General features: G+C 41.3%; 2 protein-coding genes, 1 long non-coding RNA gene and 1 pseudogene across 5 annotated transcripts in view; 2 read left to right on the forward strand and 2 right to left on the reverse strand.

Annotated features, from left to right (window-relative positions):
• The first annotated feature begins 9,002 nt into the window (after positions 1–9,002).
• Positions 9,003–11,880, forward strand: LOC124871408 (annotated as a pseudogene).
• A 4,931-nt stretch (positions 11,881–16,811) lies between these two features.
• tent5c (terminal nucleotidyltransferase 5C) lies at positions 16,812–24,147 on the reverse strand. 3 transcript variants are annotated; one of them, XM_047370765.1, is made up of 2 exons: positions 23,996–24,147; positions 16,812–21,654 (listed from the first exon to the last, which is right to left on the reverse strand). In XM_047370765.1, the coding sequence occupies exon 2, from the start codon at positions 21,630–21,632 to the stop codon at positions 20,481–20,483; it is 1,152 nt and encodes a 383-aa protein (XP_047226721.1). In that variant the 5' UTR covers positions 21,633–21,654; positions 23,996–24,147; the 3' UTR covers positions 16,812–20,480. The 3 variants fall into 3 exon arrangements, with proteins under 3 accessions (XP_047226721.1, XP_047226723.1, XP_047226722.1); XM_047370767.1 differs by lacking the exon at positions 23,996–24,147 and adding an exon at positions 23,705–23,960; XM_047370766.1 differs by lacking the exon at positions 23,996–24,147 and adding an exon at positions 23,700–23,960.
• Positions 24,148–25,658: 1,511 nt separating this feature from the next.
• Positions 25,659–67,916, forward strand: LOC124871774. Its single transcript, XR_007039113.1, has 3 exons — positions 25,659–26,211; positions 35,763–35,832; positions 66,450–67,916. It is a non-coding gene; the product is annotated as an uncharacterized LOC124871774 (long non-coding RNA).
• Positions 67,917–81,500: 13,584 nt separating this feature from the next.
• man1a2 (mannosidase, alpha, class 1A, member 2) overlaps positions 81,501–119,975 on the reverse strand; it is a 137,219-nt gene continuing 98,744 nt past the window's right edge. Inside the window, exons 7-14 of the mRNA XM_047369952.1 lie at positions 117,681–117,775; positions 115,077–115,200; positions 113,459–113,552; positions 102,733–102,848; positions 102,326–102,545; positions 99,306–99,478; positions 84,654–84,769; positions 81,501–82,718 (exon numbers count right to left, since the gene is read on the reverse strand). Coding sequence (XP_047225908.1) covers positions 82,583–82,718; positions 84,654–84,769; positions 99,306–99,478; positions 102,326–102,545; positions 102,733–102,848; positions 113,459–113,552; positions 115,077–115,200; positions 117,681–117,775 — 1,074 coding nt within the window. The 3' untranslated portion in view covers positions 81,501–82,582. The remainder of the gene's footprint in view (positions 82,719–84,653; positions 84,770–99,305; positions 99,479–102,325; positions 102,546–102,732; positions 102,849–113,458; positions 113,553–115,076; positions 115,201–117,680; positions 117,776–119,975) is intronic.

Genomic DNA, 119,975 nt, shown 5'->3' on the forward strand with positions numbered 1-119,975 from the left:
ACTTCTGCAGTAATGTCCTTTTGACAAATTCGACCAAAGCAGGGATGTTTGGCCGGAAACACAATTCTGTTTTTGGTAAATGTCGATCATACCTTTTCAGCACAATTAACTCATCCTAGTGGTGGAGGGTTGGTGATTTGGGATTGTTCTGGACCTCAAAATAATGAATGAGAACCTCAAGAAAGCTCTGCAGAAACAAACAGAAGCAACCTTTCAATTAGGGTGGATACAAATCCCTCCACAATAATGTGGTGCTACAGTGATACAGAAAAATGACAATTGAGAGTTACGGTATTACTGCCACAGGTGATTTTACATTCTACTGCATCATGTGGCATGCTGTTTTAATACTTTTTTTGGGGGGGATTTTTTTTAATAAAAAGCGGCGTTATAGAATCTGTGCTTTTTTGAACAATTGAAATTTGGTTTAAAAAATTTTAGAACCTGATTCTTGCATTACAATCCGAAACTAAAAGATGGTGTACTTTCCTTTTACCGTGAGTCTAAATATGTACATGCAGAATCTAATTGTAGATAATTCCTTCACATAAGCTCTATGAATTACTGATTTCACTCATATAATCCAGTTTGTCCCCTTTATGGGTTTACCTTAAAGACAGAAACCAATGTTAGAGAATGGATAACTTCTCTAAAGATGCAAACAACCAATAATTTAAAAGCTGTTATCATCCTCTTGAATCTCTGCTCCACAGTTTGAAGGCCAAACAAGACCTGGAAATGACTTACGGCGGCTGGAGGGAGATCTAACAGCCCCAAACAGATGGATGTAATATAAAGGGAATGTGCACAAGTGAAACATGATGGCTACAATTGTTTAACTTTAAGGGCCTTAGGAGTAGGCTAGATTAGTTGTTTTGTGGTGGAAATATGCAGATACTGTATCTTATGCCTGAATCTGCTTATCTAATAGATATCAGTTTAATATCAGCAAAACGTGATGCATAATTGTTGAAATAGAAAGAAGAGTACTCATGGATTATAAAATACTGGAGTATGTTTCTACCATCCATCCACCTCTGCTTATCTTTGCAGGGTTACGGGTGTGGATGAGAGGTGGTATACACCCTGGACAGGTTGCCAGCCCATCACACAGATGTTTCTAGCAGCTTTATACAAACAGAATCTAAAACTCTTGACCATCCTTTGCAAATTAGCTCAACCTCAGTCAGTTTTCAAATCTTTTTCAGATTCTTAATTGGATTTTGGTCTGGACTCTGACTAGGCCATTCTAACACATGAATATGTTTTATAAACTAATGTTTTTCAGCCCTGTTCTCAAGGTACACTGCCCTACACGCTTTAGATGCTTCCCTGCTTCAGCATGCCTGATTTCAATTGATGGCTAATTAACTGGCTTTTGCTGAACTGCAATAATCTGAATCAGGTGTGTAAAAGCAGAGAAACTTCTAAAACCTGCAAGGCAGTGTGCCTTGAGGACCAGGGCTAAAAGACACTGATCAAAACCATTCCCTGTGGGTCTGGCTGTTTGTTTAGAGTCATTGTCCTGTTGGAAGGTGATACACACCCATGCCTCAAGTCTTATACAGCCTCCAACAGGTTTCCTTCCTGGATTGCCTTGTATTTGGCTCCATCCACCTTCCCTTTAACAGAAACCAGCTTCCCTGTCCACATGCCCACAGCACAATGTTTCCACTCAAAGAAAATCGCAAATCACAAAAAAAAAAAAAGTATGAATACTTTTGCAAGGTGCTGTAAATTTCACTGACAAACAGGCAGTGGAGTGTGTGCTGTGGAGGTTTATTACAACTCTTTCTGGGAAACAAACCAGTGGTGCGTGGAAAGGTCCGAGAACACTGTGAATTCTCTCTCTATTTTGTTTTTCTCAGTTTCAGCCATAGGTTGCTCGCCCTCTGCACACCACCCATCACCTGTTTCTCAGGGCCTTGGTCTCATCCTATATACGTCACATGTGTGGTGGCTGTGCCTGATGGAGCCAGTGGCTGTTTGCTCAGCTTGTCTGAGTCCTTTGAAGGGTGAAACAGTTTACACAAGCAGTTCTACTTCTCACACTTCTTTTCCATGCTGATTTATCCACAGGTCACAGTCCAAGCATTCACCCCATACAGAGGAAGTTCAGGCTCTTTATTAGATCTGTGAGTGATCTTGTTTTTCTCTCAGCTGTTGCTCCTTGTATATCTGCAAATAATTCAGTTATAAAAACTGTATCGGTTAAGTCAGTTAACATAGCTGTTAAAGTGATTGTATGCAGTTGTCTGGATATGTAAAAATTACATAAGTTCAGTTTGTAAATAATAGAGTCCTCCACATTTTATCAGCAGAGGGTCGGGCATCAAGGCATTTTGAAATGATCTCTTATGGAATCCCTGATCAAATTCATCTCCCGATACCTTTTTTTGGTGCACTCTGTGATTTTATGTCAACCCAGTGAGCTCTCTGCCTGTCATTTGTGCAGCTAATTTTCCAAAAATCACTGGCTATTTCAATGTGCACAACTTGCAAAATGGTCATCAAAAGTGTTTTTCCCCTTTTAATATGATGTTTGCAGTGAAAGAGAGACTGCTTTGACTGCTGCAGCTTCCTAGCTGTGTCAAGTGACCTACTGTGCATACTTTGCTCAGATATCACCATACAGCTGTCAGTGTGGTAGGGCTGCACAGACAGCGGCTGAAATGCTAGTCATTAAATTTCATGACGTTCAAAACAAACTGCTTAGTTTATGGAGCAGGGGAACAACTTTACTGAGTATTGGGTCCACACATGATCATGGGACTACGCTCAGATACGTTGAGACAAAATACCAACAAGTCATATTAAAACAGTGTGTTCATGCTAACATTGACCTAGCACTTCATTAAACCTGATGATGCTTTTGTAGCAGTAAACAAGCAGTATGTGTCACATCAGATAAATCTTTAGAAAACAATGATACAGTTCTGACTGTAACAGGTGAGGTGCTGTAAGAACATTACTGCAGGTAACTGTATGTTGGAGCAGCATATTGCGGCTGTCCTGTGGTAGGTCCAGTTAGGATAAAAGATACGTTGCTGTAAGAAAGGTGGACACTGCACTGTCACTGGTGAGTTAGGTTCAGTTGGATACAATCACAATATTAAGGTACATTCCATGTCATTCCATGTCACTTTAAAACTACAGGGTTTTTTTCAAGAATAAATGCCATTGGTTTTATTTAATAAAACGTATTATCAGATTAAGACCCGGTATCAGTGAATGTCTGATATTAAAAGACTCAGAATGGTACATGAATAAAATCCTCATTGGTCAGGCACAACATTATGACTGCTGATGGTGACATAAGTAGCACTGTTTATGCCATCATGGAAACTGTTAATGGGTGGGATGTATTTGGTGAAATGTGTTAGAAGCAGGAAATTTGCAAAAGCATGAGGACTTGTGTGAGTTTGACGAAGAACAGATTATGATGGCTAGTCAAATCGTTCAGAGCATCTTCTAAACTTCAGCTCTTCTGGGGTCTTCCCAGTCTGGAGTGGTTAGTATCTACCATAAATTGTTCAAAGAAGGAGCAATACACCATTGATGGAGTTATTGATGTAAAGGTTGGGGGTGAAGGCAGACCCAGTTGATCCGATGCATCAAACATGCTGGGGCTAATAGAAAGGTGTCCAGATGCACATTGCATCACAGTTTTTTGAGGTCCTTTGTACATCTCTGAGAAAGGACCTGATGCTGGTCTCCTTAAGTCATATGTGTTAGTTGAGAAAATAATTTTAACCCAGATAAAGCAAATGCCTTGAATAAGATCTAGGGTCAGTGTGATATTGACACTCAGGAAGACAAAGGGTTTCATTTATGCATGTCAGACACTTGAGGAATGTCTACATTTTGTCCTACACAGGCTTCTTTCTCAAATAGATAAAAGCTCCAAAATGCACCAGTAAAAGTCTTGGATGTTTGACTCCAGCCATCAATATGGGCAGAGCCGTTTGTGTTTGCAGAGCCCAGCACATGCTACTGGTTGGTGCTCTGCTGAAGAGACACTCATTGTTATGCCAGCGTGTACCCCGACATGAGTTGTTGAATTTCACAATGTTAACCCCCATCTGTGCAGCAATTCAGATAATTCAGATCAACTACAACACATCATCCCCAAACCCCTTATCAATCCCATAAAGCAGATGCTGTCAGGGCTGCAGCTCATTACTCTTGGATTGTTCACATCGCTGCTGATGGATTCTCTGATGGGAGATCTACAATATCAGCTGAGCCAAGCACTAATTAATCTGTGCTGACCTCGAGGACCCCTGCACAGGAAAACACCAAGGAGCAGAGAGGACAAGACATTTTCAGTATTAATTGCCAAACAACTGAGTTTCTGTCACATGATGGCACTGACTCTTCACATATAAGGCCAGCATGAGCAATGAGAAGCTAAAAAACAATTACTGCTCTTTCTTTGTAATTGTAGTTTGGTGATTTTTCTGATTCTGGTAAATTCTATACTACTCACAAAACGTTTAGGATATTTGGCTTTCAGGTGTACTTTATGGACAACATAAAAAATTCACACTGCAGTGATATTACAATTATGAAAGTAGGGCATTTAAGTGGTGATTTCCTCATCTCAAACAACTTATTTAAACAAAAGCCAACAACAGTTGTGGGTATAGCCCAACAAAATTAGTCATTGTCTCAATAATGTGACGTCTCATGTTGTTCACAAGTCCATTGTCGTCCATGAAGATGAAATAAGGCCTGTGTTGTTAATCAGGGACACATTGACTGGATTACTGATGTTATTCAGGAGGTATGGACTTGTCACTGTACCATTTGGAGTGTAGGACAGTTCTGTACTGACTAGACACACCTGCCCACACTAACACCACCACCACCAACGACTCATCTGGTGACAACAGTGGCTGATGCATAGCGTTTTCCCTGACGTCTCCAACATCTTTGGTGGCCAACTGGTCCCTCATCCAACGTAAATGCTTCCTGGCCCATGCAAGAGAACGATGTCTGTGCCTGGTAACCCTGTCAGGTTGTCTTGCATACAGACCACGCTGATGTAAATGGTTTCTAATGGTCTGACGTGACACTTTGGTGCCTCTCACCTCCTTTAAATGTCCCTGGAGTTGAGTGGCATTCATCATCTGGTTCTGCAGGGCACTGTTAACAATGAAGCGCTCATCAGTGTGGGATGTGGCCAAAGGATGTCCACTCCTATGCCTTTCTGTGACTCTTCCAATCTCTCTGTTGTGAGTAGTGTATTTTTACCCACAGGATATTAAAATAATTTTGAAAGTACTGCAAGCATACAGGCTAAAACCACAGCTTAATTCCGATTTAGAAAGATTTATGTAAATAACAACATCTCCCTTAGGGCAGGCATACAAAGGTTAGAGTATGCCTCATTTGGAAAGGCTGCCAGGTCAAAGCCTCTTCTCTCTTAAAGGAATATGGCTATCTGACTTCTGGATCAATCAATGTCCTTTGCACAAAACTGGCACGGTAATTGCTCTTAATTACTAGTTTGATGTAAACCAGGCATGGCATATGATCACAAAAACTTCAACTGCCAATCATGGTGGTGAAAGAATGATGATTTGGGCTTGTTTGGTTTTAAGCTGCATGAGTATCCAAATAATGACTTTTCCTCCAAATAAGAAGATCTAGGATGTCGTTGGCAGACATGTGGCACAGAATTTGAGCGAGCAATAAGTTAAAATAAATTAATAATAATAAAACAAGCACTTATTAACCATCTCCTACAGAATTTATTATTTCATTATTATTGCATGGTATTGTGATTAAGGGAATGTTATGTTTCTTAAAATGATTTTTAGGACAGTGCGGGTTTTGGTGGGGGTTGGAATAAGTAATTTTAATTATCATTATTTTCAATGGGGTAACACGATTCCACGTACAATATTTCAAGATATAAACTGGTTGAAGGAAAAAAATACGTTTGTGTTTTTCTTATGCATTACTTAAACCAAGGCACTGGAAGCTGTAAAACTGTCTTAAGGTGTTATTTTCTACGTAACCTATGTTTGGCCAATCTGAGTGTCATGGCTGACCATGACACTCAGATTGGCCAAACATAGGACTTAAGCACACAGTTTCGAGAATAATAACCAGCAAATACCAGAGCAAAGCTGTAAATCTGGAATACATGACTATGGGGCCAAAGGACAAAGACACAAGCCTTTTTCAGATCATCCTTTCATTCCGTGACATAAACGTGCCAAAGCCTCAAGATCATCTGAAATTTTGAACACTGAAGTCAACACTGTAATATTACATCCCTGATCCACCTTGGAAGGTTGTCACAAACCTATAACCACTGTGAACTATAAGGGTTAAAATGGGATTGTAGAATGAGCATAACAAAGCAAAAGACAAAGCGAATGCAGCATGTGTAGCAGTAGCAGCTGATCAGCAGGATCTGATGGAGAAAATAACATGCTGAGAATGATGTGCAAAAACTTTGCTAGTATTTAAAACACTGAATGCATCTGGACAGGCTGCCTGCATGAGGATCTTGACACAACACTCTGTGCTGTGTGTGGGTTATCACACAGATGATTGCTGCAAGCTATAGGCTTTTTCTGGTCAATGAAATTGACCAGAAAATGTCTTCATAAAATTCTTACAACATGAATTTGCTGTCAGGATGCAGCAGAGGGTTTAGGAAAACAATACAAGTCAGTCATTTTCTACTGCTTATTCCATAGTGGGAGCTGGTGCCTATCTCCAGCAGTCTATGGGCAAGAGGCAGGGTACACCCTGGACAGGTCGCCAGTCCATCGCAGGGCAACACACAAACAACCATGCACACACCTAAGGTCAATTTAGATTGACCAATTAACCTAACAGGCATGTCTTTGGACTGTGGGAGGAAGCCGGAGTATCCGGTGAGAACCCACGCATGCACAGGGAGAACATGCAAACTCCATGCAGAAAGACCCCAGGCTGGGAATTGAACCCAGGACCTTCTTGCTGCAAGGCAACAGTGCTACCAACTGCACCACCGTGCAGTCACAACAACACAACAATACAAGTGTGGTTTCTTATTGCTTTGTCCCATGCTAGGGCTATGGTTAGAAGGGTCACTGGCATCAAGGTATGCAGAGGTTTTAAAAAGTGCTTAAAGTTTCTGTCAGGTTGTTTAACGTCTTATTGAACTGTAAAAGAAAGTCCTAAAGTGACTTCTTTTCTCAGCCTATGCACTGCAGTCATTACACTGAAGGAAAGCCCCATTTACAAGACAGCCACATTCTGCAGTTTGGACATATTTCCAGTCACTAAATACATAATCTTGTGATTTTATAAACGTCTATATCTGTTAGCAATTCAACAAACGAGTTTAAAACTACAGTTGGTAAGCCATGAGCAATCTGTCTGCAGGTCTACCCAGGCCTGGCTAATTACCCAGCTAAAATAAGCTGGTTATAGACCCATTCAGCAAATCAGAATATTGTTGAAAAGTTCATTTATTTCAGTGACTTAGCTCATTAAGCGAAACACATATAGATTTCCTGCACACTATCTGATGCTTTCAAGCCTTTATTTGTGTTAATTATGAGGGTTTTCTATTTACAGCTGAATGAAAATACAACATTTAAGAATAGAATATTACATCAGACCAGGCTTTTTAAAAAGTATGTTTTATAAATGCTCAAAGGCTGTTATTTAAAAAAATAACTCAATACTAACTTTTCAAAAAATACTTAATATAACAAACAAGGCTCTTTTGAACACATATGCTAATTATTTGAATATGACTGTAGACTAATTTTATAAAGAGCACAACAGCAAAACAGAGCAAACAGTATAGCATTCTGTACTATAAGCAGATGAAAACTAACACTAAATTTAGCTAAATGATATAAATAATATGACAAATAACATTATTATAACTGCAATCATCAGTATGTCATATTGTAGCAGAAGAGGGAACAATTGTTGCCTTTTTGCAAAGACATTATTTTTCTTCTTTATGTTTGTGTAAATGCTACATGACATTTTTATTCAAGGTTGTCAGACAGCGAGAATCTGATGCCGGGTCAGAGAATAATCACAGTCTACAACAGAAGAGGAACATTACAACTGCACATAACAATTACAAAGAACAATAGGTTTTAAACTCACCATTCCAGTTTTGCTGATCAGGATGATGCTGTGGGGGTTGCAGTCCTTAGATCTTCCAGGTGCCTCTATCATTTCCTCCACCTTTAATCTTTGTGGTGATAATGATGACAGTGGATGTAGTAATATCATGCAATGTGTCCACATGTCGACAGACAGATTAGTACTGATCACCATCATCACCATCAGTAAACTGAGATTTCACATATAGATTGTTCTTCCCTGCTGAGCCACACACAAGAGCAGCATTAAATGAAAATGTGTGTCTTCAAAGGTTTCAAAAGTAATCCTCTGAGTAACGGATGACTAATTCAGGTAGTTGGTACATCAAAACTTCTGCATTGTAGCCGCAGAATGTTTCAGAATTTCATTAATCTCTTCTAAACACTTTGTTTGCCAGTCAGCAAGGCAGCGCTTTGCCAAGGGATTCCCACTCTTTGAACTTGTTCGCATTGTGTCTTGCAATGTTTCTGCCACAAACTTCAAGTTGTACTGGGATTTTATTTCATAGACAAACACAAAGTGATGCATGATGGAAGTGGTTGAAAAAAACACATGGTTTTCTACTTTTTCACAATTAGGTATCTGAAAAGTGTGACATGACATTGGCCCCCTTTACAAAGAAAGTCCTAAACAAAATTCAGTGCCATCAGTGTTAATAGGAAGATAGATGGAGCTAATTCTAGGATGATATCACATGCAGTCAAAGCTACAAGGTAATGGTTTAGATCAGGTCTTTCCAACTCCAGTGAGTTAGAACGTCGTATTTGCTGTTCACTAATGGTTTTACTCGCACTAAAATTGAAATTTCTAAACAAGCAAAAGTTTTGTTTGTGTCACCCAAAATCCCAGTAAAATACATTGAAGTGGGCATGGCGTGGCTCAATGGTAGAGCAGGTGCACCATTTACAGAGGCTACAGCTCTCAATGCAACTGTCCAGGGGACCTGGGCCACTTACTACATGTCTTCATCTTCTCAGGGCTTCAGGTTACTGATCAATAAACCCGGGTAGAGCCACAAAATAATAAATCTTGTGGTTTGTAGTTGTGAAGTAAAAAATTGTAAGGGGTATGAACAGTAACAGTAGTGAAGTGGAAAATGTTATATGAGTTTGCTTTAAGTAGAAGTTGAAAAGTAGGCAGAGCAGCGGAGTCAATAAGATGTGGGCACGCTTTTGCTGTTGACCATAAACTCCTCTGTATACGTCTTGTTGAGTCAAAAAAAGATGTAATGTTTGAAATTTAGGGTGTGGCTGTATTTCAGGGTACAGTACACTGAAAAAGTCCCACAGCTCGAAGGGCAAGAGTACAAAGTCTTGAAAAGACTAATGAGGCTTCCTGAGTGAAAACTTTAGGTCTCTCTGTCACTCTGTGGCAAGATGATTTCTCAAAATAAACCAAGAACAATGAATGAAACAGTCATAATGGACCCTAAACCAACAACCTGAAAATTTTAGATCTCTATGTTCACGTCAGTGCTGAACTTGGAAAACGATTTAATTGCAAACTTGGTCTTTTTAAAATTTTTAAGCACAGCAGCTAAGCAGTAGAAGCAGAAGCTGAGATGAAAAGGAGCTGGTGCTATAGATCAGTGGCAGGAATGCGACCCCCGAGCACCTCACACCCTCCCACTCTGCTTCACTGACCATTGTCTCTTCCCTCTGCTTATTTGTTTCAGTATTTTTCCAGAAATGGTGCATTGTTTGACATGGCCAAACAGCACTGCAGAGTTTTAGTGTCAGTGCGTATATGTGAGAGCTCAGAGCACGTGGATATGTGGTCGCATGCATAGGGGATGTGGGTGTGTGTGAGAAGGTGGTGGGGGAAGTTTTTTGCTGTAGGTATGAAACTCTGTGACGGAGACCAGTTGTCACTTCTGACATGCAGGAAATGAGAAAAGCTGACTCCTCAACAAAATAGAAAGTTGTAGGTAAAATTCTTTTATCCAGCCTCATGAGTTGTTGGCTTTGGTTTTTAAAAGAAACTTGATCCTTCAAGTGAAACTTGTTGAAAAATAAAAACATGTTTTAGTTGCAGATAGAGAAGCTCCGATCTATTTGTTTTTTATAAAGCTTGGACCTACCAATACCAACTCTAGCCAATTCCGATTTCTCGTTAAGAATTATTGCACAGAAACATGTAAGAAGCGCTGTGAAAAATCTTTTCTAGCCTTCCTGCATGAGCAGTTACTCAATATTTTTATAAGGAACACAGACAACTTGTGTAAGAGAGCAGACCCTGTAAAACAGGGCTTTACTATTTTAAAACAAACTCAAAATCCTTACAGAGTTAACATCTTTAAGTCTCTTTACGTTTTTTATAGGCAAACTTGTGATGTGACCCCAGCTGAGGCACTAAAGACAGACCCCAACTTCTCCGTTGACGTGCTGCACAGACTGTTAGAGAGGGTCTGGGAAGAGGAGCAGGTCCCTACAGACTGGAAGGAAGGACACCTAGTCAAGATAGCCAAGAAGGGAGACGTCAGCCGATGCAAGAACTACAGAGGCATCACCCTGCTGTTGATGCCCAGAAAGGTGCTCAATAGAGTCATTCTGGAGAGACTTAAAGGCCCAGTAGATCAGAAACTATGCGACCAGCAGGCAGGCTTCAGGTAGAACCGATCGTGCACCGACCAAATAGCTACACTGAGGATCATTGTAGAGCAGTCCATCAAATGGAATTCTCCACTCTACGTCAACTTTGTGGCCTACAAAGCTGACTTTGACTGTGTAGACAGAGAGACACCCTGAAAGCTGCTAAGGCACCATGTTATCCCACAGAAGACCGTCAACCTCATCAAGAATTTGTACGAGGGATTGAATTGCCAAATGATTCACAAAGGCCAACTCACAAGAAGCTTCGAGATAAAGACGGGTTAGGCAAGGATGCCTTTTATCACCTGTCCAGTGCCTCATCGCAATCGACTGGGTGATGAAGCAGATGACAAGCCAGAAGAGGAACAGCTTCCAGTGGACCCTCTGGACACAGCTGGATGACCTGGATTTCGCAGATGACCTGGTGCTTTTCTCCCACAGCCTCCTGACAGTCTCAGCACAAGTGGGCCTGAGTATGCACAGGAGCAGGACCAATGTCCTGAAAGTCAACACTGACTGTGAAGAGCCAGTCAGACTTGATGGAGAACCCCTGGAAGAAGTGGACATCTTCACCTATCTTGGAAGCATGGTGGACAAGCAGGGAGGGACAGATGCGGACGTCAAAGCCAGAATAGACAGGGCCAGGAAAGCATTCATCCAGCTCAAGAGCATCTGGTACCTAAGAAACAGCTACTCTACTAAGATCTGTCTCTTAAACTCCAATGTCAAGTCAGTTTTGCTGTACAGAGATGTGGAGAGCGAGCAAGACCACCATGAAGAAGATCCAGACCTTTGTCAACTGGTGCCTGCACAGTATCCTGTGAATACACTGGCCAGAGAGTATTCGTAACACGACCTGTGGCAGAGAACGCAGCAGAGGCCTATGGAAGAAGAGATCATGAGGAGACAGTGGGGATGGCTGGGACACACCCTATGAAAGCCAGCATCCAACATCACAAGACAGTCAGTGACAAGGAACCCCTAGAGCAAGAGAAAGAGAAGCAAGCCGAGAAACACCTGGAGATGAGATCTTGATGCTGATATCAAATGTTCAGGCCTGGGCTGGGGACAACTAGTGGTAGCAGCACGGGATAGGAGGCCTTGGAAGACTGTCGTCAATGGCCTGTGCTCCAGGAGGGGCGATGGGCCTAAGTAAAGTAAGTCTGTGGTTATTTATAAACACCTCACACACATCAAAAATAGCTAACCTTGAGTATCTTCCCTTAGTAAGAACTTGCTTAGGTATGGTGCATTGCCAAATCTGAAATGGTTAAATTTTTGAGTTTCTGACCAGCTAGTCATGGGTTTAATTTCCACAATATTTCTGAAATAAACCAATGAAAACTGCTGAAGAAGTTAAATCTTTTGTTTTGTATTGTTAAAATATTGACTTAGCATACATGTTCATCATGTTTTAGTTCATTTATTGAAGAATAGAAAGTAAAAGCTTGCAAATATTTCTTGAGGTCTGCACGACAACATATAAGCACAAAAATATCACTTACATTATGACCCTAACACCTTTTCTAAGTGAGTTGTAAAGTAGTAACTGACCAACAAAATGAAAAGTGAGTTGTCCATAAAAATATGGCTGCACCGTTTTTACATGTTACTTTGGCATGTTAGCCCTTGTAAATATGGGCAGGTCTTATGAAATACACAATTTAAATAAATTAATCACCATACCACTTTAAGAGGAAGTATAACTGTGTGAATTACTCATGATTCGGTAAACCTGGTAAATAAATAAATTAGTTTTCCCAACTGAGCATTTGTGTAGTGAGTGTCAGAAACAAGAAGGGTCAGTTGAAAATGAAATGTTCCAGTTGTCTTATGTACATGATTTAAGCATGCAGACTAATTTCTCCATTATTCCTTCTTGTCCTTGCTAAACATTTGTGATCTAATTGACAGACATGAGTTGTCATGGTTAAAACAACACCTCCCTTAAATTAGATATATTTTGTATATATCTGGAGTTCTTAAATATTTGAACAGTCAGTCATTTTCTACCGCTTATTCCATAGTGGGTCACAGGGAAGCTGGTGCCTATCTCCAGCAGTCTATGGGTGAGAGGCAGGGTACACCCTGGACAGCTTGCCAGTCCATCGCAGGGCAACACACGAACAACCATGCACACACCTAAGGGCAATTTAGAGTGACCAATTAACCTAACAGGCATGTCTTTGGACTGTGGGAGGAAGCCACAGTACCCAGTGAGAACCCACGCATGCATGGAGAGAACATGCAAACTCCATGCAGAAAGACCCCTGGCCAGGATTTGAACCCAGAACCTTCTTGCTGCAAGGCAACAGTGCTACCAACTGCACCACCATGCAGCCCAATATCTGAACAACTTTTGCAATTTATCTTTAATAAATAAGTGCACATAAATGACAATGTTTTACTAATTAAACAGAAGATACCAATGAACATATTTTATCTAGCTTAGGAAAAGGTTAGGATATGCTATAACTTCAGTAGGACCATTCTTGGAGGTGTCTAACATCAGTTTGAAGAAAGTTTGCTCCACTCCTCACTTTCAGCTAGGAGATGTTTGGGGGGGTTTCATGGGCCCTGCATCTCAAGAAGATCAACAAACATCTGGGCTTTGAGTTGTCCCAGGAATTCCCATTTTTAAATTCTCAACCAGTCCTTGGTGGATTTACTGGGATGTTTTGGGTCATTGTCATTTCATGGTCCACAGATGGTGTCATTATCATATCATTTTCCTCAAGCACCCTTTAATAGACGGTAGAATTCACGCTGAATTCTGTGATGGTGAGCTTGCCTGGTTCTGTTGAAGCAAAACATGCTCAAATCATGACACTTCCACCTCCACAGCTGGCATGAGGTTATTTACCCTGGATTGTGGGATTTAGTTTATGCCAAACTTTTCCACACTATTGGTATGGTAAATGGACTGAACTTATATAGCGCTTTTCCAGTCATACAGACCGCTCAAAGCGCTTTACACTAGAGCCACATTCACCCAATCGCACTCACTAACACATTCATAAACTGATGCGCAGATCGGTAGGCAACTTGAGGTTAAGTGCCTTGCCCAGGGGCACATTGACATATGGCAGGAGGAAGCTGGAATTGAACCCACAACCTTCTGATTGCAAGGCAACTACTCTTCCTACTGAGCCACAGTCGCCTGAAAATAGCTTTGCAAGACACTGTATTTCCAGTCCCTTTACTTTCTTAACTGGCCCATTTATCATTTAAACTTACATCAAAATCAAAGGCTAATAAAATGAAAGATTTTATTGATTTACGTGCAGGGTATCATGTCTACTATGTGCAACCAAAAGCTTTGAATTCCAGTTCTTAATTAAGAATTATTGAAACTCTCTCTCGGAGTTTTCACACAGTCAAAAATTGATGCTGGAAGTTTCAACATAAGTGCAATTTTCCACAGCAAGGATGAACGTTTATCTGCACATACACGGTTGATTTAAATTATAATTTAACGCTTGACAGAACACGGGAAATAATGTTTTTAACTCTTTTAATATGTCCTGTGATTTGCTGTCAAATTAACATCCGTGTGCCAGACCCCCTCTGTCAGAGCTTTGGTATAGACATGATAAAGAGGAAGTTTCATGTCAAGGCTCTTGTGAGAGGTTCTGTAATAATCAGACCTGAATGAGCATTGAGGGGACAGGTGCTGCTTTGCAAGTGAGAACACCAACTGAAGCTTGTTGGTATTTTCAGAGTTCTGCTCCAGAAGCGGTGTTGCTACAAACTGGCTGAGGGAAGCTTAGAGCGCTGCATATTAGGGATTAAACCTAAATTCACAGGTGCTACGGTTTCTTTATACCACAAACTTCACAAAAGAGGAACCTTTTGGTTGACTGGTGATAAAAAGACATTTGATCTTCGAAGGTTTGTTCATGTGAAACCACAATTAAACCACAACAAGGAGAAAGAGGAGAAAGAGGAGGAGGTAAGTCCGGATTGGGTAGAAAAGAATTAAAGGATACAAGGGTTTCATGAAGCATTTGAAAAATGGAATGGAAAAACAGGCTGCAGAGGGCAGATTACCTCACCACCTAAGACAACTCTATGACTCACTGACCTTTAGATAGTCACTAAACAGCAAACGGAGAACAGAAAGTGACTTTTTGAACTGTAACACAAAATCCTTGCAAAGGAATGTAATGAGAAAATAAAACGTTCATAAGTGGCACATAAATAATGTGGCTTGTTTTGTTTTGAAGTAAAACATTTATCAAGGAAAATTAACACAGTGATACTTTTGTAAAACAAAACTTCCCTCTCATGTTTTATTTGCAAGGAGTTTAAAGTTCTCCTCAAAGAACATCTTAATATTTCGGTTGTTATTACCCAATAAAAATCTGGATGGGGTAGAAGTGTTTTCGACTGCACTCGGATCAGAAAGAGCACTTTTAGGTTCTAAGCAGAATGCTGAGCCGATGGAACCCCCCAGCTAACCGCTTCCACAGTGATGCAGACGGAAAACATCTCTGGTTTAAGTTCCCGTCAGGATACCCACAAGACCAAAGAGAAGATCAGGAAGCTTTCCAAGATGGGAAAAGCAAGAAGTGAAATAATAAATCCAGATTAACATTACTTTGTTGGGGTATTTAAAGCTCCTAACTGGTGAGAAAAAACTGGGATAACATCTAACACCCATCAGATGTTTGGGTTTTCAGTCCTCAGGTTGGCTGGAGGTGTCACGCAAATTCTCCAGCTTTACTTATAAAGTCAGTCCTAGAAAGCTTTACTATCCACAGGATGAAAGATCCTGCTACAAATGGACCTCGCAGAACATCTTGGAGTGATTCAGAGAAAGCCAAAACGCATAGCTGAAGTGGTGAACCTTCTCTGAGAGGAGCAGACAATCTAAATGCAGCAACTGCTGTAAAAATGCAAGGTTATTGTGATGTTGGATAGTGAGAAATGAGATGCATTTTTACAGCTTTTATATCACATATAAATCATATGATTCATCTGACAAGCAAACCTTTTAGAGGGTAAATTATGTAAAAAGTACAAAAGCAGCCTGGATAATCTGTCAAAGCACCACTAGATTTTTGTTAATGTTGGAGAAAGGTTTAAATTTGGTTTCATCAGACCACGTTCTCCCACAAGGATTTAGATGTAGGAGAGACCTGAATGTATTCTTTAAAACAGATTTTCAACCCTAGTTCTTAGTGTGTGTACAGTCATTAAATAAATTAGAAGATTATTGAAAAGTTCATTTATTTCAGTAACACAATTCACTAAGTGAAACACATTTTGTAGACAGATTACACACAGCCTGTTTTAAAGCCTTTAGTCCGGTTAAGATTTTCTACTCACAGCTAAAACAAGACATTTAAGATTTGAATATTAGATCAAATCAATAAAAAACATTATAACATAAAAATATGTTTAATACCTGCTTAAAGGTTGTTATTTTCAAAATGTACTTTTAATCTGACAATGAGACTCATTTGAATGCATATTCTGATATATTGAAAATGACTGTATAAAAGTTATATTCACTCAACCAAGAAGTTAGGTTCTGGTAGGAAAGGAGACGAGCACCTTGTAATAGATACAATGTAAAAATGATGCAAATTCTGAAAAAAAATAATGTTTTACATTTTATTAGAATGTAACTTTTACAGATTATTCATACCCTTCTCAAAAATCAGTGGAAAGGTCTTGGGGATTACAGTCACCATGCCCTTTTTATTGCTTTTTGCAGGTTTCCACTGATCAGATTCCAGTCAGACCTCCAACTCAGCCAATAAAAACAATGTAACTAAGGATTGTTTGCATCTTTCTGTCTGATCCTTTGTGATTTCTTTGGCTAAAGTTAATTTATTTGTAAACATAATGACCGTAATGGTTGGACAACTGAGCTTTAATTTACAAAATCCCTGCGCTGTATTACGTGTCACCTTTGTTGTACATCCTGTTCTATCTTTGGTGAATAAAAAAAAAAAAAAAAGTATTGTCTACAAAAGCGTTTACTCAATGTTAGTTTAAAAATTGATTTCGACAAATAATCCTTAGATGCAAAACATGTAGAAATACTGCATTAATCTAACAAACCACCAAGAGAAATAATGCATTTAAAAAATTTTTTTTATTCATGATTTATTCTTCAAGCACACTGTCCTGGTGTACATCTATATTTTCCACTCAAAAGGAAAACTCAAGTGAGGTAAAAGTGCTGAAAAATGAAATAGTACCATCGTAACCATCAGTCATCGTCACAATAACAAAGCTGACAGAAATGCTTGCTTGCAGGTGGATTTACTATTTCAAAAAAAAAAGGAAAAGTGCGACAAATTTCATATTTTTCCCCACTTTTTAAACTTTTATCACCACACCCATCCCTTTATACACACACGCTGATGTGCGCACACACACATTTCCACACAGTTAGGTAAACACATATCTGCTGGAAAAATAATTCACAACTCTTTATAAAGAAACTGTAGGAGAGCTTCTATAACCCCCCCAATCACATTCACAGTGGAGACTTGCACTCCAGATAAGCATAATCACTTGATAGCTACATTGCGGAGCACCGTACGCACCCCCCTCGAAAAATGATACATCTACAGGTGTCGAATGATGAAACACTCTGTACTAATAGACAATGTCCCAAACAAAGAGAGGGGATTGACACTGATGTGACAAGTTTGCAGCAGAAAGGTGGGGGCCAAAAAAAATTGAAACAAAAGCTAAACCTCCTTCTCTTTAATTCTCCTGACATTGTCCTTTACAAAGCGTTCATACATCCATACATATCACCAGCCCCAATTAAGGAAGTGGTGCAGCCTGGGCCCTGCAGCACGTAACTCCTCTGTGGGAACACTGACAGTAAACACATGAAAGCAGGCTGGGTACGAAAACAAAAGCACAAGGTTGACATGCCAGGCCAAGATCATTCTCAACTCAAAAATGCAAGATTAGATTTAATGCATTTTCTTTGACCTCGCTAGAAAACTACTGGTAACGAGCGACGCCAACAAAAGCCCGGCACTCAACAGCAAGCAGGAGTTACACCGCCGCCTCAGAACGTGGCCGTGACACAAACTGTTATTCACTGAACATACGAAAACAGAGGAGAGATTTCAGGCTGATTGATTTCAGACAGATTGTACTCCAAGTAAAAATTTGTTTCCTGGCCTTTGAGCCAAAAGAAATTAAGTCTGAGGGACTGGGTTTTACTGATTAAAGCACAGACAGACTATCCTGCAGTGTCTCACTGCTTCACCAAAAAAAGGACTGCCAGAGATGGGAGGGGGGGGGGCTGTTAAACCTATGGATGACAAAAAAGGGGCAAGAAAAAAAAAATTTGTATATATATATATAGTTCGCGATTTTATTCCAGAGACCGTTCTAAATTCTAAACTCCCTCTGCAGCGGACCACATTAGCCAATACTTATTCCTCTCAGGTGGTTGGTCTCCACACACTACAACCTTACGGCGCCTTGACACACTACGGGTATTACTTTGTTTTGGATGATGGCTAAGCGTTCAGAAAAACAAAAACAAGGCTAAAGAGCTCAGGAGGCACTATGATGGGAGACCAACAGTTAAACTGAGCTTTAAAATATGTAACATTCCCCCTGCAAACCAAACAAACTAGATTTCATCAAGCATCCGAGGCTAAAGCCAACCTGGCTGGCAGCGGAAATACAGAACAGACACGGACAGTAAAATAAAATGGGTGAAATGCCTGGCAGGAATGACTATACAGGTAGGTTTGGGACTGAAAATGAAGAATTAAAGAAAAATCGAAGCCAAAATTATTGTCGCTCCCAAACTGGACAAAAATGTATGTATTTACCAATCAATAATAGCAATGAGTCCTCTCATAAAGTTTCAACAGGTTTTTAAGAAACAAAATAGACTCTTCCCTCCTGATCAACATTAAAACCCCTTTAAAAATATTTAGCTCTCCAAAAAGAAAAGTGACAGGCACTTCATTGCTTCTGTTGCTGGTTGTAAAGCTCCCTTTGGTCCAGAGCTGACAGCAGAGGAGGAAAAAACAAAACAAAAAAGAAAAAACAAGTTCTGAATACAGCACAGTCTCATCTCCATGCGGCCTGTAGGGGCGAGCCCAGTCTTACCAGTTCGGTGCTGTGAGGCAGCCTGATAAGGTTATCTGCTTCTACCACAGGCTGCAGAGAAAAGCCGCAGCAGGAATTATACTTCCAAGAAACCATAGGGAGTGGCCATTTACACAAGTGTAACAATTATCTCCTCTGTGGTGGTGGCGCTGTGATATCAGGAGCACAGAGAGGAGAGATGACAGGCTAAAGTAGTCACTGCCTCGGCCATCTGTTACAAGTGTCATTAGCAGCTAATAATAGGCTTTGCTGGAAATAGAAATTTCAAGGTTTACAGGTGGTGGGAGGGCCTCCTGTAGCTTTCACATTAATCAGTTTTCAAGTCTGAAAGGGGAGACGTCTCGTCTATCCTCCCATGACCACAAAAGGGGTTCAATCGTTGCGTGGTGCTCACAGGCACCTGATCAAGGACAGGAAGTGACTCAGCTCTGACACATGTAAGGTGGCCCGGTCTGTACATTCTCTAGGAGAGAGGATAATAAAAGACAGCCTGGAACTCAAGAGTCAACAAGTGAGCTGCGTCAGAGGAGGATCCCGTTTCAGGGCCGATCAAGCCTACAATGGCTGTGAGGGACAACCCTGCAGGCCCCTCCATGTGGTTGAACCTTTTAAGGGAAGAGCGACCAGTCAGCCTGTCACTCCAGGACTCCCTGCCAGGCACATTCCCACTACAGGCTTGCATCCACCCTGTCCTGTCAGTCAGCCTCCCACAGTAACCACAGCGCTGGGACGTCTGGAGGTCAACTTCTTCTGAAAGCAACTTAAAACAGAGGGAAAGAAACAATGAAAAACAGAGTCTGGCAGGAGATTTCTACTCAAAGCCAGACTCGACTGGGAAAATTGGACCCCGGAGTGGGGGGTCAGGGGTGTGGGTGGAGGAGAGGGGAACTTGCACCCTGAAGTTCACAGTGGAAACTTTTAAAAGTAATAAAGTCTTGCATTGTTTACAAACATCAGGCACTGCTGGCATGTATGACGTTGGCACATTGTCAAAGATGATTTCATTTCTAAGTGGATGAAACAAAACCGATGTGCTAATTTCTGATCTGACAGATCGTCCTCACTTTCCATTCTTCCATGAAATACAACCAATGATCCAAGCTCCTCTTTTAGCAAGTACACACTGAATCTTCCCCAGTACAAGATGTTTTCCCCAGGTTTTGCAATTTTTTTCAGCTTTTAACTTTTTTTTTTTTTTTTTTAAACAACAAAGAACCCAAACTGAAGGCTACAGCATTTCATTTTCTCTTTTCTTCTAATAATTCATACTCAAAACTCTGGAGGGGTAAACCTGATACCTGAAGGGTAAGGCACAAACATCTCCATTAAGATTAAAGGCATATACCAAAAAAGAAAAGTAAAAAAAAAAAAGAACACTTAAAAACGTTAATACCTCTGCAGTAAAGGAATGAGAAATCAAAAAAGAAAAAAAAAAACCCACAAAAGAAAAAGCAAAAAATCTGTCCACTGAAATGTGCCTTAAGAGAAACATAGCATTTATTGCCACTGTTATTTTTGCTGACATTTTTCTCCCCTTTTAAATTTTTTTTTTAAATATTTTTTAATTGATGTCAAATCGATTCCTTTCCTTCTCTCTTTTCAAAGCAGCAGCCGCAGCCCAGTCTCCTGTCATCCGCTGACCAGTTTGTTTCAGTTACATGGCAGCCATGTTGGAATGTTCTGGTTCGCCACGTAGTAGTTGCTGAAGTTGTGGTCTCTGATGTACGGTGCCGGCTGGTAGTAGCAGGTGACGCAGGATGCGTCTGGGATGGCGCTCTGCTCCGCCAGCACTCTGAAGGCCATCAGTGAGAGGAGATGGAGGGTCTGCCGCCGCTCGTGGCCCATGAGGCACACAGTGCTCTCGTTGACAACCTTCCGTAGAATCTGGAGGTAGTCATACTTGCTCTTCTCCTCGCCAATGAAGTGGCTCATCAGGTAAGCTTCCACCTTGCGTTGCTGCTCTCCGATGTCAGGAAAGTCTATGAAGAAGCGGGAGCACATGTACCTCTCCAGGGCCTTGAACTCCTCCTGATTGGCCGGCCGAAAGTCCCGCACCAGGAGATTGCAATACTTCAATAGGCCACCGCCGCGGATCTCTTCGGGTCTCTTGGTGGCGATGAGCTTGCTACGCAGGTGGGTGAGTGCAGTGTTGAAGTCTCCGTACACGCTCTCCCCTCTGACAGCAGGGTGAAAGGCCTCGGACATGGGCGGTTGCGTCTGCTCATAGTGGGAAAGGATGGAGTCCAGCACAATCTGAAAGGAGTCCACACTGAACTCAAACTGTCGGCGGATGGAGTCAACAAACTTCAGCTCCACGTTGCGGCCATTATTGTTGGACAGGGAGATGAGGCTCCAGCGGTCCTGCTCCGTGTTGACCTTGACCAGCTTTTGGACATAAGCTTCCTTCAGAGTCATGGGTGTGATTTTCTCCTTGTTCACACCCTCGGGCAGAAAGTCCAGGAGGATTCCCAGCACAACATCCTTGACCAGCCTGAACTCCGCCTCGGTGGGCAGGTCCACCCTGAAGATGAAATCCAGATCTTTGTAGCTCCAGCCGATATCCTGCACCAGCACATGGCTGGCAGTGGAGCCATTGAGCCGGATGTCCTTCACTCGGATACCGCTCAGCTCTAGGTGGGAGCGCACCCGCGCCACTATGTCTTTCAGCTGTACCTCTAAGGTGGGGAAGTTCCCTCGCCCATGAACGGGCACAACCTCTGTGAGAACGTCATTTAGCCGGCACACCTGCTCCCAGGTAAGGTCACTGACGGAGTTACAGCTGGATTCTTCCTTGTTATCCATCCTCACACAAGCTTCAAATTAACTGAGATAAAGAAGCAAAGAAATTGTCAGTAGAGGTTTAAAGATGTCATACAAAGCAAGCAAAATATACAATTTACACCTAGTAAACACATGGGGCAATTTACAAGCAGGATTCAACTCCTCCAATTAAGAATCATATCCTCCAAAAGGGGGATAAATAAATAAATAAATCAGACTGGGGATGAAAAAGAAAACATCCAGATTACCTGCTTCCACAACCCAAGTGTATTAAAAGTAAGTGTGGAACAATCTTGTATTCAGTCACCCCCAAAGTGGACTTAACCAACTTTACCTGCCATTGCTCTGACCTCCCATATTTGCCATAAATTGACCCATCCTATCAATCAATGTGCCTGAATCAGCTGATCTAAAGTAAACTGATTAATTCAATTTTAGTTTTTATTCCTTCAGTGTCTTAACTACATGCCAGGTGCCAGTAAAAAAAAAAAAAAAAATTAGCAGAAAGCTTACATGCAACATGTACATTTACAGCCCACTATAATTTGCATTTAGTGGCTTCTAGTATCTTAACAACCAGCTATTAGTTTATGCAGAGATGTCAATTTTAAAACAGTGTCTCTACTTTGCTTTGTTGTCAGTAAGAATTATAGAGATGGACTGATTAATCTATTCCCAGTCTTGCTTTTCTTTCAGGCCTGACCTGCTGATTCATATTTTACTTTATTCTGAAAGAATACTAACCCATAAAGTGGAATATGTGCATCAAAATTGGTTGTTGTGTTCATAGAAAAAAAAAATGAGTTCTTTAATTTTAATGCACTTAAATAGGGAGAAAATTGCCAGAATAATTGTTGCATCTCTAGCAAACTTGTAAGGAAACTTCCTGCTACTCAAAACCTTGAAACAGTGAAAATGTAAAGATGTTTTGAATTATAGGAAAGGATTCAGATCAAGCATTTCATCATTTAGCCTTCTATCATATCTGTTATCTTTCCAATTATATACATTAATATAAAATAATCTGTTCTGGCATATTCAAACATTCACATTAAAATTCCCATTATATTAATTATTGGACCATTTTTGATGGCTAGAGAGGAACAGATCAGCTGTAAATGCAGTGTGGTAGGAACATGTCCCTTTTTGTAATGTTGATTTCTGGATGTAGTACATTGTGTAGGTCTGTTCTTTTTGGATGTGAAGGGTTTGTTTTAGTGTCAGCTTGGGCCCACATCAGATTGATACCATCCGAGTAGAAAGTTTATTGTTTGGTTCATCTGTACTGCTGCTCCGGGTATGGTTCGTTGTTATATCGACGGATGGTTTACATTACTTTAAAACACAAGACGTCTGGAAGATGACACGGAGTTTTACTGAAGTATATGGCTGCATTGCACAACCCTGTTTTCATCGTTAGTCAAAAACCTTGAAAACAGACAGACTTAAAAAAAAAAAACGAACGCCTCTAATACCTTCAGAGTTTTAAAGCACGGAACCGCGGTTAGGTCAGTCAGCACGAGCAGAGTAGAAACTGGCCACGAGACGAGTAGCTCGAGCTCAGTGACACACAGCACAGAGCCCGCGAGCCTTCTAGAACAGTTCACAGCGCGAGCCTGGCTTTCCACTGAGAGACAAACACGAGCTCCCATCAAACCAGCTAAATAACCGTGGCGGACACCATTTAACTACTGCGGCTCGACTTAACTCTGCACGTTCAGCAAAGACGTTCACAGATAATGTTTCATACGTGGCAATTTAACAATGACAACGTGTTTTTAATAAATGCTTGCGCAGTACTCACGCTAAATGTCTATCAAATCAGACGCTTAGCTTTGAAGTTAGCATTAATGTCACGTTTGCTGATAAACTCTGACAAAACTTCATCCATATGTCGACGAGTCTCAAGCTGTTAAGCAAGCTCAAGGGGTTTGGAGCAAACTATAAATATTTAAACGGTGTCACATTTTAGAGTCACAGATACGGTCAGGAAAATGTTTAATTTCACGACACAAACAGCACTTGTCTGAATACGGTGAGCACATAGTTTCTCCTGAATAAATACTCAAAAAGAAAATGCCTACATACGTTACCAAGAGAGTGTTCACTGGAAGCATTCAATGTCCGATAAAGATGTTGACTTTGTGCAAACGCCTCCACATAATCCACTATCTGACAGAGGCACACGGTGAGCTTGTTCGTCAGCGTTTGAACCACAACCTCTGCACAAGACACGCCTATTTTATAAAGCCGAAGTACTACCCGTTGAAATAAATGCGCCGTCGTACGACGCAGTCCCCTTTTCAATGTGGGAGCAATTTAGTAACCCCAAATAAAGTTACGAACTTCACAACAGTTATAATTAGTAGAATTAATATATTTACCCAATAATCCAAACACTTATCTTCGACAAATCAGTTCGGATGCTTGAGTTTCTGAGTTCCATCGTACCAATGCGCCAAACAAAGCGTTTGATTGGTCAAAGATGTTTTTGCGTTGCTAAGTTACCAGAAGCGTCTGCAGGCAGCCGTCGTTGGTGACGAGCATCGTCACGTGGTGCAAGTTCTACTGCGTTCTGTTTGGCCTGCAGTTGGTAGACACACAAACATGTATAAGTTGTTGTGACCTACTCTAATCTTAATATATCTAAATTTGTTTTATATTAACTTCATTTATCATATTTTTCATGACATTCCTTAGTTCTGCTGCTTTTTGTTGCTATAACTTGTTTAATTTTTTTTGCATGTTCTTCGCTCATTATCTGGCTGCTCTAGTGTATGTTGTCTGATTGTTTGCCCCATTCTGTGGCCAAATCATTGTACTGCTTTCATTTAGTAAATGAACATAATGTAGCTATTTTTTTCTTCCTGATCATTGGAAATTTGCTTCTAAAAGTAAATATGCTTCCAATATTCAGCAAAAAATTTTAACTTTATTGAAGGCTTTATTTCACACATGCACATCCAGTACTTGTGCCCATCCATATATCTAATGTATATATATATATATATATATATATATATATATGTGTGTGTGTGTGTGTGTGTGTGTGTGTGTGTGTGTGTGTGTGTGTGTGTGTTAATTGTTACTCTCATCGGTGCCCCCCTCGAGATCTCTCTCAGCAAAGTCCAAACTCAAACAAATTAAAATGTATCAATATTTTACTTAACTGAAGGCTGTCCGTATAAGGCAAAAATTAGAATCACTTGACAATGTAGAATATATATATATTTTTATTTTTATTTTTTTTCAATTGTTAAAGAACTGCCATGTATGAAACAAAGATAAACCATTTTCTGATGCATAACTTTTTTTCAGTTTCCATGTTTTCTTTTGAACAGATAAGTTATTGTTCTCTGCATTGTGGTCAAGTTTTGATTTCATTTGAATTAAAAATTTGACAGTTCGGTTGTTTTCGAGGTTTTTATTTAAAAGTCTGTAGATGGTAAGTGATTTATTGTTCGTCCTGTCCTAATGCAAGCACAGGATTTTTATGTCTGTGCACCACCTGTGTAAAATCTCCCAGTCCATTAAATCAAACGCACCGATCTCCTTGGCAACCATTCTGTTTTGGAGGTAAGTGCGCATGCGCTCTCGTGTAGTGTATGTGAAATCTCTGGTCATAATCAGTGTCTTCGAGCTGTACTGTGTTGTTGTAATTCATCAAAATAACATGAAACACAACTAGTTTCGCTCCCTTTGCTTTTAACTGGGGTATTTAGCAGCGAGCAGACAGACATTAAACGTAGCGATGCTCGTTTTAAAGGCTGGCCGTTCATAAAAGCCTCGAGCTCCGAGGGGAGAGAAGCAAAGCAAGAACATTGAGGCTCCAGCATAGCAGAATACTTCAGAAACGATTTGGAATGAGGGGAAGAAAGCTATATTTATAAACAGATTAAGTCGTGTTTTAGACTGCCTATTGGTAGCGGATCTTCTTTGTGTGCTAGTGAGTTTTTGCAGCCGTAACTGGTTCTGGATGACGGCTTCATAGCAGACAGCAGTTCTTCCCTCTTCCCGGTACTGAATCCTTTAGTCGTACACAGTACAGGACTGTACCAGCTCACTTTCACCCCTGCATATACCAGGAATTTAGTTTTGCTTAACTTCTATGTTCATTTCCTACTAAACTGCATTTCAGAATGTATCCTCCAGTGTAGCTGAAGTAAAGGTTTCCACAGAGTAGGGTATACTGTACATGTACATTTCTCATGACAAATGCTTACATTTCCCACACTTTCTGTCACGGCGTCATCGGACGAGGAGGAAAAGCTAATTTGCCTTGTAGCTTCGGAAAAACAAAGGAAGGTGTTAGATAAGGCCATTAAACCAGACTAGGGACAAAAAAGGGGAAAACAATACGATGGTGAAGGACATGAAGACGATGGAGAGTGAGAAACACTGTAAATACTTCTAAATAGATAGTAGCAACTTTGATAAGCTAGTTGGGTGCCAAGCCCCATTTCTTCTCCACCTAGGCACCCACCATACACCTGTCAGTGCAAAGCAGAGAGTGGACGTCCTCGCGACTGGGTGCTCGAAGCAGTGTGTTGCTGCAAGCTATCACCTGGGCATATCAACTGTGTCACAAATAATGTTGGAGGTGAGTCTTATTTTAAATTCATTCATATTTTTGCCCTGATTTTTATTAATGCCAACAGTGTGGAATGCAGTGGTGGGGGAGCTAATTTAAAACGCTGCTTTGCCAGCCTTCTGTCTAATTAAAATTGAAAAGTAATGTTTGTTAAATGCTCTGTGTCACATGTAAAACAGTTGAATGTGAGGACTTTTTCCCGCCGAGCAGTTAATTGTGTGACATTGAGTACCCAGTTGTAAAAACTGAACTTGGTGCAGATGTGTCTAGTGGATGTCCTCAGAAAACAAAATATGTCACCATCACTTTTCTTTCCTAAAGAAAGTACTCCTGGATCAGTGCTTCTGTGTTCTTTTTGTGTCTCTGCTCTGTTCTCTCAAACCCCCAGTCGGTCATGGCAGATGGCCGCTCACTCTGAGCCTGGTTCTGCTGGAGGTTTCTTCCTGTTAAAAGGAAGTTTTTCCTCTCCACTGTCGCTACATGCATGCTCAGTATGAGGGATTGCTGCAAAGTCAACGCAAGCTACTGTCCACTGTCTCTACATAATCATCCAGGATGAGTGAATGCTGCAAGTCACTGACTCGATGCAATCTGCTGGGTTACTTTAGACAGAAAAACTTTCAACCAATTTGAATAATAAACTGAATCTGACTGCACTGTTTGATAGTTAGGATTAATTGGAATGTACAGGGGTTGGACAATGAAACTGAAAAACCTGGTTTTAGACCACAATAATTTATTAGTATGGTGTAGGGCCTCCTTTTGCGGCCAATACAGCGTCAATTCGTCTTGGGAATGACATAAACTGGTCCTTCTCAAAATATTAGCATATTGTCAGTCAGTCAGTCATTTTCTACCGCTTATTCCATAGTGGGTCGCGGGGGAGCTGGTGCCTATCTCCAGCGATCTATGGGCGAGAGGCAGGGTACACCCTGGACAGATCGCCAGTCCATCGCAGGGCAACACACAAACAACCAAGCACACACTCATTCATACACCTAAGGTCAATTTAGAGTGACCAATTAACCTAACAGGCATGTCTTTGGACTGTGGGAGGAAGCCAGAGTACCCGGTGAGAACCCACGCATGCACGGGGAGAACATGCAAACTCCATGCAGAAAGACCCCAGGCCGGGAATTGAACCCAGGACCTTCTTGCTGCACACACTAACTGAAAATATTTCAGGTCTTTTATTGTCTTAATACGGATGATTTTGGTATACAGCTCATGAAAACCCAAAATTCCTATCTCACAAAATTAGCATATCATTAAAAGAGTCTCTAAACGAGCTATGAACCTAATCATCTGAATCAACGAGTTAACTCTAAACACCTGCAAAAGATTCCTGGGGCCTTTAAAACTCCCAGCCTGGTTCATCACTCAAAACCCCAATCATGGGTAAGACTGCCGACCTGACTGCTGTCCAGAAGGCCACTATTGACACCCTCAAGCAAGAGGGTAAGACACAGAAAGAAAGTTCTGAACGAATAGGCTGTTCCCAGAGTGCTGTATCAAGGCACCTCAGTGGGAAGTCTGTGGGAAGGAAAAAGTGTGGCAGAAAACGCTGCACAACGAGAAGAGGTGACCGGACCCTGAGGAAGATTGTGGAGAAGGGCCGATTCCAGACCTTGGGGGACCTGCGGAAGCAGTGGACTGAGTGTGGAGTAGAAACATCCAGAGCCACCGTGCACAGGTGTGTGCAGGAAATGGGCTACAGGTGCCGCATTCCCCAGGTCAAGCCACTTTTGAACCAGAAACAGCGGCAGAAGCGCCTGACCTGGGCTACAGAGAAGCAGCACTGGACTGTTGCTCAGTGGTCCAAAGTACTTTTTTCGGATGAAAGCAAATTCTTCATGTCATTCAGAAATCAAGGTGCCAGAGTCTGGAGGAAGACTGGGGAGAAGGAAATGCCAAAATGCCAGAAGTCCAGTGTCAAGTACCCACAGTCAGTGATGGTCCGGCGTGCCGTGTCAGCTGCTGGTGTTGGTCCACTGTGTTTTATCAAGGGCAGGGTCAATGCAGCTAGCTATCAGGAGGTTTTGGAGCACTTCATGCTTCCATCTGCTGAAAAGCTTTATGGAGATGAAGATTTCATTTTTCAGCACGACCTGGCACCTGCTCACAGTGCCAAAACCACTGGTAAATGGTTTACTGACCATGGTATCACTGTGCTCAATTGGCCTGCCAACTCTCCTGACCTGAACCCCATAGAGAATCTGTGGGATATTGTGAAGAGAACGTTGAGAGACTCAAGACCCGACACTCTGGATGAGCGAAAGGCCGCTATCGAAGCATCCTGGGCCTCCATAAGACCTCAGCAGTGCCACAGGCTGATTGCCTCCATGCCACGCCGCATTGAAGCAGTCATTTCTGCCAAAGGATTCCCGACCAAGTATTGAGTGCATAACTGTACATGATTATTTGAAGGTTGATGTTTTTTGTATTAAAAACCATTTTCTTTTATTGGTTGGATGAAATATGCTAATTTTGTGAGATATGAATTTTGGTTTTTCATGAGCTGTATGCCAAAATCATCCGTATTAAGACAATAAAAGACCTGAAATATTTAAGTTAGTGTGCAATGAATATAAATATATGAATGTTAAATTTTCATCATGACATTATGGAAAATAATGAACTTTATCACAATATGCTAATATTTTGAGAAGGACCAGTACAAGTTCTGCATAGTGGTCAGAGGGATTTTAAGCCATTGTTCTTGCAGGATAATGGCCAGGTAACTACGTGATACTGGTGGAGGAAAACGTTTCCTGTCTCGCTCCTCCAAAACACCCCAAAGTGGCTCAATAATATTTAGATCTGGTGACTGTGCAGGCCATGGGAGATGTTCAACTTCACTTTCATGTTCATCAAACCAATCTTTCACCAGTCTTGCTGTGTGTATTGGTGCATTGTCATCCTGATACATGACACCGCCTTCAGGATACAATGTTTGAACCATTGGATGCACATGGTCCTCAAGAATAGTTCGGTAGTCCTTGGCAGTGACGCGCCCATCTAGCACAAGTATTGGGCCAAGGGAATGCCATGATATGGCAGCCCAAACCATCACTGATCCACCCCCATGCTTCACTCTGGGCATGCAACAGTCTGGGTGGTATGCTTCTTTGGGGCTTCTCCACACCGTAACTCTCCTGGATGTGGGGAAAAGAGTAAAGGTGGACTCATCAGAGAACAATACATGTTTCACATTGTCCACAGCCCAAGATTTGCGCTCCTTGCACCATTGAAACCGACGTTTGGCATTGGCATGAGTGACCAAAGGTTTGGCTATAGCAGCCCGGCCGTGTATATTGACCCTGTGGAGCTCCCGACGGACAGTTCTGGTGGAAACAAGAGAGTTGAGGTGCACATTTAATTCTGCCGTGATTTGGGCAGCCGTGGTTTTATGTTTTTTGGATACAATCCGGGTTAGCACCCAAACATCCCTTTCACACAGCTTCCTCTTGCGTCCACAGTTAATCCTGTTGGATGTGGTTCGTCCTTCTTGGTGGTTTGCTGACATTACCCTGGATACCGTGGCTCTTGATACATCACAAAGACTTGCTGTCTTGGTCACATATGCGCCAGCAAGACGTGCACCAACAATTTGTCCTCTTTTGAACTCTGGTATGTCACCCATAATGTTGTGTGCATTTCAATATTTTGAGCAAAACTGTGCTCTTACCCTGCTAATTGAACCTTCACACTCTGCTCTTACTGGTGCAATGTGCAATCAATGAAGACTGGCTACCAGGCTGGTTCAATTTAGCCATGAAACCTCCCACACTAAAATGACAGGTGTTTCAGTTTCATTGTCCAACCCCTTTATGCACCTTCTAAAACTAAACTACTACATGGGAAAGTACTATTAGGCTAATATAATTGCTAAAGGCAATGATCTTGAGATGTAGCTTGGACCGTGTTAAATAGCTATGCACTGAAAGAAATGTTGATTTGACTCCCATTGATTTGTCTCCTATTCTGAAAATTTCACAAATTGGACATACCGTATATGTATGCCTTTTTGTTTTTGTTTTAGTTGTTAGGCGTTTGCTATGTTAGTATGACAGTCCTAAATAACTTCTGCTGTGACTATTCAGTATAGCATTAGTGTACTTCTCAACAATAGTTTTATAGCCTATTATTAAACAACCAGGGGTGGAAAGTAACTAGTTACATTTACTTGCATTACTGTAATTAAGTACAATTTTTCTGTACTTTGTACTTTTTAAAGTAGTTTACAAATGCTGACCTTTTACTTGAGAATGTTTTGGTTTAAGTATTTTACTTTGTAAGTAAAACGAAGTAAAAATTAAAATTATTCCTTTGTACCAAGGAAGTCAAGGAAGATCAATATTTAGGTGGCAGTTGTGCACTTTAATTAGTATCTTTTTGTTTGAAGTGTAATAGTGTAAACTGTCCTATTCAAAGAAGGGTAAGGCCTTACATGACAGCTGCGCAGTAACATTTGTGTTTTGTTCAAAGTGTAAAAGTGGTGTAACAGATTTTGTTTTAGTTTTCATTTGTTGTGCATTTTAATCTGTATTTCTTGTTTGAACATCAATAATGTAGAATAACTTATACTATTTCCAAAAGTATTTGGTGCCACCACCAAATCAATTAATTCATGTGTTCCACACACTTACATGGTTGCAAGTTTATGAAGTTTAGTGTGGAGAAACTTAAATGGCCTGCACAGAGTTCTGACCTCAACCTTCATGAACACCTGTGGGTTGAATTGGAACAGAGGCTGCAATTATGGTTTTCTCATCTAGTCATGAACACACTCCTAAACCTTGAGGAAGATGTTTACAGAATAGATAAAGTTGCTGTTGCTGGCAACGGTGGGTCCATCAACAAACTGGACCTTACAGATTAAGTATAGGATGTCATCAAAGTTCATGTACATGTAAACGTAGACAGACAAATACTTTTGGCAATATTTAAAGAAGGGTAAGATTTTACATAATAGTTGTGCAATTTAATTAGTTTCTTGAAATACATTAGTGTGAATCGTCTTATTCAAAAAAGGTTCAGACCTTCCGACAGTTGTGCAATGAAATTTGTGTCTTTATCAAAGTAGATACACAAATTTTCTTAAGTATTCTTCTATTGGTGCAATTTAGAAATGCCTTATTTTAATTGAATTTATTTTGTACCTCTGCCAAAGAGGTTATGTTTTTGACGGCTTTGGTTTGTCTGTCTGTTTGTTTGCGTGTTTTTTTGCAAAATAAATCAAAAAGCTCTTTGATTTTGATGAGATGTTTTAAACAAGGCATCATGATGTGGAATTTTGGTTTGGTATTTGTTTCCGTTTATTCAGTCAGGTGTTTTTCTGTTTACTCCAGTGCATGGTTAAATTGTAGTTCTATGTTTCAGGTGCGTTTTTCTTTTCTAATAGGTTGTCTAGGTTTTGCTTTGCTCAGTGTTCTTATGGGTTTGATGATTGTCTGTTGTTTTTAGTTATGAAGTTTATTTCCTGCCCTGTCCTTCTTGTCTCTGTTCTCTCCCCTGTGTTCTGGTTCTCTGGGTTTGTTTAAAGTTTGTACCTCGTCTAGCTCCTCATGTTCCTGTTACTCCTAATTTGGTTCACCTGCCTCTCAGTCTCCTAGTCTGTCCACACCTGGGTCCTGTTCTCCCGTTATTATCTGCCCTATTGTTTCTGTTCACTTACTTCTGTATTTAAGCCTGTTTGTGTTCATTGTTCCCCGTGGTGCGGTGATGTCTTTTTGGATTTTGTCCTTTGCTTCAGATCCTGTTATGTTAGGTTCTGTTTTTGAAATACCTTGTGACGAGGATTATCTTGTCACCCTGTGCCACATGCCTGCATGTAAGTGGACTCTTTAAATTAAAGATGGAGCTTCCAACTCAGTCTGCTTCCTCGCTCGTCTGCATTTTTGGTCCTGCACCAAACAGCATTATGACACAAGATGCGTATTACATCAATGAACAGACAATTAGAGTTTGGTGGTTATGCAGAGCACCATCTTAATCCAAGATGTTTTTTAAGCATTTTTCATCATTGTGAGATAGGCCATTCTTCTGCACTTTAGACAACAGGGACGTTGTTGCCGTCACCAGTGTACTCCAGAAAGAGGTGCTTTTAATGTAATCCTTCAAGTGTGAATAATTGTATTGCGTCAATGACCCAATTACCTTGGTGGAGGTCTGTGCTCTCTGGGTGCTTTTTTAGTTTGTATTAGTATTGTATACTTGTCTCTTACTCTGTGTTTGTAGTATAATTCTAAAATAGAAAATTCAAATAAATGTTGGGTGCCTGTGACGGTACATGATAATCTAAATGATATGTCATGGCGGAGCATGTCCACCATGCTGGCTGATGCCAGCCCTGTGGAGGGCGGTGCAACAGAGGGGTTGTTTGCCCAGGGCACCTAACAGACTAGTACCGCCCCTGCAGTGTGCTGCTGGTTGCTTATTTAATCTTAAATAAACCGTTTTTCTTTGAGAGTTGTGAAAGTAGAGGAAAAGTACGGAATTTGTGAAATACCATCTACATCCAATGGTATACAGTAGCACAAAGGCAGCTATTTTCTTTTTTTTTTTGTTTATTTATTTATGTTAGCAACTTTACAAATTTATGTAGGCATACTCACTTTTTGTTGCTAATGTAAAGTTCTGTCAAATATTTTGATTTTAAGTCTAAAGTAGATAATAAATAGGAAACTTGGCTTGTGATGCGAGTCTTTGCATGCTAGGTTTTAATATATGAAATAAATGGAACATTATATTATTGATACCTAGACAGAGCAACAGGTTTTCTTTTCTTTTTTTTTCTTTGTTGGTTCAGCCCTAACAAAAATTAAATAAGCAAAAACAGTCGGAAACTTCACAGAGCTCAAAGACACAGAAGTTTCCACAATTTTTTATTACAAAAGTAACCAGCATTGTACCCAATAGTGCTTTACTAGATGTGCAAAAAAGTAACACATAGAATTGATATAACAAACCTTTTTTTCCTTAAAATGGTCACATGACTTATCTATACTTTAATTTTTCAAGGATTTCTTTCTGCACCGGTTGCCTTTATTGAACGTTACCAGACAGAAAATGAACAGCGAGAGAAGGGTGAAAGACATGCAGCAAAAGTCTTGAGGTCGGAATTGAACCAAGGATGGCTGCATCAAGGACTATACCCTCTGTACTTGGGGTGCCTGCTCTCGCTACATCCAGCAACACCGCATATCTATCCTTTTTGTTTCTCAGTTTTTTATGGAAAACAAGCTAACATAAAACAAATATGATATGTTACAGTATAGAAATAGAGGATATTATGTAATAGTGGAATATGTAGCAGATTCTGCTGATGGTCCTGAAAAGCTTTTCTGTCATACAGGAAACAACAGACACAGTGAGGGAAGTTCTTCAAATCCTGGGGAAGACCCGTTGTTTCATTCATTAAATTCTTCAGAACATACACACACAAACATAACTTGTCTGCTGAAACAGATTAGTTGACAGTTAACCGAAACTGAACAACTATAACTGAGGAATTACACTTGAAACACAGTTTTAAATGCAAAGCATTACATTTATAAAAGCACAGTGAATAATGATTTGAAATACTTTGTGGATTAAAGAAGAGATGTTGAACTTTTAAGAAATAAAAAAAACACCACTAAAAACTGTTGAAACATTCACTAACTCATAAACATATACGTTAATATGTGAGTGACGCAGGAAGTCAGAAGAAACTGGCCTTACTAAGGATGTTGTTTCTTGAGCAGTGATGGGAAAACCAGTAGGTGAGTTGAAGCCACTGAGTGAGAAGGCGAAAGCTTGAGGCGTGTTGTGGTTGTGTGTTGTGGGGAGCCCCTGCAGGAGTGGGTTATACACCCTGTCAATGTGTATAGCAACAGCAGTGAGAGGAAACTGGCCAGAAAGGAGATCCCCATGCTTTCTCTGCAGTCTCACTGAAAACTATAGGTACAAGCAGTTCTACAGGAAAGACATGAAACTAATGTACTGACATCATCACAAGCTAAAGCAGAAGCACCATGTTTAGTTCTTCGTGATGAAACCCCTATTAGAACAAAGAAAGTGTTTGAAGCAACAATCTTAACATGAGAATAAGGTAAATCACACATTTATTCTTGTTTCACGCTGCTGCAAGGTTCCTGTAAAATCTCTACAGCATGATTTAAGAAATATAATTTGGTTGCACTTAGTCCCTTTCCCAACTCATTGGTAAATACAGAGAATAAAATGGGGGGTAAATCAGATACTGGGGGTAATAGCATTTGCATAAACATCGGTATTGTTTTTTTTACTGCAACAAACAGACCTCTGTTAGATGAATAATTTCCAAATTGCTCAGGGTCGTTTTAGTGAAACCTTTATAAACAAATCTTTTGAGGAGAAGTTTTAGATTTACTGGATCAAATCAGTCAGGCACTCATTTTCTACGGCTTATTCCATAGTGGGTCGCAGGGGAGCTGGTGCCTATCTCCAGCAGTCTATGGGCGAGCGGCGGGGTACACCCTGGACAGATCGCCAGTCCATCGCAGGACAACACACAAACAACCACACACACACTTATTCATACACCTAAGGGCAATTTAGAGTGACCAATTAACCTAACAGGCATGTCTTTGGACTGTGGGAGGAAGCCGGAGTACCCGGTGAGAACCCACACATGCACAGGAAGAACATGCAAACTCCATGCAGAAAGACCCCCGGCCGGGAATCGAACCCAGGACCTTCTTGCTGCAAGCCAACAGTGCTACTGGATCAAATACTTTAGCTAAATCGATAAATAAAGCTTCCAGTAGCAGTTTTTAATATGGCTCACTGTTCAAAGCAGCATTCTATCAGGGGGCAGCACAAGTGATGGGGACAATAGAAAAACCTTATCTGTCAGCTGAGGTCCAAAACAATTTTCTATTGCTTATTTGCATGTCCAGTTAATGGACATTCCACTGTGTTTTACATAGTGTAACCACTGTAATAAAAATTCTCCAGTTCTACTTCAGTAGAAAACGAAACGGTAATGTCCACATTTCAACCAAACCTTGGCTATCGGACAGCTGGCATCAGATTGGACGAGAATACTCTGGTATACAAAGTAGCTTATGGTCAGCTCAATGACTGCAGGGCCCCTAGGTACTGTGGCTGCACAACAAGCCCAAGTCATCACCCATACAGTACCATGCTTGACAGGTGGTATATTCTGGTGTGCTGATATGCTTGTTATTGTCCCAGGATGGTGCTCTGTTTTATGGCCAACTCACATTCAGCTTCCCAAATCCTTGATATTCTTCTTATGATCCTTTAAGAGCGAAGAGGCTTTCTCCTGACAACCGTTTCAAGGATCATACTTTATTTTTTTCTAACTACCATCATGATAAACCTTAATACTCAACAGGCTAACTGAGCACTGTAGAGTCTGAGATGTATGTTGTGGGTTTTTTACAATTTCTCTGAGCATTGTGCAGTCTGACCTTGGGGTGAATTTACTGGAAAAGATGCCAACACCTGGCTAAATTGGTAACTGTCTTATTGGTTGTGCACCTGCAAATAATCTTTCTCTCATTTTACAGTTCAAATTGCTTCTCTGAAGTAATTCCTGATGTCTTTCCATCTTTGGACTATCCTAACACACATTTCCAGGTGAGCAAATGCTGCTATAGGTAAATTCACAATATAATGTAATGTAATATAATAGGTCAGGTCAGGCAAAGGTCAGGTCAACTATCAGTGCTACCAGCTGCTCAGTGATCTTGCGGTGGGACAGACATGCCAAAACAGGGGACAGCCTTTCACAAACTGTTTCCACAAAGTCTAAAACACAACCCAGTTAAAAATATCATTACATGTAGTAGCGTCTGTTGGAGCCGGGAAAGCCTGCATATAATGATTTATGTGAGAAAACTTCGGACTCAATGGTGGTTTGGGCCGAGCATTTCCTCTGTTTGCACGTCAGACTTTCATCAAAACAAAGCTATTATGGACAATAAATCAATTATGAGGTTCATGTACCACTGCAATTTTAAGTAGAGGAAAGTTTACTCTGTATTTTTGCTTAACCGTGGAACTTTGCACAAACTCTAAACAAACCATGGTGAAAGTAAACATATGGTATATGAACAGCATGCAAGCATCAGTGCTGATGGCAAAACATACATTTCCATTTTAGGCATGAGGTCTTACTCAGTTTGCTTAAAGCAAAAAAAAGTATAGATGTAAATGAAGGGGTTCTGTTAAAAGGGTGTACTTACTATCTTGCCATGTGGTAGATAACTCTCTTGGCATGTTCATTTACAATTGGTATTAATTTTAGCACATTTTAACTTGGTTTTGGTCTCATTTTAGTACTCTGTAGTCATTTAGTTTCACTCTAGGGCCCTTTACATATTTAAGGGAAATATTTTTTTAACACACACAATGACTCTGACAAGGAAAAGCTTTTCACCTCCCTAACTTAGTACCTGTTTCACACAAGAAGATCATTGGTGGTGCACTACCTCTTACTTTCATGTCGCATGTTAAAAATTTTGATTTTATTTAATTGTAATGATTTATTCATCAGGTCATTGCATATTAATGAAAATGTACAGTTATATATGCACATTGCAGTTAAAGCTACTTTACATGTGCAGTCCATTGTTTCATGTTAAAACAAACAAACAAAAAGACACATACTTTTAAATACTGGGTATAAACCCTACAGCCAAACACCCACATATGAGTTAATATATGCTTCAATTCAATTCAGTCAGTCAGTCATTTTCTACCGCTTATTCCATGGTGGGTCGCGGGGGAGCTGGTTCCTATCTCCAGCAGTCTATGGGCGAGAGGCAAGGTACACCCTGGACAGGTCGCCAGCCCATCGCAGGGCAACACACAAACAACCATGCACACACTCATTCATACACCTAAGGGCAATTTAGAGTGACCAATTAACCTAACAGACATGTCTTTGGACTGTGGGAGGAAGCCGGAGTACCCGGTGAGAACCCACGCATGCACGAGGAGAACATGCAAACTCCATGCAGAAAGACTCCAGGCTGGGAATCAAACCCAGGACCTTCTTGCTGCAAGGCAACAGTGCTATCAACTGCGCCACCGTGCAGCCCTCAATTCAATTCAATTCAATTCAGTTTTATTTATATAGCGCCAATTCACAACACATGTAGTCTCAAGAAACGTTACAATGTCAAATCAATCGAATCACACAGATTTCAAGTCTGTTATATATATTCCAATTAATCCTAACTATTAAACAGTGCTGTCGGATTCAGATAATTATTATTCAAATTGGTTAAAAGTTTGTCTGTCTAAGGAAACCCAGCAGACTGCATCGAGTCGAGTCAGCTCCCGGATGAGCATGTGGCGACAGTGGACAGTAGCTTGGATTGACTTTGCAGCAATCCCTCATACTGATCATGCATGTAGCAATAGTGGCGAGGAAAATTCCCTTTTAACAGGAAAAAACCTCCAGCAGAACCAGGCTCAATGTGATTAGCCATCTGCCACAGCTGACTGGGGGTTTGAGAGAGCAGAGGCAAAACAAAAATAACACAGAAGCACTAATCCAGGAGTATTTTCTATAGGAAAGAAAAGTGAAACATTAAGTGAAACATGGTTATAGCTCCTTTAGAGGCTTCATCTAGGAGAGAATGACTGCTAAGCAGATTAACTCCCACCCAGTTTTCAAGTCTAGAGTATGAAAGAAAGCACATATAGTTAATCACAGTAGAAGCTGAGCCAGTAGCTATGTCTAGGAGAGACAGGGCTAAGTGTATCATCGGTGGAATGTGAGCATTACGTTATTGGCAGCAGCAGCTTGGCCGATGTCCCACTCCAGGAAGGTGCCACAGCTAAACACAGAGCCAGGCCAGATGTTGCTTCTAGAAAGAGAAAAAACAGAGAGAACGTAAAGTAAAAAGCGGAAATTACAGCAAATAACAAAAATTGGAGAGTAGTATGAGAATGTTGCAGAGAGAGTGAAATGGTCATTATGTCCTCCAGCAGTCTAAGCCTATAGCAGCATAACTACAGAGATAGCACAGGATAACCTAAGCCACTCTACCTATAAGCTTTATCAAAAAGGAAAGTTTTAAACCTAGCCTTAAAAGTAGACAGGGTATCTGCCTCACGGACTAAAACTGGGAGCTGGTTCCACAGGAGAGGAGCCTGATAACTAAAGGATCTGCCTCCCATTCTACTTCTAGAAACTCTAGGAACCACCAGTAAACCTGCAGTCTGAGAATGAAGTGCTCTGTTAGGAACATATGGACCAATCAGATCTCTGATGTATGATGGAGCTAGATCATTAAGGGCTTTATATGTGAGGAGGAGAATTTTAAATTCTATTCTGGATTTAACAGGGAGCCAATGAAGGGAAGCTAAAATAGGATAAATATGATCTGTCTTTTTAATTTTCATCAGAACTCTTGGTACACATGGTTTTAATGCTAAAACATCTAAAACAATTAATAAACAGAGAAATCCATCCACAAAATAGATGTTGCTCTTCAATATTGTATATGAGGAGTTAAACTTGATATCAGATTTAACTTCTGTGGAAACATATTTTTATATTTCCCCTAAAAGTTGTAAGACTAGAGAATTTTCAGACTGAGAAGAGTTATTTGTTCCACAGTGTGGTAGACCTGAACAATAGGACATTCTGAATAAAGGAAAGAAATGTCAGTCACAACAAACTACAGCATGTTTACATTGTGGAGTGACATATTGTCACATTGTTTTGGTCGTTTCATTTTAATGGCACCATTCCATGAAGGACTTTCCAATCATTACAGCTTCCCACTAAATAACAATCAAACCAAACATGACAATCATTTAGATGTTAAGGAAATAGCATTCGCATAAACCTCTATGATCTTTTTGAGATGAGGGTTGTTTAAAGAATGTAGAAGTTGGCTTTGGTTTTGGTCCTTCTCAGACAAGGTGTTAGCTTCAGCCTCTGGGATCAACTAATCTGAATTTACACTGGATGCAGACTCCACATCTGTTATCTGCTACAGGTAAGATACTAACTACTTATAACTACTTGACAGAATCGCACTTCAAAACCTTTGAACTATCCCTTTAATGTTAATGTTCTCCACTGTGTTTTAAAGTGCAAAACAATTACCCCTGTAAAAATGGAAACAGCTTCATAATGGTATGAAACAAGTGCTTGTGTTAACGATGGCAAACAGACATTGAAATGAGACAAAAAGATTGGAAATGACCATTATTCACAATGAAATGCTGGGATTGAAATTGTCCGTCATCTCGAGACAAGACGAGGCGAGACGAGACGAGAGATATTTAAGTGTCATGATGACATAAGTGCAACGTATTTCTAAAGATTTTGTGTTATAATGATTCTATTTGAAACTGCTTGTCCAAACATCTGCAATAACTGTGCCTGCACTGAACATAAAGCAAAAAAATATTTTTTTGGTATATAGATATTTTGTTCCGTGTTATTGATTGCTTATTGGGTTAATTGGGATTATTGTCTTTTCCAGACATGTTGCTTTTTATTTTTTATTTGTAACTATGAATATCATTAGTCCAGTCAGGCAGTTAGGTTAGAAGTAGAAACATTTAAATCTGACAGGACAAACTACTGACGACACTACATAACTCTGACAGATGTATTTTTTAAAGACGTGCCGTGCTGTCATTCTCTGTCGCTTTTGCTGACTAAAGAGTAACAACGTAGCCCAGCAAACATCTAGGTTAGGACAACAAAGACTGTGTTTTGGAGAGTCCATCACAAAGCCCTGATCTCTAAGGAAATGGATGTCAACCTCTGATTTTAAGAAAGTTACAAGAATCTCTAAAAAAAATCTCTCTCATACACATTATTCTACCATTTAGCAAGATACTGTTTTAATAAATCGAACTAAAATGTTTCCATTTTAGTTTGATTAAATGTCAGACAGTGAGAATTTGAAGTGTCTGTTTTATAAATGTATGCATAAATGTATAAATATCTGGTTTTAGCTGTATGTAAAGAGCTTTGGAGGACTGCATTACCAGTGAAGATGTGCATCTACTAAATGATAGAAAACCCCCAAAAGCTAAAGTAATTACAGGTATTACTTCACAGATACTCACTCAACTACCTGATTAGACTTTGTGGGGTCTGCATCAGGAACAGGAATTATTCTCCATCTTGGTGGGTTAGCAGCTCAGTATATTTTTTCAGCCAACATTTGTTTCTAAATTTTCCTAGGAGTTAATGTGTTAAATATGTCCTTCTTCTATAAAACAAAACAACAACAGTACTAAAATGTCAGCGACATGATTTTTATGTAACATATCAACAAGAAAACCAATGATTAACATTACGCTTGCTGAGCCCTAAAGGTACTGCAGTAGTATCTCCAGACGTACTATGGGAAACAAAGCCTGACAAGTAGTGAGTCTGCTCAGCAAATTTGAATTAACTGTGTGAAACTGATAAAATGTAAAGTATGCAAAAGCTGTACGGTGTCTAAGCTGGTTCAAACAAAGCGTAATGGTGGCTGAGTGTGCTTTGCTTTTGTGCTGGGAAACAAAATGTGTACCGTTTTAATTTTAGATTTCTTAAAGTTTTTTAGTGTAAACCTTCATCTCATACCTTAAGATGTTCAAAAAGACCAAAGCATGTGACGTTTATTAGAAGACATCACAGTGTTACAGCAAAACAGCACACAGACAATTGGCCTACCACAGAGCATCTGGGTCAAATTGGGGGTGGATTTAGTCTTAAGTTATATGTAAAAGCAGGATTAACACCCTTAGGGGCCCCTTGGCACTAATACAATGGCCCCAATGTTTAGGTAGATAAGGTGGAAAAACATAAAACATAAATTCTTACAGATGATGATCACCATAAAAATTGTGAAAACAGCTCATCTGATCAGGTACAGTAGCATAATCCCATCCAGTACTTTAAAGCACGACATAGAATGATCGCTTACAGTAAAAAAGCAGCTATGGTAAAACGGAAGTAAATTTCCTTTAGGTTCCAGCGTTTTGCAGGTTTCGTATTTAGGGTGTTTTAGGTGCATTTGGTTTTTCATAAGCTCTTCCATTTTATCTTTGTCTTTCTTTAATAAATGATATGATGGAAGCTGTTGATTGTGTTTTTGAACAGTTGGGTTAGACTAACTAATTTTACAACCAGGCAGATTTGACTCACCTTCTGAAATAAGAGAACATTTGCAATGACTTTAAATCAGCAGCAGCAGATCACACGGTAGCGCTGCAATCATGCTAAAAATAATGACCCCAGTGCACTAACACCTCAATAGTTCTCACTTTTAAGGGCATTTCAGTCCTGACTGGTTCTTCGTTAGCCCAGAACCCAGCAACTCCCCTCATGTGACTCTTCCAGTTAGGTGATGATAGCAAAACTCTCCCTGGTTTCACTACTGCTGGCTCACTGTCCTCAGATAAAGTGCAAACCTACTTTATTAAAGGCATTTTCTAAGGAAGGTATACATTCAAAGGTTTTTTTTAATGCATTTGTGATTCCTTTTATTAAGTCTGTGCTTTGCAATCTTCCAAGATTTCTGCAGAGGCAGAACATCAATAATAAACAGAATCTGACCGCACTGTTTGAAAGTTAGGATGATTTGAAAGTCTGTATGATTCGATTGAACTAACTTTGTACAGTAAACTGGACATATCAGTTCATAAATATAAGGCGTTTGCAATAGTATGTCATCTAACTCCCTGTCTGCTGTTCAGGAAGACATGCAGAAAGGAGCAAGAAACAGACATATCTACTAGAACATCGCTGAACCATTTCTGAGTCTTTACAAACTTTTTTTTAGATTCTGATTGATTTTCAAAGTTTACGCCACTCTTTTTTGGGAGTGAATCCCAAAGGGCACTCTTTGAGTGAATACAATGCCCTGATGGTAGGTCAAGGGTATTCAGAGTGCTTAAATAACAGGTGTGTAGTGCATGGCACTGGTTTAGCCTCAATGCCTGGCAAAAAAACATGGGTCAGTTATTGTTTTCTTGGCTCAAACAGAACTACATATATATGTTGGGCTCAGTGCATAAGAGTTAACAGACTTGATCAGAATTAGCAAATGTAGCTTGGCTTAGTCTTTGGGATATGTGTTCACAAACTGTTAATCAATATCTTTTAGGTTTCAGACAAAAAGAATACTTTCTTATGTTATCTTTTCAGTGTTACCTTTTGTCACCAGCTACTCTTCTTGAGAACCACTGCGTTTCCAAGCATTTATGGCTAAATTACCACAAGACAACAACTTGCAATAGCAAATGTTAGCTGCCAGTATCCCAAAAATACAAGAAGACATGAAAGATTGAAGTCAACCACTAGTAAATGGACAACAAAACTGGTAGTGCATTACCAAAATCTATTTAGTACCCGGTTTTGGGGCAGATCAAAGGCTGAGCGTGTGAATGGGAGACAGAATCTCTTAAGAATTTGGCAGATGCCAGATGATAATCTTGCGAAAAGCTCGGGGAGTTTTGTTTTCGTAGTAAAAATACCACAACCGCAACAAAAATACCTTAGAAACAATTAGCCTATTTTTCAGTTTAGCCTAGGGCTCAACTAACCTAATTGTTTTTCTGAAGAAAACACATGGTTGGTGTTTCCAGATTGATGTGTGCCTCTTGTTATTATAGTACAGTTAAGACCAATAAGGATATGTTTGTTGGTAAATATCTATTCCAAATGAAAGGCTAGAGAGATGAGCAAAGTATTACACTGGATGGTTGTTTATGCTGAGCCATCTGCGTGGAGATTATGCAAAGAAAGATTACTGCAGCTGTCCTCTGTGGAATGAACGGGTGTTATCGTAGTGCACCTGTGTATGGATGAGTGGCAGCAGGCCTGTGTCATGCCTGTGTATGCTCGTCCTCTTCTGTGGCTGCAGCTTTGCTACCTGCTTGCCTCGCGTGCCATTTGAGAAGTGACTCAGTGTGTCCCGGCCACGCGTGGGTAAGCAGCGGGGGCCATTAACACATTAAACACACTGACAAACACAAACACAATTGATTTGCATGTACTGAGAAGCACATATTGTACTCATGCAAGCAAACAGACTGCCATAGAGTGGAGTGCCATTAAAGGTTCCACTACGTCTGCTGACGAAAACACATCCTAATCTTTTCTGTGACTCAGACTCTGACATCATGTTTTGGTGTTGATTTCCAGTGTGCTTTCCATCTCATATTGGACTATCATAGGTCATGCTTTTTCATTGCAGGAAGCAAACATTTTTAGGTGATTTAAATCTTATAATTGAAAGTTATGCGAATGCAGAAATGTTGGCATTTTGTTAGGATTAGCCAAGTGATCTAACGAAGTGTGGCATTGTTTATCTCGTTAAAAGGATTTCAGGCCAAAGGCATGTTAAACATCATGTTAACATTCAATCTTTTGTCAAGGTTTGTGTAGCGGAGGATCGCGGAATGCAGACGGGCAAGCAGCATGACGGTAAATGAAATGATTTAATTAACAAAAACTTACTACAGAGGGTGATGGCAAAAATAGACATGAGCAGGCTGGCAAAACAGGCTTGGCAGGATCAAAAAGGACAGACATGAACAGAGACAGTGATCCAAAATGTTTCCGCAAGGAATGAACAGAACAGATGTATATATATGGAGCAAGAACCAGGTGAAACAAGGAGACTGAATGCTAGGTGCAGGTGAACCGAATGAAGGTTATTTAAGACAGCGGAGAACAAAACGTGGCTGGAGCAGAACACTCTTGAATGCAAACTTAAACACAACTAGTAAACCATGAAACTAAAGCATAACCAGATCCAAAAAACCTAACCTGACAAAACATGAACTGGAGGACAAAAACTACAGCATGACCAGGAAAATAACAGAAGCATGATTCAAAACCTATCAAGAATAAAAATAATAAGAAGAAGAACCCAAAAACACCCACAAATCATGACATCTTTAGATTTGATTTGTGTTGGAAGCTGATAAAATTGGCAAATTTGAGGATTTAAGAGCCAAATGATAATGGTTAGATATCTGGATCAGGGCATCTCCATAACTGCAGCTCCTATGATATGTTTCGAGTGATCAGGTCACACGAAACTGGTCCAATGACAGAAAAAAAATCCTTTATACAAAAAAGGAAGGAAAACAGCAATTATAGCTGAGTTTTTATAAAAAACAAGGTTAATGCTGGATCTGATAGAAAGGTGTCAGAGAAATGATTGCTATGGATTAAACTATGGTTTCTGTCTTCCCACTATGAAAGCAACTTTTATAAATTTTGTGTCTTTTAAGTGTTTTAGTTGTTACCATCTTTTGTTTTTTGTTAAAGTACAATAAATAATCCGAGATCTGTTTTCTTTTTAAAAGCTGCACAACGGTTCTAAAACAAAAGAAGGATACAAAATTTGGAATCTCCAATGCAGGATGTCACCAAAATACAAAGTTTTTAAAAATGTGATAAAAATTTAAAACCTAGTGTTTCACAAAGATCCAAGGTTTTGTTTGATTTGTTAGCTTTCGTAAATATACTGTCATGTTTGGCTGGGTGTTTGCAGGACCAACGTGCAGATCAGGAGCTTTGAGTCCCATGGTGAGTTGATCAGTTCTTTTTTATAACAAAAACAGGGAAAACTTACAGGGAGGCAGGGCACAGAACACGAACAAGGTAACTGCCATGGAGTAGGTAGTCAACAGTACGATCCATTGGCAAGAAATGAAAACCATAAAGTATAAATACTGAGGTAGGTAGAAAAATGGACCAATTAAACAGGAAGGCTAATCAGGAGGAATATGGGACAGCTGGTGACAAGAACTGCAGAGCAACTGAAGGAGGAAGGGTGATTACCCCAGATGAGTAGGGAATCTAAGAAAACTCAGTGTACAGGAATATAAGTAGTAAACAATGAGCTAAAGAACGCAAATACCTAACACAAGAATAAGTCATAAACCTGATCTAATATGAACAAACTAAAAATACAGCAAATGAAAAACATAAACTGGAAGGAAACAGATCTCGCTTTCACAGAAAGTGAAATATTTATAGTCATTTTATGTCATTTTGATAATTATGGCTCACAGATCATGAAAACTCCAAATTATGTGTCTCAGAAAATTAGAATATTACATTATATCAATATAAAATGACATTCTAAACAGAAATGTCAGGATTCTGTAAAGTATGTTCATTTCTATGCACTCAATACTTGGTAGGGCTTTTGCATGAATTACTACATCAGTGTGGCATGACATGGAGGAGATCAGAATATGGTTCTGCTGAGGTGTAATGGATGCCCAGCTTGCTTTGATAGCAGCCTTCAGGTCATCTGCATTGTTGGGTCTGGTGTCTCTCATCCTTCTCTTGACAATCCTCCATAGACTCTCTTTGGGGTTCAGATCAGGAGAGTTTGCTGGTCAAACCAGCACAATAACGCCATGCTCACTGAACCAGCTTTTGGTTCCTTTGGCAGTGTGGGTAGGTGCCAAGTCCTGCTGAAAAAAAAAAAAATCTGCATCTCCATAACGATGGTCAACTGGTCTCCTGGTAGATGGCTGTGTTGACTGTGAACTTCAGAAAACCCAGTGGACCAACACCAGCAGATGACATGGCACACCAAAGCCTCACTGACTATGGAAACTTCACACTGGACTTCAATCAACATGGATTCTTTGTCTCTCCACTCTTCCTCCAGACTCTGCGACCTTGATTTACAAATTAAAGGCAAACTTTGCTTGCATCTGAAAGCTAGCTCCTTAGCTAAGGTGAGACACTTGGTAATGTCTCTGCTTCAGGTGTGGCTTGACACGAGGAATGTAACATTTGTAGCTCATGTGTAGGATTCATCTGTGCATAGTAGCTCTTGATGCATTAACCCCAGCCTCCAGCAACACCAAACAAAACTATGATGTGGCGGACAGAGAACTTTTAGCAATAAAGCTGGGCCTAGAGGAATGGCGTCACTGGCTAGAGGGCGCTGAATATCCCGTTCTGGTCTGGACAGATCATAAAAACTTAGCCTACCTGCAGTCAGCCAAGTGACTGAATTCTCGCCAGTCTTGTTGGTCCTTATTTTTCTCTCGTTTTGATCTGTCAAAGTTTTCAGCCCATCCTGGAGCCAGTAGAACCACAACATTGATCATTGAGAAGATTTTGCTGGGCATCTTTGCACAAAGATGTTAAAGAATATGTTCATGCCTGCACAATCTGAGCCGGGCATAAATCCAATAATCAACCGCTTTCTGGTCTTCTCCAGCCCCTTAGCATTTTCCAAGACAGCCCTGGTCCCACATCGCCCTTGACTTTGTGACTGGCCTCCCTACCTCACAAAGTGTGATCACCATCCTAACAATTATTGACCGTTTCTCTAAAGCCTGTCATCTTTTTCCATCCGCCTTCCAGACAGCTCAGCTACTCACCAAGCACATCTTCTGCCTGCATGGCATTCCCCAGGACACACTGTCAGATCGAGAACCCCATTTCATCTCACAGTGGTGGAAACAGTTTTGTTTAGTTCTGGGAGCTAAAGTGTCATTAACTTCTGGCTACCATCTACAATAAAACGGAGAGGGCGAGAGAACGAACCAGCAGCTAGAGTCCACTCTCAGATGCCTCACATCCACCAACCCAACAGACTGGTGCACTTTCCCCCAATGGATAGAATATGCACATAATTCACACATATCCTCTGCCACCGGCTTCTCAACCTTCGAAGTTTTCATTGGTTATCAACCGCCCCTTTTTTCTGCAGACGAAGAAGAAATTGCAGTCACCTCAGTCCGTCACCACATCCACTGCTGTAAGAACATATGGGAGTCAACCATTCAAGCTCTTCCCCCCACTGCAGAACAGAAGAAAAGATTCGCTGATAGAAGACGCAGGCCTGCTCCTGTATATCGTCCCGTCCAAAAGGTCTGGCTATCATCTCAAGACATTCCTCTCAAGTCCATGTACAGGAAGCTTTCTCCCCATTTCATAGGGCCTTATAAAATAGAGTCTGCGGTCAGTCCCACTGCTGTCCGTCTTCGTCTGCCTTCAAGTCTTTGAATACATCCCACATTTCACGTCTCACCAATCACGCCCGTCATGTCCAGCTTTTCTTGCCCTCTGGCCAAACCCGCTCCACCCACCCGGGACCATCTGGGGCACCCAGTCTCCATGTTCTGACAGATAGTGGACTCCCGTCGGCGGGGTCGTGGCTGGCAGTATCTCGTCAACTGGGAGGGCTACTTCTGGAGGACCGTTTTTGGGTGCCTGGTATTTCATCTGTGACCCATCTCTCATCACCGACTATCAGTCTTCCCTGCCTTCCAGTTCCTCAGGGCTGCCAGGCTGCAGCTGTTGAGGGGGAGAGGATGTCGGAGTCTGGGAGTTTATGTTTGTTTTTACTTACTATTTACTTTACTTAGTCCATAAATGGCGCTGGAGCTCATGGGTGCAGAGGTGACAGGTGTTTCACATCTACCGATTGCTACTGGGAGTATTTAAGCAGGAAGCTGCCAGCACCTTATCGCCTGAGTGTTAACCATAAGTGGTAAACTCTAGCCCTTTGTAGCTCTTATTATTATCTTCCTGAGAAAATTACTTACGTTCTTGTGCACTCAAGTGACTGCTGTGTACTGGATTTCCTTACCTGTTTTCCAGCTGACTTCAACGTTAAAACAGAAACTCGATGTTAGGAATTGCTCACACATTTAACTGTTCAAAAGGGGAAAGACAAGAGAACACATAAATCAAATAAGGCAACAATTAAAAATTGTAAATCAACTAAAACTGTGCTAAGGAGTGTAAAATTATAAAAAGCTCACAGTTAGAGTTCTTCAGTAGGAGTTGCATCTTGGGGTAGCAGAGTTATCACTGTAAATATTAGATACTATTTATGTGCTGAAAGAAAAGCCATTTCTACCTTTGATTACAAACAGAAACATGGAGTTTGCTAAACGTCACTGGGACTTTAACTGGAATATTGTGCCTTGGTTGGATGAGACTTAAGCTTTACAGCAACAAACAATACAGGTGGATCTGGTGTGAAACAAAGATAAATATGTGGAAAAGCACCCCTTTTCACTGTTAAGCATGGTGGTGGCTCTTTGATGCTGTGGGCCTGTTTCTCTTCCCATAGGCCCGGGGAAACTTTATAGAGTGCATAGCATTGTGAACTTCAAATACCAGGAGAATCTGAATAAAAATCTGGTTGGCTCTCTGAATATGGGTAGTCTATGGGCATTTCAACAGAACACTCATCCTAAACACACTCACCAGCAACTTTATGAGGTACACCTTGCTAGTACCGGGTTGGATCCCCTTTTGCCTTCAGAACTGCCTTAATCCTTGGTGGCATAGATTCAACAAGGTACTGGAAACATTCCTCTGAGAGTTTGGTCCATATTGACATGATAGCATCACACAGATGCTGCAGATTTTTCAGCTGCACATCCATGATGCGAATCTCCCGTTCCACCACATCCCAAAGGTTCTCTATTGGATTGAGATCTGGCGACTGTGGAGGCCATTTGAGTACAGTGAACTCATTGTCATGTTCAAGAAACCAGCCTGAGATGATTCGTGCTTTATGACATGGCGCGTTATCCTGCTGGACATAACCATCAGAAGATGGGTACATAAAGAGATGGACATGGTCCGCAACAATAGTCAGATAGACTGTAGCGTCGACACGATGCTCAATTGGTACTAAGGGGTCCAAAGTGTGCCAAAAAAATATCCCCCCCACCACCACCACCACCAGCCTGAACCGTTGATACAAGGCAGGATGGATCCATGCTTTCATGTTGTTGACGCCAAATTCTGACCCTACCATCCGAATGTCACTGCAGAAATCGAGACCAGCCTGTCTGGCACCAACAACTGTGTGGCACCAACAACCATGCCATGTTCAAAGTCACTTAAATCACCTTTCTTCCCCATTCGGATGCTCGGTTTGAACTGCAGCAGATCGTCTGGACCACGTCAATGTGCCTAAATGCAGTTTCTGCCATGTGATTGGCTGATTAGAAATGTGTGTTAATGAGCAGTTGGACAGGTGTACCTAATAAAATGGCCGGTGAGTGTATGTGACCACACCAACATAGCAGTGGTTCACCAAAAAACAGGAGAAATTCGATTTTAGTATAAATTTGAATTAAGGAAATACATTTAGCAGTTTTAGTAATTAAATCTCAGTCGTAGCTGGGAGAAAAAAGCAGTAGAAACATATGTGTTAGCTTTTCAGAGAGAGAGAAAAACAATGTTAAACAGAAAGCATCTAAAAGGATAGGAAACTTGCATTTCCTACTCGTACTCGTACTCGTACTTCCGGGACCGGGTCGCGGGGGCAGCAGACTCAGCAGAGACGCCCAGACGTCCCTCTCCCCAGACACCTCCTCCAACTCCTCCGGGGGGAGCCCGAGGCGTTCCCAGGCCAGCCGAGAGACATAGTCCCTCCAGCGAGTCCTGGGCCGTCCCCTGGGCCTCCTCCCGGTGGGACGTGCCTGGAACACCTCCCGAGGAAGGCGTCCAGGAGGCATCTGGTATAGATGCCCGAGCCACCTCAACTGGCTCCTCTCGATGTGGAGGAATAGCTGAGGAGTAGCGGCTCTACTCCGAACCCCTCCCGGATGGCCGAGCTCCTCACCGGCCACCCTACGGAGGAAGCTCATTTCCGCCGCTTGTATCCGGGATCTCGTTCTTTCGGTCATGACCCAAAGTTCATGGCCATAGGTGAAGGTAGGAACGTAGACCGACCGGTAAATCGAGAGCTTCGCTTTTCGGCTCAGCTCTCTCTTTACCACAACGGACCGGCACAGCGCCCCCATTACTGTGGCAGCCGCACCAATCAGTCTGTCGATCTCCCGCTCCATTCTTCCCTCACTCGTGAACAAGACCCCGAGATACTTAAACTCCTCCACTTGAGGCAGGAACTCCCCTCCAACGTGAAGAGGACAAGCCACCCTTTTCCGGTCGAGAACCATGGCCTTGGACTTGGAGGAGCTGATCTTCATCCCAGGCACTTCACACTCGGCTGCAGACTGCCCCAGTGCATGCTGTAGGTCTTGGCTAGAGGGTGCAGCAGGACCACGTCATCTGCAAAAAGAAGAGACGAAATCCTCTGGTCCCCAAACCAGACCCCCTCCGGCCCTTGGCTGCGCCTAGAAATTCTGTCCATAAAAGTTATGAACAGGACCGGTGACAAAGGGCAGCCCTGCCAGAGTCCAACATGCACCGGGAACAGGTCCAACTTAGTGCCGGCAATGCGAACCAAACTCCTGCTCCGCTTGTACAGAGATCGGATGGCCCCTAGTAAAGGGCCCCCGATTCCATACTCCTGGAGCACCCCCACAGGGCATCACGAGGGACACAGTCAAATGCTTTCTCCAGGTCCACAAAACACATGTGGACCGGTTGGGCAAACTCCCATGAACCCTCGAGTACCCTGTAGAGGGTATAGAGCTGGTCCAGTGTTCCACGGCCAGGAGGAAAACCACACTGCTCCTCCAGAAGTCGGGGTTTGACTATCGGCCGGACTCTCCTCTCCAATACCCTGGCGTAGGCCTTACCAGGGAGGTTGAGAAGTGTGATCCCCCTGTTCCTGTCCGCCACGCAATGTTGAAGAGGCGTGTCAACCATGAAAGCCCCACAACATCCAAAGACTTGAGGTATTCAGGGCGTATCTCATCCAACCCCAAAGCCCTGCTACCGTGGAGCTTTTTAACCACCTCGGTGACTTCAGCCTGGGTGATGAAAGAGTCCAACCCCGAGTCCCCAGCCTCTGTTTCCACCAGGGAATGTGTGATGTCAAGATTGAGGAGATCCTCGAAGTCTTCCTTCCACCGGCTGATAATGTCCCCAGTTGAGGTCAGCAGCTCCCCACCCCCACTGTAAACAGTGTTGGCGAAGCACTGCTTCCCCCCCTGAGGCGCTGGAGGGTTTGCCAGAATCGCTTCGGGGCCAACCGGTAGTCCTTCTCCATGGCCTCACCAAACTCCTCCCCGGTCCGAGTTTTTGCCTCTGCCACCGCCCGGGCCACGGCACGCTTAGCCCCACAGTACCCGTCAGCCGCCTCAGGAGTCCCACAAGCCAACCACAGCCAATAGGACTACTTCTTCAGCTTGACAGCATCCCTTACTGCCGGTGTCCACCACCAGGTTCGAGGATTGCCGCTGCGACAGGCACCGCAGACCTTACGGCCGCAGCTACGGGCAGCAGCATCCACAATAGATGCGGAGAACATGGTCCACTCGGACTCTATGTCTCCAACATCCCTCGGAATCTGGTCAAAGCTCTCCCAGAGGTGAGAGTTGAATACATCCCTGGCCAAGGGGTCCGCCAGACGTGATCAGTGGACAGATCAGCCCCTCTCTTCACCCGAGTGTCCAAAACATGCGGCCGAACGTCTGATGATGTGACAACAAAGTCGATCATTGACCTCCTGCCTAGGGTATCCTGGTGCCAAGTGCACGGATGAACATCCTTATGTTTGAACATGGTGTTCATTATGGACAATCCGTGACTAGCACAGAAATCCAATAACAAAACACAGCTCGGATTCAGATCGGGGAGGCCATTCCTCCCGATCACGCCTCTCCAGGTGTCACTGTCGTTTCCCACGTGGGCGTTGAAGTCCCCAAGCAGCATAATGGAGTCCCCAGGAGGGGCACTATCCAGCACCCCCGACAGGGACGCCAAGAAGGCCGGGTACTCCGCACTACCACTCGGCCCGTAGGCTGAAATGATAGTCAGAGACCTCTCCCCAACCTGAAGGCGCAGGGATGCGAGCGACCCTCTCATCCACTGGGGAAACCCCAACACGAGACGGCTGAGCTGGGGGGCGACAAGCAAACCCACCCCAGCTTGCCGCCTCTCCCCGTGGGCCACTCCAGAGTAGAAGAGAGTCCAGCCCCTCTCGAGGAGATGGGTTCCAGAGCCCACACTGTGCGTGGAGGTGAGCCCGACTATTTCTAGTCAATATCTCTCGACCTCCCACTCAAGCTCAGGCTCCTTCCCCCCCCAGCGAGGTGACATTCCACATCCCTAGAGCCAGCCTAAGCATCCGGGGATCGGGCCGCCGAGGTCTCCACCTTCGTCCGCCGCCCAATCCTCTTTGCACCGGTCCCTCACGGTTCGCTCTGCCGGTGGTGGGCCCACTGGGGGATTGTCTTACGTTTCTCGTTCGTGCTTGGCCCGGCTGGGTCCCGCGAGGAACAACCCTGCCACCAGGCGCTCTCCGACGAGTCCCGACCCCAAGCCTGGCTGCAGGGTGGGACCCTGGCTCCGCCGTACCAGGCGACGTCACGTGCCTTGATTTTGTAGTCGTCATGAGGGGGTCTTGAACCGCTCTTTGTCTGACCCGCCACCTAGAGCCTGTTTGCCATAGGAGACCCTACCAGGGGCATTTAAGCCCCAGACAACATAGCCTCTAGGATCATTCGAGCACTCAAACCCCTCCAACACGTTAAGGTGGCGGCTCAAGGAGGAGAAGAATGATGAAGAATAATGAAAGAAGGCAGAATAAACTTTCAGTATTTTGGCACTGAATAATACATTTTTCTGTAGAGAGGATATAGGCTGTAACTCTGCTTTTTAATAGCCATGTGTAGATTTAAATTTTATTTTAATGTAATCAGACTAAAGTGACAAATGAGTAATGAGCTCAAACTGGGTATACTGGTCCAAAAAGCATCCAAATCATGGAGTTTTTGAATTTTAATTAAAATGTATTTTTTCCTAACAATAAATATTCCCATCAGCACCTCATTTTGGAAGACTGTCTTCCTGTCAACAGAAGCATCAGAAGCTGTCATCAGAGCAAAGCAATGCATTGCAGGAACACGACAGCTAAATAAATTCCAAAACATCCCATTGTTATGGGGACATCTGGGAGCCGGCTCTGACTCATCACTACATAGTTCCATACTCACCTTGAGACCTTCTGATTGCCCCATGCCACGTCGCTTTACTCATGGAAACAGTTGGGATGATCCTCCTCTCAGACTGAGACCAATCACTGTCAGATGGAGCAATGAGATGAGTCATTTGATTCACAAATCCAGCTGGCTCAATCACCTGGAATATTAGACCTGCTGAAATCTCAGCAACTTGCAGAAGTACTCATTTCCCTTGGACTTCTTCTCATTTTGTTACATTACTCACACAAACTTTATTGCATTGTACTGAGGTTTTATGTGATAGTACAACTCAAAGTACTATTTAAGTGTTAAGTGATACATGGTTTATAGCAACTTTCAAGTTTTGGCACAGGTTTTCAATTGGCTTTATGTCTGGGCTTTGACTGGGCCATTCTAATCTAAACCACTCTACTGTAGCTCTGACTGTTTGTTTAGGGTCATCCTAACCTCTGCCCCAGTGTCAAGTCTTTTGCGCTCTCTAACGTTTTTTTTTTTACAAGGATTGTTCTGTATTTTTCTCCATCCAAACATCTTCCCATCAACTTCCAGACAAACTTCTCTGTCAGTGCTGAACAAAAGCATCCTCACAGAATGAGGCTGCCACCAAATGTTTAATGGTAGTGTGCGTTCACTGTTATGTGCTGAGTGTTATGCCACACACGGTTTTCCATGTAGACAAGAAAGACACTTCTTGGTTTAATCTGACCAGAGGATCTTGTTCCACATGTTTGCTGTGTCCCCTGCATGGATTGTGGACTTGGCTTTCTTCTTGGCACTCCTCTGTAAAGAACAGAGTCTGATGGTGCATGGTTACTAGTTATCCTGCTGGCAGATTCTGCCTCCTGCAGCCCCTCTGGAGTTAGTATGACTCTGTTGTCTGCTTCTCTGATTAATGCTCTCCTCGCCCTTACCTGTTATTTCAGGTGGAAGGCCATGTCTCATTAGGATTGCAGTTGTCTCGTACACTTCCCATTTTCAGATGTTGCAATGAACCGAACTTTGTGATGTGCAGCTTGGGATATTGTTTTATAATCTAACCTTCCTTTAACCCTCCTTTAAACTTCTCCACAACTTCCTAACTGACCTGTCTGCTGTGTTCCTTGGTTTTTCATGATGTTGTTGGTTCCCTAATGTTCTTTAACCAACCTCTCAATGTCATGACTGTTGTTGTAAGGAAAAAATGCAGAATGGTTAGTAGGCAGACAGAAGAACATTTAATATTAAAATAACTTATAAAACTAGAGGAGCACAGAGAACCAGTGCGGAGAACTGCCAGTGCTACTTGGAATGGTAAATGGTAAATGGCCTGTACCTGTGTAAGTAAGTAAGTATGTAAGTAAGTAAAATTTGATTTATATAGCATCTCTCAAGACAGATCACAAAGTGCTTCACAACACTAAAACAAATTACAATTGGAATAATATATTTATATATGTAAAATAAAAGATGATAAGACAAAATCAAAAATAAACTAACCAAACGCAAGCCTAAAAAGATTAATTTTTAGCTGTTTTTTAAAAGACACCACCAAATCCGCAGTCCTTATACACAAGGGGATAGAGTTCCAGAGTCGGGGAGCTACTGTTGCAAAAGCTCTATCACCCTTAGTTTTCAGCCTTGTGTGATGTACAGCCAGTAGGACTTTATCGCATGACCGCAGAGACCTGGGGGGATTGTACGAATACAAGAGTTCACTGATATAAGTTGGGGCTTGACTGTGTGTGTGTGTGTGTGTGTGTGTGTGTCAGGACCAGAATCTTAAACTGAGCTCTGAAATGAATAGGGAGCCAGTGCAGCTGGATGAGTAACGGTGTGGAGTGGGAATACTTAGAAGATTTAGCGCTTTCTCAAGTCCAAGGACCCCAAACCACTTTACACTACAGTCAGTCATCCACCCTTTCATACACACATTCACACATTGGTAGTGGTGGGGCAGACTGACAGAAGTGAGGCTGCCATACAATTTGTGCCACCGGGCCCTCTGACCACCATCAGCAGGCTAGGCAGGTGAGGTGTCTTGCCCAAGGTCACAATGACTTAGACGAACAGAGTGGGGGTTTCGAACCGGCAACCCGCAGGTAACAGGACGAACCCTTATCACTGTCACCCTGGAAGAAACTTGCCAGAAGGATGGTAACTGGCTGGTTTATCACTACTGGGAAGGAGGGTAAATGAGATGAGAACCAGGTGTGACTAATCAGACAATGTAGTAGAGATAAAGGAGAACCTATGCAGGGGACTGAGGGATGGTGACAGATAAACACAGAAATAAACACAGAGAGAACAAAACAGGACACAGCAGGATTTTACTAAATCCAAACTAAATACACCAAGAGCAGAACTCTAGAACTAAGAAACTCAACACACAGAAATAAACTGGTACAGAAAACCATTAGGGACAATAATAAACAACCGCAAGTAATCCTAATTCAAATTTACTGAGATGTACATGCATACTGAGGTTAAATTACGCACATGTAGATTCTGTTTACTACATAGGATTACTTCTGGATTGGTTTTATTTAGGGATATCAGATTAAAATTCAATTCAATTCAGTTTATTTATATAGCGCCAATTCACAACACATGTCGTCTCAAGGCACTTCACAAAAGTCAGGTTCATACATTCCAATTAATTGTAACTATTGAACAGTGCAGTCAGATTCAGTTTTTGTTCAAATTGGATAAAAAGTTTTTCTATCTAAGGAAACCCAGCAGATTGCATCCAGTAAGTGACTTGCAGCATTCCCTCCTCCCGGATGAGCATGTAGAGACAGTGGACAGTCACTGGAGTTGACTTTGCAGCAATCCCTCATACTGAGCATGCATGTAGCGACAGTGGAGAGGAAAAACTCCCTTTTAACAGGAAGAAACCTCCAGCAGAACCAGACTCGGTGTGAGCAGCCATCTGCCACGACCGACTCGGGGTTTGAGAGAACGGAGCAGAGACACAAAAGAACAAAGAAGCACTGATCCAGGAGTACTTTCTATGGGAAGGAAAAGTAAATGTTAATGGATGTAGCTCCTTTAGTCGTTTCACCTAGAAAGAAAGAACAGATAAACTCTAAGCCAGTTTTCAAGGTTAGAGTCTGAAAGAGAGCACATACAGGTCCTTCTCAAAATATTAGCATATTGTGATAAAGTTCATTATTTTCCATAATGTCATGATGAAAATTTAACATTCATATATTTTAGATTCATTGCACACTAACTGAAATATTTCAGGTCTTTTATTGTCTTAATACGGATGATTGTGGCATACAGCTCATGAAAACCCAAAATACCACACTCAATACTTGGTCGGGAATCCTTTGGCGGAAATGACTGCTTCAATGCGGCGTGGCATGGAGGCAATCAGCCTGTGGCACTGCTGAGGTCTTATGGAGGCCCAAGATGCTTCGATAGCGGCCTTTAGCTCATCCAGAGTGTTGGGTCTTGAGTCTCTCAATGTTCTCCTCACAATATCCCACAGATTCTCTATGGGGTTCAGGTCAGGAGAGTTGGCAGGCCAATTGAGCACAGTGATACCATGGTCAGTAAACCATTTACCAGTGGTTTTGGCACTGTGAGCAGGTGCCAGGTCGTGCTGAAAAATGAAATCTTCATCTCCATAAAGCTTTTCAGCAGATGGAAGCATGAAGTGCTCCAAAATCTCCTGATAGCTAGCTGCATTGACCCTGCCCTTGATAAAACACAGTGGACCAACACCAGCAGCTGACACGGCACCCCAGACCATCACTGACTGTGGGTACTTGACACTGGACTTCTGGCATTTTGGCATTTCCTTCTCCCCAGTCTTCCTCCAGACTCTGGCACCTTGATTTCCGAATGACATGCAGAATTTGCTTTCATCCGAAAAAAGTACTTTGGACCACTGAGCAACAGTCCAGTGCTGCTTCTCTGTAGCCCAGGTCAGGCGCTTCTGCCGCTGTTTCCGGTTCAAAAGTGGCTTGACCTGGGGAATGCGGCACCTGTAGCCCATTTCCTGCACATGCCTGTGCACGGTGGCTCTGGATGTTTCTACTCCAGACTCAGTCCACTGCTTCCGCAGGTCCCCCAAGGTCTGGAATCGGCCCTTCTCCACAATCTTCCTCAGGGTCCGGTCACCTCTTCTCGTTGTGCAGCGTTTTCTGCCACACTTTTTCCTTCCCACAGACTTCCCACTGAGGTGCCTTGATACAGCACTCTGGGAACAGCCTATTCGTTCAGAAATTTATTTCTGTGTCTTGCCCTCTTGCTTGAGGGTGTCAATAGTGGCCTTCTGGACAGCAGTCAGGTCGGCAGTCTTACCCATGATTGGGGTTTTGAGTGATGAACCAGGCCGGGAGTTTTAAAGGCCTCAGGAATCTTTTGCAGGTGTTTAGAGTTAACTCGTTGATTCAGATGATTAGGTTCATAGCTCGTTTAGAGACCCTTTTAATGATATGCTAATTTTGTGAGATAGGAATTTTGGGTTTTCATGAGCTGTATGCCAAAATCATCCGTATTAAGACAATAAAAGACCTGAAATATTTCAGTTAGTGTGCAATGAATCTAAAATATATGAATGTTAAATTTTCATCATTACATTATGGAAAATAATGAACTTTATCACAATATGCTAATATTTTGAGAAGGACCTGTATAATTAGTTATAGTAAAAGCTCAGTCAATCACCATGTCTAGGAGAGAGAAAGGGTTAAACACTGAAAGACAGGGCTATGTGGATCATTGGTAGAGTGTGAGCATTAAGTTGTTGCCAACAGAAGCTTGGACGATTCCCCTCTCCAGAAAGGTGTCAAAGCTAAACACAGAGTCAGGCCAGGTTTTGTTTCTTCTAGGAAGAGAAAAGAGAGAACATAAAGTTAAAAACTGAAATAACATCAAATAATGCAGAATTAGAGAGTAGTGTGAGAATGTAGCAAAAAAGGGTGAAATTGGTCATTATGTCCTCCAGCAGCCTAAGCCTATAGCAGCATAACTACACAGATAGCTCAGGATAACCTAAGCCACTCTAACTATAAGCTTTATCAAAAAGGAACATTTTAAGGCTAGCCTTAACAGTAGACAGTTTGTCCATCTGCCCACTGATGGCCATTGTTATACTAAAAACCACAACAATTGGGATAAAAGGGGTGAATACATATGCACGTCACAGATCTTAAATTGTAAAAACAAATTTAAATAAACCATTATTTTCTTTGCACTTCACATTTATGGACTGCATTGTATCAATCTGTCACACAAAATATATATTAAATAATATAATATGGCTTCCAAATAATATGGCAAAATTAAGGGACGTTAACCCTTTTGAAGGGATAACTATTACTTTCAGCCATATAATGTAATGTGTACCTCACTGTGTCCCTGTGGGTTCAAAGGATGAAAAAGCTGATGAAATACCGGGCAGATGGAGGTAGTAACACAGACGGATGGAAACATGTTGGTTCTCTGTGACATTTTTGAGATGACTGATTGTTGTGGTAGTGATGCAGGTGCCAAATGTCGCAGAGTGACTACAGAATGTGTTGTTGATGCATAACAAAAGCTGAAAGTAATTCTGCTGTGTTGGGAAGCAGAGCTCACAGAAAATCACTAAACATAAAACCATCAAGGCAGATAGAGTCACTCAGAAACTCAGAAAGGCTATGATAGTCATAAAGTCTTAAAAACTTTCTTAAATTGCCGATTATTTTATCTTCCAATTCAGTTAATTATTAAAATAATTATATTTTAAGAAAAAAATCTAGATTTATTGTCAGGTTTGAAAGAACTGAAGTATAAAAAAATCAGAGAAGATTCTATTGATGTTTTTGAAATCTAATTTTCTTATTGGCTGTAGTTTTCTTCAGAAATATTAATAACCTATGACCCTTTTCACATTGTGACACATTATAACCATAAACGTATTATTTTAAATTGGAATTTTATATGACAAGCCAACAAAAGTTGTGGTTAATTATAAAGTGGAAAGAAAGCGATAGGGGGGTTTAAAAAAGTTCAAAAATAAAATTCCTGAACAGTGGGGTATGCATCTGCATTCTGTACTCTTTATACTGTACTTCTGCATGTCTTTACTGTACTCCTAAATAAAATCCAACCAGTAGCTTTATTGTTTTCTTTAAAATGTCACCTGTTTGGTAAATTAACCTGTGTATAACTTTATCTTAGTATTGACATACCTGCTTTCAGCTGTTTTACTCCAAAAAATCCTGATAAAACACACTAAGGTTTTTGGTTACAATGTTGCAAAATGTGAGTGTTGAACAGGGTTTTATGCATAGTCTAAAAATGTTCCATATGGTTGTGGTTGGAAGCATTACAGGACCCTAATGTTAGGGTTGTTCATCCACTCCAGAACCAGATTTGGGTTTTGTTTGGAAACCATCTCTTTTAATACTGTGGCCCTCAGACAAAGGGACACTGGTTAGAATGTTCAAGAACAATCCTCATAAACTGGAAGATGCTGGAACACCGTTGTCATGGTCTACAGTGATGCCACTTGAACATTAGCATGCCAATCACAAAAAACTACAAAACTCCTGCTTCAAAGTCAGCTCTTTGTAGCTTAACTGAAATCTGGAGCTGTGTACAGAGACAAGCCAGATGTGTTTTGGAGAAAAGATTTCTAGTTAGAGGAGGCTAGGATTTGGCCACAAAGGAAGTAAGTATGTTTGGAGGAGATGAGGTGAGGCTCTTAAACCCAAGGACACTGTACAAACCGCTAAGCATGGTGGTGGTGGTATTATGCTGAGTGTTGTTTTGCTACCAGTGGTACTGGTTAATTGCAGGTAGGTATAATAGTGAGGAAGGACAAATACAACCAACGTCTTTCATCTCACTTCAAATCAAATGCTAGCTGGTTAAAACAATGATCCCAAACACATCCAAACTAGTTAAACCTCTGGACCGGTCCTGTATGAACTATACTTAAAAACTATATCCTCGCCGTAACCCAACCAGTTTAAACAAGCATTCAGCATTTCTGTCTGCAAGAAAGAAGAAATGGAAACAACATTCTATTAGGATGCATGAAAGCATCAAAGTTACAATAGTTGGCCCTTATGTACAGAGGGATGGTGGTTCTTGAGAATATTATGACAACAACAGCTCTGTGCAGGCAGTAGCCATTTGGTGGTGAAGTGTTTATCAGATTTATTATCCCTGTCACTCAGGTTACATTGATAAAGTTCCAAAGAATTTGACATGCCTTACAAGTTTAAACAAGTCAAAGATGTTTACTGTCACTAAAGTCCTAAGTGTTCGACATGTATGAGGAGGAGTAACCTTTTGCTTGTCACAGTTTGTCACTGAACCATTGTGAAACCTTGTAGAAGTAGAGAGCACATTTTATCTGTAGTTTACTTCAACAATTTACTTTTCTATATGGTTTTTGTTAGATGTATGCAAATGACTTATTCTAATATAACAAATACACATCTGCATAAAATTCCCCATAAATCTGTTTACATTTTGATGAAGACATGCAGAAGTTTCTTGTTATTTTTTATGGATTCCATAAATCGGACACTTCCAACATGACTTTAGAAGCAAAACTATTAAAACTACCAACACTATAAAAATATTGATTGGTTTTCAGTTTGGTGTATGTACGTTTGTAAAACTGAGACTGATGCATGCCTTTTTGCTTTGCTTTCCAGACCTTTAAAATTAGAGATCAAAACGTATCTGGTTGTCATGTGACAAATTCTTTATTAAAGCACCTTTTGATTCAGTTCCAACACTCACCAATCTTATTTGGTCCACACCTACCATCAATCATAGTAATGATTAACCACATATAAAGTTCAGTTGTCCTTGGGGGATTTTCATGGCATTTCCTTAACTGCATGGTTTGTCAAATGCCTTGGTTTGCAGAGCGGTTACAGAGGATCAAGTGGATCTCATGGTCCAAAAGCATTAGCCAGGAGAAGAGTACAAAGATGCTTTATATACACTGCTCAAAAAAATAAAGGGAACACTTAAACAACACAATATAACTCCAAATAAATCAAACGTCTGTGAAATCAAACTGTCCACTTAGGAAGCAACACTGATTGACAATCAATTTCACATGCTGTTGTGCAAATGGAATAGACAACAGGGGGAAATCTTTGGTGATTAGCAAGACACACTCAATAAAGGAGTGGTTCCGCAGGTGGGGACCACAGACCATTTCTCAGTACCTATGCTTTCTGGCTGATGTTTTGGTCACTTTTGAATGTTGGTGGTGCTTTCACACTCGTGGTAGCATGAGACGGACTCTACAACCCACACAAGTGGCTCAGGTAGTGCACTTCATCCAGGTTAGCACATCAATGCGAGCTGTGGCAAGAAGGTTTGCTGTGTCTGTCAGCGTAGTGTCCAGAGCCTGGAGGCGCTACCAGGAGACAGACCAGTACACCAGAAGACGTGGAGGAGGCTGTAGGAGGGCAACAGCCCAGCAGCAGGACCGCTACCTCCGCCTTTGTGCAAGGAGGAACAGGAGGAGCACTGCCAGATCCCTGCAAAATGACCCCCAGCTGGCCACAAATGTGCATGTGTCTGCACAAACGGTTAGTAACCGACTCCATGAGGATGGTATGAGGGCCCGACGTCAACAAATGGGGGTTGTGCTCACAGTCCAACATTGTGCAGGATGCTTGGCATTTGCCAGAGAACACCAGGATTGGCAAATTCGCCACTGGCGCCCTGTGCTCTTCACAGATGAAAGCAGGTTCACACTGAACACATGACAGACGTGACAGTCTGGAGACACCGTGGAGAGCGATCTGCTGCCTGCAACATCCTTCAGCATGACCGGTTTGGGAGTGGGTCAGTAATGGTGTGGGGTGGCATTTCTTTGGAGGGCCACACGGCCCTCCATATATTTGCCAGAGGTAGCCTGACTGCCATTAGGTACCTAGATGAGATCCTCAGACCCCTTGTGAGACCATATACTGGTGCAGTTGGCCCTGGGTTCCTCCTAATGCAGGACAATGCTAGACCTCATGTGGCTGGAGTGTGTCAGCAGTTCCTGCAAGATGAAGACATCGAAGCTATGGACTGGCCCGCCCCTTCCCCAGACCTGAATCTGATTGAGCACATCTGGGACATCATATCTCGCTCCATCCACCAATGTCACGTTGCACCACAGACTGTCCAGGAGTTGGTGATGCTTTAGTCCAGGTCTGGGAGGAGATCCCTCAGGAGACCATCCACCGTCTCATCAGGAACATGCCCAGGTGTTGTAGGGAGGTCATACAGGCACGTGGAGGTCATACACAATACTGAGCCTCATTTTGACTTGTTTTATGGACATTACATCAAAGTTGGATCAGCCTGTTGTGTGTTTTTCCACTTTAATTTTGTGTGTGACTCCAAATCCAGGCCTCCATTGGTTAATAAATTGGATTTCCATTGATGATTTTTGTGTGATTTTGTTGTCAGAACATTCAACTTTGTAAAGAACAAAGTATTCAATGATAATATTCATTCATTCAGATCTAGGATGTGTTATTTGAGTGTTTCCTTTATTTTTTTGAGCAGTGTATATACAGTAAAGACAATCTTCAATAACCGATAAAAAGTCAAGATAGAAATTGTTCAGAGGGGTTGTCATCAACACTGAAGGAGCCGCAGGGATTTCTGATTACTACTGGTTGTCTGTTGGTTATGTGACAACAATCTCCTGTATTTATCGTATATCTGGACTAGAGAGTGGGGTTGCAAGATGAAAGCTTTCTCTTATACAGGAAAAAAATCCATGTTTGTCTAGAATCTTTGCCACATTTCCAAAAGCTGTCCATCCTCAAAAGAACACCAATTTTATAGTGAGCTTATGTCAGAATTAACAAAAAACATGCACTGCCACTTTGATAGATTTGGAGAACCTCTCAAAGTTATATGTTATATTTTCCACTCTAACAGATGTGTTTACTCGTACTCGTACTCGTACTCGTCGTCTTCCGCTTATCCGGAACCGGGTCGCGGGGGCAGCAGATTCAGCAGAGACACCCAGACGCCCCTCTCCCCAGACACCTCTTCCAGCTCCTCCGGGGGGAGCCCAAGGCGTTCTCAGGCCAGCTTAGAGACATAGTCCCTCCAGCGTGTCCTGGGCCATGTCCTGGGCCTCCTCCCGGTGGGACGTGCCTGGAACACCTCCCGAGGAAGGCGTCCAGGAGGCATCCGGTATAGATGCCCGAGCCACGGCCGGGACGAAAACCACACTGCTCCTCCGGACTCTCCTCTCCAATACCCTGGCGTAGGCCTTACCGGGAGGTTGAGGAGTGTGATCCCCCTGTAGTTGGAACACACCCTCCGATCCCCCTTCTTATGAAAGGGGACCACCACCCCAGTTTGCCAGTCCAGAGGCACTGTCCCCGACCACCAAGCAATGTTGAAGAGGCGTGTCAACCATGACAGCCCCACAACATCCAGAGATTTGAGGTACTCAGGGCGGATCTCATCCACCCCCGAAGCCTTGCCACCGCGGAGCTTTTTAACCACCTCGGTGACTTCAGCCTGGGTGATGAAGGAGTTCAACCCCGAGTCCCCAGCCTCTGTTTCCACCACGGAATGCGCGATGGCAGGATTGGGGAGATCCTCGAAGTACTCCTTCCACCGCCTGATAATGTCCTCAGTCGAGGTCAGCAGCCTCCCACCCCCACTATAAACAGTGTTGGCGAAGCACTGCTTCCCCCTCCTGAGGCGCTGGAGGGTTTGCCAGAATCGCTTCGAGGGCAACCGGTAGTCCTTCTCCATGGTCTCACCGAACTCCTCCCAGGCCCGAGTTTTTGCCTCTGCCACAGCCCGGGCCGCAGCACGCTTGGCCTCACTGTACCCGTCAGCCGCCTCAGGAGTCCCACAAGCCAACCACAGCCAATAGGACTCCTTCTTCAGCTTGACAGCATCCCTTACTGCCGGTGTCCACCACCGGGTTCTGGGATTGCCGCCGCGACAGGCACCGCAGACCTTACGGCCGCAGCTACGGGCAGCAGCATCAACAATAGGTGCGGAAAACATGGTCCACTCAGACTCTATGTCTCCAACATCCCCCGGGATCTGGTCAAAGCTCTCCCGGAGGTGGGAGTTGAATACATCCCTGGCTGAGGGCTCTGCCAGACGTTCCCAGCAGACCCTCAATATGCGCTTGGGCCTGCCATGTGTGTCCGGCTTTCTCCTCCTCCAGCGGATCCAACTCACCACCAGGTGGTGATCAGTGGACAGCTCAGCCCCTCTCTTCACTCGAGTGTCCAAAACATGTGGCCGGAGGTCTGATGATACGACAACAAAGTCGATCATTGACCTCCTGCCTAGGGTGTTCTGGTGCCAAGTGCACTGATGGGCACCATTATGTTTGAACATGGTGTTCATTATGGACAATCCGTGACTGGCACAGAAGTCCAATAACAAAACACCACTCAGATTCAGATCGGGGAGGCCATTCCTCCCTATCACGCCTCTCCAGGTGTCACTGTCGTTTCCCACGTGGGCGTTTAAGTCCCCCAGCAGAATAATGGAGTCCCCGGGAGGGCACTATCCAGCACCCCCGACAGGGACACCAAGAAGGCCGGGTACTCCACACTAGCGCTCGGCCCGTAGGCTGAAATGATAGTCAGAGACCTCTCCCCAACCCGAAGGCGCAGGGGTAAACCTCAACACCAGACGGCTGAGCTGGGGGACAACAAGCAAACCCACACCAGCCCGCCGCCTCTCCCCGTGGGCCACTCCAGAGTAGAAAAGAGTCCAACCCCTCTCAAAGTTCCAGAGCCCACGCTGTACGTGGAGGCGAGCCCAACTATTTCTACTCGATATCTCTCGACCTCCCGCACAAGCTCAGGCTCCTTCCCCCCCAGCGAGGTGACATTCCACATCCCTAGAGCCAGCCTAATCATCCTGGGATCGGGCCGCTGAGGTCTCCACATTTGTCCGCCACCCAATCCTCTTTGCACCGGTCCCTCACAGTTCCCCCTGCAGGCGGTGGGACCACTGGGGGATGGCCTAGCGTCTCTCGTTCGGGCTTGGCCCAGCCGGGTCCTGCAAGGTGCAACCCGGCCACCAGGCGCTCTCCGGCGAGTCCCGACCCCAGGCCTGGCTCCAGGGTAGGACCCCGGCTCCGCCGTACCGAGCGACGTCACGTGCACGATATTTTAGTCCTCATGAAGGATTCTTGAACCACTCTTTGTCTGACCCGTCACATAGAGCCTGTGTTTATCAATAGAATAATATATGATAAATGTTACATTGAAGGGGAAAAAAGTGTCGAAATCATTTATTAAATTTAACAAACAGATCAATTAGTCCTTTCGCGGAAAAGCTTTTTTTTTTTTAAGGCAGACGTCAAGGCAAGACCTGGATCTTGATTACTGCAGTGCAGTTTATGCTGGGGACCATCCTGCCTTCTTCTCCCCCTTCTAGCCTGGCTAAAACTCTGCTGTCCATCTTTTAATTTGAAACTCCAGGCATCAGCTCATCCATCCTGTCCTCTCTTCCCATTGGCTCCTTGTGCAGCACAGAATTGGTTCAGCTATAAAGCCTCCCTGACGAGCTTCAGCCTGATCTTCCTTTGTGGCCCAATCAGCTAACCATCTGCTTTGGTTGTCCCCAAAATTAGACGGACGCTCAGAGATCATCAGGCTTTTTCATTCATGACTCTCAAACTTTGGAACAACATAATATTAGACATTAGGACACTATCTTAAGTCGCTTACATCTTTTCCCACTGGTCAATGTTTTCCAGTGTGAGTTGGTTTATTCCCTTTAATATTTCTGTTCTGTTTCTATACCTGTTTTATTATCATTTATGTCTTGATTGTATCTTCTTTAATCTTTTTATTATTGCAAAGAACATGGTTAGAGTTGTCTTGCTTCATGTGCTGCAACTAACTGTTAGTACTGTCTTTAATGCTATAGGCTCAGAGCGTGTCTGTGTTTCTATCTATTATGAACTCACTAAAGAAGCCACTGCTGCAATTAACTCTACATTTTGATTAACATTGAAAGTACCCCTCGATCAGTGCCTCTGGGTCTTTTGTGTCTCTGCTCTGTTCTCTCAACCCTCAGTCGGTCGTGGCAGATGGCCACTCACACCGAGCCTGGTTCTGCTGGAGGCTTCTTCCTGCTAAAGGGTAATTTTCATTTCCGCTGGTGCTACATGTATGCTCAGTACGAGGGATTGCACAGTTAACGAAACAATGCCAGCGACTGCCCACTGGCTCTGCATGTTCATCCAGAAGGATCCGATCTGCTGGGTTTCTTTAGATGGAAAACCTTTCAGCTGTTTTGGGGTTACTGCCATTAACAACAGGGGCAGTAAAGGGGCAACAATTGAGACAAACCACAAAACAGGAATGGCTTTGCAGGTGGAGGCCACAGACATCTTTTACCCTCCTAAATTGTTTTTTGCTGCTTTTCAGATGTTCTGCATTTGACCAGGGTCAGTGTCACTACTGGTGGCATGAGGAGACACCTGGACCCTACAGAGGTTGCACAGGCAGTCCAAGACCACCAGGATGGCACATAAATACGTGCCATTGCCCGAAGGTTTGCTGCATCTCCCAGCACAGTCTCAAGAGCATGAAGGAGATTCCAGGAGACAAGCAGTCACTCTAGGAGAGCCGGAAAGAACCATTGGAGATCCTTAACCCATCAGCAGGACCTGTATCTACTCCTTTGTGTGAGGAGGAACAAGATGAGTACTGCCAGAGCCCTACAAAGTGACCCGCAGCAGGTCACTGGTGTGATTGTCTCTGACCAAACCATTAGAAACAGAATTCATGAAGGTGGCCTGAGGGGCGGATGTCCTCTAGTAGGCCCTGTGCTCACTGCCCAGCACCATGAAGCATAACTGGAATTTGCCAAAGAACGCAGCAAGTTTGGTACTGGTGCCCTTTTCTTTTCATAGATGAGAGCAGGTTCAATCTGAGCTCATTTGACAGACATGAAAATGTCTGGAGAAGCTGCTGTGAAGGTTAAGCTGCCTGCAACATTGTTGAGCATTATCGATTTGGTGGTGGGTCAGTGTCTGGGAAGACACGTCCATGGAGGGAACCACAAACCTGTACAGGATTAATGACGGCACCATAACTGCCATTAGGTATCTGAATGAAATCCTTAGACCCATTTTTAGACCTTCTGCTGGTGCAGTGGGTTCTGGGGTCCTCCTGGTGCATGATAATAACTGGTCTCATGTGACAAGAGTATGCAGGCAGTTATTGGAGAATGAAGCCATTGATACCACTGACTGGCCTCAATGCTCCCCTGACCTAAATCAAATAGAACATCTCTGGAGCATCATGGCTAGGTCCATCTGACAGCACCACGTTTCACCTCAGACATTTTTCAGGAGCTCAGTGATGCCCTAGTTAGGATCTGGGAGGAGATACCCCTGGATACCATCTGTCATCTCATGAGGAGCATGTCCAGTGTTGTCAGGCATGCATACAAGCACATGGCCATAGAAACTACTGAGTACCATTCGCAGTTGCTGCAATGACAGTTCAGCAAATTGGACCATCCTGCTGCATCAGTTTTTCAGTTAAATTTCTCTGTGACTTTGGATTAAGCCCTCCGTGGGTTGATAATCTTCAGTTTCATCACTGATGTGGCATCCCTTTGTTTCCAACACATTACCCATTCCAAATCAGTACAGATACCAAACATGATTTTTTTTTTTTTTCAAATGAGGTCTTTTGTGTTTTCAAAGTGTTCCTTTGATTAATTTGAGCAGTATATATTTATATGGATAAATTGGATAAATGCTTTTTTAGTAAGTGCCTTTAGACGACATTGGTTGTGAATTGTCGCTATATAAATAAACAGGACTGACAGCAGCTCAGGAGATTTACTTTTAGAAGGTACAGAATTACTTTTATTATTGTTTTGCACACAGTATTCTGATCTACCAGGTTGGGTGAACAGTAGTAATACAATAAAGCCTCTACTGAATTCTCTAAAATTAAATAATAAAAAAAAGACTTGAGCTGAGCTTTTTGCATCTCAGACAGAAGTAATTAAATTGGTTCCTTTGGCTGCTTACAGTCTTTCTCCTGTCAAGAATCTGGGTGTGCGTCCTGAGATCTCCTTGAGGCTCAGAAACCTGTCAGGGATGTTGTGAAATCCGGCTTTTTCTAACAAGTAGTATTGCTAAAATGCAGCCTTATCTTATTGTCAAAGAGTACTGTAATGCAATGTTTGTTGATCTACTTCAGTAAACCCTGCAGTGTTAACAAACAGACCAGAACTGCAGCAGCTTGTATTTTAAGTCATAATAATGAAGGCAGGAACTTGTTTGTACCTTTAGGTTAGGTTTAGGCTTCTTTGCACAGATCCAGGTCAATATGGAGGATTGATCTGGCTATTTGCAAAAGCAACAGCAAACTTTATCGCTAATATACTTGCATTACCAATTTACTAACCTTAATGAATCATATGAATATCATTGTGTTTTATTGTATTTATTCCTTTTGAACATATTTTTTCCTTTTGAACATATGTTTTAATCTCAACAGTAAAGAACATTTTTAAAGAGTTTTTCTTGTTTTTAAATGTGGTCTTGAAAGAAATGAGACCCTGACAAGGAGAATATGATGTTACAGAAAGCTGCAGCAACATCTATAGTTAGGACAACCTATAAAAGCCTGAGATATTTTAAACATATTTAGACATATGGGTATTTAATGTAATCAAAAGATTTAACACTAAACAATTCATGTAACATAAATAAACAATAAAAACGAATAAACTTTTCTTACTGTTACTGTGTATTATAGTAATAGCACTATGCACTAGTAAAAATGTAATATCTGAAGAGGAATAAATTAGCACACCCCCACATTTATTTCCACCTAAAATGGTTAAAATTACCCATAAATGTCTCACATCTAGTGCTCGCATTTACAACATGTTACTCAGCATTAAGAAGGAGGCTTTCCCTGTTTAAACCTCAGACATTTAGCTTGGTGTGCTCCTTACTGTTGAAGTAGGAGTAAAAACCATGGAAAGATCAATAGAGCCATCTGAGGGCTTCAGAAAGAAGGTCGTTGCAGCTTATGAGTCTAGTAAGAGAGTTAAAGAGGTCTGAAAATAGCTTGAAGTAAGCCATTCTACTGTACAGAAAACATGCACCAAACAACTGCCAGCATGCCCAGGTCTTGCCATCAAAGTAAATTCACCCAGGGAGCAGACCGCAAGATGTTAGGTCTCTAAAAGCTCTCAAATGTCATCGCAGGGCTTGCAGGCTATTCCTACTGTTCACAAGAAAGTGCATGTCTCTGCAATCAGAAATAAAACAAAATGGATGAAAATAGGTGGAGAAATAAAGTAAACTGTAAATAAAGTTTGTCTTAACTTTAAAAAAAACACAAACACAGAACACAAACTGAGCACATGTGCTGAGCAGATAATCTGCTAGCACTAAGATGGCTGTTTCAAACAAAACCAAAGTTCATAAAGGGATTAAGCGCGCGACCATATACGGAGGCTACAGTCCTCGAAGTGGCTGTCCCGGTTCGAGTCCCGGACCTGACGACATTTGCCGAATGTCTCCCCCTTTCTCTACCCCTCTTTCCTGGCTGCCTACTGTCAAAAAATAAAAATAAAGGCCACTAGTGCCGAAAAAATATCTCTTTAAATTACTTCTCTCTGCCCAAACCTAACCTCTTAGGTGAACCGTGCTGAGGAAAGGTTGTCCTGGGCAACGAAGTTTGAAGAAAACATCCACAGTGACAAAGGGTTAGTTGCAGCTAACCTCCGTATCTGTGGGGTGGGGCGGCTTGTTCTGCCGGGCCGGCCAAACTGCACGTTACTGCTGTAACCATGGTGATGCGGTCCCGTTGTCCTTCCTTCAGACCAGGAAAACTGCTCCACTCGGCGTTGTAGAGACAGGGTCTCTGCTGGTAACTCTCAGGAACACAGTTTGCTTCTGTAGACCTCAGAGAGAAAGTCAGCAAAGCTTGTACCTTAATTACCCCCGTTCATGAATGAATACCGGATACACAAACAGCAATTCATTCCTTCTTAACTTAGTGCATATGATCGCGTGATCGTATGACACTCTCGGATCCAGTTTGAAGAGTTATGTCTGTTTGCCATCAAAGAGACATTAGCGAGCTGTGTCCCTCTGTCCAGTTCCCCTGGGGAACCCGCGTAAAAGAGACAGGATGTAGCAAGAGCGGTGTTTTTATTTGGACAGTGACGTCACAGGAAGTCCGCTGATGCCCCTTTTTCCTGGCTGTACTGGAAGTAGGTCAATGCGATTTATTTTGAAAGTTACAGAAAAGATCATACTGGCCATTCATGTTGTCCCCATGGCTGTGGTTGCAACACTACTCCTAACATTTGTTCACCTAGGGGGCTCTCTTAATGCCCAGATGCTTCATGAAAAACGTTTGTCTTACGTGGGGAAATTTGAAGAAAAATCTTGGAATGTCACTAGGAGCTACTTTTAGTCTCAGGAATCTTTGTGAATACAGGCCCTGTACTTATGAAAAAAATGCTCTTTGGACAGATGTGTCTGAAAATAATGTTTGGGCACCAGAACAGAGGACATGTTCTGGAGGCTCAACTCCAACCCTTAAGGCTATCAGGTTAAACTGAAGGGTTTCATGCTGCCTGATTTTGTTGTTTTGGGTGGAAAATGGACACTCAAAGAAGCTGCAGATTTAAACTCCTCTGTTTGACCATCCTGTGGGTAGGTGACTGAAAGAACAGAGAGTAGCAAAGTCAGCTGTATTGCTTAAACAGAATCCGAATTTTACTAAATAAGAAACATTGTAGTGGGTTAACTCCCTTCTGACCAAAATTATGTAAAGACAACCTGAATTAATTTTGATTTTATGGCTGTAGAATTATCAAAATAATTTGAAATGACTAAGTGCTTTCATCCAAGACAACTTTAACTTTGCTTTTTGTCAATTTTTCACTATTACTGTGTTTTTTAATGTGCAATAACAGTTTAAAGAGAGAAAAAAACTGGCACATCCGGCCTGTGCTGTCTTAATGGTAATAACAGGGTGAAAAGTCTGCAGTTACATTTCAAACTGACGCTTTAAAATCATAACTTTTTTCTGTTGATGAGCTATGAACATATGTGAGTGAGACGAGTTGTTTTGGGAATTCAGCTATCATAAAATACAGTTTATGTAAGCAAAGACAACAGGAGAGAATAAAACAGACGCCAGGTAGTGGCACAGTCCTTCTGCCAATTTCTTAATGAGGTCATGACCTGTACAGTTTTAACACTTTATTTCAGACAAATTATAATAAACGACCTGTGGCCCACTATGGAAGAAGCGGTAGAAAATCACTGACTGACTATGATAAACGAACAAGAACTAGTTCACGTTGGAGAGTCAACCCAGTTAAAAAATATTCAGTTAGGGAACTATGAACATGAATCAGTCCATTTTAAGTATTCACTCACTCATTCAAGTAATTGAAATCAGGTGTTTCGATCACTTCCATGGCCACAGGTGTATAAAATCAAGCATCTAGGCATGTAGACTGTTTCTACAAACATCTGTGAAAGAATCTTTCAACCATCAACTGTCTGTGGTATTACAAGAAAGTGGAAGCAATTGAAAACAACAGCAAGTGGTAGGCCATGTAAACGATTAATCCATTTAAGCCATGCTGACACTCATAGACTTTCTGCGGAGTGAACCGCTACAGGTCTCCAAACTTCATATTTGGCCTTCTGATTTGTTCAAGAAATGTGCATAGAGAGCTGCATGGAATGGGCTTACATAGCCAAGCAGCTGCATCCAAGTTAAACATCACCACGTAAAATGCAAAGCATTGGATGGACCAGGGTAATGTATGCCACAACTAGACTCTAGAGTAGGCGCTTTCTCTGGAGTGATGAATCCCGCTTCTCCATCTGGTAATCTGATGGAATAATCTGAGTTTGGCGGTGACACGATAACAGTACTTCTCTGACTGTATTGTGCCAGGCGTAAAGTTTGTTGGAGGGAGGATTTTGTTGTGGGGTTGTTTGTTAGGAGCTGGGCTTGGCCTCTTAGCTCTAGTGAAAGGAACTCTGAATACTTCAGCGTACCAAGAGATTTTGGACAATTCCATGTTCTCAACTTTATGGTAACAGTTTGGAGATGGCCCCTTCCTCTTTCAATATGACAACAGTACACAAAGCAAGGTCCATAAAGACATGGATGAGAGAGTTTGGTGTGAAGGAGCTTGACTGCCCTGCACAGAATCCTGACCTCAACCTGATAAAGAACCTTTGGGATGACTTAGGGCGGAGTCCAACATCAGTTGATGAGCTTACTATGAATGGTCAAAATGTCTCATGAATACACTCCTAAACCTTGTGGACAGCGTTCCCAGAAGAGCTGAAGCTCTTACAGCTGGTGGACCAACCTTACATTTAACCCTATGGATTAAGAATGAGATGTCACTCAAGTTCATATGTGAGTCAAGGCAAGTGAGCGAACACTTTTGGAAGTATAGTGTAGTTGTGGTTGGGGATGAACTGGCACAACACTGTGGCTATCCAGAAAATACAGCCAACAGCTGGAGAGACTCAGATTCACAGCTGTGAACCAGATGGTGGCGCTAGAGGAAAGGTCCAAAGAGCAAAGTCTTACAGGATTTTAACTCATCTGTTCATTTTGTAATAAAATAAAATTATTTTATTGTATTTCAGAGGTTAACATTTGTTTTGTAAAAAGGCTATAATACCCTAAAAATACAATAAGTAATAACATTTACTCTCTTAATAAAAATGTTGTGCTATTGTAACAAAATATTTTGGCACCAGTCCCCGAAACGGTTCTTTAACAACCGAGCAGAGGCTTTTCTCAGAAAATGTACCTTGTTAGTGAGAAATGACATGCTGCTAAACTCACACCAGGCAACCGATATTCCAGTGGTCCAGCTGTGTCCGGTCAGTCCTGTGTATTCAGTGATCCACCGTGTGTCTCATAGTGACCACGTCAACGCTAATTAACATGTTCAACATCTATCTTTCAACCATTTAACAACCGCAGATGCTCCCTGGATCCTACAGCTGACACTAACCTCAAACTGACCGTTTCCTTAAATGAAATACAACTTTTCTAACATGGCTAATCTGTCTATTTTTAAGGCTTTTTCTTGTGTAGCTCCAAAATTAATTTAAAAGTGCTTTACAGGAAATAATCAAACAGAGAAAAGAGTTACATTAAAAACAATAAACATAGGACTGTAAAAATATAAGCATGACATAAAAAATCAAATGTTACAAAAAACAAAAAGCTAAGATTTCTAGAAATGAATTGATAATTGTTGACGTGTGTAAAGCTGCAGTAAACAGCAATAATTTAATGTCCTTATTTAAAGGAGCTAATAGCTTCTGCACATTTCTGAGGAGAACAGAAACTAAATGCTGCCATTGTTTATTTCTGATCAGCAACTCTGAAATGTATTTAGGCCCGAGACCATTCAGTGCTGTAAAGACCATCAACACAACTTTAAAATCTACATTTCTACACACAGAGAGTCATTCCAGTGATTTGGTGTAATACTCTCTGTGAAATACTTATTAGCTTCATACCGAAGCATTCAAATACCGACAGATTTCTGATGGTTTCTCAGCTTTTTATGCCCGTTTGCACCTCTATTTCCTCATGTGTTCAATATTTATTCCGTGTGTCATTCCAGTTTTTTATCCATAACTTCATATGGGGACCAGTTTGCTTTGATTTCTTTTTATTTCTGGATTATTTGGATTGCCGTCGATATCTGGTGTGAATTTAATGTCAAACGCCCCATTAGAAATATTGAAACAAAAAAAGTTTGTGTGTTTAATACTTATTTACAGCTCTACAATTTTAAAATCTTTTTACTTAAGATCTATATTCTCCCTCATACACTTTATCAGTGATCCTAATACATGGGTGTCAGAAAAAATCTGTTCTTCCATTCAAAGTCTCAAAATACAACCCCTCTCAGTTCCGTCTCCGAAATGCTAAAATGAAGCAGAATAATGGGGTAAAATAATAGCAGGCAATCCGAATGTCAAGTCAAATGATGTCCGTTTAGCTTACTATCAGCTAAACGTTTTGCACAAATATCAAGGGTTCCTGTGGAAACCTAGCTCTGATAAACTAATGCATGCACTGTAATGACCCTTTAAGTTAAACCTAAAAGTATTTTACTGTAGCAGCATGTCATCACACTAAGAAAACAGTCTCACCCTTTAACACATTAAGAAATTGTTCTTAACAAAAAATCCCCATTGGCATAATTATTAGCATCTCTAGGAGTTCTAGGATAATGGGAGACAAACTGGGCACTAAACATATAGATCATTCAAAGATCAACTCATGCTTTCATAAATTTTATTCAAAATTATATGTCAGTAATCATTGTCTATTTGACTCATTTTTCAAGGAATTAACCACTCCACAATTGATCGCGGAACTGCATCCGATCTAGATAAACCATTTCTGTAAAGGAACTTACTGGCACAATTAAGGCCATGCAAGCTGGAAAATCCCCAGGGCCTGATGGGTTCCTGCTACATGCTACTGGTTCCCTTCATCGTGGCATCTGAAAGGGCTGTCCCCTGTCGCCACTTTTATTTGCTATTGTAATTGAACCACTGGCTTTAGCGCTACGTGGTGACATCAAAATAAAGGCAATACGAAGATATGATTCAGACATTAAAGTATCCTAATGGCTGATATGCTTTTATTCCTGTCCCACACTCTAACCAAATTACCAAGGGCCCTGAATCTGCTTGATGAATTTAGGAAAATTTCAAGATACAAGATCAGTCAAGTGTGAAATTATGCCAGTGAATGCAGCAGCTAAGCAAATTAATTTCAACCTGTTCCCTCTTGAGGTCAGTCCACAAAAGTTTAAGTACTTGGGAATCTGGTTAGCACACACCTTTAAAGACATGTTTAAAGCTAACTATACTTCTCGAATTATTTTTTTATGGCAATGGACAAATTGATATCGGAGTTTAAATGGAATAAGAAAAACCCTTGAATATGAAAAAAAGATTCTACAGCGGCATCGTCAACATGGAGGGTTGTAACTCCATAACCTCTAGTATTATTATTGTGCTGTTAATATTAGGTCCATGCTATACCGGAGAGAGTCCCTACCTGGTGACACTACACCGACATGGTCGCAAATGGAAAGCTCCTCATGTTTATATACCTCTTTACATTCACTTTTTTGCTCAAAGCTTCTTCACGTGGACTCTATATTTAAATTCACTTCAAATCCGATAGGGTTACACTCTTTTCATATCATGACACAGTTTAGATAAGTTTTCTCTCTCAAAGACCTGCCCACTTGTGCTCCCATAGTAAAACAAAAACACCAGTTTATGCCATCAAGTATAGACGGAGCTTTAATGAATGGGCTAATAGAGGAGTAACTGCAATAAAGAACCTATTTATTGACAATAGCTTTGCATCCTTCGATCAGTTAATGCTTAAATTTAACATTCCTCTAATTTTTTTTAGATTCTTGCAGTTTTGTAACAGCTTCTTTAACCCAGCTTCTTTCCCATCACAGCCACACAATTATCTCTTAAACATCATTTTAAAACTAAATCCAAGCTCCAAGTTATTGGGGAAGTATACTTCTTATTAAATGCTTGCAATCTGGAGGACTTGATATTATTAAGAACCAATGGCAAGACGATTTGGGGCTAGAGCTTACTGAGGAGACCTGGGAGAATGCTCTGGATAAAATACCTTCTTCAATCTGTCTGAGGCACGTAGTCATTCAAGATTGTACATCGCCGTCACTGGTCTAAAGTGAGACTAGCAATGTTCACACCCGGTAATGATCCCAGCTGCAACCCATGTACAGGTCCTTCTCAAAATATTAGCATATTGTGATAAAGTTCATTATTTTCCATAATGTCATGATGAAAATTTAACATTCATATATTTTAGATTCATTGCACACTAACTGAAATATTTCAGGTCTGTTATTGTCTTAATACGGATGATTTTGGCATACAGCTCATGAAAACCCAAAATTCCTATCTCACAAAATTAGCATATTTCATCCGACCAATAAAAGAAAAGTGTTTTTAATACAAAAAACGTCAACCTTCAAATAATCATGTACAGTTATACACTCAATACTTGGTCGGGAATCCTTTTGCAGAAATGACTGCTTCAATGCGGCGTGGCATGGAGGCAATCAGCCTGTGGCACTGCTGAGGTCTTATGGAGGCCCAGGATGCTTCGATAGCGGCCTTTAGCTCATCCAGAGTGTTGGGTCTTGAGTCTCTCAACGTTCTCTTCACAATATCCCACAGATTCTCTATGGGGTTCAGGTCAGGAGAGTTGGCAGGCCAATTGAGCACAGTGATACCATGGTCAGTAAACCATTTACCAGTGGTTTTGGCACTGTGAGCAGGTGCCAGGTCGTGCTGAAAAATGAAATCTTCATCTCCATAAAGCTTTTCAGCAGATGGAAGCATGAAGTGCTCCAAAATCTCCTGATAGCTAGCTGCATTGACCCTGCCCTTGATAAAACACAGTGGACCAACACCAGCAGCTGACACAGCACCCCAGACCATCACTGACTGTGGGTACTTGACACTGGACTTCTGGCATTTTGGCATTTCCTTCTCCCCAGTCTTCCTCCAGACTCTGGCACCTTGATTTCCGAATGACATGCAGAATTTGCTTTCATCCGAAAAAATACTTTGGACCACTGAGCAACAGTCCAGTGCTGCTTCTCTGTAGCCCAGGTCCGGCGCTTCTGCCGCGGTTTCTGGTTCAAAAGTGGCTTGACCTGGGGAATGCGGCACATGTAGCCCATTTCCTGCACACGCCTGTGCACGGTGGCTCTGGATGTTTCTACTCCAGACTCAGTCCACTGCTTCCGCAGGTCCCCCAAGGTCTGGAATCGGCCCTTCTCCACAATCTTCCTCAGGGTCCGGTCACCTCTTCTCATTGTGCAGCGTTTTCTGCCACACTTTTTCCTTCCCACAGACTTCCCACTGAGGTGCCTTGATACAGCACTCTGGGAACAGCCTATTTGTTCAGAAATTTCTTTCTGTGTCTTACCCTCTTGCTTGAGGGTGTCAATAGTGGCCTTCTGGACAGCAGTCAGGTCGGCAGTCTTACCCATGATTGGGGTTTTGAGTGATGAACCAGGCTGGGAGTTTTAAAGGCCTCAGGAATCTTTTGCAGGTGTTTAGAGTTAACTCGTTGATTCAGATGATTAGGTTCATAGCTCGTTTAGAGACCCTTTTAATGATATGCTAATTTTGTGAGATAGGAATTTTGGGTTTTCATGAGCTGTATGCCAAAATCATCCGTATTAAGACAATAAAAGACCTGAAATATTTCAGTTAGTGTGCAATGAATCTAAAATATATGAATGTTAAATTTTCATCATTACATTATGGAAAATAATGAATTTGATCACAATATGCTAATATTTTGAGAAGGACCTGTAGATAAACAATAAAAAGACTTGAAGCAAACTGATAATGGGTCATAATTGGGTCTTTTAGAAGGACAAAAACATATGGCCCAATCAAACCATCTCAGTCCCCAGACCTAATCCCATAAAAAAGTTGTGAGCGGTGGTGAAGAGAGCAGAAGAGAAAAGACTCTGTACGGTCTGTTCAGTTTATGTCAAGGTGATTTATCAAAACATGCTGTTTTAGATGTAACAATTATGGACCTGACAGAGCTGGACTGGACCACTATCTGTGTTGCTGTCAGGGAGTCCAACTAATTAAAAAAACTAGAAAATCTGTTGCCAAAAAGCAATTCTGTATTTGCTGCCTGATTTACTTTAATATGACCCCTAATAAAAATCAGTCAGACCACTTTTCATAACATCTTTATTGGATGTGTCTCGATTTTAAACATATTTACAGATATTTTAATCTTACTTAGTAGCTCAGTAAAAATACAAATACAGAACACTCAGTTTTCAAAATCAACACCGCTTGAGCGACTCGATGGGCGCCCAGGTTTCCTCCTCGTTATGTATTCGGTGGTGATGACGGGTCTGTACTGCATCAATAAACTGAATAATGACTAAATGTAATTAATTCAATTCTATCAATGTATTTAATAATCAGCACACATGAAGTGAGAGTTGGATGAAGGGGGGAGACACATGGGGGAGAGAATGATGCACCTCCCGCTTTGGAGGTGATTTAAAAGCTTCTAAAGCTGAGGAAGTCTTCAGCTTTTATGTTTCACCTGTTATCTCAAACATTATGTAATCATGTTTGTCAGTTGCTTCAAACAAATCTTCTCAATAAAAGCCATTCTTGATTATTTCAAGTTAAACACAACGATGACTCAAAGTTCAAAACTGGGCTCAGCTCGATTTCCTTGATCTATGTTCGGAGGACAGAAGCAACAAAATAATCTCTAAGGAGAGCAGAAGGGAAAAAAAAGCAAGAGGAGGAGCTTGTTAGAAATGTTTCCAGTGCCTTAGCAAAAGTATTCACACCCCCAGAACTTTTTCATTCTTTATAACCACAAACTAAAGAAAGAAGCATTTTACTTGGATTTTTACCTGATAAAATCAAAAACAAAGCAGTGATTAATTATAAAGTGAAAGGACAGACAATCAGCCAGGAGGCCCATGGGGACTCTGGAGGAGATGCAGAGACCTGCAGCTCAGGTGGGTGAATCTGTTGATGAACTACTAGTGGTAGTTCGCCTTAAAAACAGTCACAAGATTGTTGAAAGAAAGAAAGCCATAAATATTCCCACCTTCAATGTCAAGAGAGAGCAAACATCTAGAAGATGCTCTGATCAGATGAGACCAAATGTTAACGTTTAGCCTGTATGTAAAACACCTTGTTGCAGCAAATCACCGTACACACACCTTCCCCACAGTGAGCATGGTGGTAGCAGTATCATGCTAAGGGGAGTCCTTGCTTCAACAGGGAAGCTGGTAGAGTTTACTGGAAGATGGAGAGCGCAAAATAAAGTGCTTCACTGGCAGACATGAGACTGGGGTGGAGGTTCCCCTTCCAGCAGGGCAACAAATATGGAATAGTTCAGATGAAACACATTCATGGGTTACAGTGGCCTATTCACATCTAATTAAGAACCTGTGGCAATAATTGAAAACTGCTATTCACCAAAGAACAGGATAAAATGAAGCAGACCTCAAAATACCAAACTTAAGATTTTATTTGTATGAAAAAAAATATACCATGTTCCTAGCACCTCACAATTCTACACGATTTTGTTGGTTTAGGACCCCCCCAAATAATCTGTGATTGTTCCATGAGAAAAAGGGTTAAGGGGTGTCAACACACCACATCTAAACCATCTGAGGTTTCATGTTGGTGTTAGGACCGTCTACACACAGCTGGAAAGGTCAAATGACAGGCTTTGACGTTGTGAAAGAGAAAAAAATCCCAGTATTGCTTCATCACGGCAGGTAGCTCCAGCTGCAGGAATGAAGGGATGTTGTCCTGCGTAAGCATGAGTGGACACAGCTAAATACATCCTCGTCTGCTGAAGTCCTTTCATGGTAAGGGGAGAGTTGATAATTATTTTAACCATGAAGAAAAAACTATAAAGTAACCAATGTTCCTTAAGATATATATATATATATATATATATATATATATTTTTTTTTTAATTGGAGCTCCAGTCACAGATAAAATGAAAAAAAAAAAAAAACGTTTTTATTTTAATAATGAAAAGAACTGAAATGATTTGTTTTTATAAGTAAAACGTTACATAAACACAGCCTGTTTAATGTTGAGGCAGCATCATGACACCAGAGTTTCCCTGTTTCTGTTCACTGGTTGCGTTCGTTTATAGATTCTTGGCCTTCGACAAATTGCCTCTGTGGTCACGCTGCCTCCAACATGATTCATTTTTTCGGGTTAACCTTCAGTTTATTCCCACTTTCAACATTGTTTTAGATCAACTGATCTGAATTCTTTTTTGTTTTCATGTGATGCATGTTTGTTTTCTCAGTTTTGCATCTAACGGGTCAGGTTCAAGTGTGGGTCACGTCAAATGTTAAAACCCGTTGGGGCAGGATTTATGAAAAATAAACAGGTTCAGACTTGAGGCTTTTAACAGACTGTAGTATCAGCAGTAAAACACTGGCAGGAAGGATGACAGGAGGCCAAACTAATATATGGTGGTGCTGAGCTCTCAGGGTGAGGTAAAGATGTTAAAGGGCAAACAGAAGGCCTAAAGATCCTTAAAGTACAAAACATAAATAATTTATACTCTCCGTTTCCATTGTTTTTCAAAGCAGATAAATAATTTTAATACGCATTAAAAAGCCTTTTGAGTCACACTCCACAGAAGGGATTTCCATTTATGGTTGATGTGTCACATGGAACCACAGGGTCCGACTGCCTGTTGAAAACAGAAAAAGGAACAATACCTTTCTAACAAATATGTGAAACGGATGCGTGCCTCTTACTGCGACATGGATAGAGTGAGCACCCTTGCTTTCCTCAAAGATCTCTCATCAAAACACTTTCTGGCACACTTGGAATCTTGGCTTCAAGGGAAGCAACAGCCTAGAGCCGAGGGGCCTGGGGCACAATGCAGTTCACACCACAGAGACCAAAACCACTAGAAAGGCCAAGAGTGAAACCACTGAGGTGGCTTTATGTGCTGTTAACGGGTATACAGTTCTGGGGTGAGAAAATGTGGTTTTTAACATTATTTTCCGATATTTATGTCCCCCTCAGTAGAAAGCCTCATTGTTAAAGTTAAATCAAACTATTAATAAAGTGTCCTTACATGTCGCTGCAGCAACATTTTTTTCCTAAGTGTCTGAGCCAAATAAACGACGGACTGTAAATCAGCATTACGACTACCAACCACTACAGGTGTAGCGTTAGCTTGAAGTTTCTTTTCAGGGGGTTGAGTCACAGATTGTGAGCAAACTGGGGGGGGGGGGGGTGCTTTTAAATCCCTGAGTAGGGTGCCAGTCTACAAGATCTCCAACTTACGGCTCTCAAACAACATTTCTCCTGACTTTCCCCTTCCCAGTAGATGTACAGTGTTGGCACATCAATCTCCACCTGATGAAGTCACATTTGAGCAGGAGACATCGTTATCACTGCTTTTATAATCGATGATGACGGCTGTACGCTTCAATGGCCCGGTTCGGTGTTCTGTACACTCTGTAACTCTTCGCAGTATTTCTTAATCTGGAACATGGAAATGAATATGACTATCATGGGCTACAAAAAAAGCATTTTAGAGATCGCATTTTGAAACACTTAAAAGGTAAAAATTTGTTAAATTGCTCTGGAGACGATGTTTTGCACAATATCAAAACGTTTTTGTGAGTTTAGCATCGGTTAGAATGATTTTCTACCTCATATGGGGGTTTGAAGAAGTTGAGATTAAAATCAAATTAAAGAGGGCTGACTTCTTTTGAGATAAAGATGGAGATCTGCAAGAACATGAGTGATGCAGCAAACACATACGATGGCGGGAGAGAGAAAATGGTACATGAGAGCTCTGCACTGAGGCATATTGTAATCATTTATTCATTTCTTTCAGTGCCACACCATTCTTTTTCTTTCTTCTGTAGATTATTCCCATACAAAGTGCACAAACAAATGAATTACAGCAGAGCCACATATACCAAAGCCTGGTCTCGTGATGCGCGACCTCAAAATAAGTGTACTAAACGTAGGAAACAAAAACATCTGAGGGAGGATGGAGAGGAAAAAATGTGACGGCATGGTCTGGAAACTGTAGAAAATGGACGAAAAAGCAGCATCCAGTCAGACAGCAGCAGAATGGTTTTACGGTGGGACACAAACTTCTAAGACTGGGACGTGGAGGCCTGCTGCTGTTCTGGTTGAAGTATTTTCTCTGTTATAATAGTCCATTATTCTGGAAAAAAAGCTTTAGATTAGGTGGTTACTGCTGTCGCCACCTGCTTGTAAGGAGATCTGATTACAGTTTGAGGTCTCAGTCCATCAGATGAAGATCAAACAGGAAATGACCTCGATCAGAGGAGAAGGGCTTTGATACAACCCTGTGTCTCCATTAATGCTTTTTCCAAAACAACAAAAAGATGGCATCTCATTAACAGACCCTGTTTTTCCTGTTACCATGGAAAAAACAAACCCTACAGCACAGTGTCAAAATGCCTGTCTGCGTAGTCCTTCAGTATGCACCCTTATAGCCTCAGCTTGAGTCTGCATGGAGAAAGTTTGGTCAAATCAAGAAAAAACAAAAAAATCAAGCCTCTTGCTTGGAGCTCCTCGATTCAGAACCAAGAGAAGGCTGAGCAGCACGCCCACCATCTGTCCAGTTTGAGCAATGAAAACACAGATCTATAGTGAGATTTAAAGAGAAGGACACATAAGAAGAAGAAGAAGAAGAAGAAGAGAAGGAGATCCAGAGTCAGTCCTTTCCTCTGGGCAGCAGCCTCTCTGTCTCCTCTGGCTCAAGTCTGCAGTCCAAATTCAGATAAAGAGTTCCAATGGACGTGTGTCTGATGTTGGGTGGGTGGGTTTTTGGGATATTAGTCAGGTGAGCAGAAAGGTGGTGCCCCCTGGTGCTATGGTAGCGGAGGAGGAGGCGGGCGTGTGTGTCTATCGCTGAGCAGGCTCGCTGCCGGGCAGGGTGATGTTGCCCAGGTGGAGGACGGGTAGCGGGTGGGCCTCTGTGTTAAAAACCCAGCTTTCAAACGGCATCAGGTCGTCGCTGGAGAATAACAGGTACAGATACCTGTAGGGGGTCAAAGAAGGGGTTGACAAAGGGGAGAGAGGTTGTAGAAGAAGAAATTAATTATTTGACACAGCAAACAGTGAATAAAAGCACTTAATATTGCTACAGGTTATATTAGATTTTTTTTAAATTTCCTTTATTTAGAAGAAAGCAAGAACTACAAGATTTTTTTTTTCCCAACAGCTTAAAATCTTTGAAGCATGAATTTTGCAAATGAAATACAATGTTCTAAAATAAGGTATCCCTGTTGTGGCTGGAAAAGGAAAGTAAACTGTTTAAATCGTGAGGAGGAGCTGTACATTATAAACAAAGATCTATTTATGTCCTAGCAGCCCAAACGACAGAGCGGATTTAAAAGGTTACACATCCTTTTTCAAATGCCAGGGGGGAGACAGTGTAATGGTCTGATGAAACTATGTTTGTGCTTTTTGGACACATTATAAAAGGTACAATTGGCACAAAAACAAAAACAGCACATGGACACAAGAACATAACCAAACACAGCACATCACTATTTTTATTCCCACAATGGTTATGGTTTCTGACACCCATTGTAAGCTTTGCAAACTAACTCATCGAATCATATAATAAAATAAGAGAAAAGGGCAAATGCACAAGACTAGAAAAATGAACGAAAGAGAACGTTTTGGGATAAACGGTTCTTAAATGCTGCATATCTGCTCTGATCAGCGGAGATTAGCAGCCACTCAGAGCTTAACTGTATTGCTCTGATGGGACTCTCTCGCAGCCAGCTGGGACAAACACTGAGGAAAGATACAAAGGACACAAAAGGCTTCTAAACTCATAAGGATTGAAATGTCACCGTCTCAGGGAGTTACCAACCAGTGTGGCGGCTGACATTTCACAGCTCACACACCAAAGACAGGGACTCTAGTGGTATCAGAAGCTTTGTTGGTGTTTATTTCAATCCAAGTCAAAAGCTGAGGTCTGATCAGCAGCCAGCAAATGTCAGATTAATCTCTATATTCTCATTTTTGTGATACTGCTTTAGCAGCAAAGGTACGGAGATCTATATTTTCCATGTGAAACTTCCTGATGCAAATTTGCAGTTCTCAGTCCTTCAAGATCAGTTTAACATTTTAAATACAAAAGGTCACTTTGAATTCATATTCTTACAATGTTTGAGCTTTTCATAAGAGAAAAGGAAAACCACACACAGACAGGAAAGGCACAAAGAAGGAAGGAAGGGACTAAGGAAGTGATGGAAGGAGAGGGAAGAAAAATAATGCATGGGTCTAAGGACAGAAGGGCACCATAAATCAAGCTAGGAAAGAAAGAAAAAAGAAGGATAAAATTAAGCCAAGGACGGAAAGAAGGAAGAAAGGCCAAAAGGTACAAGGTAGCACTGAAGGGAGGAAGGAAGGGAGGGAGGAGGAAAGGCAAGAAAGAAATACACAGAGAAGGAAAGACCCAAGGTAGCAAGGCAGGAAGGAATGAAGGAAGGACAAGACTTTTAGATTATGCGATAGTGAATAAAGTCTGGAAATACAAAAATTTTTCCATAGTCTATTTTTTTTCCACATTTATCCAAAACTGGAAAATACGTAGGAAGTCTGGAAGTACACTGAATTAAATTTGGTTACAAATAGAGAACAGAGCCTAGAGGGGATCATTTACACAGAGCAGCCACCAGGGGGAAGCAGAGAGCCACATGAGCAATTCCCACAGACTCCCGGCCTCCTTTGAGAGCTGCTGCTCCTCAACCAACAAACCAAGGAGACACCTGAGGTTTCCTCTGCATTAGACAGACTGGAGTCTTCTGCTACACAGGCCCACGTATCGACTGGTCCTGTTCTGTGAAAATCCAACCCATGTTGAGTGTCTAAGTGTTTTTGTTTTTTTGGATGAAGTTTAGAATACCTTAAACCATTCTACAGAGAAAAACACGGAAGAAATGCTTTTAATCAAACTTACTTTAGTGTCTCGGCGAGGAAGAAGCTCTGCTGCACATCATCGTAGGTCGGGTTGGACGAGTAGACATCCTTCACTCCAGAGAAACCTCCACTCACCCGGCAGTACTTATCAATGGCCTGACGAAAGAGAGAAGAAAGCAAAGGATGTATAAGAGCAAGAAGTACAACGAATGAGGAAATGAAAGAGGTAGGGAAAGCACAAATCAGACAAGTGTACAACAAATGAAGATGAGGACAGAAATGAGTGGTGACGTAAAAAATGGTTAAAGAAGTGTGGACAGATCAGAGACGACAAGAAAAATGAGGAGAACAGAAAGGAGTAGAGCAGAGAGAACGTGTGGGGGAGAAAAGCCCATTTTAATAAGCTTATAAAAGCACGCTGTAATTAATTTCTTTGCTTGAGACAGATTAGAGCAGGTCCTGGGGAGACATTCAGGAGGAAGCTGGTCCACAAAACAGGAAAAAACTGATTACAGCAAACGCTTTCCAGCATTCAGTTTATTTGCCACATTTGGATTTGCTCTCGCTCAACACAAAGCTACTTCATAATGAGAGTATGCTCTGGTTCGCCTCCTCAAATGATTGAATTTGAGCTTCTTTAGGTTCAAGCACCAAAGCATCAACAACACAACAACATGTAGAAGAAATTACAGGCAAATCTGATCTACGCCTATATTTTACATCTTCTACAATAAAAATGCCAGACAGCTCTACAAACCCTTTGTATTTTTTACTCTTATACCAGCAACTATAGTGTGTAAAATAATGTTTTTTAATAGAATAAGTCTAGCATTATCAGGGAAAACTGCTGTATACTAAGTTCACTACTGGAATCAGACGTTGATCCGTATGGACCATTCTGATGCTGACACATTTGTAAATCAGGACTATTGATGTTTGTGTCTTGCCATATTTTATCTTGATGGGCTTCTATGAACAGGCTGAAAAGGGTAGTGGTGGTAAAACGTTTTCACACACTCATCATAGGGATGAACATCAGTTTGAGACTTTAAGGATCCATTCCAAACATTTTTTTGGGTCAGAAAGATTATAGAACAAACAGCTTCCACAAACCAAAATCTGGGGCATAAATTTGTTTTTATTCTTAAAACTGTAACTATATATTTGAGCTTATATGTATAATGTTGACCCTGTATGGAAGAAATACACTATGAATTCACAGTTGTGCACTCTGTTGTAGTTTCTTTTTATTTATTGAAGTTGTTCCTTGTACAATACTTTCAGCCTGAAAAGTTGAAAGTTGCTTTACTGAAAATCCAAAAATGCACAAACTTTTCCTCAAGGTTGCATATAATGTGACTGGATTACTGCAATGTTTTGCTGCAGCTGAAATCAGGACGTCGTTTGCTGAGCATGTTTTCATTTTCATTCCCGATACAGGTTATTTAACACAACAAGCTATAATGTTTCGTGTCAGAAGTTTGACAGATGACACTTTTCCTCTCACAGCACAGCATGGCAGCTTTGGGTCTCGGAAATCACACTGGTGTTTCACAGCTTTGTGACAACATATAAAACAAACTCAGTGCCATCAGCAAAGCAAAAGCCCTTTAATTTAAAGACTGGATTCAGGTTTGCCTTCACTGGCCGGCAAGGTGCAGCAGTAAGAACAGCAAGTATGTAAACAACAGGAATGACAGAATGAGGAGAGGTTGTGTTCTGCAGCCTGACATCTCCAAATTAGACAAAACCAGGGAGGCGAAGGCAGACTTGGAGAAGTGAAAAACAACATACTTACAGCAGTGTCACATTAGACGTCTGACACCTACCACAACTTACTTCACAAAAATAAATACTGATATAATAAAAGTTGGTGTACTAGCCTGCCGTTTTCACACACAATGTCATTAAAAGTGCATCGACCGTCCAGCTGGTGATGCTAACAGTCCGCTAGTGGATATGAGCTCCATTGATTTCCGAAGAGAAATTATCACAGTGAATTTGACCCCTGCATACTAATTCTGGCTGCATTATACCGCTGGACATGGCTTATCGACTTTCACTATTAACACATGTAATTCAAAGCATTATTTCTGCCCCTTGTCTTTTAGCCATTTTTCTATCTCTTACACACACACAGTCCACCCAGTAATGTCCTCGAATGACCTCTTTGCTGTCAGCAGATTTCCTTTGCAAGTCTTTGGACCATAATTCCTGTTATTCATGGGCTGCTGCAGCTGACGTGAGCCTGCACTTCTTGATTCATGGGGCTGTGTCACACAGTCTTAGAACCAAGCTAGAAGGACTGATTGTACGTGTTGCTACTTAGAACATGTTTAACATGAATTAAATCAGCATTATGACCATCTTTAAACTGATAGAAGCCAGTCTGAGGTGAGCGAACCCTTACATTCAGAAGTCATGACCATCTGTGCTGAATTATTTATACCATTAAACTGTCCACTCATAAGGGGAGGGGAAAGAAAGGGAGGGGGGCAGATCGGCTACGCCTGCTTTGGGTCATGACCGAAAGAACGAAATCCCGGATACAAGCGGCTGAAATGAGCTTCCTCCGTAGGGTGGCCGGGCACTCCCTTAGAGATAGGGTGAGGAGCTCGGTCATTTGAGAGAAACTTGGAGTAGAGCCGCTGCTCCTCCGCATCGAGAGAAGCCAGTTGAGGTGGCTCAGGCATCTATACCAGATGCCTCCTGGACACCTTCCTCGGGAGGTGTTCCAAGCACGTCCCACCGGAAGGAGGCCCAGGGGACGGCCCAGGACACGCTGGAGGGACTATGTCTCTCAGCTGGCCTGGGAACGCCTTGGGCTCCCCCTGGAGGAACTGGAGGAGGTGTCTGGGGAGAGGGACGTCTGGGCGTCTCTACTAAGTCTGCTGCCCCCGCAACCCGGTCCCGGATAAGTAGAAGACGACAAGTACGAGTACGAGGTGTATAAAAAAAATTATTCTGTGACGATAATGAAATTTCCCACACTCCTTAAAGGTAGCGCTGGCAAAAGCAGCTTAATGTGCATAATGCGCAGGTAGAATTCAGTTAAGCTAGCTGTACTACTGAACGGATCATCATGGCTGAGTCGGGAAAGCAAAGCGTAAATATAAAGAGGAGAACAGAACATTTCTACTGGAATGGGAAGAGTTATATTTCTTTATGAAAAAAAATGGGAGACCGTTTTGCTTACTTTGCCAGACTTCAATATCTCACTTTAAAGCATCAAACTTGGAGCGTCAATTCACCTCACTTTGAAAAATCAAGTAGAGAAGCAGACCAAATGTTTCCAGAAACTTATGAAACACTCGGAGGTTACATTAGCATCATATCAGGTGGCGTGGAACATTGCTTGCTCTAAGAAGCCATACAGTGAAGGGGAGTTTGTGAAGCCTTACAGATGTTACTACTATCCTAGCTCACGAAAGTTTCCCGAAACGTTCTGTTTCAGGCCTGCAGCTTTCAAGACATACAGTGGAGCAAAGGATATCAGACATTAACACGTCATTAGAGTCACAGTTGTTTGGAGATGTCAAAAAATCTCAATATTTTAGCATTGCTTTAGATGAGACAAGCCACAGTTGGGGGTATTTGTTAGGACTGTTTCAGAGGATTGCACAATTAGAGAAGAGTTGCTTGACATTGTGCTGTTAAAAGAAAGGACCCGGGGCATCGACCTGAAAGACACACTCATGACTGTTGCAGTTATTAAAATTAACTGCAATAGCCACAGATGGTGCATCAGTTATGCTGGGATCTTCAAATGGCCCTGTAGGGCTGTGCAAAGCTGATGATTGATTCCCAGGTTTTTGGACATTCCACTGCAGCCTTCCACCAAGAGCACCTGGTATCTAAGAAGCTGAATGTGGAACATATCATGAAACCTGTGCTGGAAATTGTGAATTTTATTCACACGCATGCTCTGAACCACAGACAGCTCCAAAACTTAATCGCTGATCTTGATGAAGACCTTCCCAGTGATCTGCGTCGCCACTGCTCTGTCAGATGGCCATCAAGAGGTAAAATGCTTTCTCATTGTTTTGAAATGTTGAAACCAGTAACATTGTTCCTTGAGGAGAATGGACAAACTGTCTACTTTTAAGGCTAGGCTTAAAACTTTCTTTTTTGATAAAGCTTATAGTTAGAGTGGCTTAGGTTATCCTGAGCTATCTCTGTAGTTATGCTGCTATAGGCTTAGGCTGCTGGAGGACATAATGACCACTTTCACCCTCTTCGCTACATTTTCACACTACTCTCCAATCTTCAATTATTTGCTGTTATTTCAGCTTTTAACTTTGTTCTCTATCTTTTCTCTTTCTAGAAGCTACATCTGGCCTGACTCTGTGTCTACCTGTAACACCTTTCTGGAGAGGGGCATCATCCAAGCTTCTGCTGGCAACAACTTAATGTTCACCCTCTACCGATGATTCACATGGCCCTGTCTTTCAGTGTTTAACCCTTTCTCTCTCCTAGACATGGCTACTGACTGAGCTTTTACTGTAACTAATTATATGTGCTCTCTTTCAGACTCTATCCTTGAAAACTGGCTCAGAGTTTATCTGTTCTTTCTTTCTAGGTGAAACGACTAAAGGAGCTACATCCATTAACATTTACTTTTCCTTCCCATAGAAAGTACTTCTGGATCAGTGCTTCTTTGTTCTCTTTGTGTCTCTGCTCTGTTCTCTCAAACCCCCAGTCTGTCGTGGCAGATGGCCGCTCACACTGAGCCTGGTTCTGCTGGAGGTTTCTTCCTGTTAAAAGGGAGTTTTTCCTCTCCACTGTCGCTACATGCATGCTCAGTATGAGGGATTGCTGCAAAGTCAACGCCAGTGACTGTTCACTGTCTCTACATGCTCATCCAGGAGGAGTGAATGCTGCAAGTCACTGACTGGATGTAATCTGCTGGGTTTCCTTAGATAGAAAAACTTTTTATCCAATTTGAATAAATAACTGAATCTGACTGCACTGTTTGATAGTTACAATTAATTGGAATGTATGAACCTGACTGTTGTGAAGTGCCTTGAGACAACATGTGTTGTGAATTGGCGCTATATAAATAAACTGAATTGAATTGAAACTGAATTGAATATGTCTGGAGACAAGACTGTCAGGTGTCCCACTAAGGCCTAAGGACAAAGGAAAAAAAACAAAAAAACAGTATGAGCAAGCAATGTGTTATGTAACTATTATTAAAATTGCTGTTTGGCTCTTTAAGGTGATGGTATGCTTTGTTTGGCTCTTAATGCGGAACTGGTTCACTATCCCTGTGTCACATCATCCTGCAGGAAGTAGTCATCTGAAGATGAGGTGACTGTAGTCCTAAAGAGATGGACATGGTAGACTGTAGTGTTTAAACAATGCTCAATTAGTACTAAGGAGCCCAAAGTGTTGCAAGAAAACACCCATTCACCATTACGTCACCACCAGCACCAACCTGAACTATTGAGACATGCTTAAAAATTCATCTATGCTTCCATTTATGCCAAATTTTGGCCCTGCTGATCCCTGCTTCTGCTTTTGTCTATATTTTTCTCAGAGCCTCGCTTTGCATATCCTCCAAACTTTTAAATTATGGATTTGGTCAGCTGGACTCTCAACGTAATTGATCAATTTTTTTTCTTTTCAACGGGAAGACAGGGTAATGGAGACCCTTTTGTCTAAACGGGCAGTTCTTCTCTGGATACACAATGGATTCTTGGCAGCAGTGGAAGATTGGGTGCCTGACTACGATGTCGATCACAGATGTAGAAAATGTGTACATATTTGGACTTTTGATAACAGGATTTCTGCTTTTTGGAGTTGGTGGTTACCTGGCTTATCGAGTGTTTCGCGAAACGTGGGCGGCTGTTCAAAGCATTCCAAAGCTGCCTGCGATGTTAGATAGAGTCTGTAGAGCGATCAACACTCAGACTGGAATGTTAAGAGCAGAATTGCAAGCTGGACACAATTCTTGAACAGAATTGCAGCCTGGCAGCAGTTGGACTCAGAGGTTAAAGGATATAATTTTGAAGAAGTTGTACGCTCGAGATCCGCGGAAAGTACCAGAAATTTGGCTATTTAGATTCGCAATTGAGACATCCCAGTAAAACTCTTAAGGTAGTAGGAAATTCACAACTGCCCGAACCACAACATTTATTGTTTTTCTAAATCCGGCGCCCCAACGTGGCCTTGGCAACTTCTGCTAACTGGCTATCGACAAAATATCTCCTGGATTTTATATAAACACGACGCTCTTCCCCAGCACTCCCCTACCAGCTGTGTGCTGATAGGACTGTGTGGCCAATTGATAAACCTCCACCTCTCTTCTCAAAGACAATGGCGCTTCTATCAGTGTTGACAGTCTAATTTTTGCAAACACACTCAGACATACATATTCGCACCCTCAAGATTCCACCGTACCCTTGCTGAATCTTTACTTATGTGTGTGTTGCTTGAGTCTGAAATATGATTTTTTCCCCCCACCTATCTTACTTCACCTAAATGTGTGATTTCATTCATTTTCAGATTTCTCAGAAGGATTACCAGCAAAAGCCAATATTATTAGTATATGAAAATTTGACTAAAGCTGTTTTTTACACCAATGACCAGAGAATTTTTGATTTCTTAGAAGGATTTTATTACAACTATATCATACCAGTGAAAGCCAAACATTATTAGTATTTAAAAAGTTTGGACTAAAAATGTTTTATACCAGTGACCCAGCTGCCTCATACCAGCGACCTCAAGGATTAATATTATCATCTTTCTTCTAGCACAGGATGATTTCCTTACCACAGAGGACTTAATGAGCTAATTACCTCTATTAGAAAGGTTGGATTAGAACCAGCTGTTACCAGTAAACTCCCAAGTATTATTAATGTTATTTGATTTGTTTTTCTGCGTTTGATTTTCGTTATGATTGTAATGTTTTTTTTCTCATGTACAGCACTTTCAGTGCCTTGTTGCTGAAAAGCGCTATATAACTAAACTTGACATTAAGATGCCTGAATGCGAGTTGCTGCCATGTAATCAGCCAACTAGATGTAGGCGTTAACAAGCAATTGAACAGGTGTCTCTAATAAAGTGGCCGTCGAGCTTACCATGCTTGTGGAGTCTGACAGCTGTTTATGTAAAATACTGAGGCTCAGGTGTTGGGATGAGACAGCCAGCTGTTCCAGCTCTGTCAGAATAAGAGGTCTGGAAATGCATTTAACCGTCAGGACTGACAAAATATATGAGCAGACAAATGTAGCTGTGTGAGGAGCGGAGGTTGGCAGCTACATCTAGAGAAAACTGCAGGTGTTTTCGACATGAGTGGGTTCGGGTACAGACTGTACCAGAGGAAAAGCCTTTGTAGAGAGCCTCAGGTAATGAGTGACAAAATTGGTGTGAATAACGATGAAACAAAGTAATTCAGAGGAGAAAATGTGTAACTATAACAATGATAGGGGAAGAAAAAGCCATTGCTGTATGTTTGAGTAGTTGTGTCTCATGAGAAAAAAAAAAACAGCCAATCAAAGATAGAGGTGAGTACTCTCTAGGTTGAGAGCCTACTGAAGGTATGCTCCGCTAGAAAACATTAAAGCTTTGGGTCAGAAAGACATTTCAGCCACCAATAGTTTGGTTAATAGTCAGTGGGTATTTTCTTTATAGCCTGAGAGAACTGTCACTGAGCTAGTGATGATTTCTGACAGATGTACCAAGTGGTGAGAATATGAGATCATTGTGTACAATTACTTGGTCCCTTTAAAAAAAAAGAAAAAGTAAAAAGATGGACATTGTTGCCTTATTTGTTTGACTAACTAGCTAATGTGTTAGTGGTTTTTGATCTGGCAGTGGAAACACACCCAGGCTGCTTTGGATTAAGAGCTTCTAGTATGGGAGAGATCACTAGTTGTCCAGAAAAAGGCTGCAGGGAACTGGATAAGCTTTGCAACTCTTAGTTTTTTAACCAAAGCTGAAAAAATACAGAAAAACAAGGTTGCCTGAAGATAAGGATCACTATGCTTTTTACAACAAATGGAAAGATTATAGTAAAATTTACCCAAACAGCCCAAAGAAAGAACTTCGTTTTCCAATGAATATCCATGGTGAGTTAAACAGTTTTTTGCTGCAATGGTTTTACTGTCTCCGCTCACCACTTTGTATATGCTAAAGGATGACCCTACAATAAACATGACACTAGTGTGCACATAGCAAAGAACTGAACAAAAGTTCAGCTTCTTCATGTTGTTTTTGACTGAGACTTTTAATTCATAAGACCACTTAGGGTAGAAATATTTCAACCGGGTAGTGGTAATTTAGCCATGTTTTACATACAGATTTTTATGAAAGACAAGTTTATAGTCAGCTTGGGGTTGTTTCTCTCTGCTTTGACAACTGATCATTTAAAGTAACTTTATATAATCTGTCAAAGTCCACTAGGAGGAAATGTCGTTATGTGACTGTGATGAAGTTATGTTGATTTGATCAGGCGTCATAATTTGTTGTAGTTCATAGTAAACTGTTAACAATAATGTGTAATATCTTTCAGAAAATATAAAATATATATAATATGTAAGATGTCAGTATTTTGATGATTACTTCATTTATTTATTAAAAAACATCAATATGAAGGAAAATAAACTGACAAGAAACTTTAAACGGGCAAGAAGACAAAGAAGATATGAACCCGACCGCTTCAATCAGAAGTAGCACTACTATTCAGATGCTACTAGTCATTTAATGTTTGCGATGAGTTGAATTTGTAAAGAAACAGGGCAGTACAAGGTCTGCAGTCAATAGAATCATGCTATGCCGCTTTCATTGCTTCTAGTGTTTCTCTTTCATTGCTGCTTACAGGCAAACTAAACATAACAAGAAGTTCACATGTTGAAGGAAATACAACTTACTTTAAATCCAGACAGAATTGTTAAATACTACAGAATTGCTATATTAAGATAAATATAAATATCATATTTCAAAATCAATACCAATGCCAAGAAAAATACTCGATATCAGAGTCGATACCACGGCAACATGTTATGAGGACATGGTTCTTTCTAATGAAGAGTAGGACATAATATCAATGACAATAAGAAAATATTGTCATTATTTTAATTAGAAGGTGTTTTATCCCTGATTTAGAGAGCATATATAATTTAAAAGTGTCCCTTCTATCTAGTGACTCACCTTCCCTAGTTAGAATTCAGTGGAATGATGAGACTATCAATATTATCATCTTCTTTTAGCATAAGATGCTTTATTATCAAGAGTGGCTTGGAACCAATTTCTACCAGTAAACCTGGATGGATTATTAATTATTATTACTCCCAAGGATTATTAGTGTCATTTGATTTGTTTTTCTGTATTATTGTAATGTTTTTCTTCATGTACAGCGCTTTGAGTGCCTTGTTGCTGAAAAGCGCTATATAAATAAACTTGACTTGACTGGTAAAACAGTAAACTAGATAACGCTTGTGTTTATATCCTTCATGGAAGTATGAACCTTTGATTCAGCGATGCAATTATTTTTAATTTAATTTAATTAATTAATTAGATTAAATTTTAGTTTTAGTATGATTCTGTGTGCTTCCAGTTGCCTGTCAGTGTAATGCTCATACAGTTCAAATGTTCCACCGAGAGACAAATTAAGGGTTATTATATTCTAAAACAGGTTTTTTCAGTTTAAACAAGGATCTGGTCCATGTAAATGCATTCAGTAGCAGCCCTGTCCGGAGAGTAGGGTTGAGACTGGTTTCTGCTAAATCACCAGTGTCGGTCTAAGTCCGCTGTTCCTTAACGTTTACTCACATTATCAGCAGCCCCAAGAGCAGCTAATCCCTTTACAGCTAAACAAAGGAGCAACGCTGGTCATTTTTCTTGCCTCACCGTTTAGTAGCAGATGGAGCTGTTTGCTGTGGGACATTTTCCCATGTTAATCCGTACTCACAGTATAACGGAGCGTGGCGTAGTGTGGACTCTGCACCTGGGAAACATCTGTAGGGTGAGGCTCAGCCCAACAAAACAACATCACTGGGCTAGCCATGTCAGTGAAGCTAAACAGATAACATTAGCTTATGTTGTTTGGGAGGTTTACTGACCTTTTTAAATTGCTCTCAAATATCAGAGTTTCAGTCATTAGCATTAGCGCAGCTAGCATCCTTTTCCTGTTTGTCTGCCTCTGAACAACACTTTTGTGTTTGCTCTCCTCTGGATGTTCTAGCCATGGTGGCAGAGTTTCTAACTTCCATGTACAGGTCCTTCTCAAAATATTAGCATATTGTGATAAAGTTCATTATTTTCCATAATGTCATAATGAAAATTTAACATTCATATATTTTAGATTCATTGCACACTAACTGAAATATTTCAGGTCTTTTATTGTCTTAATACGGATGATTTTGGCATACAGCTCATGAAAACCCAAAATTCCTATCTCACAAAATTAGCATATTTCATCCGACCAAGAAAAGAAAAGTGTTTTTAATACAAAAAAACGTCAACCTTCAAATAATCATGTACAGTTATGCACTCAATACTTGGTCGGGAATCCTTTGGCAGAAATGACTGCTTCAATGCGGCGTGGCATGGAGGCAATCAGCCTGTGGCACTGCTGAGGTCTTATGGAGGCCCAGGATGCTTCGATAGCGGCCTTTAGCTCATCCAGAGTGTTGGGTCTTGAGTCTCTCAACGTTCTCTTCACAATATCCCACAGATTCTCTATGGGGTTCAGGTCAGGAGAGTTGGCAGGCCAATTGAGCACAGTGATACCATGGTCAGTAAACCATTTACCAGTGGTTTTGGCACTGAGCAGGTGCCAGGTCGTGCTGAAAAATGAAATGTTCATCTCCATAAAGCTTTTCAGCACATGGAAGTATGAAGTGCTCCAAAATCTCCTGATAGCTAGCTGCATTGACCCTGCCCTTGATAAAACACAGTGGACCAACACCAGCAGCTGACAAGGCACCCCAGACCATCACTGACTGTGGGTACTTGACACTGGACTTCTGGCATTTTGGCATTTCCTTCTCCCCAGTCTTCCTCCAGACTCTGGCACCTTGATTTCCGAATGACATGCAGAATTTGCTTTCATCCGAAAAAAGTACTTTGGACCACTGAGCAACAGTCCAGTGCTGCTTCTCTGTAGCCCAGGTCAGGCGCTTCTGCCGCTGTTTCTGGTTCAAAAGTGGCTTGACCTGGGGAATGCGGCACCTGTAGCCCATTTCCTGCACACGCCTGTGCACGGTGGCTCTGGATGTTTCTACTCCAGACTCAGTCCACTGCTTCCGCAGGTCCCCCAAGGTCTGGAATCGGCCCTTCTCCACAATCTTCCTCAGGGTCCGGTCACCTCTTCTCGTTGTGCAGCATTTTCTGCCACACTTTTTCCTTCCCACAGACTTCCCACTGAGGTGCCTTGATACAGCACTCTGGGAACAGCCTATTCGTTCAGAAATTTCTTTCTGTGTCTTACCCTCTTGCTTGAGGGTGTCAATAGTGGCCTTCTGGACAGCAGTCAGGTCGGCAGTCTTACCCATGATTGGGGTTTTGAGTGATGAACCAGGCTGGGAGTTTTAAAGGCCTCAAGAATCTTTTACAGGTGTTTAGAGTTAACTCGTTGATTCAGATGATTAGGTTCATAGCTCGTTTAGAGACCCTTTTAATGATATGCTAATTTTGTGAGATAGGAATTTTGGGTTTTCATGAGCTGTATGCCAAAATCATCCGTATTAAGACAATAAAAGACCTGAAATATTTCAGTTAGTGTGCAATTAATCTAAAATATATGAATGTTAAATTTTCATCATGATATTATGGAAAATAATGAACTTTATCACAATATGCTAATATTTTGAGAAGGACCTGTATGTTAAGGTTACCCCGCTGCAGGGAAACGAAAGGGCTGAGGGTCTCTGTTATTGCAGCGCTACTGTCTGAAGAAGGGCGACGACTTGGGAAGGTGAAAAGTTTATATAAATTTTGATGCAAACTGGCATCTTTGAATAATTATGTCTTTAGTATTGACTATATCTAAACACTGATTATTTTGACAACCATAATCATAGGTGATGTACCACAGTTTAACATATCCTGGGGTTTGTGCATGAAAAACATATGGGCAGAAAACAACTGACATGATCTAATTTGGAAAGTAAATTTATGCTGGAGAACCACTGATGGTATAATAATATATGATACAGACAAAATACTCCATTCAGTATACCTGACTTCTGCTGTTGAGTAGGTTAGGAACTACATGGATAGATAGAAAACTGTGGTCATAGGAAAAGTCTTGTCTATTAATGTATTTCAGTAAACATTTATTTCCACTAAAATCCACTTAAATTTCACAGTCCAAATGAACTTACAGAACTATAACTGCAGAAATCTGTCATTAACTAAGAACATTTATTACTGAATGTTTACCTATAAAGTTCAACTATGTAACGGATGCAAAGACGAGGCCGTCAGCGCCAACTCTCTTTATTGTCACTCAGGATCAGCACAATCGCAGCTAATAAACACACCTGCCAGTACATTTGCTTGGCACTTTAGCTCAGATCCGTATACTCCCACTCAGAAAAACAAAGAGCTTCTAAAAACAGCAAGAAAAAACGAAATGACAAGACTGGCAGGAGAAAGGAGTAGTCAAGAGTTTGAAAAAAGATGAAAATCATGAGACTTATACTGAGGAGATACGTCGACTCCCATATAGAAGGTGAGCTTTTTATTCCTCTGTCAAAAGCTTTCAGCTCGGTTCTATTTTCATAAAGCCTTTCATCACAACAAAGAGGAAGAAGTAAAGGTTGTCTCACAGTACGTCTTCATATAAAACAAGCAAAAAAAGGATGATCTCCAGCTTAATGACCACATCAACCAGTCACACAGGGGTGGGCTCAAATGTGAGCAAACAATATAGGAAGCTAACAGTTTTACTAACATTTAGCCGTTTGAGACGCGCTTACAGCCATGTGACATAACTGGGATTAAATAACTCTTTAATGGAAGTAGTAAAAGATATGTGCAGTAATTACAAAGTTTAATCTATCAAACATTAAAAAGGTATCTAATCAGAAAAAGCTAAGAAATATAGAACAAAAACTGAAAAAAGACAAAGAAAACAAAGCAATGAGCGTTATTAAACATTTAAGTGCCCCGGAGACCCTAGGTGCTGATTCATGGTTATAGTTTATCCGTCTGCTCTTTCTTTGTGCATTCAACAAAGCGATCAATTCAGATGTGCTCTTTTTCCTGAAGCTTACTGATTAAATTAATTTCTTCCATTATGAAACGTGGTGTATTTCAGCTCATAATGACAAATAATAGCTGCACTCCTAAATGTGGATTTTAGGCATTCAATAATGATAATTAACTTGATATGAAAGGACACAATGTAGAAGAACCTGCTGAGCTCAGATTTAAAGCAGGAAGCATGTTGAGTTGGATGATCTTCTGTTAGGGAGGTTCTTTTAACATGATTGATCTGCACAGCTGGGAATTGCAGAAAAACAGGTGAAAAGCTCAATAAGTAGCAGGATCACCGACTACCTGCCTGGCAGACCAGTTTCTACAACTGGAAAGTTGTTCTTTGTCCAAGAGGATGGTCAGCATATTATTTTATTAAATCTATCTAGTAAGTACACTCTAGTATGATCTCATGTTTCTATGACGTACAGTGCCTCGCAAAAATACCTCTCATGTTACCACCACAAATGTTAATGTGTTTTACTGGGATTTTATGTGGGAGACCAACACACACTAGTGCATAATAGTTGAGAGGAAGGAATTGGATCAGGGGTTCTTAATGATAAACTGGCCTCTGTGTGCTATTGTGCATAGCGCTGTTATACCTTTGTTCGCCCACTGTTTAAAACCTCCTTCTCTCATTTCTTAAGTTTAATATCAAATACAGGCCAGCTAAGCAGTCCAACACATCCCTTAAAAATTAACTCCCTTACATCTTAGTAGTCTAAGTCAATGCCTGTTTCCTGATCTCTTTTTGACTTTCCCTTTTAATATCCCCTAATGCAGATCAGATAGTAAATGACTCAGCTTTAGTTTCTATCGTTGGCCATTTTGATTTGTAATGAGGGCAGCAGCACAGTCTAAAAACCTCATCTGGGCCGTGGAAAAATACTGCCTGAGGTCAGGATTCCCTCTTCTATCCTCAATGAAACAAACGCTTGGTCTCTTATACCAGCCCAAATAAATCTAGACGTACTCTTGATTCAAGGCCTAAATTGAAGTTTAGGGACAGTAAAAGGTATTGACTGAGACAGTAATCTTGGTAAAATATTCATTTGATTTTTTTAAAATCAATTCAATATGTGAAGTCTAGGTTGAATGCTGACCACCGCCTGAGATCAATCTTAGTGTAACCATTAGGTGTTCAGATGTTTTATTTGTAAAAGATTGAGAGAAAACCAAGCATCATTTTCCTTCCACTTTACAATCATGCTCAACTGTGTGTTGGTATATCACATAGAAATCCATAATAAAATACACTGTAGCTTGTGAAAAAGTTCAAAGGGTATGAATAGTTTGGAACAGCGTCAGTCGCCTTACATAAATAAAGCAGCAACCTTTAGGAGCCTCCTGTTGAATGATCTTTGTAGGTTCATTTCTAAGCAATAAGACTAGCATTGAGTGTTTGGTGACTTGCTAGTCATTAATTAAACAACTACCTGCTGCATGAAGGGACAATAAAATCCATATCAAAGTTTTGCTTTACCTTTGCTGCCTCCCAGCCCCACTGCCTGTATTTGGGGTCATGGGTGAACCTCCACATGTACCAGTAGGTCTCAATGACCTCCGGTCGCAGGATGTAGTACTTCTCATTCTGCCGAACAGCCACCGCCTCCAGGCCGCTGTCGAACTTGAAGGCCTCTGGGCCAAGCTTTAGGACTTGAGTGGATCAAAAATAGAAAAGGAATATGGGATGGGGATGAACACAGGGGGAGGGGAAGGAAATAGATTGAAATGATAAAAAGGAGAGAAATATTTGAGGATAAGGTGAATTCAGAAGGAATTCACAATTGAAAGAGGCGAAGAAGATAAGGAGAGATGAAATGAATGGAGGGGGTTGGGTTAGGAGAGTAAATAAAGGAGGCGAGAGAATGAAAGAAGAAAGGAAGATAAGGGACAAATTAATAAGTTAAAAGAGGAGAATCAAGATCAAAATTATCTTTTGCTCCTTGTTTGCCTTAACGGTTCAGTTGCTGGTGATAATGACACTCTGCTGATATGTGTGTACAGACGTGTAATAAAGAGCTTACAGCCGCATTGATTTTACTACCTCTTTATCTTTTTACAACCAACATATTCAGCCAGTGAAGTGCGCTGAGTATTACCAAGTCTAAGCAGTGACATTGTCTCTGAGAGGATTACAGCACAGTGACCTGCACATGGTGGACAGTTCCTGAGGCTGACCGCTCAGTAACTAAGAGCCCAAATTTAGACTGCTGCAGCAAAATTCCCTGAGCACTTTTCTCTCACCTCGTCTCCATCTTCATTTGTTGCTATGGCAACCACTCATCTTGTCTCAGAGCAACCTCGCAATTACTGATGCAGGATCAGACTACTGACAAAAATTGATCTCAGTCATGTTTCGATGAAGGAGAGAAGTGACCATAAAAAGCAAAAAAAAAAAAAACCCCAACAAAATTAAATAAACCCAGAAACCTTCCAGTTATCATCAGGATGTCTCAAGATCATATCAGGTTCTATGAAATTTGGTTTCACAAAATATTTTGCCATGAGACTTTTTGTTCACCAGGCAATGCATTACATCAGGTACAGAGCTTTGCAAGACTATTCATAGCTCTTGATCTTTTACATTTTACCTGACCACCACAAACCACAGAAGATGGAAGGAAGGGCTCTAAAATGTCCTGGTAGCTGGCTGCGTTGACTGTGAACTTAAGAAAACACAGTGGACAAACACTAGCAGATGACATGGTGACCGAAATCCTCACTGACTGTGTATACTTCACATGGATTCAGTGCCTTTCCACTCTTCCTCCAGACTGTTGAACCTTGATTTTCAAATCAAATGGAAACTTTACTTACATCTGAAAAGAGGATTTTGCACCACTGAGAACAGTCCAGTTCTTCTACTCCTTAGCTAAGGTGAGACACTTCTGATGATGTCTCTGGGCCAAGAGTAGCTTGACATGAGGAATGCAACATTTGTAGCTCATATGTAGGGTTTGTCTGTATGTAGTGGCCCTTGATACACTGACTCCAGCCTAAGCCAAGTCCTTGTGAAGCTCCCCCAAATTCTTGAATTTATATTGCATTACAATACTCTCCACGCTGCGGCTAATCCTGCTGCTGCGCCTTTTCCTACCATACTTTTTTCCTTCCACTCAACTTTCTATGAATATGTTATAACCTTTACACAGGATTCTAATTTTCCTGATACATCAAATTGTGTGTTTTTATTACCTATAGGCAATAATCATCAAAATTACAAGAAATAAACACTTGAACTATTTCATTCTTAAGTGTAATGGATCTATATAATGTATGAGTTTTACTTTCTGGAATAAGTAACAAAAATTATTCAACCTTATCATGATATTCTAATTAATGGAGCTGTACTTGTGTGGCTTGTGGGAAACTGCTAACAGGACTTCCTATGACTTTTTTAAAGACTGGCTCACTTGTTGCCACTCTTCCATAAAAGTCAGATCTTTGAGGTGCACAACTAATAGTTGCCCTGTTAACAGACTCTCCCAATTGAGCTGTGAATATCTGCAGGTACTTAAGGGTCACCATGGACTTCTGGGCTGCTTTTCTGATTAATGTTCTCTTGGCCCAGTCTGTCCATTTAGGAGGACAGTCATATCTTGGTAGGTTTGGAGTTGTGCCATAATCTTTCCATTTTCCATCATAATGAATTGTACAGACCTCTGTAAGATATGTATAGCTTATTGTTTTATAACATCCCTGCTTTAAACTTCTCCACAACTTTCTCCTTGATCTTCCTGCTGTGTTGCTTGGTCTTCATGATGCCTAACCTTTTCTAACAACCCTTCACAGAACAGCTACATTTATACTAAGATAAAATTACACCCACGTGGACTCTGTTTACCAATTATGTGACTTCTGAAGTCAACTGGTTACACTGGAATTTATCTCAGGGTATTTTAGCAAAGGGGACTGAATACAAACGCATGCCACACATCAGATTTGTTGTGAAAATGTTGAAAACCATCATCCATTTCTCTCACCTCACAGTGATACATTACCTCTTTGGTCTATTACACAAAACACCTTAAAATAAATTGTAGTTTGTGGTTGTAACATGACAAAATGTTAAGGGTATAAATACTTTTGTAAAACACTATAACCATATGCTTGACGCTGACCTCAACCTGCTAATATTGGATGCATAATTTTGTTGCATGTGCTTCAATCAGTGTAGAGGGCACTGTAGCCACAGCAATTTTAGGAGCTTTGGCCCAGAGACAGTTCAGTTCAGAGAACCAACCAAAAGGAGGAATACTGCCATGATTACTTCGTCTAACCTGCTGCATCTATTTGACTTGTAAATGACGTATAATAAAATTAAATGTCAGCTGCTTAAGTCATTCATTAAACTTGTTTTCAGTTATCATTTTGACCCTAATTATTGGCTTTTTACTTACTTTAAAATGTCTAAATGCTTAATCTCATTGAAATGTGTGTCAGCACAGCCACACAGCAGTGCAAGTCTTTATTTATAGAGTTCTCCTCTTGCTTTCTCACCTGTCCTGTCGTAGGATTCGTGGCAGGTGTGAGCGATCTCAGCACCGAGCTGCAGATAGTGACCTGCCTTGTCGTCCGGCGACCCGTCAGCACCCAGCGCAAACATCCCACCGGCGAAGCAGGCCAGGTGGCCCATCTTCCTCTCCAGGTGCCCGTTCTTCCACTCCCCAATGAACGTCAGGCCGCCGTTGGATTTGCGGATGAGGTGGCGCTCGATGGCCTAGGGTCAACGGGTTAGTGTGTATCAATGTGCAAACACCACAAGAGGATTTAGGGCTTTTGTGGATTTAGGAGAAAATGTGAAAATAATTGAACTATCCATTAACTTAACCAGAACAAATTCAGATTTAACAAACAGATGAACATAGACTGGGCTAGTCCAAAAACTACACATTACTAAAGTGTACCTCGATGGCATCATCATAAGTCTTGCGTGCTTCTGTGTCAGTTTTGTCAGACATGAGCCATGCCTTCAGCAGGTACTCATAGAAGCTGTCCCCTAGTCCTCCCAGAGAGGTGTGATCTGCAGAGAAATTAGTTTAAAAAACAAAAAGAGAAGAGAGCAGAGGAAGACAAATGTATAAGAGAACAAAAAGAAAAGCATGAATTATTTAGTTTTAAAATGTGCCTCAATGTCCTTGGCAAAGCATGGTGTCTACTGAAGCCATGTTTTCTCTTCTCTACAGCCACAAAATATTGGCAGCATTCTTCCTCATTTTCCTGTTTTGTTTACTACCTCTCCCGGATTTGCTTATATTTCAGTGTTCCCGGTAATAATCATTGAGGTTTACACAGCTTGAATAGCTGGCCTGATTTGCAGGACACAGAGTTAAAATGGGACACTTTTAGTGTAGAAATGTCAGCAAGCCGCACCCGGAAAACAGAAAAAAAAAGTCCCCCCCCAATGCCCCAATGGATGAACTTTGATAGTGCTTTTTTTATTTTCAAATCCAGAAAACCATCTTACAGTAAATACAAGTACAGACTAGCAAAGAAGACGTTTATCCCAGATACAAATTATGGTTAGAAGAACATTTCAGACCATTCTCAATGTCTTTTTTTTTCACCAATATCCTAATCTTCTCCTTTCATTGGTAAAAAAGGCTTTCCCCAACTCTCTGTGGTGAAATCAGATTATTTTTCAGACTGTGGATAAAAACTCTCTTCAGCTCTGGGTAGCTACATTTGATATCTGAGCAGTTGCTTTGTGTCTTATCAAGATCTTTATCTGGAGGTGAATAACATGCCTTTGGGGAGCTGGGGGGATATTCAAAGACAAAGAACAAAAGAGAAGAATGAATTATTCATTCTTCTGTTGTCAAGCAGAAACGTCTCCACCCACCTTAAAGACACTACCGAGGGATGAGTGTGCCCTGCTGTTTATTTCCTTTGGTCTTTTATCAAATGTGTCCTTAAAAGTCAGTTTTAACAGATGGAAGTGGCTGCAACTCATCTGTTTTCCTGAATGTTTTTTTTACCTGTTAAGTTGAAGGCTGAACTGCAAAATTTCCAAGCTAAACAAAGTCCGTGAACACCGTGTGTAAGTGCAAACCTAACCCCTAACCCTTTCCTGACACTCACAAAGTCTTTTCATTTTAAACAGCATGTTTATGGACCTACACATAAGAAAAGCCATACTTTAAACCTTGCTTTCTCCTTTGGTCTCAACATTAACCTGCTGGGTGTTGAGGACTTTGTTGTCACTGACCACTGCTGTGTATGTTCAATTTGTCTTTTAATCTCAACAGTCGTCCTCATAAAGTGATTTCCCAAAGGCGAATTATCAACCAAACTGCTGTTGCGAAATTCTCAGACTCAATTGAGCCCAATTACTTTGATTGTTGCAGTGACACAGATTCTTTTGCCCAGACTTGTAAAAGCCACATAAAACCCTTGGCCTTGGATGAATGACGACATTATGTCATTTAGGAGAACATGTCGTCAGGTGGAGCTTTAATGGAAATCTACAAAACTAGAAACTATATTTAAAAGTGTTGATCTTGATGCTTAATGAAATGATTAAACAGGCCAGCTCTCCATATTTTTCTAATTTTGTGAATATGAACAAAAACAATCCAAAAGTCTTGTTTGATACCATTACTAACAAGGTATCACCCTCAGCTTTGCTGGTGCCAGTAAACTGACTGCGACAGATTTCGAAACTTTTTTGTGAAAAAGGTTGACATTGGAAAAAGTGGAAAACCACCTCTTGGTGGCATCCATAGCGCTGGCTATACAGTGTGCTCCTGGTCCTCATTTACTTCTGTCACCTTGGAGGATGTTTTGGTTTTACTAAAAATGATTAAACCCTTTTCCTGCAAGCTAGATGTTGTACACAGGTCACAGTTTTTAAAGGTGTTTGATATTGTTTGCCCACATCGTCACACTGATTGACGTTTCTCTTTCAACTGGGTCAGTTGCAAGCGTTTTCAAACAAGCAGCTTTAAGTCCTATTATGGAAACGCCCAGTCTGGATACGTCTGAGCCAAGCAATTGTATGCCAATATCAAAATTGCATTTTCTTGCAAAAGTTGTGGAGAAGTTAGTTGCTGGGCAGTTGACTACTTTCTTAGAAAGTAATAATATTCTACATAGGTTTCTGTCTGGTTTTCACCAGACGCACTCTACGACTGCCTTGATAAAAGTCTGTAATGACATATTGGTGGCTGCACCCTCTGGTCACTGCAGTGTATTGGTTTTTATTAGATCTGTCATTAGCTTCTGACACAGTCAAAAATCAACTGTATAATGAGTTAGGAATAAGTGCTTTTCTTATCTGAGCAAGAGGACATTTGACATGTTTGCAAATAACAGTGTCTAAAGCCACTTCTTTGTTGCATGGTGTTCCTCGGGGCTTAGCCCTAGGGCCAATTTTGTTCCATTTGTAAATCAGCCCACTTTTTTATGCTGACAACTGCTCCTTCAATGACTCAGGATTACAAAAGTTAGCTGATTTACTAAATTGTGTCTTCTGTATTGAGGACTGGCTAGCTAAAACCTCCCTTCAGTTTAACTCTTGTAAGACTGAAACCCTGATCATTGCTCCTGAGCAAAACGTTCCTTGGACCAAACACAACCTGGGTTTCCTGGCCTCCTCCTCTCAGCCCAGCTTTAGAAACCTTGGTGTTCTGTTTGACTAGTCAATTTTCTCAGGAAAGCCATTCAAGACATTTGGTTAAAAAATTTTTGAATGATTTGAGAAATATTTCTAAATTGAGTGCAATGAGTGCAAATCTGATCTGGAGATGATTATTCATGCTTGTATTTCTTCTTTGTAATATTAACACTCTTTTTACTTGTTTTTAACAAATCTGCTGTCATTTGTCTGCAGTTGGTCCAGAACTCTGCAGCGAGGCGTCTAACAGGAACTGACAGAAGGGCACATTATGTGTGGAAAATAAGTATTTGAACACCCTGCAACTTTGCAAGTTCTCCAACTTAGAAACCATGGAGGTGTCTGAAATTTTCATCTTAGGTGCATGTCCACTGAGAGACATATAATCTAAAAAACAAATCTGGAAATCACAATGTATGATTTTTTAAATAACTTATTTGTGTGTTACTGCTGCAAATAAGTATTTGAACACCTGCCAAACAGTAAAAATTCTGGCCCTAAAAGACCTGTTAGTCTGCCTCTAAAAAGTCCAACTCCACTCCACTTATTATTCTAAATTAGAAGCACCTGTTTGAGGTCGATAGCTGCATAAAGACACCTGTCCACGCCACACAATCAGTTAGACTCTAACTACTAACATGGCTAAGACCAAAGAGCTGTCCAAAGACACCAGAGACAAAATTGTAGACCCCCACAAGGCTGGAAAGGGCTACGGAGCAATTACCAAGCAGCTTGGTGAAAAAAGATCAACTGTTGGAGCAATTATTAGAAAATGGAAGAAGCTGAACATGACTGTCAATCTCCCTTGGACTGGGGCTCCATGCAAGATCTCACCTCGTGGCGTATCAATGATCCTAAGAAAGGTGAGGAATCAGCCCAGTACTACAGGGAGGAGCTGGTCAATGACCTGAAGAGCTGGCACCACTGTTTCCAAGGTTACTGTGGGTAATACACTAAGACGTCATAGTTTAAAGTCATGCATGGCATGGAAGGTTCTCCTGTTTAAATCAGCACACGTCCAGGCCCGTCTTAAGTTTGTCCATGACCATTTGGATGATCTAGAGGAGTCATGAGAGAAAGTTCTGTGGTCAGATGAGACCAAAGTAGAACTTTTTGGTCTTAATTCCACTTGCAGTGTTTGGAGGACGAAGAATGATTAGGACCATCCCAAAAACACCTTCCCTACTGTGAAGCATGGGGGTGGAAGCATCATGCTTTGGGGGTGTTTTTCTGCACATGGGAGAAGACGATTGCACTGTATTAAGGAGAGGATGACCGGGGCCATGTATTGCAAGATTTTGGGGAACAACCTCCTTCCCTCAGTTAGAGCATTGAAAATGGGTCGTGGCTGGGTCTTCCAACATGACAATGACCCGAAGCAGACAGTCAGGATAACCAAGGAGTGGCTCCTTAAGAAGCATATCAAGGTTCTGGAGTGGCCTAGCCAGTCTCCAGACCTAAACCCTATAGAAGATCTTTGGAGGGAGCTGAAACTCAGTTTGTCTCAGGGACAGCTCAGAAACCTGGCTGATCTGGAGAAGATCTGTGTGGAGGAATGGGCCAAACTCCCTGCTGCAATTTGTGCAAACCTGGTGAAAAACTACAGGAAACCTTTGACCTCTGTAATTGCAAACAAAGGCTACTGTCCCTAATATTAATATTGATTTGAGAGACTGAAGGACAGCTTTTTTTTGCAACGATTTGAGAGCATCTAATAAAAGGAAAAGGTCAAACATCAAGCCACAAACAAGACAAAGAAAATGTTTTTGCCAAAATCCTACTGCTGGAGTTAATTATTGAAAAATGACTTGATTCACAGAGCACAAATTGTTATGCCAAAAGGGAAATGAAAACATGGGGGAGAAAGTGTCTGACAGAATGGTTTGAATATGGTCACAGAGGACTCCATGTTACTGATGTTTTGTGCTGATTAGAGCAATAGATAGCCCACTGCATTCCCCCAGTCTAAAAAGCACTACCTAAACAGTCCTGTAATGTATTTAAATGCATGTAGTGTGTTTAACTGACAGGTGCTCACAAATATGCAAACACCCCATACCTACAACATGTTCCATACCCTGGGGCTTTATCTGAAGAAAGGTAAAAGGGAAAATCCAAAAGAACAACACAAAACCGATTATTTTAACTAGAAAACTGCAATATTATAAAGTGGATAATGGCAACAGGAGTTTGGCATTTTAACAGCTTGAGACAGAAGGCTGTGTAGGTGTTAATAGTTCATTGAGAGGTTGTGAGGCCTTTGGGACAATGTTCAGAGCCCCGTTCCTGAAGCAGCTCTGAAATGGATCCTGGACGTAATGTAGAGACACTCCAATGTCCCCTCAATATCTTCTATAGGGCACTGTTGTCTGCAATATAACAGCTGGAGTACTACTGAGATGCAGGTGCATCAACACACTGAACTACGTGTTTGTATTACTTTCAAAAGAAAGGTAAGTGTCTGCAGGGCCCATTTTGTGAGCCCAGTGCTGTTCTTCAACAAGATGTGGTCATCAGAGATCTGCAGTCCAAACAATTTAATGCTATCCACTCTACTGAATGGTCCCTGATGCTGAAATGTGCCTCCCCAAGTTGTGACCACTGGAAGTCCATGATCATCTACATCATTTTGCCCATAAATTTAATGATTAGATCTACCTCGTGCGGATGCACAGTTGTTTGCTTGCAATGTGAACAGCAACGGGCTGAGCACACAGCCTTGAGGGGACCCAGTCCACCCTGGGATGACATTGCAGAAGTTTCCTTCCGTTTAAAACTGAGTGTGGCCTCTCAGTCATGTTCAGGATCAAGAGATGAAAGCCCGTATTCAGGCCAAGCAGGGGAACGTCTATATTAGTCTCTGGGGATGATGGTGTTAACACTTGAGCTAGAACAAAGAAGCATTTCACACCATTTTAAATCTAGTAATGTTTATTACAATCAAAATAACTCAATGTTGTTAGCTGATGTTTTAAAGATTAAAACTGTGTTTAACAAGCAAAGTGCTCCACTGATGGTGTCTCAAGCTAAGGGCTAATCTCCAGTTCTCCGTTCGCCTCAGTTAAGGCTGTATTTTCAAGAGAAATAATAAAAAAGCTTTGATTTCTGTTTTGCAGGCTCTGCAAAGCACCATCTGGCTACATGCACCCACTTACAATATCCTTCTGGGAAAAGTGTGGTCGTTTGATGGAGCATGATTACTGATCAGCTAAATTAGAATGAATTATTTGATATTTTTCAAAAATCTATCTCCAATTAAAAGGACCTTTAGAAATGATCATGCTGCTTTCAGTCAATTAAACTGATTGAAGTGAAGATAAGTACACTGCTTTGATTATTAGACATGCATGCGTTAAATGTGCAGAGAACACTAATGTCACTTCCTGACACACACATACAAACCATCCACTAGCAACTGCCTTTTCACGCAGCTTGCCAGCCAACTTCCAATCCATTAATGTACTCATTCATCTGTCCATCAATCAATCAATCTGCCCTCCTTCCATCTTCCATCCATTTATTTTCCTAAGCTTTTGGCTCAAAGTGTGCACCTATAAGCACATCAGTCCAAATGCCATTCCACCGATCCATCCATTAATGAGCTCCTCCATTTGTACACATCCATGAGTGCAAACAATTTTTGTTCAAAGGTAAAACAAAAGATGGTTTTATTCTGAAGGGAGATATTTATTATCCATTTTCAATTAACTTGGAAGTTCTGTGAAATACAATATGTTTAATATAGCACACTTGCCATGGCAACTTATTGCCTACACATACATACAGATGCCTTTTATTTTGAACAGATTTCATCTTTTTATTTCCTCTCACTAAATGTGGAATCAACTCTGAGTTAGTAAAATCCGCCCATCAATGCTTTATTTAAATAAATACATTGAATGCAGGCACACGAACCAAAATAATTATTTTCACACTAGTGTCACAAAACTAGATACATTTCTCAATGCTGTGAAATAAGAAGTATTTACTGCATCCATGTGAACGCTGAATTTGCAGTATTTTTTATAAACATTTGGGAAAACTGTGAGAATCCTCCAGGTAAGTAAAATTTCATGAACTTTCCTTCCAGAAAGTCAGAACTAGCCCGAGCACACATGAAAACTATTCTCTAATATGCAGATTGGAGGATATCTCACAAAAGTAAGTACACCCCTCCCATTTTTGTAAATAGTTTATTATATCTTTTCATGTGACAACACCGGAGATATGGCCAGTCCAGCACCTTAGCCCTCAATTTCTTTAGCAAGGCAGAGGTTGTCTCGGAGGTCAGTTTGGGGTCGTTGTGTTGGAATACTGCCCTGCGGCCCAGTTTCCAAAGGGGCCCGGTTTCCAAAGGGGGATCCAAAGGGATCATGCTCTGCATCAGCAGGTCAGATTATATGTTGACATTCATGGTTCCCTCAATGAACTGTAGCTCCTCACAGTCAGCAACACTCATGCAGCCCCAAACATTGACAATCCCACCATGTTTGACTGCAGACAAGACACACTTGTCTTCACCTGGTTGCCGCCACACACACTTCACACCATATGAACCAAATAAGTTTTTCTTGGTCTCATCAGACCACAGGATATGCTCCAGTAATCCATGTCCTCAGTCTACTGGTCGTCAGCAAACTGTTTGCAGGCTTTCTTGTGTATCATTTTTAGACAGCAGCCATGAAGACTAGTTTGATGCAGTGTGCCGCGTATGGTCTGACCCCCCACCCCTTTAATCCCTCCAGCAATGCTGGCAGCATTTATACGTCTATTGTCAAAAGACAACCTCTGGATATGATGCTGAACATGTGCACTCAGCTTCTTTGGTCCACCATGGTGAGGCCTGTTCTGACTGGAACCTGTCCTGTTAAACCACTGTCTGGTCTTGGCCACCGTGCTGCAGCTCAGTTTCAGGGTCTTGGCAATCTTCTTATAGCCTCGGCCATCTTTATGTAGAGCAGTAATTCTTATTTTATATCCTCAGAGATTTCTTTGCCATGAGGTCCCATGTTGAACTTCCAGTGACCAGTATGAGAGAGTGTGAGAGCAATAACACCAAATATAACACACCTGCTCCCCATTCACACTTGAGACCCTGTAACAGTAACGGGTCACATGGCACCAGGGAACGAAAATGGCTAATTGGGCACAATTTGGACATTTTCTCTTGAGGTACTGCTCACTTTGTTGCCAGTGGTTTAGACACTAATGGCTGTGTCGAGTTATTTTGAGGGAACAGCACATTTACACTATTATACAAGCTGGACACTGACTACAATGTGTCATATCTTTGGTGTTGTCCCATTAAAAGATGCAATAAACTATTTACAAAATTGTGAGGGGTGTACTCACTTTTCTGAGATACTGTACACTACCAGTCAAATGCTTGGACACACTTTCTTATTCAATTGAATGAGAAAGTGTGTCCAAACATTTGACTGATAGTGTTTTTAATCACAGGCAGATGCTTTACTGAGTCATAGTTTAATTGTCGAGACAGTATACTAAATAAAGAACAAAAACATATCATATTTATATATATATATATATATATATATATATATATATATATATATATATATATATATATATATATATATATACACAGGTCCTTCTCAAAATATTAGCATATTGTGATAAAGTTCATTATTTTCCATAATGTCATGATGAAAATTTAACATTCATATATTTTAGATTCATTGCACACTAACTGAAATATTTCAGGTCTTTTATTGTCTTAATACGGATGATTTTGGCATACAGCTCATGAAAACCCAAAATTCCTATCTCACAAAATTAGCATATAATTAAAAGGGTCTCTAAACGAGCTATGAACCTAATCATCTGAATCAACGAGTTAACTCTAAACACCTGCAAAAGATTCCTGGGGCCTTTAAAACTCCCAGCCTGGTTCATCACTCAAAACCCCAATCATGGGTAAGACTGCTGACCTGACTGCTGTCCAGAAGGCCACTATTGACACCCTCAAGCAAGAGGGTAAGACACAGAAATAAATTTCTGAACAAATAGGCTGTTCCCAGAGTGCTGTATCAAGGCACCTCAGTGGGAAGTCTGTGGGAAGGAAAAAGTGTGGCAGAAAACGCTGCACAACGAGAAGAGGTGACCGGACCCTGAGGAAGATTGTGGAGAAGGGCCGATTCCAGACCTTGGGGGACCTGCGGAAGCAGTGGACTGAGTCTGGAGTAGAAACATCCAGAGCCACAGTGCACAGGCGTGTGCAGGAAATGGGCTACAGGTGCCGCATTCCCCAGACCTGGGCTACCGAGAAGCAGCACTGGACTGTTGCTCAGTGGTCCAAAGTACTTTTTTCGGATGATAGCAAATTCTGCATGTCATTCGGAAATCAAGCTGCCAGAGTCTGGAGGAAGACTGGGGAGAAGGAAATGTCAAAATGCCAGAAGTCCAGTGTCAAGTACCCACAGTCAGTGATGGTCTGGGGTGCCGTGTCAGCTGCTGGTGTTGGTCCACTGTGTTTTATCAAGGGCAGGGTCAATGCAGCTAGCTATCAGGAGATTTTGGAGCACTTCATGCTTCCATCTGCTGAAAAGCTTTATGGAGATGAAGATTTCATTTTTCAGCACGACCTGGCACCTGCTCACAGTGCCAAAACCACTGGTAAATGGTTTACTGACCATGGTATCACTGTGCTCAATTGGCCTGCCAACTCTCCTGACCTGAACCCCATAGAGAATCTGTGGGATATTGTGAAGAGAACGTTGAGAGACTCAAGACCCAACACTCTGGATGAGCTAAAGGCCGCTATCGAAGCATCCTGGGCCTCCATAAGACCTCAGCAGTGCCACAGGCTGATTGCCTCCATGCCACGCCGCATTGAAGCAGTCATTTCTGCAAAAGGATTCCCGACCAAGTATTGAGTGCATAACTGTACATGATTATTTGAAGGTTGACGTTTTTTGTATTAAAAACACTTTTCTTTTATTGGTCGGATGAAATATGCTAATTTTGTGAGATAGGAATTTTGGGTTTTCATGAGCTGTATGCCAAAATCATCCATATTAAGACAATAAAAGACCTGAAATATTTCAGTTAGTGTGCAATGAATCTAACATATATGAATGTTAAATTTTCATCATGACATTATGGAAAATAATGAACTTCATCACAATATGCTAATATTTTGAGAAGGACCTGTATATATATAAATAACTTACTTTTCCACCATTCTGTTTGTTATGTATTTAACATTAACTGACAATAGCTAGCATTAGCCATCATAACACTAGTAGGCCTTACAGTATGCGATATTTAACATATATGCTAATATGCTAACTTGATATGTTAGCTAACAACAGCCTTCATGAGGTACTACGATAGCTACTATACCTTTTTTTCTTGGATTAAATTTAAAAAAAATATTTACTTACTCTATTTTATCCAAGACAAAGCCTTACAACAGGAAGCAAATATACCATTCCTTGTCTCCACTTAACATGACTCTTGTCAAAATAACCCCTACATGTATCTGAAGGAAATTATATGAACTTGTCTTTCAAAAGAAATATAGAAAATAAAAAATAAATCGGTGTTTACTCAGTATAGTTTTTAGCAAGAGCAGAATAAAAAATTTGTATAATGTAAGCCTTTAAACCGCCTTAGCTAGAAATGAAAGGTTTCAGAGGAAAATCTCTGTCACTTTATAAATAGCTTCTCTCTGAGAGCTGAACATTTCTCTGGGCAAACTGCCAAATGTAATCCATCTAGCGACAATGCAAAACTCCCCATCTTCAGTCTACTGCTTGATTCAATTTGTTCTCATTAATGAAGATCCATTGTACTTTTGTCTCTTTTTCCGTTGTGGTAATCTCTGTTTTCTGTGGTAATAGCACATCTGAGTGAAGCATCCTTTAAAGCTCACAAGAACATGATCACAAATCTCCCAACTGGTTGGTTGGACATCAGTGATACACAAATGTAATGATTTATTCCTGAAAATTAAATTTACACCAAGACTAGAAACGTTTTCATCATGCACTTACGTTGGCCCCAGCGGCCTGTGCGAGGGTTTAAATAGTTTGGGTAAAGCCCATTGGGTCGGTCCATCTTAGCTAGCAACTTCCGGATGTGCATCACCTGAAACAAACAAGTAAACAGAGTTTTAAACTGTACCAAAATACAGACAAAAATACTAAATGTAATGTAGTCACTGACTGAAAAAAGGTTTGCCCATAGACAGAGGTGGAAATAAACTGAACTGATGGGGATAATTGACAACTTATTGGGGAGCTCTCTCAGTAATGGAGGAGCACTGCCACTGATGGATTGGAAGGTGAGGAGATCCGGCAAAGAAGCAGGGAGACTGTGTAATTAGCAGAGAATGGTGGTGGTGTGTTTCCGCACTTTCATCAAGATCCTAGAAGCATTCCTTCTGGATGTACAGCAGCTTTTAAATGCTTTTGCTTGGGATTCTGATAAGAGGTGCATTGCAGCATAAAGGAGACCAAGATGTGGACAAGCTCCTCGCCATCAAGAAAAGTTAGTAAAGGGGTCCTGCAATGTTTCTGAGGCGGTGAAAGGCACTCTTGCAGGGTCCTTTGACATCGGTGGCCACCCATCAAAGTTAATGTGATTTTTATTTACTGTTTTTATTTCACCTTTATGTATCCAGGTAAATCTCATTGAAATACGAGGTCTCATTTTCAAGAGCGACAATTTTTTAATGTACAGGACATACTATGGTCTTTACAATTCATATAACCAACAAACTGAAAACATAGAAATGAAAACAAAAACCGTAACAATAAAACATTAAGAACAGGAACATTCGTCCAGTGATGCTTTCTCCTTTGTCCTTAAAATATGTTTAAAACCCTTCAGTTCAGTTAAGCTGCACAGCTTTAGGTCCTGCTGTGTTTTTCTTCCAAGCAGAAGGTGCATTGAAAGATGTCTTTTCCCACATCCTGTACATAGTGAAGGAAGACTGAATGTTATAAAAGCCTGTGAGCAGAGGCTGTAGTTACCCTGTTTACCTGACATAAAGAACATTAGATAAGCTGGTAGAAGCCTGTTCTTGATTTATAAAAGAGAATATACCAATGCAACAGTGTGCAAGTGGACAGTGAAGACCAGCTAACCAAAGAGTAAACAGTGCAATGATGGATGAGAGGTTTCCAATTCCAATGAATCTCAGTGCTCCATAATACACATCCAACATCCGTAAAGAGCCAACAAGAGCATTCATATTGATTGTGATGGTTGAATCTAACACACAGGTTATGGTAAATTCTCGTGTTGGCAGTAGGGGAAACTTACTGACATGAAACCATGTCAGTCGTGTGTGAGCACGCTCTGGGGTCTGAATACCAGCCCAAGTTTGGCTTCCACAGCAAACAGGCTCATAAATGCTGTAACTAAGTAGAAGGGGTAACGCGTGGACTTGTCACTGATGTAGAGTATTGCCACCAGGAATTATTTCCAGAGTCAACCATTCCAGCCATACACTAGGGCTCCCTTCCACAATTATGCCCTACAACCCTGACTGAACTGGTCTTTTCTCCTCGCCTATTAGGCTAAAACAATTTGGCTTTCACTGTTAGCTCAACAACAATGCAGTGAATGCATGGAGTACAACAGGTGTATATTACTGAACAGTGCTACCTTCTGGTAATAAACAGGGTTTCCTGTCAGGTAGGTGAGATGCACAAACTCCATGTGAAGGGTCCCAAACTCAGCCAGGATGCTGCTGCCAGCCGAGGCCCAACCCCAGTTCCGACCAACGCCGCTGGAGAGGAAAGCAGAAAAATTTTAAGGCTTCAAACTCATACAATTATTTTGTTGGATTCACAGTGAATCCAATTATATACCCCAAACAATGTCTTCATCAGGAGGAGAGAGAGAAGGGTGGATTACATGCAGCAAATGTTCCAGGGTCAGAGTCCAACTCTGGACTCATAGCAGCTGTATATGGTGCGCACGCTCTACCCCTAAACCAGGCGCCACGCCCTCAACGGTTTGTTTTTTAATTGAACTGTACAGAATATGTCACACCAACAGTGAAAGGTTTTTTTTTTTTTAAGATTTATCGTGATGTCCAGACTTTTTTAACAGGACTTTGTACACTTCTGAGATCTACTGCGTGTCTCCAAAGAACTCAGATATCCTGTCAAACTCAAGTATTTCTTCTTCATCGAACGTGTCTCCAAACACTTGTAACCATACCTGAAAATCTGTTCCACTAATAGATGTTTTATCATCTGTGCAACACATTTTATTTTCTGGTTTAGAAGTGGCAGAATTGGTCCATAAACAGTGAAACACTGCTGTTTGTTAAGTGTTTGTAAGCATCTGATATAAGGGCGTCCTTTCTAGTAACATTTCTAATACGTTATTTTAACATGTACCTCCAAGTCCTATAATGTGTTGACTGAGAATTAGTTTGAGAAAAACAAATCCCTTTATTGAACTTCTTAACACCTCAGAAGCTTGGTTCCTGGCAACAAAGCAGCCATTAGCTCTCTGAAGCACTGTTTAATGTCACAGCCTGATGTGATGGCAAATGTGAAGTGATGTAAAGTTATTACACATCGAAGTTGGGTAGAAATGAAGGAGAACAATCACATAGATGCATATATTTCTGCCCTAGAGGATTAATAGGAATGAAAAAGGAACAGAAGCAGCATAAAGAAGTGAGTGGAGCAGAACCAGTGATCCGAGGTTTCACAAAATACAATTCTACATGTTTCTGCAGCCTCTTCAAGGTCACAAAGGCACTCTCTGGTATTAAAAACCAATTGTTTGAGGTCAGAATTTGTGTGCAGGAGTTGTGGAATTAACAAACATTGTTCTGCCCTTTAAGTACAGTTTGCAGTTATCCACGCAGCCCGCTGAAGAGGTCTAATCAGGCAAAGTAAGTGAAAATGCCTGTGTGGGTGGAGCGTGGATATGCTGAAGCTTTTAGAACTGTGCCAGAATAATTGGACATTATGGTTGTTTGCAGACCTCTACGCATAATAGCAAACAACATATCAGATGTTGATTTGAGTCAAGGCACGCATTAGTTTAACAAATCTCAGACCTTTATTTTAACAATAAATAAGGTGCGAGTGGCTTTGATTTCCATTCCGCATATAGGCAAGAAAACCTGCTACTAACTGTGAAGCATGGGGTGTAATGACTGGGGCTTTTTTGGGCAGCCAGTTAAATGTGCAGCAAATCTGCAACACAATGGTTCAGGCAAAGTCAAGACCTCGGCCTGATTGAAGAGCTGTGATGGAATCTTAAGAAAGCTGCGCATGAAAAAGAAAAATCAAAAGAGTAAAGAAATGTCTTAAAGAAGAGAGGCGTATCAGGAGGGCACGTGACCCATGCAGTCCTCTATGAGATGACCCAAGTTCGAGTCCTGACCCGGCGAGACCTTTCCCTGCATGTCTTCCCCATCTCTCCACCCCATTTCAAGACTGCCCACTTTGAAATAAAGGCCTCCTGTGCCACAAAAAGAAAAAAAAAAAGAAAAAGAAAAGAGGGGGCCAATATTCCTCCTGCAGCTACTACAAGCTATTGAGATCCATGTGCTATAACCACACACAACCTTTCCATCCTGGGTCGCTTGTTGTTCATGGGAACTATGGAATCTGTTGAACTTTTGTACAATTAAGGTTAGATCGAACTTAAGTTATAACCTGGTAAAGACAGGCAACAAGATTGATTATTACACACTTTGTGTCAATCAGGAATATTTGATGGTTTTCGTGTTTGCTTGTTTGAACTATTACAACGGCTACTGTAAACTCTGCCACACCCTAATAATGGGCTTATTGGGTGAAACAACATCAACAGTAACAGTGGCATTGTACAGCCAGCCTTGAAAGGAGCCGACCTCAGAGGAACGAGATGTCTGAAGTAACATGCTTTTTTTAAAGCACAGCCTTGAAGTTGCTGCACTTTCAACAGGCAGTTGTGTTTATTCAGACTGGGAGAATGTTTTAGTCTGACCGTGTGTTAATGGAACAGGATAATGTCAGCTTAACACTTGGATATGAACACCTCAAATTTAAAGCCACGTTATTGTGATGGTAATAAGTAAGTAAGCATCCCTTACAATTCTGGAGTTTTCTGATTCTTGCATACATCTAGGTTATTGAAGTAATAACTAAAATAATTAACTTTCTTTGACCCAAGGGACTGAATAACGTACTCATATTATTTAGCTATAATATACTTTCATTTGAGGATCAGTGATGGTTTACTGCTGGTGTTGCTAACCTTTTAAGGTTGACCATGGCCCAGGGGATCCCAGTTGGAGTGTTAAAGGCAGGAATGAGCTTCTCAGCCAGCTGGACTGCCTTAACTTTGAACACCTGGAGAAACAGAGAGAGGTGGGAGGAAGATACATGGACGGTTACTGTTTGTTAGAATATTTTTTCAGTCTAAACATTTGTTCTGGGCGATAATTCCTTCATAAACCTCAAAAGGCCAAAAACATAAGTTTGCTAAATTAGGGTTATTACATAAAAACATGAATCCTAGAATATATAAGGAGTTTAACTAGTGCTGCGGGAAAATAAGAGGTTTCAGAAAATGTGCTTATATGAAAAGCTTTAAGGCCAGACTATAGTGACTGAGCAAAGCAAGATAAAGTTCCTGTCATATTTAGATTTATATTGTCATAAGTAGTACAGATTCACAGAAGTGGACATGGGCTACCTTTTAAGCTAACATGACCCTCTTACTCATATCTCAGAGGAAGACTACAAACCCGCTGCAGCTATTGTCTCAGCTTGTCAATCACGTGTTATCTCATGTATCTAAAACATTTGTATTATCTTCTCACTACTTAGACACACAGAAAGGAAACTGCGTCTGTCATCTTGTGATGCACTAATCAGGCTTTTAATACAGATTTGTCCCTTTTTTTCCTTGTTCTTTAATAAATCACATTAAAATACTGTTGGTTGATGTGTTTATAGACTGAGAATGGTGGGTTTTTAGGTCTGATGCATCTGATAAGGAAAAACAATTGACTTTTCAGTAATTGATCTGCTGTTCACTGATCAGAGTCGATTATGGGAAAAATTGGCTGGTTCCGATCTCTTTGATTGATTGTTGCATCTCTATCTTCATCTTCACTTTCATTTCAAAGTAAATACTGCATTCATGTGGAATACATTACAATACCCCCAAGATAAAAAAAATGCACTTTGTTTAAAGTTCATTTCAACATTTTGAAGCCAGTTTTGTGGAAAATTCACATAATAGCTGCTTGAAATAAACAGCAGTCAGGATGAGTTGCAGTTGGACGCCGAGTCATCAACATGATTTTCTCAGGGCTGAGGAGAGCCTGAATATGGAAACTTCCTGCTTTTCCCACAAAGTAAGATGGGGCAACAGCACAATCTGGTGTTCGCAGAATACTTCAGCAGTCATTGGGATATTAAAAAGAGGACTAAAATTCATCCAGATGTCTGCTGTAGTACAAACAGCATTAGGGGTTTTTGGTTGATAGCTTTTCAAATATGATTTGATAGTAGAACCACCCACCTCCAAGCTTTGGATTACATTATAATGCTAACATTCTGGTTGGTTTAAAAATAACTTGTTTAAATACAGAAGCACAACATTACATATTTAGCCATTCAGATCACACTGTCTCCAGTGACAGTTTTGCAATAGAAATGTTGCTGCATTGTGGTATTAGCTGAGCACAAGGTGAGTGGTTTTTAGAATAGTTTTTTCCACTACAGATTGTTAAAAGAAACCCAAAGAACTGAAGCTTCGAGTATTTTCAGCCCAGGACTTAAGCAGAGGTAGGCTGGGCTTCTGTAGGTCACTAATGCCATCAAGCCCATCAAGGAATTAAAACATCATAAATACATGCAGTCCATCCATCCATTGCTGCAGCATCCCCATCTAAAAGAAGCATACAGATGGTGCTAATCAAATATACCAGGGGTTCTGGCACTGCTCTGGCCTACACTTTGAAAGCAAAACTTGGAATAAACCATAAATAAAGAACTGCATGTTCGTGGAACAGCAAAAAGAGCATTTCAGCACAAACACCATAAATCTTCAAGCATGCTGGTGGAGATTTGGGCTCAGGACTTGGCTACCTTGCAGCAATTGATTAGGCCCTAAACTGATCTCTATACCATTTTAAAAAAGCAAACACAGCATAAAGCTAAAACAGAACGACAAAAAAACAACAACACAGGAATCAGGACGTTGTAATGGCCCGGTCAAAGTTAAGACCTCAGCAATGATTAAAATGTTCTGGTGAGACCCAAAGGGTTGTGCAAAAACACCTGCATGCAAACCTCTATGAACCAAAGCAACATTGTAAAGCGGAGAGGGCAAACGTTTCTTCACAACAATGTGAGGGACAGGGGTCATGTTTCTGAGGTCATTAAGGGATGACAGCATAGCTAAAGGTAACTGTTTATATTCTTAGCTAGACAGAGAGATCTACTTTTCTATTGGATCATGAAGAAGGCACCATTTGTTTTTAATATGGAGGAAAAGGAAGAGGATATCTTGAGTTCCACCAGTGGATAAAAAAGCTAG

This window comes from Girardinichthys multiradiatus, chromosome 7 (genome assembly GCF_021462225.1).
Source record: "Girardinichthys multiradiatus isolate DD_20200921_A chromosome 7, DD_fGirMul_XY1, whole genome shotgun sequence".
In the NCBI taxonomy this organism is placed as follows: domain Eukaryota; kingdom Metazoa; phylum Chordata; class Actinopteri; order Cyprinodontiformes; family Goodeidae; genus Girardinichthys; species Girardinichthys multiradiatus.

Bases quoted from the DNA above. Each gene is read 5' to 3' on its own strand.
- tent5c (XM_047370765.1), bottom strand. From the start codon at position 21,632: ATGGATAACAAGGAAGAATCCAGCTGTAACTCCGTCAGTGACCTTACC.